This window comes from Schistocerca serialis, chromosome 5 (genome assembly GCF_023864345.2).
Source record: "Schistocerca serialis cubense isolate TAMUIC-IGC-003099 chromosome 5, iqSchSeri2.2, whole genome shotgun sequence".
Lineage (NCBI taxonomy): Eukaryota > Metazoa > Arthropoda > Insecta > Orthoptera > Acrididae > Schistocerca > Schistocerca serialis.
The window spans coordinates 214,586,256-214,730,434 of NC_064642.1; positions in this window are offsets into that span (position 1 = coordinate 214,586,256).

Below are 144,179 nucleotides of genomic sequence, written 5' to 3' on the forward strand. Positions count from 1 at the left end.
TGCCAGCGCATCCACGGCAACAAGGTGCCAGGCCGCAGCGGAGGCCCGAATGACCGAACCGCTGGCAGTTGTTACATTGTTGGGGGACTTGTGGCAGTTCGTAGGTTTCTACCCTTACGTCCATCCGCAGAAGGCTTTTTATCTGCAGAAGGCCGCGGGAGGCGGCCGTGTCGGCCATCTCGACCAGGTAGTGTGGTAGACGGTGGTGGGAGCGGTAGCCTGTCATCCTGGAAGCACTTTTGCAGTCGAATCCAAGGAAGTTAAGCGCGGCTTGTACTGTGTTGTTTGGGGTGTTGGGGTCCACTCCCTTTACCACGTACTGCTGTGTCCGTTCTTCGGCGGTCCTGTGCGTATAGTGCTCGATTTCCTTTTCTTTGAGGAAGATAAGGAGATCTTTATATTCACTGTTAGTTGATACGCACAGTGAGGCCCTATCCCCAGAGTACTTCGTGTGTAGCGTGCAAGGTGAGTGCCTTTCCGCGAATGTTGTGTTGAGGACGCTGAGGTCCCCGTAGTTCTGGATTACGACTGGGGGAAAACCAGTCTTCTGTTGTGTGGGCGTAGCTGCGGTTGGTACTTGTGTGGTGTTGCTGACCGCAGGTCGGGTCGTGTTTGTTGTTGTATTGGTGTTCCTAACCGGAAGCGCGGGTTTTGGTGTAGGTAGCAGCGCCTTTCGGCTACCTTGCGAGTGTGGTTGCTCGCTTGTTTGCGTGGTGTTTCTCTGTTTGCGTCGTGGGCCCTCCACCTGCCAGGGCCCAGTGTAGTGTTGTTCTGTGTCCGCATCTGCGGCTGCCGGTTCCGCCGTTGGAGTCGGCTGCCGCTGTGGGACAGTGGTGCATGAGTCACCAGATGCAGGTGAATGTAGTGTTATGTGCAGTGTACTTGTCCGCGTGGGGGACTCACTTGGGCCGCAGAGGTCGGTTATCAATCGACGCTGGCTCAGCAGTTCCTGCGCTTGCGCAGCGATCTGCCGGTCCTTGTCGGCCAACACCGCCTCAACGGCGGCAAGCGGGACGCTGACGTCGACGGGAACAGCCGACTCTCGCGCCTCTTTAGCTGCAGCCTTGCTGCGGGTTAGGGCGGGGGAAACACCGGCGGAATCTGCCATCGTGTGTTTGCAGGAGCTTTATTTGGTATGGGTGGGCACGACAATTATGCTTTTTCTGAAAAGAAAAGGCTAATAGTAGGTCCTACAGAAGAGGGGGAATGCCCTACGGCCTAGCGTGCGCCGTTGGTGCAGTGGCGCGGCACCTGAAGGAGGTGCGGAGGAAGAGAAGTGGCCTACAGTACGCGGGGTGGTCATGCAGCACTCCAGGCACTCCCGCAAAAATGTGAGATGAGGTATACTACTGTGCATGTTTATTATGAATGGTTGTGTTTTATATTTTGGAAAAGGTAAACTTTGATTCTACACGTAACTGTAATGCGTTCCGAAGGGTTGTAGAGGAAATCAGGGTAAAAGTGGGTATACAGGTAAAACCGAGTAGATTCAGATTTCCTTGACTAGTTCTTCCAGGAGTTTGATAACACTTTGAACTGTAGGCCGATTAAAATTGCTTGATTGTTTAGACTTCAGTTGTTGTAGCTGGTTTCCTCCAGTCACGGTATCAACGTCGCGCCCGAGCCATTACCATTGCCAAACTGCTAGAACGACTAGTCAGTTCGCTTCCACTTCCTTGTCTTTCTTTTTTGATGTGCAAAACGCGATTTAGCGTCACGTATACAGTTATTATAATCACAGAAGTTGGCTTACGTAGATAAGCTTCACACAATATTGAAGCCGAATCTCTGAAGGATACACTTAATTGTTGCGACTGTGTCACCCAGTCGTAAATATAATTGCTGCAAGGTAATGGCGTAGCGCAGGGGTTAGTGTGTAAACCTGCTGTGTGGAAGATCGCAAGTTCAACTGTTGTCAATTACAGTGAAATATTTAATTTTTCCAAATATAATGAAATACTTTTATTATTATTTTTATTCTATTAATAGGCTTAAAGTAATTTTCTTATTGCTAATATTTTGGCCTGGCATTTTCATCATCGTATTGGCTTTTTTATTTGCTCTTATTTTTCTTCCTCTTATTATTTTTTCCTTGAAATCTCTTTGCGTTGCCTACAATCTGCAATCAAGTGCCAGCCAGGGCCGCTCATCGGTTGATAACGCGGCAGCCAGTATAGCCAGTGCTGGGATACTTTCAGGTAACCAGCGAGAAATTGTAGTTTGCTTTTACCGCAAAAACTGAAATTATTCTGTCTTGTGTTCATTCGTAGACGTTAGCATCGAACTCCGTGAACAAAGCGATAGGGATTTTAGTTCGGCTGCAGACTGTTCGATACATTGCACATCACGAGGATGCAGTTGTATTAAGACCTGAGTTTAAATTCGGGGCTAAAACCTGTCGTCTGCAGTAGTGCATTCATTCAATCGGTGGTCACTGGAAATCAGTTGTCAACAGTCCATCTCCCATTTCCGTGATTCGTCGCAGAGGCCGCTTCCAATATTGCTCCGCGTTACATGTTAATGGCGTGCGTTAAGTGGTCCTTTGTGTGATGTCCTTAGGTTAGTTAGGTTTAACTAGTTCTAAGTTCTAGGGGACTAATGACCATAGATGTTAAGTCCCATAGTGCTCAGAGCCATTTGAACCATTGAAGTGGTCCGCTCTGTTTGTGTGTCACCTATAACCGAGCGGTGTCCGGCAGCGGATGTGGCAACACTGGAGTGGCAAGCAACAGACGTTAGCTACCAAGTAATTTTAATTGGACTACACTAGTTAACGTCTTCTGGGAGTTGACAGATCTTTTAAGTTTTTGCTGAAATTTTCTTAGATTTTTCAAACTCTGGTAGCAGTGTCTCGAAGATAAACATTATCTGATAACAAAGATATGTAATTATTTCGGTTATGTATGTTTGTTTATGTACGATGGACGTTATGTGAATGCTAGCTTTGCCGGCCGCGGTGCCCGAGCGGTCCTAGGCGCTTCAGTCCGTAACCGCGCGACTGCTACGGTCGCAGGTTCGAATCCTGCCTCGGGCATGAATGTGTGTGATGTCCTTAAGTTAGTTAGGTTTAAGTAGTTCTAAGTTTTAGGGGACTGATGACCTCTGATGTTAAGTCCCATAGTGCTCAGAGTCATTTTTTGAATGCTAGCTTTTCCGATGCAACGTTTTGTTCAATGTTGCACTGTGGGGCAAAATCGATTACTGTGGGAGGGGTTGGTGCGGTTGAAGTAAAACAATTTATTCACGCTTTTACAGAACTGAGAAAAAGACTAAAATATCGTTTCAAGAATTCTAAATTTCAAAAGCACCTCACCCCGGCCCCCAGGAATGTCACAGTACTTTAAACTCTTTTTTTTTTTCCTTCGGATTAAGTGCTGTATGATACATCTGAATAACCTTAATTTGCGAATGTTTTGGTAGCTGAAAATAATCTATAAGAATTGAAAGGTAAGATACTCAGTTTTACTCTCATTCCCCCGACGTGCATGCATATGGAAGAAGCATCCTTTTAAAACCGGATGTTCTTTTAGACTTGTAGCCTTATGCGACACATAAAATTTACCTCTTTCTATCTTCATCCCCGTAATTATCGTGACATCATGTGGATCTTTGCGACACACCTTGTACTTCACTACCTCTATTACGGTTTCGATAACTCCATAAATGTCAAACTGTGGTTTTAAAGTGCTTGCTTACTATTATTTTTACGTGCGTTGTATCAAGCCACTCCGTAAAACGTTTTTAGGCAACAAATATGGCGATGTTCTACTTTTAATGCAGTTGTCCAGAATTGGCGTTGTCGAATTTTTGCGCGTCAACACATATGAATGAGAATCATCTAGTTGTCACCGTACTAATTCCCAACTGCTTACATTACGTCAGATAGAAGGTTGATGAAAGTCTTCACACTAGAATAAAAGAAAGCAACTTTTAAGTTCACGAAAGCAAGGAAACACCGCTGTCTGGCCTGAGACGGACTGATCACGACCGACCGGCCGCCGGGTAACCCACTGCTAACGGCTGCCATGTGGGTGGATATGGAGGAGCGTGGGGCCAGGACACCGCTTTCCCGGCTGTTGTCGGTTTTGCAGATCTTGGAGCTGTTACGAGTAACTCCTCAGTGTGTGTCATGAGGCTGGGTGAACCATGTTCTAGGTACCCCATCGAGGGAGAGTTGCTGGATGTACCTGAACTCGAGTCATCCGCATAACAACCGCGCTCACAATTCAACTACGGAGGTCGACTTAATTTTCTGTGGCTCAACGGCCTGGTGCACGTCGTTCAGTTGGAAGCCACTTACGCGACTAGCTCATTCTAAGCTAATCCCAGATACGCTACACGAGGAAGAGGACCTACAGTTTAACGTGAAATCCGAACCACGTGTCGTTCCTGGCGATTCCTCATATCGTTGTGAGGTGAAGGACAGATTAAAGACAGACTGGAAATGTCCGTTGTGCGGTCGGAATTCGATCCTGCGACCTCTCAGTTTGCAAGGATGCTCTTTACCACTTAACTAATACGCCCGTCTTTAAGCTTAGGAAAAATGGCAAAGTCTATATGGATGGTTTTAGCATTTAAGTTGTGTAAATCTCAACTCAGATTGATTTTTAAAATTAGCGTCAACTGATATTAAGGATGAAATGCGTTGATAAGTGAGTGTACGAATTCCAAATTGCATGAATTGGCGCTTGCAGGCATGGCGATCCTTATAAACTACTTCAATGGGTCATAATTTCCCTCCGAAAGCTCTTAGAAACTGGAAAGTTGATCTCAGTAGACCTGTGAGCCATGCACGGCTCGTGTTCGTGCCGTTTATTGCTCGACATCTTGTCTTGGCGGTACTCCCGTCTCGTTTCTTATTCGATTCACTGGCGTCACTAAGTTGCTGGCTTGCTTGCCCGTGAGGGGCAATAGCAGTATTTATCGATAAGAGCACTGTCACACTATCTTTGGAGCGACCGCCAGTATTTCCGGGACGTCGTCCGTCCAAGGGAGTCGGGACGGAGCGCCAGTGAGGTGCGGACAGCCAGTACTCGCCGACCGCTAGCGACACACATGTACTGTCCGACGGAAGGAGACTGGAGCTGGAACGACCGCTGGTTGGTCGTTCGGTCAGTCGTCTCATCGGGCGTCGTTTATTTGGTCTTTTCACCCTTTCTGGCCTCGTCAGTTGGTCATCTTGCCGGACGTGGGTCGGTTCCTTCCTTGTGCAGAGATGTCGGGTGGCCAATGGGCAAGTGTTACCTCTGCATGATTGGGTCCTAGCCAGTGTGCCCGGGTCGCCGTGTCTCCGAGTTCCGAACGGACATGGAGTTGAGTCGGGATGGAGCTGCAGTGAGCACCGGACATCCTAGATTCGCCCGACCGTTGCTGACACACATGGCTTGGGTGGGGACAACCTTGGTTTGTCGTTTGTTTTGTCGTCTCATCGGACGACGTATATTTGGTCGCCGACCGCTTCGGGTTCTCTGTGTGCCGACTTGCCATTCGTCCTTGTTCCACAGTGATTGCTTTTAAGATTGTGCGAGTTCTTGTTGAAGCGTTTTCGTGGAGCTGTGTCTAGCTTGTGTTGTTTCGACTGAGCAGTTATGTTAATGCTGTCTGCGCACTGGAGTAGCCAGTCGGTCGGTTGGGACAGAGCAGCGAGGAAGTCTCCGTTGTAAAATGGTTGAAATGGCTCTGAGCCTTATGGGACTCAACATCTGAGGTCATCAGTCCCCTAGAACTTAGAACTACTTAAACCTAACTAACCTAAGGACATCACATACATCCATGCCCAAGGCAACGAACCTGCGACCGTAGCAGTCACGCGGTTCCGGGCTGAAGTGCCTAGAACCGCACGGCCACAGCGGCCGGCGGGATGTCTCCGTGGCGAGGTCATTAGCGTAGTATTCCGCAGTGTCTTTTTCCTCGCCGGATCGATGCTGCCCGGTACCGCGTGTAGTTCGACAGCCTTTGGTATTGGTGATATTTTTGAGTGGTTATTGTGCCTTGGCTGTTTTTAGACGGCAATTCTGAGGACGTGGTGCTGCTGGTATCTTCGCCCTCGGCTGATATTTTCCGTTGTCGTGCCGTTGGTCGGCGTAAGGGAATTGGTTAGGTTGTTGGTCGGTCCTTCAGCCGCCCCGGGGTCGGGTTGCCACCCGATTATTTAGTCTTATTCTTGGCTACCTGCCTCACATAAACTTATATTAAGAGTTATCTCCTCAGGCTGACCCTTGGAACACTTCTGATCACCACTGTTCTGCTGGTTTCAGATTGTGATTTTCTTTTAGTCCGAAGTACTGTGCGACACCTTCAACCATCTATTAGTTTAATTTGTTTTAGTGTTAAAATAAGGCCTTCAGCTTATTTTAAGCTTTCAAATTTGTTTTCTTTAAAATTAATTTAAAAAAGAGATTTGGCCCCATTTGAAATCTTTGTTACCCAGACCTTAAGCCTTGAGTTGTTCAATGTTCAGTATGAGGCCTTCAGCCGAGCTTTTACGTGAAATATTTTCAAGTAAGGCCTTAAGCCGCGTGTATTCCTTAAGGCAATTTTAATAACTTGTGTTCGGGCTTTCAGCCATATTGTTTTGAGTCCTTTTAGGGGCATGTATGAGTAAGTGTTATTAGGAAAATAAAGTCTGTGTGTTTTGTGCAACTGACAAATGGTTGAAATGGCTCTAAGCATTTTGAGACTTAACATCTGATGTCATCAGTCCCATAGACTTAGAACTACTTAAACCTAACTAACCTAAGGAGATCACACACATTCATGCTCGAGGCACGATTCGAACTGGCGACCGTAGCGGTCGCGTGGGTCTAGACTGAAGCGCCTCGAACCGCTCGACCACAACGGCCGACTGCAACTGACAGTAACTGATTTTTGCCCCTTCCCACAATCATAACAAGACCCGCTCTGTCCTGCGAAAGCAGATTTCGCCCTGAAAGTATCTTAAGTACCACCCATTGTTGGCAAGTTGATTGTTGTTTCTGTTCATAACGGCTATTCTCCGGGATAATGCCGCTTTTGCTCGGCTCGTGTTAGTTCGTTCGTAGTTTCAGCGGTCGCGATTTGTGAAGTCGATGTGATCAAAAGTATCCGGACACCTAGCTGAAAATGACTTACAATTTCGTGGTGACCCCCATCGGTAATGCTGGAATTCAATATGGTGTTGGCCTACCCTTAGCCCTGATGGCACCTTAACTCTCCACTTCTATCAGGTGCTGGAAGTTTTCTTGTGGAATAGCAGCCCATTCTTCTTGGAGTGGTGCACTGAGGAGAGGTATCGATGTCGGCCAGTGAGGCCTGGCACGAAGTCGGCGTTCCAAAACATCCCAAAGGTATTCTATAGGATTCAGGTCAGGACTCTGTGCAGGCCCGACCATTACAGGGATGTTATTGTCGGGTAACCCCGCCACAGGCTGTGCACTATGAACAGGTGCTCGATCGTGTTGAAAGATGCAGTCGCCATCCCCGAATTGCTCTTCAACAGTGAGAAGACTAAGGTGCTTAAAACATAAATGTTGGCCTGTGCTGTGATAGTGCCGTGCAAAGCAACAAAGGGTGCAAGCCCCTCCGTGAAAAACACGACCACACCATACCACCACTGCCTCCGAAGTTTACTGCTGGCACTACACACGCTGGCAGATGACGATCAACGGGCATTCGCCATACCCGCACCATGCCATCGGATCGCCACATTGGATAGCGCAATTCGTCACTCTACACAACGTTTTTCCTCTGTTCAATCGTCCAATGTTTACTCTCATTACACCAAGCGAGGCGTTGTTTGTCATTTACCGCGTAATGTGTGGCTTATAAGCAGCAGCTCGACCATGAAATCCAAGTTTTCTCATCTCCCGCCTAACTGCCGTAGTACTTGCAGTAAATTCTGATACAGTCTGGAATTTCTGCGTGATGGTCTGGATAGATGTCTGCCTATTACACATTACGACCCTCTTCAACTGTCGGCGGTATCTGTCAATCAACAGCATCGGCGCCGACTCCATGGGGCCTGAGGGGGCAAACCCCCCTCAAAAATTCGTTTAGGGGGGGGGGGGGAGCGGACTCCCCCACAATAATTTATGAAAATTTTAGTTGTATTATGCTTCGTAAAAACACAAAATTATTTTGGAATTTTTTAATTTCCTTGTTTGACGATAGTTACGTTTTAAAATACATTCACTAATGAGTTTAAACAAATAATTATTATGGTAGTAAGCAGGTCAACTGAAAACGAGTGGCGTGAATCATGATAGTGTTACGGTGCTGCGAGCACACTTATCTGTCCCAGTGCGCGAACCTCCGGGTAAAGTCTGGCGCCGGCGGGTCAGCGCCACGGCTGCGGCGACATCAAAAGGACTGGAGCAGAAGCGCCTGGAACCCACCGACTCGCGTCGCTTTGACGCTTCGAGACATACTGCAAGTCAACCTCCAACAAATATTCTGTCGTCAATTGCTTTGTCATCTTCAGGCGAGAACCGTTCACAGCCGAAACCTGGACAATCCAGTAAAGGAAGATCATTTCAGACGTCTTAGTTGATCAAATATACATGGCCAGAATATGAATCAGCTACCGAAAAAGCTTTTTGTAAAACCTGCAAAGAGACAGATGCTAGAAATCTATTACAATTTTCTTAAAAAATGTTTTCTTACTAGAAAAACTCTTTGAAAAAATCCCATCTTCATGGAAATACGTTTACGAATAAAGACGTTGTTCTGAAACTAAATTCTATCACTAACTGAAGTGTGGCCTCTCGATTGAATGAACACATGGATAGTGATATGAAGAAAGGCCTATAAAATAAATAAATAAAATAAAATATTAATTATTGTATATGTATGATAGTGATTGGATGTAATTAATATTTGCTTATCTGGAACGTGGACGTTTAATTATTTTGACATCAGACGCTTGACAATGGCTTTTTCGTAAATGCAATGTTATTCGTAGTTGACCGTGAAATGTGATTCAAATAATCGGACTTCGTATTTAAATCGTTTCCAAAGACTGCTGCGGTAGGTGCGGACTCAAATCTAAATCTCAATATTAGAATAATTTGCCAGCCATGTCAATACGTCGTACAGAGGTGATTGTCTACTAAACATAAAAAGTTTACACAGTTAGTTAAATCAGATATATTCAACGAATAAGCCTACAGTTAAATAATTCTACTTACTTTCATAAATATAAATTCTTTACAGAATCGAGTGGCTAGTAAGATTGCAACTCGCAGTGATCTTATACAACATCAAATATGGCGGTGTGCCAGTTAATAAAATATACGTGCTTCCCGCACCAGTTGTTGTACATGACCTCCTCTTGTTAATGAAACATAAGAGTGTCATGATTGTATTTTGTTTTATCAGCGACGTAGGCTGCAGTTCGTGCCATAGGCTTTATTTATTTGTCAGAGATTAATTATTTAATTAAAATTTCGCGTTTCCGAGGAAACTCAAGCACGGCATGCAAATGTGCCTTTATATTGCCCCCTGAATTGCGAGGCGAGAGGACACACCTGCAGGCGAGCAATTCACCTAAAGGCAGAAGAAAATCTAAGTTATCTACAACTATTTACATGACATACATTATACAGTATATTATATACAAAATTTGAATGACGCGCGTGCGCCGTAAAAGTTCTTATGTTGGCAAAATAGAGTGCGCGCATGCGCAGAAGAAGCGTCTATGTGACTCCGGCACTGCCGTTACATCGGAAATTTACATCACGCGGCACAGTATTGCAGTTCATATTGTTCGTGCGCGCGCACGTTTCTTAGTCGTCGCACAAAGAAAATATTCCACCAAGATTACATGTGAAGAGTACATTCTATGACACGTAACTTCATTTTAAAATTACGATATTTGTTATAATACAGTACAACTTTAGATTGTTGAATGTTCTTAGTTACATAGTATTGCATTGAAATGCTTCAAGGAAAAATGTCTTTTTGTTTCAGGTGCTTTGACCTATACGCATCGTGTCGTTATTACAGTTTATATTCATCTGCTGCACAGTAATGTTTCACAGGTTAGTGTCGTCGTGGTAAAGTTTTTTGATCACAGTAACATCGCTGTATAACAACGTAATTAACACATAAGCATGTCCATTTCCTATTTCCATTATAGTCGTTGTGATGCAGTTCGTTGTGACAAAAAGCATTGTTTATTACAGATCAGACGTGACCCGTCGAGTAATTGGTCCATGTGCAGTTCGTTTTCGATATTCCGTGGAAGCTTGGTTGCAGAACCTCGGACGGCACATAGCTGGCGTCGATCCTTGGATAGTCCAGGTAAGTGTGTCCGTCACATTTCGAGAACATTCCATTCCCTGAAGTTCCAACCAAAATTCTTCCACTCGTCGTGTTGTTTTCTGGACAGGCACGTTGTGACCATTTAATCCAGTTAACATCTTTAAGTTAGTTACTGTAGTAATGTCACTAGACGATGCACCAATTACGCACTTCACATTTTCAGTTTTTTGCTAAATATAGCTCACCTAAATGTTCGTAGTTACTTATCAAAGAAATCGTTCATCGCGTTTACAAAGGTACGATGCATGATGAATGTCATTAACAGTTTCTTTCACATAGGTTTCTGCGTAGTTGCAGACTTAGTAATGTACGTTAATGTCCGTGAACAGTGGTTCACTACGCAATTTTTTTTTAAGTTTTTCACATTTTGGCACTCGTTATCGTTCAAATTTTCACATAGTAACAGTTACATTATACATCATTTTTTTTAAAAAAAAAACATAAGTAATCATACATATACACGTCACATATTTTCTTAGCATAAACATAATACAGTTACACATAAACATGTTTACATCATCATTACATAGCTATAAATTATTACTTTATGTGACATTTGATTACATGAATTGCAGATATTTACTTTCTCTTTAACGGTTTTGCTGGGATTTTATCGATGTTTTTTGTGATGTCATCTGAAATTAAGATAGGTTAGACACAACATTCATTACATCAGTAGGTAAGACCAGGTGTTTTCACTACTCAATAAATATTCAAAATAATAAGAGACGGAAAACTGTTAGATTCCTCGCGTTTTGTGCGTGTGTGTTTAGTGTCTGTGTGGCGTTGGCTACTGGTAGATGCTTTTCTTGCTGAGAGATGCGCGTCTAATCTATTTCTCGAAGTAAAAGGTCCTTTCACAGATGACGTCTGTCGGTTCGTCAGGTGTCATACCAAATCAGTGGTACCTACAGTCACAAATGTTCCGTGAAAAATTAATATATCATTCACTGCTACGTAATCATAAATTTTACCTTAATATTCAGTCTTCTTGGTAGTGCCGCGGCGTTGAAAGAAAAGTTCTTCTGTCTTCAACTGCGTCACTGGTACAGCTGAAATGAAAATTTCTATACTACTTATTATCTATGTTGTAGCAAACAGAGTTTTACGAGTTGCTTAGCAATGTTTTCATGGATATGACTTTGACATTATTTGGCATGAAATGCACTAAGATCTCGGTGTGCGTATAGCCCAATAATTTTGTTAGTTCCAGGATGTTGTAACAGATACGTACCAGGATGCGGTATGGTAACAATGATATAAGGTCCTTCATATAGCAGACGCCACTTAGCATTGCGTCGTTTGAGTGCTACAGATTTATGATGAGTACGAAGTAGTACAGGCATTTCTGCCTTGAATTTTTGTTTTCTTTTTATTATGTTTGTGTGATGTTTGTTTCGTATCTGTGCGTGATGTGTCAGTGTAGTCAATAATTCTTTTATTTTCTGTTCTGGTGTGATTTCCTTGTCTGACAACTTAGGTAATGGCTCAATGATTTTCCAGTCTAACATTTGTTTTAGTTCTTGCCACACAGCAGGTCGTTGAGATAACGGTACGTTATATGTCTTTTGTAGAAGATCTTGTGAGGCTTAACTTCAATCTTGTACACATGTGTTGATAACACCTAATCGTTTGGTAAAAACTTGTAAATATTCCGATAACACTTCCTGTAGTTTCATACGTTCATGTACACTGAGAGCTGTAGCTTCATTTATCTTTTGATCAAGCAATGTTTTCAAGTCCATTAGCTCTGTGTCAGATGAGTGTGTGTGCGTGTCTTGAATGTCTTTGTCAAGTACTAACTGAACCTTGTACCCTGTACAGTGTTGGTCATGCTTTAGAGTTCTCCCGTCCAAATCAATAACAATTACACTGCCTTTATTATTTAAATTACATTTACCTTTGGAGAAGTCTATAATGCAGTCCTTCTCGCTCATAATATCTGATCCTAATACGCAATTTGTCACAAGGTTTTGTACAACCAGGAATGGCCACTGTAGGGTTCCAATACCTATTTTAATGTTTACAAAAACTTGCTTCTTAACCCTACATGACTTATTACCTAGAGCAGTAGTTGTTTTACAGTTTTGGGCGGGAAACTCAGGCACAGGCTCCAATTCACACATCTTTTTATAGAAATTAAAAGACAAAACGCTCACAGCTGCACCTGTATCTACGATAATAGTAGTTGGAATCCCACCTACTACACCAGTAGTAGAGGCTAAAACAATTTCATTTGTGTTTGAACGACATTGTGTACTGTCTTGCAAAAGTTCATCTGATATATTCTCATTGTGGTTGTATCTTATAAATAAAAGAGGTAGTTTTTGTTTAGAATTATTAGGCAAATCAATAATTTGCTGTTCAATGGTGGTGTTAAATAACTGATTAACATTGAAGTCGCCTCCCAAGAATTCTTCAGCCACGACCCGGGCCATAGAAGTGACTGTTTCTAGTTTGTTGGATTGGCCTTTGTATTAGGTACTGACACAGTTGAGGTTGTGTATCAGGTGTCACTTCTATTATATTCACATTCGAATATTGCCTGTTGTGATCCCCAAACTTTTGCGGTTTTTGTTGCAGTTGCTCATTATGACTTACCTGTCGGTCGCAAGGTATGCTCCAATTTTGTCCTGGTGGCTGTTGTGGTATAGCAGTGTTTGAATGAAAGTATTGATCGCTACGAGTCCAGCCTTGATGCTGTCTTGGCTCGTAGTTATTATTATTTCTATTTCTGTTTGTGTTTTTGTTGTTACATTTGTATCCGTTGTTACCGTTGTAGTTGTTACCGCGGTGCCTTTTGTATGGATTGCCGCATGAAGTGTTATTACTGTTGTAACTGTTGTTTGTATTGGAATACGCGAGTTGATTTTGATTTCCGTATTGAGACGGCATGTGAGTTTGCTGTTTTTGCTGTACCGCGTATCCAACTGTGGGCGCGCCAGAATTGCGTTGGCAAGCCTGCATGTTTTGCATACCACTAGTATAAATATTGTGGCTGCTGTTTTGCCGCGCGAAGCGCTGATCTTCTAGTAACATGTCAACCGAATCTAAAGCTGTTAAAAAATAATCTGGATCGTCATCCAGAATATGTAAGAGTTTTTCTTTAATGTTGAAAGGCAATTTGGCCTTCAACGCACGGAGTATATCACGTGTTGCGACTGGTTCGTCCAAAAAAATGTCCCATGTTCAAGTATTTTTCAAAATATCGGCGTAAGTTACCATTTTTACTGTTAAAAGTTTCAGGTTCTAAAATTTGTCTTCTGAGTCGCTCCTGGATGGATTGCGACCAGAATTTGTTCAGAAAGGCACACTCAAACTCACTGTACGTGGTACATACGTCAACTTGACTGTATGCCCAGACAGCTGCATCGCCTTGGATGTAGCCGACAATATATGAAATATTTTTCCGGTCAGTCCAAGTGCGTGGAAATGCGTTACTAAAAGATTTAAGAAAAATCACCGGATGAATGGTTCGTTTTTCTGGGATAAAAGTCTGAAATTGCCTGTGTTTTATTAAGATTTCTTCTTCCTTTGCATTATGATATGGATTTGTTCCACTGTAATTACTGTAATGTTCAGATGGCGAGTAATTACGATAATGTTGCTGTGGTTTACCATGATAATAGCTTGTGTTTGTGTTTGCACGTCGTGGTATGTGTTGTTGTCGTGGTGTTTTTTGTTCTTGTGTGTTTGTTGTGTGCGGCATGTGTGCGTCATACTCGTATGTATATTGGTTTCTGAACTGTACATTTTGACTGATATTTTCGTTACATTCAGACCGTGGTTGATCGGTGAATTGTGTCATTGGTGCAGTGACAGACTGTACTGCGTCACTAATCAGCTGTTTGTTATTAGTGATGTATTCTGCTACGGAGTCGTGCACAATTGTTGGTAAATTTTCACGTATCCAGCTATCAAAATGTTGGTCTTTCTTCTCTACCCAATCATGAAATTCTTTATTAATATATTGAAAATGAGTTGTGGCATCAGATTGTAATCTGTCAGTCAGGTGTTGTTCAACATCGTCAAATTTATTTTGCACGTCAGTAACTCGTTTTTCAAGGTTGTCATGTACTGAAGGACATGTTTGAATTTGTTCAGTAAGAGCTTCACAAGTGACATTAAGGTTTTTTACTTGTGTCTGTAAAAGTGCTACGTCACTTGTAGTCTTTTCTTTTATCGTATTAAGCTTGGAAAAATTCGTACTGAGTTCAGTCATCTGTTTGGCCAGTGTGGCGTCTATAAGTTCCACACGTTTACATAAAGTGTCATTACATGTCTTGTTTGCTATAAGGTCAGATTTAATTTCGTCATTTTGTGTCTTTAAAGTTGCCATATTTTCTGCGTTTTGTTTCATTAGCATTTGTAACATGTTGGCAATGTTTACTGTTTGCAAGGTCACTGCCCCCGCCGCGTCATTAGACGTGACGTCATGTATTAACATGGGCTCTGACTGAGACTTTGAAATTTTTGTGGTGGACGGCCTATTGTCAAAATTTCCGTTAACACTTGCGTCAATATTTGATGAATCGTCACTACCGGGTGCTGTCGTAAAGTCATTTTCAAACATTTGTCTCTCGTCCGAGTCGGACTGCGTCTGAACAGTATGTCTTTGTTGTTCCATCTTTGAGTATTGTTTTCGAGTTATGACCATGCCACACGTAAGATATGCTTCAAGAAAATAAAGTTTGACACTGGTTTTAAAATAAAATGCAGTTGAACATGAATCGCTCGTAGCAACAATGGCTGTTTGTTAATTAAAAAGTGTAAACTGAATAACGGATTATTCTTAATGGCTGCTGGCCATGTTACAACGTATCGTAAAGAAGTCGGCCATATTGTACACTCATGTATTGGTATTTTTGCAGAAGTTATTGTTTAAGGGAAAATACTGAGAATTAAATTTGTCACTGAAAACTGCTACACGCGAAATAAATACTACAGAATCTACTAATACACTGAATTATGCATCTGGTCAAGCCTCCCAATGCAAAGATGCTGCGTCTTACCTTACTTTGCTGGAAGCTTCGTTGCGTCTTCCCGAAAAATTTTAGAATTGGCAAATATCTTCAGATTTTTGTTATTTCTCATATATTCAAGTCCAGGTCCAGAAAGCTAATTTTTTACATGAAACAAAGAGAACAATGTAACAAATGACAAAACAACACGTCAGACACGAAGTCGCCAATATAAAATAAATAAATCAATAACTAAAATAAAATATTAATTATTGTATATGTATGATAGTGATTGGATGTAATTAATATTTTCTTATCTGGAACGTGGACGTTTAATTATTTTGACATCAGACGCTTGACAATGGCTTTTTCGGTAATGCAATGTTATTCGTAGTTGACCGTGAAATGTGATTCAAATAATCGGACTTCGTATTTAAATCGTTTCCAAAGACTGCTGCGGTAGGTGCGGACTCAAATCTAAATCTCAATATTAGAATAATTTGCTAGCCATGTCAATACGTCGTACAGAGGTGACTGTCTACTAAACATAAAAAGTTTACACAGTTAGTTAAACCAGATATATTCAACGAATAAGCCTACAGATAAATAATTCTACTTACTTTCATAAATATAAATTCTTTACAGAATCGAGTGCCTAGTAAGATTGCAACTCGCAGTGTTCTTATATAACATCAAATATGGCGGTGTGCCAATTAATAAAATATACGTGCTTCCTGCACCAGTTGTTGTACATGACCTCCTCTTGTTAATGAAACATAAGAGTGTCATAATTGTATTTTGTTTTATCAGCGACATAGCGCTGCAGTTCTGTGCCATAGGCTTTATTTATTTGTCAGAGATTAATTATTTAATTAAGATTTCGCGTTTCCGAGGAAACTCACGCACGGCATGCAAATGTGCCTTTATAGGCCATTTAGTTCTTAAGACAATTTTTACTACTGTGCAATTTCTATGCCGACAAAGACTAGCAATTAGAGGGTACGAAGATGTAATCTCAATTTTTTTTCAATTGTTGGAACTCCGAAAGAATGACATACCTGAGTTTAAAGACTGGTTAGGGCCTTCGGGGTATAAGTGTACGTCCCACGATTCTGAAAACGATCTACTAGGAAGGTCTGTGTTGGGATAGGTATTGGCTTCAGCCTAGAAGACTGAATATTTTTCTATTATGGTTGACGAAACAAGTGATTCTTCGATTCTCGAACAAGTATCATTTTGTATTCGTACTGTCGATGATTCCTTAATCATCAACGAAGACATTATTGCCTCCTACTAGACCCCCAACACTGCCACACAAACACTGTTTAGTATTTTAAAAAACGTTTTTGTTCGTCTTGATTTGGCAATGGATAACTTACGAGGACAATGCTATGACGATGCCTCAAATATGAAAGGTAAGTGCAAAGGACTTAAAAAGTTAGTTTTGAATATACAACCAAGAGCACATTATGTGCACTGCGCTGCTCACAGTTTATACTTCGCAGTTGTAGACAGTCTCCGCCATCTTACGTCTATGAGGGATATTATAGTTTAGCCAGGGAATTAATAAACGCTGTAAGGAAATCCAACAAAAGGATGGGACTTTTCAGAAGCATACGCTGTGAGAGCGCCAACGACCAAGCTGGTCTACGACCCCTTTGCCCCACTCGATGGACTATGCAAGCTTCTAGTGTAAGTAGACTGTTTAGGTTTTTATAGTGGTAACGCCACATAGCGCTCTGTATGAAAATCACTGGCTGTGGCTGGGTTTGCATTGTTGGAATTTGCTATTGTAGTGTTGGGCAATTGGCTGTTAACAGCGCGTAGCGTTGCGCAGTTGGAGGTGAGCCGCCAGCAGTGGTGGATGTGGGGAGAGAGATGGCGGAGTTTTGAGAGCGGATGGTCTGGACGTGTGTCCATCAGAGACAGTAAATTTGTAAGACTGGATGTCATGAACTGATATATATTATGACTTTGAACACTATTAAGGTAAATACATTGTTTGTTCATTATCAATATCTTTCATTTGCTAACTATGCCTATCAGTAGTTAGTCCCTTCAGTAGTTAGAATCTTTTATTTAGCTCGCAGTAGTGGCGCTCGCTGTATTGCAGTAGTTCGAGTAACGAAGATTTTTGTGAGGCAAGTGATTTGTGAAAGATATAGGTTAATGTTAGTCAGGGCCATTCTTTTGTAGAGATTACTGAGAGTCAGATTGCGTTGCGCTAAAAATATTGTGTGTCAATAGTGAATGCCTGAGTACGTTGAGTTTTGCTCAGCTGTTTGAAAATCAAATAACATAGAGGTTTATCAGCAGAGTCATTCATTAATTTTTCTAAGGGGACGTTTCATATGTCGACCCTTAGCCGAGGATACCTCACTGGAATCTTCTGATTTTTTCTTGTAGTTTCTGTAATTAGTGTAGCTATTAATTATTGCTAGCGCATAATTATAGAGAGAATTTCCTTTGTAGTTGTAGTTTTTCGTTGTTGTACAGTAAAATAGTTGTGGCATGCATGTAGATTTGCACCAAGTATTTCGCAGCTGCGCTTGCAATTAACGAGTTATTATTTTCAGTGCTATGTTAATGTGTTTTCTTATTTTGCTCTTCAAATTGTGCTTTTCTGTGTTATCGTGTGAAATACTGTGACAATAATGGCATGTGAAAAACGCAATACTAGGCTCCAAAGTAAACTGAGGAATGACAGTGAAGACGAAAGCAGTGTGTTAGTACCACCGAGTAATGAATTAACTAATGTTCAAAGTAGTAATTTGGTAATTGTGCATAGGGAAATGGAGCGGGCTGCAAATAATGGTGCAGAGGGAAGCATTATCGATCGATCGGTTAGCAACAGCTCGCCTCAGCATTCCGAAATGACAGGACACAATCTACATCTACATCTACATCCATACTCCGCAAACCACCTGACGGTGTGTGGCGGAGGGTAATACTGTAGATTCAGGTTTTGCGTCCTCACCGTTTTCTCAAATAAGTCAAGACACAATTTCTGCTTTTTCAGTTGCGAATATTGCCAGTTCAAATGCACTGCCGAATAGCACTGAGGAACATGTTTCAGACACCAGTGCATTGTTATTACAGTTAATGCAACAAATGGGACAAAGGCTACAAAAGTTAGACACAATGCTTCAACAAAATCAGAAACAAATGGGACAAAATCTTCAAAAGTTAGACACAATGGAACAAAATCTTCAAAAGTTAGACACAATGGAACAAAATCTTCAAAAGTTAGACACCACACTTGAACAAACACGTGAAGATTTAACTGCTGAGTTACTTAAAATCGAATCGAATTGTCAAAAAGTCTGTAATGACGCAAAAACACAAATCTGTGAGCATTTCCAACCTATTTTTTCGCGTCATGAAAATGCATTACAGAATCACGAAGCAGCCATAAAGGAACTGCAAACTATTGTTCATGAAAATCACGACACCTTGCAAGCTAAAATTGACTCAGTTGCATCTACCGATTCGGTTACGCAACTTGCAAAAACTCAGGAAAACTTAAACACACAGATGAAATAAGTTCACTATCGGATAAAGTAGCCAAACTTTCGGATCAGTACACTAACGTATCTACAGAGGTAGATGATGGTCTGAATGACATAAGACCTGTAGCCTTCACTGACACAGAAGACTATGAACAAATTAGAAAATTCAAACAAAAGCAAAATCAAATCAATACACAGTACAAAAGAGAATTACGGGAAGTACAAGATCAGTTGGCACAAGTAATGCAAGAATTACATATTTCAGAGGACACTCGTGCTCCAGTACGGGAAGAGGGACATAGAAATACGGAACAGCCACAAAATAATAACACAGGGCACTTCAGAAATTATGAAAGAAATTGGCAAGGCGCATTGAATTTTGAGATAGAACCGCCGAAACGAAGTAACAATGACCGATATGCGACTCGCCGACACGATGATTTTGACTATAAGCTGTTCATTTCTACACGTAAATTCAAAACATTTAAGAATTCTGGCAACGACATTCATCCACAAGTATGGCTTCATCAATTCTTTCAATGTTTTCCTCCCAACTGGTCATTGGAGCACAGATTAGAATTTGTGTGTGGCTACTTATAGAATGAACCACCTGTAAGAATGTAGTCGGTGATTCACGATTGTCACAGTGAAGCAGAATTTTATCATGCCTTCCTCTCAGCATATTGGTCTCAAGCTACACAAGACCGAGTAAAACATAGCATCATAATGATGAAACATTTCGAACAATCTGAATTTTCCAGTCTTGTGAAATATTTTCAAGACATGTTGCACAAGAATCAGTACCTGTCAGACCCATACAGCCCCTCGGAACTCATCCACATTTGCTTAATCAAATTGCCTGAACATTTACGACATATTATTTTAGCAGGACGTTGCAAAGACGACAGTGAAGCTTTTCAGGGACTGTTACAAGAACTGGAAATTGACACTGACAATCGCAGAACGCGAAAACAAGAACACAAGAATTACATGTCACATCCGTCACAATCCCGCGATGACAGAAATAATAACTGGAAACGACAAGTCTATTCTTACAACGCAAATCGTGACCAAAACAGACACCACCCGTATGACAACAGTTGGCAGAATAATAGTTACAGAGAAAGATCGCATTTCCGTAGTAATGAATATGACAGATAACCATAGAAACAAACAATATGGGAACCAAAATAATTATTATCAAGGGAGAAAGAATAACGTCTGACGCAACGGTCTACCGCGCAGTTACGATTCCGGTAGAAATTCTCTACCACATGACCGACAAACAAGAAACTATGTAAATTACCGACAAAACGACAGACCTGAATTCCAACAGAACTGGCGAGATTCAAACAGGGCAGGGCCCTCTCGACAAGGTGAATTTGTAGAAGTTAGATCTCCAAATCCCAATAAAGACGCACGCCAGCAAAGAGACAATAGGCAATGACTCACACCACTGGCAGCCACAAAACGTACTTATGAAGCTGACGACGTAGCCACTGTGGCTAATAATTACGTAAAAATTCAAGACATTAGGGACATCTTACTCCAGGAACACGACGTAAAACATAACAACATTGCATATCCTGTAATTCACATTACAGTAAATGACGTAATATTTATGGCAGTACTTGACTCTGGCAGTCCCATTTCAGTAATTAGTGCAACAGCCTTTAGCAAATGCAACAAATCGAACGATTGCCCCACACTTCCATTACGTAAGATTAAATTACAAGGTGCCATTTTTGGAAAAAGTGTAGATGTACGCCAACAAACCAACTTAGAATTCTTTTGTCAAAGCCACAGCTTCTCTATGAACTTTCTTATTGTCCTATTATTTTCGATGGAAATTATATTGGGAGTAGACTTTTTGAATGAATACAAAGCAATCTTAAACTTTCACGATGCTGAAATAAGTTTAGAGAAAGAAGGTAAGTCAATTGCTTTGAAATTTGAAGATTGGCTCTCAAACCATGACGAGGAAATTAGTCGGCTTTACCTCCTGCTAGACAACAGATCGGAATTTTCGGCGGAACTTGACACTATCAATCACTCTGCAAGTACTGACAGGGATGATATCGACGGCATATTTGATACTAATGAGTTAATTCAGAATAAAATTCAAATAATTGAGAACTGTAATGACACTGATAGGCAGGACCTTTTTGAGATTTTGCAAGTACATTCCACAGTTTTTACTCACAAAACAGGAACAATCAAGGGATTTCAATACCAATTTCGTGTTCGTGAGCATACTAAATTTTGTGTTAGACCATACGTAATTCGGCACATCATAGGGACTGTGTTAGAACAGAAATACAATCTATGCTTGACGAGGGCATTATTGAGCCTGCAGTAAGCTCATACAACAATCCATTACATGTTGTTGAGAAGAAAAATGGATCGATCAGGCTTGTCTTAGATTCGAGACAAATCAATACTATCATCATTCCTGAAACAGACAGACCGCAAACGATGGAAGAACTTATTCAAAATTTTAATGGCGTGAAAGTATTTGTGGGGCGGTGGATGGGTTTGTAGAAAAATAAATGAATTGCTGTATAATTGCTTGCATGTAGATCAGTTTCTGGCTTTTAGAATGTTGTTAATGCTGTCTTTCGCCGTTCTCAACACTGGCTCTCTATTTACTTCTTGGCACCCAGAAAGTGATTTAATAAAACATGGAGCCAGTATTTAGAGATCCTAGTGCCCACTTCAATTGAGATACCATTATAGCTGCAGCTTATAGCTCTGAGGAATTAGGAGATTGTCCGGGATTTCTAATCAAAAACGGTTTTCCAAAATAGTTGAGTATATTCTGAAATTCACTGATAAAAAACACAAGTATCCCTACAACCTAACTAACAGAGCAGTTCAGAGTCTAATGCGCTGATGCAACTATAAATGTCCGAATTAAATATTAAAAAGAATGCTCGCCATAATTTGATGAAAATACTTCATCAAACGCCACGCTAAATATTTGGTAGAATGTCTGTCGCGCGACGGCACGTGAAAATACAACAATACGCAAACTGAAACTAGATAATGAAAATCATTCCAGAATTAACACTTCACATGAACTGTTTTCATGGTTCCGCGTATCTCTAGTAACTTAATACGGCACCCGAGGCTGTTTGTGGCAGATACACTGATGCGACGCGACTACCGACACAGATGGCGTGTCATTCAGCGACTGGAGAGAACTGGGGCCTTCTTCCTCGCGTAGCGTCCTTATATATAAAGCCGCGGTGCGGACGGCGAAGGGAACGCCTGATCTTATCCGCTCTCCCAACTAGCCGCGGGGCTAGTAACGCACCACTTCAAGTTACATAATAATTTATAGCTTCTTTTGCTGATGGCCGAGGAAGCTCTTAATTTAAACGTACATTCAGCACGCAGGTAAGTATTGATAATAAAATTTTGACGCGGCTAAGTTAAATACTTTAGGCGAGAGAATTAATTTAATTGCCCTGCATGCAGTAGATGAGCTCTGAACTGGCCCTGTTGAGATCCGCTATCGCTATAATTTTATAGGTATTAAAAAGAAACTTTACACATCTTCATAATCATAGCGGACCTCCAACCTATTTAAATCTAAACATCCTAGCCTTATTTACTAGCCTACTTAATCTATCTTGCTTCCTTCAGTTTTGAGACGAAAACCACAAAATCATGAATTTCCACTAAAATCTTAATATGTGAAATCCAAAGTACTGCTTTTATTAAATCATTATGAAAGATGAATCTAAATATAAATTTTGAAGTCTCTAGCTCTTTTCTGTTGCGCCAATGATTTTTTCAGAAAAACGTCCAAATTTCGAAAATGGCTGAAGTTATCGAACTGATATTTAACACACATTAATTTAGTGTTACTTCTGACATGCCAGAAAAATTTTAGGTCATTTGCTTGATTTTTAAGGTATTGCGCAACATTTATGACGTCAGAGCTAGTTACAGCAGACTGGCTGGCACACAATGGAAACTGATGTGAATTTGCTACAGCGTGAGTAGGCTGCTTCCCTACATCACCCTCTACTTAAATTTTTTGTTTATGAATGTTAATGAATGAAAAAAAAATTTAATTACAAAAAGGGAAGCAAGAGTACAGTTTAACTCCCTATGAAAATCAAAATTGAAATATAAACCTGTAGAAAGATTAAAGAAAACTGATTACCTACATTAATTATTTAAATTGTGGGCATGTTCACTGCCTTTTAAACAATGTCATTACTCAAAATTTTAAGCAAAGTCAATGAAATATTTTGGCATACATATTGCCTTAGACAAACACATACAAATTGAAAAATTATGAAAATCTTAGATCCATTAAATACATTAAATACATTTTTACATACACAAATTCAAAGAAAATAACATGATACATAAACAGATGAATATCTCTTAGCAGTCTTTTCTAAACCTGAAAGAAAAGTTCACAAATAATTTTTACACACGTGGTTGTAGCCGCTTTGGCTGGCGTCCTACACTTCCATTCACAAGGGTAGAGGAAGGGAAGTTGCTATGGTGTGCGTCCTTCACTTCATTCTAAATTACATGGGGGAAAGGGGCGGGGTCACTGTGAGTTGTGTCCAAGTCACTCCACGCTTTCACGCAGCTACCAGGCTGCCATTATCTGGTTTGTCCTGTAGAACAAACAAAAAGAGTGCCTCAGACTCTGTTCACTTAATCTCTAAGGGTGGGTCACAAGGAAATGGGGATATATACATTTTCTCTTCCAATATGTTACTGGAACAAAGTTAACAGAACTTCTCTCAATTTTACTCTTACGGTTACTTGACTGTCATAAAATCGGTAAACAAATGGCTCAAAACGCCGTTAGTCATGTACTAGAGAAAATCTATGCTCAAGGCATACAATCATAAATCATATTTAATCTGCATTTCTTATTTCTGGGCCGGAACACTGAACCAATGCTCGGTACATTCCTGATACATTTGTATTTTAAGCACTTAACTGACTCATCTTTGATTACTTTATTCTTAGAGATAGTATGAGTATATTTGATTAGTAGTTGTTTTCTCAGCTTCTTTGTACATGTGAGTAACTTTTGGTAATAGTACAGGTGTGAGTGGTCAAAACACACTACGTTTAGTTGATTACTAAATCCACTTATTGGTCCTCTGCTGTTGTCAGTTCCACATCTGCAATTAGGTACTTACTTACTTTGAAGTGTATTTATGCTGAGCTAATATAATGTTTCACGTCTGTCAGTATGTTATTTATTTATTTTGCTAGTGTATGTACTTATTTAACACTCACTCTATTAATATTTAAAGCACAGGATAGCACGTTTATTTCATATTCATAGTGTATTGCAGCTGATTAGTTTGCTCACGTGGCAATCCATTTCCACTCGATCGGACGCTGAAACCTCAGGTAGTCTCTCTCAGACCTACCACTAAACTGCATCAAGTAATTATGGACGAACGTAATGCTAAATTCCTTAAACCTATAGGGCACCATGAGCTGCTTTGTCTCATCTAACATAAGGGTACTTATGGTCGCATTCACGCCTCCAACTGATAACCTCAATACGTGTAGGTGTATCCTGTCAGACACTACACTAAAAATAATGGCCAGCTCCAACCTTATAAATACTTCAGGGACGTGTCCTTCACGTCTCAACCACAAACACTGCTCAATTCTATTACACTGCCTTTCCTTGCTACACCAGGTGAGTTCATTCTTACAACTTATCTGCATAATTTTCATAACACTAAGCAATCTCTTTCTTACTATTAATTAGTTAGCTCTAATGTATACACTAGGTTTCACTACCACTTCAGATCCTGCTTGTACATGAATTCATATATCTTTTTAAATTACTGTTTGTGGAACATTTCAATAAAACAACGCTTTGTACTTACTATATTACCAGGGTTCTATACATAATTGTTACTCAAATACATTTGTATCTTAATTACATCATACTTCTCTATTGTTTGTCACTATTAGGTCTGTCACTTTAGGTATTTTTCTTCACTAATCGGTAGATAGAATGGTTATATAACTCATGGCTTGATAGCCATGACAGAAAATTTTCATGTCTGGAAAGAAGAGGTCGAAATTTTTGAGGATAGGAAAGATGAAGAATGAGTGAGACCTGAAATGGAAAGAAGATCTCACACAGCTGGGACTGCACAGCTGCCACACTGTGTAGAGGTTACAGAACAACCTCCTCCCTACAGCATTCATTAGTTTAATGCTGTAAAGAAGAGTTAGAAATTTTAGGTGGATAGAAAAGATGAAGAGTGAGTGAGACCTGAAATGGAAAGAAGATCTCACACAGCTGGGACTGCACAGCTGCCACACTGTGTAGAGGTTACAGAACAACCTCCTCGCTACAGCATTCATCAGCTTAATGCTGGCTTGATAGTCATAACGGAAAATTTTAGTATTTGGAAAGAAAAAAATCGAAAATTTTGAGGACAGGAAAGAGGAAGAATGAGTGAGATCTGAAATGGGAAAGAAGATCTCACACAGCTGGGACTGCACAGCTGCCACACTGTGTAGAGGTTACAGAACATCCTCCTCCCTACAGCATTCATTGGTTTAATGCTGGCTTGATAACCATAACAGAAAATTTTATGTGTTGGAAAAAAGACGTCGAAATTTTTATAGATAGGAAAGAGGAAGAATGAGTGAGATCTGAAATGGGAAAGAAGATCTCACACAGCTGGGACTGCACAGCTGCCACACTGTGTAGAGGTTACAGAACAACCTCCTCCCTACAGCATTCATTGGTTTAATGCTGTATTGATAACCATTCCGGAAAATTAAATGTATGAAAGAAGAGGTCGAAATTTTTGATGACAGGAAAGAGGAAGAATGAGTGAGACCTGAAATGGGAAAGAAGATCTCACCCAGCTGGGACTGCACAGCTGCCACACTGTGTAGAGGTTACAGAACAACCTCCTCCCTACAGCATTCATTGGTTTAATGCTATAAAGAAGAGTTAGCAATTTTAGATGGATAGAAAAGATGAAGAGTGAGTGAGAACTGAAATGGAAAGAAGATCTCACACAGCTGCGACTGCTCAGCTGCCACACTGTGTAGAGGTTACAGAACAACCTCCTCCCTACAGCATTTATTGGTTTAATGCTGTAAAGAAGAGTTAGAAATTTTTAGGTGGATAGAAAAGATGAAGAGTGAGTGAGACCTGAAAAGGAAAGAAGATCTCACACAGCTGGGACTGCACAGCTGCCACACTGTGTAGAGGTTACAGAACAACCTCCTCCCTACAGCATTCATTGGTTTAATGCTGTAAAGATAACCATACCGGAAAATTTAATGTATGGAAGAAGATGTCGAAATTTTTGTAGATAGGAAAGATGAAGAGTGAGTGGGATCTGAAATGGGAAAGAAGATCTCACACAGCTGGGACTGCACAGCTGCCACACTGTGTAGAGGTTACAGAACAACCTCCTCCCTACAGCATTCATTCACCACCTATGAATTTCTTTAGGTCGATCACGTTCCTGAGACCTAATAGCTTCTTACTTTTAGGGTACTCTAGCCTATATGCATTGGCATGTGGTTTTCCTATGATCCTGAAAGGTCCTTGGTATACGAACATGAATTTCTTGGTTTCTGCATTTACTTTCTTTGATTTTTCTTTGGTTTTGACAAGGACTAATTGACCTATTTCAAAGCTAGTAGGTACAGCTTTTGCGTCATGACGCTTCTTCCTTTCCAACGCTCTTTTTCTCATATTAGCCCTAGCCTTTAGTTTCTTCTCGTCTGTGGATATTTGCGTTAGAATAGGGAATTCTACCATATCTGCAATCACATTGTGCGGTTCTTGGCCAAACATCAATTCGCAAGGTGCAAAACCAGTTGCATCATGTCTTAAGTTGTTAATTACATTCTCAAAATACTTAATGTGCTCTGCCCAACTTGAGTGTTTCCGAGCACAGTAAGTTCTGCAAAGCCTATTCAATTCCCTCATAATACGTTCACTCATATTTCCTTGGGGGAAATACGCAGATATTTTCAGATGTTTCACGCCGGCCTTATCTAGACATTCCTTAAATCTATCAGAAGTAAATTGAGGCCCATTGTCTGACAGCAAATTCTTCGGAACGCCAACGTTCACGAAGAAATCCTTTTCCAACTTTTCAACCAATGTTTTTGCATTTGCTCTTTTAATTGGGTATAGCTTAACATATTTACTGAATCCATCCACAATAACAAAAACATGGGTGCAACCACCTCTCGAAACAGGAAGAGGGCCAAACAAATCACAAGCCAGTAATTCTAGGGTTTCAGTTGGCTCTACTGAATGCATATCCCCTTGTATTCCGGTGTTGGCAGCACGGATTTTCTGGCACACTACACTCGATGCTAGACGCTTGGCCACACGGCGGTACATGTTGTCAAATACAACCTTCTCTTGTAATTTTGCAATGCACTTCTTTGCACCGTAGTGCCCATACCTCAGGTGTACATAGTCGATCAGTAAGTCTACATGTTGTGAGGGAAAGCACAGCTTCCACTCAGAAACACCTACCTTTTTCCTCCTAAACAGAATACCTTTATGCAGACAATAGTATTGCGAAACCTTAGGATAGTTCGCATTTCCTAAATAGCTCTTCACTAATTTCAGTTGGTCATCTGCATTCTGCTCACGTCTCAAGCTCTTAATCACTCTCTTTAATGCACTTTCTTCCTTTACTTCGTGCAATGCAAACATTCGAACTTCATTTAGGTCGGTTGCTGTAATTCCCGCGTCATCACAGAGCTCTGCACTTCTAGATAACCCATCAGCTACCAGATTGTCTTTCCCTTGAATATATTTAACCTCAAGGTCAAACTGCTGGAGATACAATGACCATCTTACCAAACGAGCGTTCCTCAATTTACAGGTCTTTAAAAAGGTCAATGCCTTATGGTCACTGTAAACTATTATCTTGTGACCTAATAGATACTGCTCAAACTTCTGTACGCCAAATACAATTGCCAACGCTTCTAGTTCTGAGATGCCATAATTTCTCTCTGCTGCCTGTAAAGATCGACTTGCGAAAGCTATAGTCTTGTGCACTTCTTGTTCGTTCTCTATTTCTACTTGGAATATCTCCACAGCTATACCATAGCCACTAGCATCAACAGACATACAGAATGGTTTTTCAAAGTCAGGGTGATGCAAAATTGGACTATTAATTAAAGATTGTTTAAGCACCTCAAACGCCTGTTGACATTCTGCTGTCCAAACCCAAGGGGTATTCTTTTTCAGCAGGAGGTGAAGACAAGGAGCATTAAAAGCCTGATCACTAACAAAACGCCTATAGAAGCTGAAAAGACCGAACATCGATCTCAACTGCTTCTTGTTTCTGGGAGCCTCAAATTTTTCAATGACTGCTAGCTTGCCTGGGTCAGGCAGAATACCTTTTCCACTTATCCTATATCCCAAGAAACCTATTTCCTCTTTAACGCACTCTGTCTTTTCAATCTTTAATTTCATGCCACCTCTCTCAATAGCCTCTAACACTTCCTCTAATAAAGCTATGTGTTCTTCCCAGGTAGGAGTTGCTATTAACAGATCATCGACGTAGACTGTTATTTTATTACTTAAAGCTGGTCCTAAAACATGGCACATCACACGTACGAAGGCACAAACAGAGATATTAAGTCCGAAAGGTACCACACGGTATTGGTAACAAACTCCTTCGTACAAGAAAGCTGTGTATTTCCTTGAACTTTCCGCCAGTGGCAAATTCCAATATCCACACGTGATGTCCACAGAAGTTAAGAATTTTACTCCCCGGAATTTTTGCAATAACTCGTCCATGTTCTGCGGTCTATCACTTTCCCTAACCACTATTTCATTCAACCAACGAGCGTCCAAGACCAGTCTGACACTCCCGTCTCTTTTTGGTACAACAACAAGAGGATTATTGTACTCACTGACCGCTTTCTCAATCACACCCCACTTCAGCATTCTCTGTATTTCCTTTCGAACCGCCTCCTTCCTAGCTACATGTATTTGGTATGGCTTCCTGAAAAACACTTGGCTGGGTTTCACCTTTAATTGACATTCATAACCTTTGACTATGCCAGGTCGATCCGAAAATACCTTATGATGCCTTTTTAGAACCTGTCTCAGTTCTTCCTTCTGATTGGCGGAAATTTTATCGATTTCGTGCAACTTAGCTTCTATCTTGTCTAAAATAATTGCTTCTTCTTCTTCTTCTTCTGTGTTTAGCTTACTGTTACTAAGATTAACACCTTCGTCCCAATACCTCCTATTTTTCAGAACTCGTATAGGCAGCTCCCAAGTTCCATCATCAGTTACTACATGTTTATCACTAAAAGGGACTGTAATTACTCCGGTTATTGGCAAGACCATTTCTAACTGGCTTCTTTCAAAGTCAACAACACTCTGATATTTTGACAAGAAATCTATGCCAATTAAAACCTCAATACTGAGATTGTTTACAATTAAACATGGATGATCAATTAAATTACCATTAATGTTAAAGGGCAGTAAAGCTTCTTGCTTTACCGTTTTTGACACCTTGCCAGTAGCACCAATTATTCTTAATCCTGATACCCTCATTACTGTAAGCTTGTTTTTACCAGGTAATGCATCAAAGAAGGACTGAGATATTGCACTCACTTCACTTCCACTGTCTAAGAGACAACGTACATTGATACCCAACATATTCACTATTATTATAGGGTGGCTTATTCTAGGTTGTACAGGTGGTTCCTCAAATTCATCTAGTAGTTCCTTTTGGATTTGTCTCCAACTAAAGTGATCGACATCTGTCTTCATTACATTTAGGTCACAGTGTGTAGGGGTTTCCTGAATTACATTTTCAGCTGCCTTTTCCAGTCGGTCTATTAATTTTAAATCGAAACACCGCACGACTTCATTACATTTAGTTTGCTGAACATAACCCAAATTACTGTAGTCTGAGCGATTCTGCGTCTCTAGACCGGGCATAACACTAGTTTCCTTCTCAAGTGACAACTGGTCACAGCTACTGGGTTCATCGACCCTCAACAGCCTACCCTCTACATTCTCACTTATTTCCTGTCCTAAATCTATTAGTACATTATCAACATCCTGCACAGGCACTTTAGATAAGAGCACATCATTCTCATCGTAAATATGAGCATGAATTTCTCCTGCTTCTTCACCTGACAATTCAGTATTTTGTAGCTCTTCCCTACTGTTACACTGCTGCGCCTTCTCTTTCTCTTCCCACTTAGAAAGCGTCTCTAACACGGTATCTATCAAATACTGTGAGTGATCTAATATTTCTGTTGTATCCTTAGATGCTACCGACCCTTCATCCACATGTTCAGTTTGAGTATTCTGATCTGTCTTACCAATTCCCGTAACTACTGGCTTAGGAAAAGTAACCGCCTGGTGAGCGCCAGCGTCCTCATAGACGGGAACTAGTTTTCCTGCCTCGGCCTACTGCTGTTTCCTTTATTTTCATTATAGTTGACTGGCACAGCATTACTTTCCGTACTGTTGTTTACATGCATATTTCTGTTTGGAACAAAATTATTATCCCTTGGACGCCATTGTTGGTTCGGATAATTATTTCCCCAATTCCTACCTCTCTTAGGATGGCGAACACCTACTGTTCTGATGTTTACATTGCCATTTTGCTCGTTCCTAAAGTTACTATTATTATTATTGGCATTACGGTTATTACGTGCTTGCTCCTCATTGGCAGCAACACGTTCTACACGTTCCAAATATTCAATGAAACGATCCAGATTGTCTCTAGGGGCTGATATAATTCTAGTTTGCCAGTACCATGGCAGTTTGGCTTCCAGACCTAGTATAATCATTTCTGGTTTTAGCTTTTCCGCCAAATGTGACAAACGTGAAATCCATGACCTAGCAAACTCTTTAATTGATTCCTTGCCTGCATTGAAGCGTTTTCCACTCCAAAATTCTCTCAACACTTCATTTTGCTTATTACTAGACCAATATTCATTAATAAAAGCTGTTTTAAATTCTGCTAATGTTTTACACTTTAACATAACATCAGCTGACCACCGCATGGCGTCACCTGCTAAATGGCTTCTAATAAACGAGATTTTCTCTCGTTCAGACCAAGTTGGTGGAATCACATCTTCAAAATCGTTCCAGAAATCTAGCGGGTGGATATTTTTATCTGGATCAAACCGCAAGAACTGCCGACACCCGATAAAAGCGGCATTTGCAGCTACAACTTGCTGTATACTACCATTACCAGAAGTTACTGAAGCTACTTTACTCTCGATGTTAGCAATGTTAGTACTGATATTTTCTACTTTCATTTCAACATTATCTACTCTTTGTACAATATGAGTAGTATCAGTTTTGATTGCATCTACTTCTGCTTGACATACGTTTACTTTTATATTAACATCTTTAAATCTATCTGAGCACAGTTCAGATTCCGCCTCAATCTTTTCTGTTAACTTGTGCTCCAGCTTCGCATCTTCCATTTGGAAGTCTTTGCGAACCTCAGCAACTTCGGATTTAACTGTTTTATACATTTCAGAAAACTGTTGAGCAACCTTTTTCTTAATATCCTCATGATTGTAATCAATTTTACAATTCAAACTGTCCAGATCTTCTTTCAACTTATTGCAACCAGCCTTGAAGGTTTCGTCCATTACCTCCAATCGTTTATTAAAATTTATTTGGCTGGCCACAATTTCATTCTTTAATTCAGCATTCATCCTAGCATTACTGGCTGACATTTCAGCATTACTGCTTTTGACCTGTTCACTTATTTCAGACTTTAACTCAGCTGTCATTTGTGCATTACTGGCAGCTATTGCTTGTAATATAACATTTAGATCAACAGACCCAGCATCTTTGGGTTGCTCACTAGCTGGCTTTTTATCACACTCAGGTGACGAAAAACTAGCTCCAACACCAGAATCATCAAAACTAAATGAAACTTCTGATTGATTAGTCATATCTAACTGCTCCTTCTTAAACTCTACCATCTCTGATGACTGTTTCATTTTTAATTCATCAGAGAAACTATCATCCAATAAATTTACAATTTCTACCTTCTGCTTTACTACAGGGGTTTCTATTATTGAATAATTGCTCCTTCGCACACTACTGTCAGGAGACAATACTTCATGTTTCACCTTAACATTACTACTTTCATGCATATTTACACTTGAACCGTTGTCTGAATTTACAGTTCCCTCAACAGACATAGGTTCTAATTTAAGTTTAAACTCAGTTTTTTTTGGCGGTTCCATCGCCGACAGTCTTTTAGTGCAGGTTAGTAAAATTTTTAACAGCTTTTCACTTAACTTAGTTCCTTCTGCACGACGTATGGCGTTGCCGGCGCGGCGTACCAGGATTCCTAATGCGACGTGGCACGTTGAACTCCAGACGGCTCTCCGACGGCTGTTGTGTGTTTGCGTGGCCCGCAATTGCAGGCTCTGCACCGGCTGCTCCAGCGGACGACTGCGGTGCGGCGAGACTGGCTTCTCGCGATGCCGGCAGCACCGCTAGACTCAGTGCCAGCTCCGTCAATCCAGATGTGTTGTTAATCCAATTGCGTCGTTCACATGCACACGTAACACTTTCACTGTTCCATTATTCAGCTGCGCGTCGCATTCCACTCGCGAATCCGAATAGATAAAATCACTTTCACTTAGTTGATTTCCCAGCCGATGCACCATATGTGGGGCGGCGGATAGGTTTGTAGAAAAATAAATGAATTGCTGTATAATTGCTTGCATGTAGATCAGTTTCTGGCTTTTAGAATGTTGTTAATGCTGTCTTTCGCTGTTCTCAACACTGGCTCTCTATTTACTTCTTGGCACCCAGAAAGTGATTTAATAAAACATGGAGCCAGTATTTAGAGATCCTAGTGCCCACTTCAATTGAGATACCATTATAGCTGCAGCTTATAGCTCTGAGGAATTAGGAGATTGTCCGGGATTTCTAATCAAAAACGGTTTTCCAAAATAGTTGAGTATATTCTGAAATTCACTGATAAAAAACACAAGTATCCCTACAACCTAACTAACAGAGCAGTTCAGAGTCTAATGCGCTGATGCAACTATAAATGTCCGAATTAAATATTAAAAAGAATGCTCGCCATAATTTGATGAAAATACTTCATCAAACGCCACGCTAAATATTTGGTAGAATGTCTGTCCCGCGACGGCACGTGAAAATACGACAATACGCAAACTGAAACTAGATAATGAAAATCATTCCAGAATTAACACTTCACATGAAATGTTTTCATGGTTCCGCGTATCTCTAGTAACTTAATACGGCACCCGAGGCTGTTTGTAGCAGATACACTGATGCGACGCGACTACCGACACAGATGGCGTGTCATTCAGCGTCTGGAGAGAACTGGGGCCTTCTTCCTCGCGTAGCGTCCTTATATATAAAGCCGCGGTGCGGACGGCGAAGGGAACGCCTGATCTTATCCGCTCTCCCAACTAGCCGCGGGGCTAGTAACGCACCACTTCAAGTTACATAATAATTTATAGCTTCTTTTGCTGATGGCCGAGGAACCTCTTAATTTAAACGTGCATTCAGCACGCAGGTAAGTATTGATAATAAAATTTTGACGTGGCTAAATACTTTAGGCGAGAGAATTAATTTAATTGCCCTGCACGCAGTAGATGAGCTCTGAACTGGCCCTGTTGAGATCCGCTATCGCTATAATTTTATAGGTATTAAAAAGAAACTTTACACATCTTCATAATCATAGCGGACCTCCAACCTATTTAAATCTAAACATCCTAGCCTTATTTACTAGCCTACTTAATCTATCTTGCTTCCTTCAGTTTTGAGACGAAAACCACAAAATCATGAATTTCCACTAAAATCTTAATATGTGAAATCCAAAGTACTGCTTTTATTAAATCATTATAAAAGATGAATCTAAATATAAATTTTGAAGTCTCTAGCTCTTTTCTGTTGCGCCAATGATTTTTTCAGAAAAACGTCCAAATTTCGAAAATGGCTGAAGTTATCGAACTGATATTTAACACACATTAATTTAGTGTTACTTCTGACATGCCAGAAAAGTTTTAGGTCATTTGCTTGATTTTTAAGGTATTGCGCAACATTTATGACGTCAGAGCTAGATACAGCAGACTGGCTGGCACACAATGGAAACTGATGTGAATTTGCTACAGCGTGAGTAGGCTGCTTCCCTACATGTTGTCTTCTATTGATCTCAGATCCAGCTTTTATCAGTTCGAACTTCATCCAAAATGTAGAAAATGCACAGCTTTTCTTTGTTTCGGCGTTTGTTGTCAATTCCGGAAACTTCCTTTTGGTTTGAACATTTCTTCGGCAGCGTTCATTCGCGAGCTAAATTCCATATTGCCTGATTTCTTAAAACGTCACATCACCTTATATGTGGAAGATATTCTAATAGTAAAAGCCTCATGGGAATAACATAATCGCATCCTCAACAGTTTGTTACGTATTTTTGCAGAATCTGGGATTACAGTTAACTTGGAAAAGTCTGAATTCGATAGGTCAAAGGTGAGATTTTTGGGGCATATTATTTCTTTTGAAGGCATTCAGCCGGATCCTGAAAAGTTAGAAGCAATCAGAGCCATTTCAGTTCCATCCACAAAAAAATAAGTCCGCTGTTTTCTAGGTCTCGTAAATTTTTACCGTCGTTTTCTGAATATGCAAATTCTAGTTACACCAAAACTTTGTTCTCTCGCTGGAAAAAATAATATTTGGAACTGGGACGAACAAGCACAGTTGGAATTCAATTCTTTGAAAGAATAGCTACTTAACGTGCCAATACTAGCTCATCCAGATCTGTCACAAGATTTCTGCCTTAGCACGGATTCTTCTAAAGTTGGTCTTGGTGCCCATTTATTTCAAGAAACCATAGAAAATGACACTACTGTTCAGAAAACCATTGCTTTTGCTAGCCCAGTGCTAACAAAATCTGAAAAAAATTATTCCGTTACTGAATTAGAAGCTTTAGCTATCGTTTGGGCATTTAACAAATTCCTTTTCTTTCTTTCTGGTAAGCACGTAAAAGTATACAGTGATCATCGTGCATTACAATTTCTTATGTCTTCAAAATTAAATCATGACAGGTTAAAACGTTGGGCATTGTTTCTGCAAGAATTTCACTTCACAATAGTCTACATTCCCAGCAAGGAGAACATTGTTGCGGACGCACTGTCACGCGCACCGACTGGGCTTGAGAAAAGTAACACAGAAGGCAACTCGAGAAAAATTTCAGTATTCTTTACATTCAGAAAGTCGCCTTTGAAAACTTCAGCACCACATCCTTAAAGGACATTGCTCATGAACAAGATACAGATCCGATTTGGAAAGACATCAAAAGTAAATGGCATGAAAAGACACACACTCAGATTCGGCATTATTATCTGGTTAGAAACAACATACTATTCAAACGCTGCACTGTTGATGACAAGCTATGGGTACTTTGCATTCCAGACGGTTTTGTTAATAAGCTCATTTGGTACATTCATTTCAGCTACGCACATTTTAGTCCACAAAAATGTTATCATATTTTTCGAACGACTTGTTATTTTAACAATATGGAAAAGACAATTCGAAGAGTCTTGTCTATTTGTGAACTTTGTCAAAAGGCGAAACCATCTACTATCTCCCATCGTGCTCCGTTGTTTCCTATCATCTCTTCTAAATTAAAAGAATTTGCTGCTGTAGATCTCTTGGGACCCCTTGTCAGAACATCTAATGGATTTTCGTACGTTCTAGTCGCTGTTGAACTTAATTCAAAATTTGTTTCTTTCACTCCGTTACGTAAAGCCACTGGACGGTCTGTATCCAACGCCATTGTTAAAAATTTCTTACGTGAAATTGGACACGTCACTAAAGTCATTTCAGATAACGGACCGCAATTCAGATCTGCTGTTTGGTCTCACATGCTTCGGAATCATAAAATCAAACCTGTTTTTATTTCATTGTACTCACCACATAGTAACCTGTCTGAATGGATTAAGAAAGAAATCAATAAGCCTTGCAGACTTTATTGTCACAGAAAGCATCAGCATTGGGACAGATGTTTACACTTATTTCAAAATGTGCTGAATGAAATTCCTCATGACTCCACTCTTCTACTGAAGAATGAAGAACCACCAAACTGAATCAGAGAGCTTGTACCTTTTCCGAATACCCGTAAACTTCGACACAAAGACATAATTAATTTGGCCATTAAAAATATAAATTCTGCTGCAGACAAAAGGAGAAAAATACACAGTAAAGCAAATGCAAAGAAAATATATATTGGTCAGAAAGTTCTCATTAAACCTCATTCATTGTCGAATAAGAAGAAACACTTGAGTCACAAATTCTTTCTGATTTACAATGGACCTTACAGAATCCGACGTATACCACATGATAATTGCGTTGAAGGTGAAACTCTGCTTACTAGGAAGAATAAAAGATTGCACCACATTTCACATGTAAAACAGTTTATTGAGAGATAATTTGCTTTTTAACTTAGGCTTTGCCATATAATTTTTCACTTCACGCTACTAGTACAATTTGTCACACTGAGAAACGGTTAACATGCAACAATGTTTTGAAGTTAAGTATCCAGTGAAGAACCTAGGGAAAATATTTAGACACTATTTACGAGTGGATTGTTATAGTGAACAGACGACACAGTGTTATTGTGTGTGCACATTCTTGCTTGTTAGTTGCACAATTACGTAACGACTATGAGGCTCACATACTTAGAACATGTACCGGTACTGCTAATGAGATTTTAATGCAACATTTTGGTTTACTTGAAAATACATTCTGGACTTAAATTACTTTCCGAGAGATACCAGATGAAACAGTGGTTAGTTTACTTGACAGCCACACGATTATATCATGACGCTACTAATGAGTGACACAATCTATATGATTGCTTTTGAGCTGTATCTATCTGCACAGTTTTTCTGAATTCTTCTGGAAAGTAAAAGATGTTTTAGTAGTAACTTTTGTGGTATAGCTACAATGAGACAGCCTTTTCCATAGCACAACAATACGTTACAGCACAGTACTTTCTACATCACGGCAATAAGCGTAATAACTAAGATATCTATACGCAAAGCATTTCACTTTTGTTTATGAGGAGGTGAGTACTTTGACTTCAGCAGAACTTTGCTTACAGAGGACGATAACTACGACAGTTCCACAGAATTATCTTACAGCAAGACGCACATTTAGCTCTACAGGACACGCCGTTGAGTGATTAATTTTGTATTTGAAACATTTATTTTTAAAGAATTTTGAATTACAATGATACAAAGGTTTTCCGTGATACATTTCATTCCATTGCTGTAATCTGTAACACCTTACGGTATAATTACCTTAATCCTCAGGGGGGTACACGCTTACTTTGTATACCACGTGTTTGGCAAGCACAAGGAGCCCTAGCTAATGTGGTATTTGCTTATACAACTTTACACATCGGTACCATATTTCTCTAACACACAAATTACACAGCTATCTGATCATTTAACTGAGAGAGACAAACATGTTTTTTTTTACTATGTCAGTGACACATGTTTACTCAACTACACATTTGGATAATTTCGCGCTTATGAAATTGTATTTTGTCTGCACTGTGTGAACTGTTCATATTTTTTGGAACTATGAGAGCCTTGAATGATGTATTTGGTATGGGATCATGATTTTTAAAGTACGTTTAAGGTAGATGACACTATTGAAATGAGCAGAGAATTTTTTTAGGTTTTGAAGTTATTGCAGAAAGCTACGACGTTTTTGAGATTTGGCTGAGTTTTTATGATGTTATTATTACGATGACAATGTGTATTATTCCGTTGAGGTATGTTTATGATCAATAATCTGATGCTATGTGAGGAATCTGATTATGCTACGTATTTATTATGATGAAATATTGAAGTGTCTACGCAAGATTGACGTGTCGACGAATATGTATATGTGTAATAAGGTAAGGAATAATGAGTAGCGGTTAGGGACTCTGATTTGTGAAAAAGGATGTTGGAAACTAAGAATCGTACTTAAAGAGTTATGAAATATGTGTATATGCGTGAATGTACCACAATGCCGGCGAAAATTTTTTGGAATCTGTTATATTTACAGGATTTTGATTCTACACATTTGCAACACAAATTATTGACCTGTGATTTTTTTTTATATGAGACTGTCACTGTAGTGCAAACTGCTGTCGTAAATATTTAGGTTAGGAAGCTAAGTGACCTAGGGTGCCCAGCTGAGCGATAGTTGCCTGAAAAAAGAAAGCCATTATGTGGAGAAAAAATCCTTGCTATTGACATTTCTATGTAAAAATCGTCGCAAATACGATACGCTCAAACTTGAAAACATATGATTACACTGTGGAGCTCTTAATTTATGATATTTACTAAAATGCCTAATGAAATGATGAAGAACATTTTACATCTATTGTCTTTCTAGTTGAGGGATTGCTAATTTTGTTTAATATCTAGTTTCTAGCAGCACTGCACCATTGGTTAAAATAAAATTTAGTAGATGTACTAATATAGTTATTTTATGCCTACAGATCCAGTAAATAATAATTTTATGATCTACTTCCAAGAAAACGAGGGAACATAAATAGACATTTCCCTTCACAGGAATTGCATAAATAATTTTTTTACAATTTCATAACTCGTCTGCTAGAGTAAGTTCTCGTGATGCATCACTCTAGTGTTAAGATGTGACATAGGTATTAAGCAGCGCCATTATTACTGTAATATTTTTTTTTGCTTGAGTTTTGTCATGTTTAGATATAAGTTATTGCATTTGCTGCTGCTGCTTGCCAGGCATAGTGCTATTAAATTATGCTTTGTATTACTTTGTTAAGCCTATTTTACTACTGATTTATTTTTGTTTTTGCTGCACATTGGCTCATATTAGTGATAATGTTGCATTTGCTTTGCTCAATTACATACATATATTGCTGCTTGCTTTGCCAATTTGCATTTTTTTCTCATTGATGTTTGTTTTAATTCTTTTGTACTGCTGCATTGCCCCGTCCCTTAGTTTTGCATCTGAGCCCAGTAGATTTAAGTTAACTTAAGAGGGGTTAGGCTATATAAGAGAATGAGTTGTGATGAATTGGAAGAAATGCGTTGACAAGGTATTAAAAAAATGGTCAAATAAGAGGAAACATCTATGAAATGAAGTTTGTGGGTTGGACTGCAGTACCAAACATCACACTGAAAACAAATCCTGTCCTGCCCTTTTGTGTCATTGCACTATGTGTCTGTGTACCTTGTGTATTTGTGTTCTTCCTGTCTTTATGTGTTTACCTGATGAGAGTTATATTGTAGAATTTTCCTAATTCTATGTTATTTACTTTGTAAAGATGTTTAGACATTATTTATTCTGTTTTGTTTTAATGTTCATGTGTGAAATTGTTTTGAAAACTGTTCTCATTATTTTATATATCTACTTATGTCATAATTCCTGTAACACTGATGTATTTGTTATGTCGATTCTTTTGTAAAGCACGTATTACTACAAATGTTATCTGTATTGTTATGTTCTTTAATGATGTATTTTGTACCTTTGTTATTGTATTATCATGTTATAATATTGTAATTGACACCAGTTCATCGAATTAAGTAACTTGTAAGCATTCATTTCACTGCACACATTTCTGTTGGTCATAGTATATGCACAATATATATGAAAAAAAGGGACTGTTAGTGTTCGCACATGTGTTGATAATTCAGCAAGGGACTGGTTAACAGCATTGCTGGTTTTAACGACAATTCCAAAAACTTCGTGAGTGCACAAGTGTTGGTTTATGGACTTGCTATATTCTCCGCAAGACACTTCAAAGGTGATTGTGCACCTTCACAGTCGCAACAGATGGCTGCTGGCCGTCTCTACCAGGACTACAGTGGGTCTGCTCTGTGATGACTTACTTACTAATATTCTTCAAAACTTCGACTGACTCTGCGGTGGGTTTGCTCTGTTGTGGCCCATTACCTGTCTGCACGTCAAGAGTCAGCATTATCTCTCCATTGGAAGGACAACACTACTTCTTCAAGACTGCATGGAAATCCACTACTTCTGTGTGCATTTCCTTTTACTGCTGAGACTTTGAGAAAAAAAACACTGCAATTTCACTGTAATGAATGATCAGGACTGTCTTTATGGACTGTGAGAAAATTTTAGCTTTTGCCCAACATTGTATCAATAAGTGTGTGCATTTGATTTCTTTGTTATTGTAATTATGAAAAAAATTTTCAAATCTGTATTGGCCACTGCCCAAAACAAACTGTAAAATTTTTTTGTGGGGAGCATGGGGGCTATGTAAGTAGGCTGTTTAAGTTTTTATATTGGTAACGACACGTAGCGCTCTATATGAAAATCACTGGCTGTGCTGTGTGCAGGGGTTTGCATTGTTGGAATCTGCTATTGTAGTGTTGGGCAGTTGGCTGTTGACAGCGTGTAGCGTTGCGCAGTTGGAGGTGAGCCGTCAGCAGTGGTTGATGTGGGGAGAGAGATGGAGTTTTGAGAGCGGATGATCTGGACGTGTGTCCATCAGAGACAGTAAATTTGTAAGACTGGATGTCATGAACTGATATATATATACACTCCTGGAAATTGAAATAAGAACACCGTGAATTCATTGTCCCAGAAAGGGGAAACGTTATTGACACATTCCTCAGGTCAGATACATCACATGATCTCACTGACAGAGCCACAGGCACATAGACACAGGCAACAGAGCATGCACAATGTCGGCACTAGTACAGTGTATATCCACCTTTCGCAGCAATGCAGGCTGCTATTCTCCCATGGAGACGACCGTAGAGATGCTGGATGTAGTCCTGTGGAACGGCTTGCCATGCCATTTCCACCTGGCGCCTCAGTTGGACCAGCGTTCGTGCTGGACGTGCAGACCGCGTGAGACGACGCTTCATCCAGTCCCAAACATGCTCAATGGGGGACAGATCCGGAGATCTTGCTGGCCAGGGTAGTTGACTTACACCTTCTAGAGCGCGTTGGGTGGCGCGGGATACATGCGAACGTGCATTGTCCTGTTGGAACGGCAAGTTCCCTTGCCGGTCTAGGAATGGTAGAACGATGGGCTCGATGACGGTTTGGATGTACCGTGCACTGTTCAGTGTCCCCTCGACGATCACCAGTGGTGTACGGCCAGTGTAGGAGATCGCTCCCCACACCATGATGCTGGGTGTTGGCCCTGTGTGCCTCGGTCGAATGCAGTCCTGATTGTGGCGCTCACCTGCACGGCGCCAAACACGCATACGACAATCATTGGCACCAAGGCAGAAGCGACTCTCATCGCTGAAGACGACACGTCTCCATTCGTTCCTCCATTCACGCCTGTCGCGACACCACTGGAGGCGGGCTGCACGATGTTGGGGCGTGAGCGGAAGACGGCCTAACGGTGTGCGGGACCGTAGCCCAGCTTCATGGAGACGGTTGCGAATGGTCCTCGCCGATACCCCAGGAGCAACAGTGTCCCTAATTTGCTGGGAAGTGGCGGTGCGGTCCCCTACGGCACTGCGTAGGATCCTACGGTCTTGGCGTGCATCCGTGCGTCGCTGCGGTCCGGTCCCAGGTCGAGGGGCACGTGCACCTTCCGCCGACCACTGGCGACAACATCGATGTACTGTGGAGACCTCACGCCCCACGTGTTGAGCAATTCGGCGGTACGTCCACCCGGCCTCCCGCATGCCCACTATACGCTCTCGCTCAAAGTCCGTCAACTGCACATACGGTTCACGTCCACGCTGTCGTGGCATGCTACCAGTGTTAAAGACTGCGATGGAGCTCCGTATCCCACGGCAAACTGGCTGACACTGACGGCGGCGGTGCACAAATGCTGCGCAGCTAGCGCCATTCGACGGCCAACACCGCGGTTCCTGGTGTGTCCGCTGTGCCGTGCGTGTGATCATTGCTTGTACAGCCCTCTCGCAGTGTCCGGAGCAAGTATGGTGGGTCTGACACACCGGTGTCAATGTGTTCTTTTTTCCATTTCCAGGAGTATATATATATATATATATATATATATATATATATATATATATATATATATATATATATATATATTATGATTTTTGAACACTATTAAGGTAAATACATTGTTCTTTATCAAAATCTTTCATTTGCTAACTATGCCTATCAGTAGTTAGTCCCTTCAGTAGTTAGAATCTTTTATTTAGCTCGCATTAGTGGCGCTCGCTGTATTGCAGTAGTTCGAGTAACGAAGATTTTTGTGAGGTAAGTGATTTGTAAAAGTTATGGGTTAATGTTAGTCACGGCCATTCTTTTGTAGGGATTACTGAAAGCCAGATTGCGTTGCGCTTAAAATATTGTGTGTCACTTCAGTGTATGTCTGAGTGAGTACATTCAGTTTTGCTCAGCTGTTTGAAAATCAAATAACATAGAGGTTTATCAGCAGAGTCGTTCATTAATTTTTCTAAGGGAGACATTGCATACTAGTATCAAGATAATATTGAAAAACTTTGAAAAACTTCTAGAGTTTTTTGAAACATTTTCTGCAGAGTACAAAACAGAGGCAGGCTACAAATGTGCAGGCTACCTTGAGTCAATGTTACGATTCAAGACTTACTTCTTTTTACGTCTTTATGGAAATGCAATGAACCCAGTAGAGAATGTTAATGAAAAAATTCAGTGCCCTCATCTAAGTGTTGTTCATATGGAAAAAATATCTGAGGGCTTCATTTGTATACTGAATGGAAGGCGTGATAGTTTTGAACACTTTTGACAATTGTGTTTAAAAGAAAAACCTTCACAATTTTATGGTCCTTCCGTTTCTCGAAAACGAAATCTACCAAAGAAGTTTGAAAACACGAAGCCAGCTCATCGCACACTTACAAAACCCCAAAGGAATACTACAAAGATATTTACATTGAAGTTTGTGAAACGGTGCAATCTTGCATTACTGAGCAGTTTGCTTCAAGTGGACTCACACAGGTCATTGCAGTTGAATAAGGGCGCTTGGTTTTAGTAAACAGAGGTGAAACAAATTTGGTAAAATCAACTTAGTTTTTCAAAAATGACCTAGACATTGAGAGACACACTTACACTTGAATATGTTGGACGATATCGCTAATAAAAAAACAGCTGGTCTTAAAAAAAATTAAAAAAAACATGCGTGATATAAGAAAGTACATTACACCAAAAGCCTGCTGTTGGAGAAACGTTATGTGAAGCAGTGAAGAGCATTAAGTTTCTCCAAGTAGTTCCAATCGCGACAGCAACAGCAGAACGGACATTTAGCGCCCTTAGACGTCTGTAGTCATGAAGTCATAGCTCCGATCAACAATGGGACAGAAGTGATTGAACAACTTGGCTGTTCTTCATGTGCAACGAGATGTTTTGGATGAATTGTATATCTGACCAGTCATCAACGACTTCATATTCAGCAATACAATCAGACGGTCGACATTTGCACTTTTCTGAAGACACTCTATCCCTAATAATGGCATTTAGAGCAATATTAAAAATCTTTATAATATAGAGATTTAAATACACACATAATGTTAAGTTTTCAGTTTCGAAATAATAGTACTAGTTTAGTACTGTATTACTATAGTACTGTATCACTTATTTTCAAATATTTAAACATTTTTAGGCTGTAAGACCCAATTAAAACCCTCTAGTTACATACTTTTTGACTGAAAGTATTAGACATACTGTATTAACTTTATTTACTATATTAATGCATTAACTTTGAGATATTGTTTTTCTTTAATGAACACTGAAGCTTAAATTAGCTATTTCACTTATTAATCTAAGTGCTATTACTGTGCGACAGAGATATTTTATGTTTTATTCTTTTAATGGTAGTTTAGGATTTATTTAAATATAATTTCAGTCTTTTCAGAGCTATATACTCACTGCTCTGTAATAGTTTATAAGCATGATTATTACTATAAATTAAATTAGCGTTTTACGAAAATACCGTGCGTGTTTATATTTCGTTTCTTTTTTTCAAAGACAAAAAATGTATCAGGCTTGTCGATTTTCCCGGAGTGTCGAGTTATCGAGAGCCCAGTTTTCGGGGTTCTAATGTTGATCGTAGTATATTGTGATATATATTGCTGTACTGGTTTGAAGGGCAGACTGCTCACTAGGTGTATATATTTGTATATTGTAGATCTGAGGATGGTCATTACAGACTGAAACCGGTCATCGTCAAAAGAATTGATATTGTGATCAAAGACTGGAATAAAAAAACATTTGATCACATGGTTCTAAAATACTTTAAAAACTTTAAAATTCAATATTTTTCATCTAAAATTTACAAAATTTCCCGGGGCAAGACTCCCAGTATGAGCCCACCAATATTTTTTATAAGTGGCGCGCCTGATCAACAGAAAGATGCAGTACGTGTCCCTTCATGTTTCCATTTCACTGTCACATTGGAATCAGTGGACCTATGGATGTTTAGGGGTGTAGAAATCTCGCATACAGACGCATCACACAAGCGACACCCAATTACCCGACCACGTTCGAAGTCCGTGAGTTCCGCGGGGCGCCCATTCTGCTCTCTCACGAAGTCTAGTGACTACTGAGGTCACAGATATGAAGTACCTAGCAGTAGGTGGCAGCACAATGTACCTAATATGAAAAACGTATGTTTTTTGGGTGTCCGGATACTTTTGGTCACGTAGTGTAGTTCGGGCTGTTTGACAACAACGAGAAAATTAGTGATCCGTCTCTAGACGGCAGAAACATGCAGTACACATTTCGAGAGCGGAGTTTTATCTTGAAAACATTTTAGAAGACAGACTCATTGGATATGACATAAGGGCGTTCCGGAGAGTTCAATGTGAGCGACGTTCCGAAAAAAAGGCAATAATTTGAGCTTGATGTTCAAACAGTGTACGATGAATGGTGTGTTCCGAAAGACTTGTACGTGGACCAGCATTGTGCTCTTTCGGCATAAATGGCACAGATCACCGTGTATCGTACGTCACAGAGCAGAAAAGCCTCCAAAACCTACGTTCTGTGAAGAGACGTGGACGTCCAACCATGTATCGCCCAGTGGTAGTTTCACTGTCCTCCTTCCTCTTTCCGTAGATGCTCGCGACAGAATCACGTGAACATTCGACCAGCCTCGCCGTTTTAGAGATACTCGTTTACAGGCTCGGCGTAATAATAAGGTGCGCTTTGTCAACGGATTTCCCCATTTGCAGCCCATATCTTCACTAGGGTGACCCCGTCCGTGTCTGCTCCGATTACATACTTCCGTCACCGCGAATCGTCTCACGTGCGCGTAACGTCACCGGGCGGCATACAGCGTCCGGTGGGCAGTGGTCGTAATGTCTTGTCTTATCAGTGTATATGTGGGTACTAACCGAAAATTGTGATACGAACAGGGTTTGTAGTAAGGAAGAAATAAATTAAAACTTCGTGACTCATGCCGCAGTTTTCTGAGTGAACAGTGACAATCTTGTCAGCGATAAATCTTTTTCCTATCCTCATTTTGTGATGGAGGATGGCAGCGAGAAAAAAGTTTCATGGAGGTTTGAAATGTATAAAGTTCGTTGCAACTCACGAAGGGCCTATCGCTTCAGTTTCGCCACCAGATACGTGAGTTCCTCTCTCTCAGAAAGGTAACAATTCATAGTAATCGACGTAAAATAATCGTGTATAACAGAAGTGATATCCATCGCTCCCCAGGGAAGTGTTATAGGCCCTCTTCTGTTCCCAATCTACATAAATGATTTAGGAGATAATCCGCACCCCTATTAGATTGTTTGCAGATGATGCTGTCCTTTACCGACTAGTGAAGTCACCAGAAGATAAAAACAAAACGACATACATTAGACACGGTACCTGAATGGCGCAAAGAGTGGCGATTATCTCTTAATATAGAAAAGTGTGAGGTAATACACATGAGTACAAAAAAGAAATCTGTTAAATTTCGATTACACGATAACTCACACAAATCTACAGGCTGTCAATTAGTCTAAATACCTAGGAATTCCAACTAGGAACAACTTAAGTTGGCATGGTCACGTAAATAGTGTGGTTGAGAAGGCAAACCAAAGACTACGTTTTATTGGCAGAACTCTTACAAGATACAGCAGGTCTACTACAGAGACTGCCTACTCTGCTAGAGTTTTGCTGTGCTGTACAGGATTTACCAGACTTGACTGACGTTGGTCACCAAAAAGTTCAAATAAGGGAAGCTCGTTTTGCATCATCACTAAGTAGGGGAGAGAGTGTTACGAATGTGATAAGCGAGTTGAGATGACAATCATTAAAACAAAGTAATTTTCCGTTGCGGCGAGATCTCTTCACGAAATATCAGTGATCAATTTTCTGCTCTGTACGTGAATGTCGAAATATTTTACTGTCGCCATCCTACATAGGCACCATAATAAGATAAGAGGAATCAGAGCCCACAGAGAAAAATTTGAGTGTTCATTTTTCCCTTGCACTGTTAGAGAGTGGAACGGTACAAAAATGATCTGAAGGCTCCGTGAAGAACCTCTGCCAGGCACTTAAGTGTGAACTGCAGAGTAGTCATGTAGATGTAGATAGGCTCTGCACTTACCTCAAGGCACGTACCCCCCTCCGCCTCTGTAAAATAAAGTTATAGACACCACCTACATATACATATATACATACATACTCCGCAGTCCACCATACGGTGCGTGGCGGAGGGTATCTCGTACAACAACTAGCATCTTCTCACCCTGTTCCACTCCCAAACAGAACGAGGGAAAAAATGACTGCCTATATGCCTATATACGAGCCCTAATCTCTCTTATCTTTGTGGTCTTTCCGCAAAATGTAAGTTGGCGGCTGTAAAATTGTACTGCAGTCAGCCTCAAATGCTGGTTCTCTAAATTTCCTTAGTAGCGATTCACGAAAAGAACGCCTCCTTTCCTCTAGAGACTCCCACTCGAGTTCCTGAAGCATTTCCGTAACACTCGCGTGATGATCAAACCTACCAGTAACAAATGTAGCAGCCCGCCTCTGAATTGCTTTTATGTGCTCACTCAATCCGACCTGATAGGGATCCCAAACGCTCGAGCAGTACTCAAGAATAAGTCGTATTACTGTTTTATAAGCGGTCTCCTTTACAGATGAATCACATCTTCCCAAAATTCTACCAACGAACTGAAGACGACTATCCGCCTTCCTCACAACTGCCATTACATGCCTGTCCCACTTCATATCGCTCTGCAATGTTACGCCCAAATATTTAATCGACGTGACTGTGTCAAGCGCTACATTACTAATGGAGTATTCAAACATTACTGGATTCTTTTTCCTATTTATCTGCCTTAATTTACATTTATCTATATTTAGAGTTAGCTGCTATTCTTTACACCAATCACAAATCCTGTCCAAGTCATCTTGTATCCCCCTACAGTCACTCAATGACGACACCTTCCCGTACACCACAGCATCATCAGCAAATAGCCTCACATTGCTATCCACCCTATCCAAAAGATCATTTATGTAGATAGAAAACAACAGCGGACCTACCACACTTCCATGGGGCATTCCAGATGATGCCCTCAGATCCGATGAACACTCACGAAGAGGACAACGCACTGGGTTCTTATTGAGCAGATTATGACGACATTACAAATTTTTAAATTCGGCCAATAATTACCTGAAAATCTGGAAATCAAATTTTTGTTGCCCATGAAAGCCGTTAGATAGGTAAACTGTAACAGGATTGGCTGACCGTGACTCGCGTTAACAGTTTAATAATGTAGATAGTCTTATTAAACCGGTTGAATTTTTTCGAAACGCCATGTAGTGTAAAAGAAGTTGTTTCAGAGCTGAATCGGAATCCGTAAGAAATTTTAACAGCTAGAAGAGATGCAACAATAAAACGGAAATGAAATTAAAGCTGTACGGCATTTGTTTTCCAATTACATCGAGAAAAACTCAATTAAAGCTCTGTTACCTTACACAGAATAAAGCAAAAACTAAAACCAGGAGATCAAAAGCAGCACTACGACGGCCATCCCACTCTTTCATATAGCTAACGCGATTGTGGTAGAAGCGACGCTTTCATAGACCGCAAAAAACAATAGTCCTCTGACAATTTCACCGGTAACTTAACAGATCTGCAATAGTCACATTACAAGCGTGCCGGTGCGTAATTAAAAACTATTGTGCTTTAAATAAAACGACAGTGTCATTATCCTCGGCCGACGGTCGCTACTCCCCCACTGCGCCCCAAATAGAGCTGATGGCGCCTCGCAAACAAACGACGCACGGAACAGCGCGGTTGGCGCCATCAGGGCCCTGTCGCCAGTGGCGCCGCGCGGCTGTTGCGGGCGCAGGAGGAAATGAGGCCGTCCGTTGGCGGACGCGCGACGCGCAGAAAGCAAATCGATGGCGGTTGGAGTTAACGCACCTCTGTCTGCTGGAAATTACACATTGCGGAACAGGGCGTAAAAAAGTCGCAGCAGCGTCATCACATTGTTAGTGCGCAATTAAAAGTAGTCCCCCAATAGCATGCTGTGCTAAAAACAAATAGGACGAAGGGTGCGTTAACTCTTTGATTGCAGAAACTGCATCTGCGGTTCAGAAATACAATTAGCGTCGCGCTGTTAAAATGCTTCCTTGTCTTCAGAACTGTACCCGTGGAAGTTTATTTCTCCTTTAACTTGATCTGCAAACAAATATGACCCTCATTTTGGTAGTTCATGCCTCGAAGATCTGGACTATCGTTCTAAGGTGCATAGAAGACAGGATAGATGCAGTTATCACGGACGACCAGTTTGGTTTTAGAAGAGGTACACGAGAAGCAATACTCATCTTATTATTAATTGTTGAAAAAATTCTAAGAAGGTTCAGGACGCATATATTTCTTTCATTGATTTAGGTGAGAGAGATTGGCATGAAGTATCAGACAGAATAGTAATGCAGACTGCATAGAGAGGAGGTGGCTGTGACAAGGTGTGGAGAACATAAAGGAGTAGGATGTAGGACAGGGCTGCTCACTCTCATCCATCTGATTAAATTTACGCTTTCAGAGGACAATGAATGACGCTAGGGAGAAACTAGGAGCTTTAGGGGGAGTTAAAATTCATGGAAAGAAAACAGACACGCTGAGATTTGCTGATGATGCCAAAGTGAAAAAAAAAAGTGATTGTATGGCGTTGATGGCCAGGAGCCCCCTGGGGATGTTCTTACACCGAGTTGTACCTCTTTTCATGTAATGTCATATTCGGTGACTTGTGTGTCGAGGATAACAGAAGACCCAATTCCCCACTGGATAAAACCTCCGACTCGGCCCAGTATCGACACCAAGCCTGCTGCCTCGTAGTCAGACGCACTGGCCACTCAGCCAATAGGCGGATGACATCAAGTTCTCAGCGAAGACACAGAACAAGAAGAATCGATGCTGCCCAGGTAGAACCATCCTGAGCTCTTCCGATAATATGAAGATTAAAGTTAGTGGTGAGCAGACAAAGCACCGTTGCCCAATGCTCGCTTAACTGTGAGCGACTAGAAACCGACGAATCGTGTGCCTACTTAGGCCTTAAAAATACATCAGAGGGAAGGTCAAGGAAGGATATTGCAAGTCAAATCCAACAGGAAAGCTGCTTTAACAGTGTGACAGTTATTAAACTATATGAAATAAAATCGTCGTAACGTCTGAACGGTTTGCGTCAGTACGTTCAAAATGTGCGGTTAGCCGCCGGTCATGATGGGAATTAGTATGCGCATGTAAGCATCGTTTAGCGACGAAGCCCACTATTATTTGGATGGGTTCGTCAATAAGCAAAATTGGCTCATTTGGGGGACCGAGAATTCGCATTTCGCTATCGAGAAGTCTCTTCTCCCTCAACGAGTGACAGTGTGGTGTGCAGTATCCAGTCACGGAACAATCTCTGCGATATTCCTTGATGGCGCGGTGACTACCGAACAGAACGTGAGAGTTTTGAAAGATGATTTCATCCCCATTATCAAAAGTGACTCTGATTTCGACAAGATGTGGTTCATACAAGATGGAGCTCGACCCCATCGAAGCAGGAGAGTGTTTCACGTTCTGGATGAGAACTTTGGGGACTGCATTTAGGCTTTGGGGTACCCAGAGGCCACTGCCATGAGCCTCGATTGGCCGCCATATTCTCCGGATCTGCACACATGCGACTCCTTTGTGTCAGGCTATATTAAAGACATACAGCAACAATCTCAAAACCATTGCTGAGCTGAAAACAGCCATTCAGGAGGTCATCGACAGCATGGATGTGTCGACATTTTAGCGAGTCATGCAGAATTTCACTATTCGTCTGCGCAAATCACTGCCAATGATGGCAGGTACGTCGAACATGTCATAAACTAATTTCGGTAACTCTCACCATGTAAAAAGAGAAGAAACCTTTCAACTCCCAGCACATGGAGAAACATTTCCGGAAAAACCTTGTAAAGACGTTTGTTTGGGGTGTGCTGTACAGAAGTGAAATATGGACAGTCGGAGGAGTAGAAAAACATAAAATAACGGCCTTCGAATTGTTGTGTTCCAACAGAATGCTCGAGATTTCCTGGATACACAATACATGAAACGAAGAGGTGCTTCACAGGGTGGAGGAAGAGAGGCCTTGTCTCCTGAAGGAAATCGAACTCAGGAGGGACACGCGGGTCGGCCATGTGCAGAGTCACGATGGCATCGTTAAAGGTATCACTGAAGGGGAAAAATAGAAGAGACAGGCCGAGACTAGAATATATCAACCAGATGATGGAGGACACCCATCAATAGGAAGGCCAAAGACAGAAATGCATGGAGAACAGACGCTAACTAATTGATGGTTGAAGATATAAGAAGGAGAACTTGAGATTACTATAGAAAGCAGAAAGAGACTATTTGTTTCGTTTTGTACTATGAAGGATGCAAGATATATGACTCAACCAGGACATGTAACCCAACACGAAGCACTCACGAATGGGCCCAAAATACTCCGATCTATGGAAAGAACGTTTCTTTAGATATAATGCAGTGAAAGTTTAATTGATTATGTGTAAGAATCGTGTAAACAATCAAATATTTAAATCTCGTGAAAACTACGTTGCTGGCCATTAAAATTGTCGGAAACAAAATTCTAATTGCCATGAAGTGTACCATATCCTTGGATACTCAACTGACAATGATTTTAACGAAATTACGTGAAATACGCAGGAATAAGTAAAATTCCATTTATATTCTGTGTAGAAGTAAACATTAAGCATCGAGTCTGTCATCCAAAAATAACATTTAAATGTTGCTTGTTTCTGAGAAGATTGTGCCCGCCTTGTATAAGAAGGAGAGACGTCACCAGCACATGTCATAATAGTACAGCACTCCGTATTAAGGCCACAATGGCCCATCGGGATCACCCTACCGCCGTGTCATCCTCAGTGAGGATGCGGCTAGGAGGGGCGCGTGGTCAGCACACAGCTCACCTGGTCGTGATGATGGTTTTCTTTGACCGAAGCCGCTACTATTCGGTCGATTAGCTCCTCAAATGGCATCACGAGGCTGACTGCACCCAGAAAAATGGTAACAGCACATGGCGGCCCGGATGGTCACCCATCCAAGTGTCGGACACGCCCGAGAGTGCTTAACTCCGGTGATCCGACGGGAACAGCTGTACAGGATGTTTGTAAAATAGTTTGACAAAAGTAAGCTTTTCTTGTTAAAAAGGTAAATAACTTACACAAATGTCTGATACGGCGCTGAATACAGGGCGTTATAAAAAGGTACGGCCAAACTTTCGGGAAACATTCCTCACACACAAAGAAAGAAAATATGTTATGTGTACATGTGTACGGAAACGCTTCCTTTCCATGTTAGAGCTCATTTTATTACTTCACTTCAAATCACATTAATCATGGAATGGAAACACACAGCAACAGAACGTACCAGCGTGACTTCAAACACTTTGTTACAGGAAATGTTCAAAATGTCCTCCGTTAGCGAGGATACATGCATCCACCCTCCGTCGCATGGAAGCCCTGATGCGCTGATGCAGCCCTGGAGAATGGCGTATTGTATCGCTGCCGTCCACAATACGAGCACGAAGAGTCTCTACATTTGGTACCGGGGTTGCGTAGACAAGAGCTTTCAAATGCCCCCATAAATGAAAGTCAAGAGGGTTGAGGTCAGGAGAGCGTGGAGGCCATGGAATTGGTCCGCCTCTACCAATCCGTCGGTCACTGAATCTGTTGTTGAGAAGCGTACGAACACTTAGACTGAAATGTGCAGGAGTTCCATCGTGCATGAACCACATGTTGTGTCGTACTTGTAAAGGCACATGTTCTAGCAGCACAGGTAGAGTATCCCGTATGAAATCATGATAACGTGCTCCATTGAGCGTAGGTGGAAGAACATGGGGACCAATCAAGACATCACCAACAATGCTTGCCCAAACGTTCACAGAAAATCTGTGTTGATGACGTGATTGCACAATTGCGTGCGGATTCACGTTGGAATGAAGCCTCATCCGTAAAGAGAACATTTGCACTGAAATGAGGATTGACACATTGTTGGCTGAACCATTCGCAGAAGTGTACCCGTGGAGGCCAATCAGCTGCTAATAGTGCCTGCACACGCTGTACATGCTACGGAAACAACTGGTTCTCCCGTAGCACTCTCCATACAGTGACGTGGTCAACGTTACCTTGTACAGCAACAACTTCTCTGACGCTGACATTAGGGTTATCGTCAACTGCACAAAGACTTGCGTCGTCCATTGCAGGTGTCCTCGTCGTTCTAGGTCTTCCCCAGTCGCGAGTCATAGGCTGGAATATTGCGTGCTCCCTAAGACGCCGATCAATTGCTTCGAACGTCTTCCTGTCGGAACACCTTCGTTCTGGAAATCTGTCTCGATACAAACGTACTGCGCCACGGCTATTGCCCTGTGCTAATTCATACATCAAATGGGCATCTGCCAACTCCGCATTTGTAAACATTGCACTGACTGCAAAACCACGTTCGTGATGAACACTAACCTGTTGATGCTACGTACTGATGTGCTTGATGCTAGTACTGTAGAGGAATGAGTCGCATGTCAACACAAGCACCGAAGTCAACATTACCTTCCTTCAATTGGGCCAACTGGCGGTGAATCGAGGAAGTACAGTACATACTGACGAAACTAAAATGAGCTCTAACATGGAAATTAAGCGTTTCCGGACACATGTCCACATAACATCTTTTCTTTATTTGTGTGTGAGGAATGTTTCCTGAAAGTTTGGCCGTACCTTTTTGTAACACCCTGTATAGTGTATCTTCAAGTTTTGCTCCAGCCTGTCAATGTTAGCCTACGACATTCCCGCTAGGTGGCAAGCGCGATTGAGTTATTCCGACAATCATCATGGAGTGTTATAACAGTTCGGAGTGTGTGCAGTGTTCTTTATGGTTCATGAATCCACTCAGGACTAAGTATCGCAAGCTACAGTTGTTTCACCGAAACTAGCAGTGCATCACAGTGAGCGCAGGATCAAAGTCAGCCAGCAGTCCCTGTCGCAGCAATTGAACAGGTACGGCAGTCTGACATTCGTATTCCGGGTACATCAACGAGACATGCCAGCTTAGAATTTTCCTCCATGATGGTGTACTACCACATTATCATCTTGAAGTTGTCATGTACCTCCATAGGAATGCGTTAAATTAGATTGGACGTGGTGGCGCAATATCCTGACCTCCACGATCACCTGATTTAGCCCCAGTGGACTCCTGTGTAGGGGGTTACATTAAAGGCAGAGTATTAGTTCCTCCGCTTCCGGGAAACATCGACGAGCTGCGATGATGGATAGCACAAGCAGTTGCCACCACACAACAAGACTTTCTTTACAATGAGGTGACAGAACCTATGGGATACTTCACTATATCGTTTCGGATCTCGTCTGGCCAGCTTAGTGCAGCAACTCGACGTGACAACCACTCAACAAGTTGCTGGAATTTCCCTGCTGGAATGCTGAGCCATGCTGCCTCTATAATCGTCCATAACTGCGGAAGTGTTGCCGGTACTGGATTTTGTGCACCAACTGATATCTCGATTATGCCCTATAAATGTTCGGAGAGACTCATGTCGGGCGACCTGGATGACAAAACCATTCTTCAAAGCAATCGCGAACAACTGTGGCCCAGCGACATGGCACAGTAAAAAAAAAGAAATGGTTCAAATAGCTCTGAGCACAATGGGACTTAACATCTAAGGTCATCAGTCTCCTAGAACTTAGAACTACTTAAACCTAACTAACCTAAGGACATCACACGCATCCACGTCCGAAGCAGGATTCGAACCTGCGACCGTAGCGGTCTCGCGGTTCCAGACTGAAGCGCCTAGAACCGCTCGGCCACACCGGCTGGCACATAGCGCATTTTCATCCATAAAAATTGCGTCGTTGTTTTGGGAACGTTAAGTCCGTGAATGGCTGCAAATGGTCTCCAGGCATCTGTACATACCACATCCAGTTTGAAACGCGTACGTATTCAGTACCAGCGATGGCGAGGCATGACAGAATCTCTGACCAGAGAGTTTTTTATCGTTGCTAGTCTGCGCTTGACCGCGCGTGAGTGCAGTTGTTGTACGTAGCGAGTCGCGAGAGCATGTAGTTCAGTTCCGAGTTGGACGCTGTTGCGTGTTGGACTCAGTTGCGAGTCAGAGTTGTGTGTGAGGAGTCGGCGGGCGTCGACATGGGTCTCTGGTCACGATTCAGGACGAGGTATATTGTTATCTAAGGTAATGAAGCAGCATTGCACTCAGCCAATAATATCTGTTAATTGTAATTAATTTGTTCAACAAATGCCCCAATAATAATTTTGTTTTCAGAGCAGTCGTTTTTAAGAAAAGAATCATTCCAATTGAAACAATATTTCCTATGCTTTTCCTCCCAGAATCAATTTATCAGATTAATTATTGCACAGGGCCTAAGGTCAGCGCAACTGCCCTTATAAAATTTATCAGGTTCACCTTAACGTTAATTTTGTGGGGACTTAACATTTTTGCACATTTTATTGTCATTGAGTTTTATTACTGTGGGAAGCTAACATTTGGCTCTATTTGCATTTTCATTCAATTCATATCATTTAAAAATAATTACGGGGAGGTTACACTTAGTACGATGTCCAATTCTCATTTAAATATTTTCTTTTATTTTTGCGGGGAGGTTACACTTAGCGACATCCGGACCAGGATCGTATTTCTTTGAGAATCTTTTGATAAGTAGTCAGATATCTGCTCTTACTAACTAAAATATAATTAGCATTTGGTGCAACGCTTTTACTAATTTTATGACTTTCTTTCCACAGATCATCGGCAATTCATTGCTCTATGTTGTATTTGTGTTTGTTGCTTTTTGCATTGTGCTTATTTCTTTTGTGAATAATTGTGACTATTGTAAAAATGCCGCGAAAGACTGTGAATAGTGCATCGCGAAGTATAATGAATGAAATTACCGACTTAAACAACTTCACTGATAGTACTTGTAACACGCAGTGTAATGATGACAATCCTGCGTTCACTGTCAATCAGTGCGTTCCAACCACTAATGATGATTTTTGTCTTAATGATGAACAAACGAACTCGGTTATGTCCTCTGTTGATTTGACGACAATCGATGACGCGGGGCGTTCTGTTGTAATGAGCGCTGCCCAGATTAACACACCCGTTTGCAGGATTTACGTGACGAACAGATAAATTTTTCTAATGAAAGTGAACAGGATACTCAAAACACGACAGATCTAATTAATTCCAAGGTAGTGACGCACAGTGCACATCCGATAAGCAAACCTTTTTGTGAGTCACAGAATGACCAAATGGTCACACAAAATATGACAATTGCAGGTACACCACTAAACAGCACAGAGAATAGAAATGCTATTATTGACATGAACAAATTATGGCAAGTTTGCTACAACAACAATTTAGTGAAAATAACAAACAATTTAAAGAAGATCTCAAACAACAGCTTAATGAAAATAACGAAAATCTCAAACAACAGCTCAATGAAAAATTAGACAACAATTCCACACAGCTTAGTGATCAGATTAGAGCGGTTGCCGTACAATGTCATGATACTAAGGAACAGTTACTCGAGGAAATTGAGGCTTGTGCTAGGAAAAGTAGCGAAGAAATTAGATCTGTTGCTCAAGAATTAAGGGATATGCAAACAGCTACAATAGAAACACTTAGAGAGGAAATTAGTACACTCACTAAACAATGCTCTGAAAAAGCTACACAATTACGCGACGAGTTTAAACTAATGATAGCAGAACTTTCGCGCACAATGGATGCAAAGATGGACGCGAAATTCGACCAACAGAACACTCAGATTGACGAACGTTTTAATCACCGCATACAAAACAGTGATACGCGTTTCCGCAAATTTATACAGGATCAAAATAAAGTAAAACGACAAGTAATGGAAACAATCACAGCACAGAGACAAGAAGACAAACGTAAATTGTTTGCGAAGGCAAAAACATACGTAGACAACACTATTGCTACAGTGTCCAATGAAATTAATACCATCAAACAGTTGAACATAGAATTACGTGATGAAATTTCTGATCTTAAATCAAAAACAGATACACACACACAGCAGATATTCAGACAGTGACAGACAGATTCGAACAATTAGAACTAACACAGGATTCCGATGTCGTGAAAGCTGACGTTAAAAAATTGAACGAAACCACACGTAAATTACAAAAACAAATTAATGCTTCTGACAGTAAAAACGATGATCAGGTAAAAATACTGACTGAAAAATATGATGAATTGGCCAGTCGTATTGATGTTATCGAAAGTAATAATGACAATAAATCAGACGATACTGCACCGATTTCGTTTCAGCAAACACCTGAATTCCAAAATCTACAACAGACGATCAATGAGATCGATTCATCTAATAACACCTTACGTAGAAAATTGTCATGTTTACAGCGAGAAGTAACACAGATGAAAAATATTTCAGTCACCAATACGTCACAGAATCCGCCACGTTGCGAGCATTTGTCACACTCACACAGTCAGTGTAATTTAACCAATTTACAAAGACTACACGACTTAAAATCCGAAAAGCTGCGCGACTTAAAATCTGAAAAGCTACGCAACTTGAAATCCGAAATGACACAGACGAACAGATTCTCACACAAACCTGAACGTGTTCTCAAATTCAGAGACGAGAACGTAGATTACGAGCAATTTTTATCTATAAGAAAATCTAAGAAATTTAATAATGACAGAGCACAGATACACAATTTGAACTGTATACGACAATTTATTTTTGTACTTTCACCGGTATTAGCTGTAACGCAGAAACTACCTTTGAACTGGACACGACAATTTGCTCTTGAATTTTTACCAACATTTCTTGTAATGCAGAAACTACAATTAGCATGGATACAGCAATACTTTTGAATTTTCACCGGCATTGCCTGTAACGCAAAAGCTAAAATGTATTTGCAGCGCGTAATAAACCTCAGGGGATTCATTACGCTTTAATGAATGTGTGCCGTAGCGTGCATAGGGCCCCGAGCTGTAGCAGTGCTGTTTCATCTTTAGTTTTCTTAACTGCTGCCTTCTCTTCTGCCATCCTTTATATCTATCAAAACAGCTCTTTAACTATTGCTCTACCTAGGATTAAGAACAGTATAAAGAAAACCCGAAATGACAAGTTCTACCGAAAGTGACATTTTTCATTAGACGCTCCAGAAATGACAACTATCGCCGTAATTTTAATAACAGATAAAATTGTAATCATCAGTATGTACAAAATTTTCAGCAGTCACAAACACATTTTAGTAACAATAGACGTTTTCCACCACAACAGCATGAAAGTCAGCCGGTTAGCATACCTAACCAACAATGGAATGCACAAGGTCAACCAGGCTTCAATGTTTCGCCGCGTGCACGTACAGTCACAGGTACAACAAATAGTAACGCACGGCAGCAAGGAAATAACTACGTACAGAAAAGACAGTATTTCAGTTCCTATCGCAATGCACCGTACAGGAATGACTATCACGACAGACGTAAAAATAATGAGCAAAATTTTCAGCGTACATATAATAACAGTCGGTCTTACCATCAGCAAAATCATCCGCAAGAACATATTGACATGAATGAACCCGACAGTAGGTATCATCCAGAGCGTAATACGTCTGGAAGAAATAATAGAACAGTTCAAATAGTAGAAATGCCACAACATCCTCCAGAAAATAATAACACGTCAGATAGAATCTGACTAGATACTGTACAGGTCGCATCTTCCAGTAACACAAGCACTACCTTTGACACACAGAATATTGTTCAGGAAAATGTTATTACTTTTGACGACATCCGAGACACTCTTTTACAGGAAAGACCAGTTGTTCAGAAAACCATTTCACACCCTGTCATCGAAATTAAAATTGGATCATCGAAATTTTCAGCAGTAATCGATTCTGGATCACCTATGTCTGTTACAAATGAGGAGACGTTCAACGAGTGCAACAAAGAGAATACCTATCCTACATTACCATTAGGCAAAACGAAAGTGAAAGGAGCAGTATCGAGTGAAGGAGTAGACGTTAAATTACAGACACATTTATCATTTTGCATTGCAGGTCACACATTTCACTCAAATTTTTGGATTATTCCGTTATTGACGACAGACATTATTTTAGGTACGAATTTTCTGGTACAACACGATGCCATTATTGACTTTCAAAATTCCTATTTAATGCTAAAGGATGAAAATGTACAACTGGCTTTAAAATTTCAGCACTCACTATCTGCGGAAGAACAAACAATTAATCGCACAGAGGTCATTTCCGTATCACGTAACATAGACTGTAATTCCACATTGTTCACAGATACGTACGTACATAACTATAATACTCCAGACGAAGCTGACTACGACGTAATGCAGATGATTTCTCATAAAGTTAAACAAAGCAGTGCAAATACAGACGACAAACGCACGCAACTACACAAAATTCTTTTACAGCAAGCTCCAGTTTTCGACAACATTCCTGGTACTATGTCCGGTTTTATGTATGAATTTCAAGTCAAACAGCACGACACATTTAAAGCAAAGCATTATCCCATTCCGTATATTCATAGAGTACAGGTTAAGAAAGAATTGCAAGATATGTTCGACCAAGGAATTATAGAACCGGCAGTTAGTCCGTACATAAACCCGCTACATATTGTTAAGAAAAAAGATGGCTCACTTCGCCTCGTGCTTGATTCACGTCACATCAATGACATAATTATTAATGAAACAGATCGACCACAGACATTAGAGGAACTTCTACAGAAATTTCACGGTACTGCTATTTATTCTACATTAGATTTAAAATCGGGATTTTGGCAAATTCAGCTCCATCCGAATTGCAGAAAGTACACAGCGTTTCTCTGTTTTGGCGACTGTTATCAATTTTGCAAATTACCATTCGGTTTAACTATTTCTCCTGCAGCCTTTAGTCGCGGTTTGAACACAATACTTCCGACAGAACTTAAAGACAGAATTACAACGTACGTAGATGGCATTCTTATTGCAGAAGCTAACTGGACTGAACACAATATGATTCCTGAACGTCTGTTACAAACTTTTCATGCACAAGGACTCACAGTTAATCTCAGTAAACCGCATTTTGGCCAAACTTCTATAAAATTTCTTGGACATGTAATTTCAGCAGAAGGCATTGCGCCTGATCCGGAAAAACTTCAAGCTTTACGTGACATTACTGTTCCTACAACGAAGAAGCAACTACGCAGTTTTTTGGGCTTAATTAACTTCTTTCGTAAATTTATTCATCACTCTGCTTTAGACACACCTAGATTATGTCAATTGACAGGTAAAAACACTATTTGGTCTTGGGATAAGCAAGCACATTCTGAATTTAGGAACCTGAAACATGCTTTGTTGGATGCACCACTTTTATCGCACCCAGATCTTACCAAAAATTTTTCCATTGCCACCGACAGTTCTAACACCGTTTTAGGCGTACATATTTTTCAGGAAACTGAAGAAGACGGCTCTACAATAATTAAAAACATCGCATTTGCAAGCCGCATTCTGTCACCTGCTGAACGAAATTATTCGGTTACAGAACTGGAAACATTATGTGTAGTATGGGCTTTTACGAGATTTAGGCACTTTCTTTATGGCAGACATACCACCGTATACACAGACCACAGAGCGATACAATTCTTACTTTCGGCTAAATTCACTCACGACAGATTAAGCAGATGGAAACTTTACTTGCAGGAATTTAATTTTACAATAGTTCACATTCCCGGCACACAAAATGTTATAGCAGACGCACTATCTCGTTCTCTCAGCAACAATCAGCATGACATCGCAACCAACTTCTGCAAAGCAAATTTCAGCGTTATGTACATTCAACAAGTTGCATTTGAAAATTTTATTTCGTCGCCATTACAGGACATAGCACAAGAGCAGAATAAAGACAACGTGTGGAAAGAAATTAAACACCTTTGGCAAGATAAGAATAATGTTACGATTGGAAACCATTACACTGTACGCAATGACATTCTGTTTCGCCGCTCTCATCCTGACAGCAACAATTGGTTATTATGCATTCCTGACGAACTGGTTAACAAATTAATCTGGTATACTCATTTAAGTTACGCACATTACGGAGCCAGAAAATGTTTTCTTATACTGAGACAGAACTGTTATTTTACCAACATGGAGAAACGTATACGACGAGTTTTAGCGTCATGTAAAATTTGCCAGACAGCTAAGTCAGACACAACTTCACATATTCCTCCATTACATCCAATTGTACCTGTTAAATTGAGACATATGGCCGCTGTAGACATTTTTGGTCCGATTCCCAGAACTAATAGAGGTTTTTGCTACATCTTTGTCGCTGTTGAACTCACTTCAAAATTTGTTACTTTCACTCCGTTACGCAAAGCTACTGCTAAAACCGTTTCGAAAGCATTTGTAAAGCATTTTTTATTTCATGTAGGGCATGTGATGAAAGTAATTTCCGACAATGGATCACAATTTCGATCTGCTATATGGACACGTATGTTACGAGCTAGAAACAAATCCTCCGATCTATATATCCAAGTACCATGCTTCTTCGAACCCTTGTGAACTATTAATGAAATAAATTGGTAAACTGTGTAGAATATACTGCCATAAAAGACATGTTGATTGGGACACACACATACGCTCATTCCAGGATGTAATTAATTCCATACCAAATGAATCCACTATGCTATCTCCGTCGGTTATACTGAAAAATACTGAACCACCTAACAAAATTAAAGACTTAGTAACATTTCCTACATCTCGTCGACTACGACACCGTGAAATAATTGACATTGCGCTGAACAACATCAAACGTGCCGCAGAGCGCCGGAGAAGACAGCAAAAACAGGTTTGTACACGCCGTGACTTTCACGTTGGACAGAAGATATTAGTACGTACACACTATTTATCCAACAAAATAAAAGGTAGGTGCAGTAAATTTGAACTTCTATACGCAGGTCCATATCGGATTCGCAGCATTCCTCACCCCAATGTTGTACACGTCGAAACTCTGAGAACCAGAAAAAGTAAAGGCAACCACCATGTCTCCAATATTAAACCCTTTATTGAATGAAGACACTTTATGATTTAACATACTATGATGCCATTTACTAATTTTTATGATCACTTATGCAATTATATTCACATGACTAATTATTGATGATTATCGTATTTTTTCTTGGCAAGTGCCCGGCAAGGTAAGGTTAGCAGGTCGCTCTTCTTGTCGTTACACATCAGACCGTGCATATTTTTCCAGATGAATTTACACATTTTATGACCACTTATGCAATTGTATTTATGTGACTACTTATTGATGATTATCGTATTTTTTCTTGGCAAGTGCCCGGCAAGGTAAGGTTAGCAGGTCGCTCTTCTTGTCGTTACATATCAGACTGTGCACATTTTTTCCAGAGAAACTTACGTATCTTATGAATAATTATGCCATTTTATCTAGTGACATATTAATTTTATTAAATTCTCTCTCCATTAAAGTCTTTAATTCTCGCCTCTACTAACTACACAACATACAAGGTGAACTCAAACAAGCTCACATTTCTTGTCATCATTTATTTTATGTATGTACGACTGTTTTCATAGTTTGTTTATATGCACTGTGAAATAATTAAGATATAACACACACCAGTTGACTTTGACATTTTTGCCCTATGATATCTCAACTTCGTGACTGTTTTACATTTTTTGCTGCTGCATTGTGATATTCTGTGTACATTTTTGCATTTGAACACTGCCTATTTTTTTTTTCATATTACGTTTTCTGTCATGGTATGCTGTATGCTTAATTATGTTATCATAAACCCGTCATTATTTAGTGAGTATATGATGTAAATGCAAGACATTAATCTTTGTTCATCAATTTCAGAAAGAAATGATGCGTAAAAGAAATAAATTAAACAGAAATGGGAATTTCACCTTCGGAATGAACGAAAGAAGATGCAAACCTAGTGATGAAGAGAAAATGGATCAGAATTAACAAGCATTAACAAGAATATACTATACACATCGTAGAATAGAAGTCTTAACTAATTTTTTCTTTCAGAATACGAGGCGATTGATGCAGGCTGTCAGACAGAACTACACATCTTAGTTTTAGTGATGAAATATGCTAGAAATAAGGAATAATTGTGTAATGAATAATGAAGTGATTTTTTTGCAGATGATAATGAATGCTGATGAATAACGATGAAGAATATGCTACTATGGATAATGAAGTTTTTCTTTACAGGTGATGATATTAATGGAGTTATGATAATATGGATAATGAAGTGATGGATAATGAAGTTTTTTCTTTACAGATGAGGATATTGTTGAAGTTATGTATTTATGCCATGTAGTTATTTAAGTATTTGTTGCAGTTTGCTTTGACAGCAGGTGCTATTTTGCATAGTATAATGACGGAAGGTTTTGGAAAGGACAGCTATGGAACACATTTTTATACACATTTCACTACCTGTTAATTCGAAGTTCACTACTTTTCAGCATAAAATGCATTTCTTTTTTCAGCTTAGTAATCCATTTTTTGTATATTTTTGCAGGAGAAATTATTTATGAAATTAACATGCTATAAGCAGTTGTTCATTAAATCTATGTCATTTATGAATGTGATTACATATACTCTACTTGTTTCATAATCTTGCAACAGCGGACTCATGACGAATGACGTTACACATTTTCATTTACAGCAACAACCCAGAAGCAAAATTTTTTTTCTTGCTTTCCCCTATAATTACCCAAAGCAATGCATTTCTAACAAAAAAAAATGTATTACCAGTCCCAAGTAATGATACCAGTTTAAGAGAGTTCTGAGTAATGCTGATCAGCTATGAATAATATGTCACTTGAATAATGAATGCTACTGATTATGGTATTGAAATGACCAATGATTAATTATGCTTTGTAACTAGGAAATGAATGCAACTAATTATGCTTTGTAACAAGGAAATGAATGCTACTGATTATGCTTTGTAACTGGGAATTTAATGCTACTGATTACGGTATTGAAATGACCAATGATTAATAATGCTTTGTAACTAGGAAATGAATGCTACTAATTATGCTTTGTAACAAGAAAATGAATGCTACTGATTATGCTTTGTAACTGGGAAATGAATGCTAGTGGTTACGGTATTGAAATGACCAATGATTAATAATGCTTTGTAACTAGGAAATGAATGCTACTAATTATGCTTTGTAACAAGGAAATGAATGCTACTGATTATGCTTTGTAACTGGGAACTGAAGGCTACTGATTACGGTATTGAAATGACCAATGACAATGTTGTCTGTAAATCAATTAATGAACGTTTTTCTGTAATACTACATACATGGTACAGAAATGTTCAATAACTGGGCTATGAATGCCGCAAACTACTAATGTAATTCCCAATGAAGACTAGTATGTTACTTAATGTCCTTCACTTTCTGACCTAACTACCCTGAATTACTGCAATATCCATTTGTCTTGTATATCCTCTTGGTCATGGAGCATTGTATTTGGTTTTTGCACTAATTGTACGTTGGTGTGCCTTGTAAGAGCGTGGTGTTGACACGACATGCTGTCCACCACTGTGAGCGACGGAGACGTTATTATGGTCCAACTGTTTGGTGTACCTGATGTACTGCCAAAACGATAACATGGAAGATTACTACATCATTTTTTTTTGTTGCTAACATCATTTGTATTCATGGCCTATACATTTTGTCTAACTATAGTGCGAGTGCACTTTTGTCATTTTATAACATGATTACTACTCATTGTATGTACATTTCGATTTGCTGATATATTCTGAACTACAGTGCGTGTGCATTTTTGCCATTTTTCTAACATGATTTCTACTTATTGTATATATATTTTGTGATTTGCTGATATATTCTGAATTTCAGTGCGTGTGCACTTTTGTCATTTTATAACATGATTACTACTCATTGTATGTACATTTTGATTTGCTGATATATTCTGAACTACAGTGCGTGTGCACTTTTGTCATTTTTCTAACATGATTTCTACTTATTGTATATACATTTTGTGATTTGCTGATGTATTCTGAATTTCAGTGCGTGTGCACTTTTGTCATTTTATAACATGATTACTACTCATTGTATGTACATTTTGATTTGCTGATATGTTCTGAACTGCAGTGCGTGTGCACTTACGTCATTTGTTAATACGTTTTGTACTCACATTTTGTCATTGCCTAATATGTTTTGTACTTGGTGCATGTGCACCATATTTACTTCATGTTCTATATCTGTATATATGCTGTAATTGTAAAGTTAATTAATTCTGAAAAAATTTGTTGCTCATGGCAAGTCCAAATGACTCACCATCGCTGCCAAATTTTTGCCCCCCCCCCCCCAGTGGAGGGTTATGAAACGCGCACGTATTCAGTACCAGCGATGGCGAGGCATGACTGAATCTCTGACTAGAGAGTTTTTTATCGTTGCTAGTCTGCGCTTGACCGCGCGTGAGTGCAGTTGTTGTACGTAGCGAGTCGCGAGAGCATGTAGTTCAGTTCCGAGTTGGACGCTGTTGCGTGTTGGACTCAGTTGCGAGTCGGAGTTGTGTGTGAGGAGTCGGCGGGCGTCGACATGGGTCTCTGGTCACGATTCAGGACGAGGTATATTGTTATCTAAGGTAATGAAGCAGCATTGCGCTCAGCCAATAATACCTGTTAATTGTAATTAATTTGTTCAACAAATGCCCCAATAATAATTTTGTTTTCAAAGCAATCGTTTTTAAGAAAAGAATCATTCCAATTGAAACAATATTTCCTATGCTTTTCCTCCCAGAATCAATTTATCAGATTAATTATTGCACAGGGCCTAAGGTCAGCGCAGCTGCCCTTATAAAATTTATCAGGTTCACCTTAACGTTAATTTTGTGGGGACTTAACATTTTTGTACATTTTCTTATCATTGAGTTTTATTACTGTGGGAAGCTAACATACGGCTCTATTTGCATTTTCATTCAATTCATATAATTTAAAAATAATTACGGGGAGGTTACACTTAGTACGATGTCCAATTCTCATTTAAATATTTTCTTTTATTTTTGCGGGGAGGTTACAAGTTAATTATCAATTCAGTTGAACAGGAGGATGCAGTCCATTCCATGGAAAACACTGTCCACACCACTATGGAGGCACCACCAAATTGCACAGCGCCTTGTTGACAACTTGGGTCCATAGCTACGTCGAGTATTCGCCACACTCGAACCCTACCATCAGCTCTTAACAACTGAAATCGGGAGTCAACTGACCAGGCCACGGTTTTCCAGTCGTCTAGGTTCCAACCAATATGGCCACGAGTCCAGAAGAGTCGCTGCAGGCGATGTTGTGCTGTTAGCAAAGACACTCGCGTCGGTCGTCTGCTGCTATAGCCCACTAATGCACATTTCTCCGCGCTTTCCTAACCTATACATTCTATGTACGTCCAACATTGATTTCTGAGGTTACTGAACGCATTGTCGCTTATCTGTTAGCACTGACAACTCTACGCAAACGCCGCTGCTCTTGGTCGTTAAGTGAAGGCCGTCGGCCATTGCGTTGTCCGTGGTGAGAGGTAATGCCTGAAATTGGTATTTTCGGCCCACTCTTGACACTGTGGACCTGGGAATAATGAATTCCATAACGATTTACGAAATGGAATGTCCCATGCGTCTAGCTCCAACTACAATTTCGCGTCACAGACTTTATTCTCATCGTGCGACCATAATCACGCCAGAAACCTTTTCACACCACCACCTGGGTGCAAATGACAGCTCCACCAATGCAGTGCCCTTTTATGCCTTTTGTACGCAATACTACTGCCCTCTGTATATGTTCATCTCGCTACCCATGCGTTATGCCTCCTTAGTGTATAGGATTGGCAGGAAACTGATTACTGTTGGGGCATATGTCGTGTTACAAATGGTAGCCACATTGAACATCTGTAAATAAAACTTGAAGGTATGCAACATTCAGTGCCGCATCAAACATTTCTATAAGTTATTTACCTTTCTCATAATGAAAGGTTACTTTTGTATAATTAACTTATAAACGCCCTTGAGCCATGCGTGGCTCATGTTTGGGCCATCTCTCTCTTTTTACATTCTGTTTTTACTGTACTGCCAGCTCGTTTTGTTAGTTCAACTACTGGTGTTACCGAGTTGCTGCCTTGCCTGCCCGTAAGCGGCACCAGCAGCCCTTATCGATATATGCCACGCCGTATTATCTTTACTGGACTGCTATTACTTCCCAGTTGTCGTGTGTTGGGAGTGGAGTTCTTACTTGGCAGTGAGTTGCAACGCACCAAGGGTGGTGTTCGGACCTGGCAGTTGCACAGTTGGGACGCGGCAGGAGTCGGTCGGGTTGGAGCGGCAGTGAGTTTCGGATAGCAATCACTCGCCCGACCGTTGCCGGCACACATGGTTTCAATAGGGACTGTCTTGGTTGATCGTCGGTTGGTCGTCTTACCGGAGGGCCTGACTGCTCGCCGATCGTTTATGGGTTGGCGATGTGTGTGTCTCAACTCGTCGTTCGTCCTCGTCACTGCATAGTCACTGCTTTTACCGTTGGTCGCGTTCTTCGTCCAAGTGTTTGTGATAGTGTGTGTAGCTTGTGATTTCGACTGCCCAGTTATTTTAGTGCTGTTCCGTGCCGATGTGCGGCAGTCGGTCGGTTAGTGTGGATCAGCCAGGAAATCTCCGCCCGGCGCAGTGGGCCGGGCCCGCTGGCGATCCCTGCGCAGTGTCGGAGTGTGTGGGAGCTGTTCCGACTGCTACGAGGCTCGTGGCTCACCGACCCAGGACAGGACATCAAAGTTTTGTGGTGATTTAATTACTGAAGCCAGTCTGTTCACAGTGTGCCGTTGGGTTTCATGGTTGGCTGTTGGGGGTATTCCCGTGAGCAACATGGAGTGTTCGAGTTGGCGAAAGTTTGGCCACCATTTGGTGGAGTTTAACTGTATTTTGGTTATTTGAAGTCAAAGTGCACCAGCGGAATTTTCCGCCTTGTGGCCGTTCCGGATACCTGCCCTGGCCGCTGACGTAAAATTCATGCAGTGTCCTTTCCTCACCGTGTTGTCGCTGTCCAACACGCGTGTGCAGTTTTGACAGCTTATGCATACTTTGTTGTGGGCGGCTACGCCTTTTACATTTTGGCTTTGGAGTTCCTTGTGTACTGGTCGGGTGGAAAGCAAGTCGTCCTGTCGGTGGGTCCGTTGACTGTCTCTTGGTTGGATTGCTGGTGGATCGGATATAGTCGAGCCGACTACCTGTCTCCCCTAAGCGAACGTTAATATTTCAAGTGCAGACCGACCCCCGGAAACTTCTGAGCGCCGCTGGCTGTACTGCGTTTTCTTATTGGTTTTTGATTGTGTATTTTAATGGCTCATAGCCGATGGTTTGTATTTGTATGCTTTTAGTTGGGTTTTAAATAAAGGGCTGGCAGCCGTTTTAAAATTAAAATTTCTTGCTTGTCAACTCTTAGATTGAAATATTATTTAAGAATAAAACCTTGCGCATTCTGCCTTTTGAAAGTTTATTGCAGTTTTGTTTTAAATCATGGGCCGCTTTAATAATTAAAGAGGTTGTGCCCATATGTCATAAGATTGTGTGACATATTCAGTAAATAATTAAGCTAGGAAATTTGCACTGTAATGTTTGAGCAACTAAATAAAGTTATATGTGTTCGAGTGTAACTGACAGCTGCTCATTTTTGGGCCCTTTCCGCAATTCCAACTATCTGTTCTGTCCTGAGGATTTAACCAGGCGTTTCAACCTGCACATCGACAGGGTCGTTGCCTATGGAGACTGTGGCTTACTGTTCCAGTATATTTCTGCTCTTGTTGATCTCCACGACTGTCATGCGAATATGGATGGGATACATTCGGGATGTTCGATATGAAAGCCCTACAGGATCTAGAAGGCATGAGAGTAGAAGGACAGACGTACAATTTGCTCATCAGTGCAGTATGATACAACCACATCGCGTACGTTGAGCTTGTCCACACGGAGGTGCGACAACGTAGGGTCGCATAGCCCTTTATTTAGACTGCAGGTGTTACATTTCTTTCGTTTTAAGGTAGTAGACCAGGATGATGCTCGATTGTAGAACGGTTTTTCATGATTTTTTCAATAAAATAACAAACAAATCACAAGACTGACTTTAGACCCCTCATTGCGCGCCCTTAGTGTAGTATATTGTATTTTTAAGTAAAACACTTGCACCCAGAAGACACTACAAGACATCGACGAAAGTCCTTCGTGGAGTGCGAGGGCCGTCGGTGGGAGCTTTGAACGGCCCAATTTTCAACCAGGAAAAAATTTCACAAAATGCTTTGAAACGGATGATATCGTCTAACGTAGTACTACTAGAGACATTGCCCAAAACATCTGTGCATAGTTTCATCTTATTTTAACTGTGGTTCCCATTTCACGACCGATTGTTCCTTCCTTTCAGAAGAGCCCTCATTTTACAATATTGTGTCGGTTGCATTGGAGCGCTCATATGCGCTAGACCCCCATGCACTAAGTCACGATTTTAACGTATTTTAACATTTATAACATACTCTAAATGGATGAATCTTAAAAATAGACTCTCTAGGAAACATTTTAAGCCTATAAAAATTAGGCTACGAAAAAGTCTACCCTGGTCTACACCGTTAACGCCAGTGACTGCTGTATCTTCAAGGTCTCCAGTGACGTTACTTTCAATAAGAAAACGCAAGACTGCATGTTACCACTTGAAAATGACCACTACTGATTAACTGAGTCATAGAGTTGAAATATCATCAAATGGTATTTTATACCTAGTGAAACTATGTGGTTCCAGAGATATTTTCAGGTCTGAAACATCTATCATGTATATATGCAAACTCAAACGGCAAATGATAATTTGTACCAAGGACAGGATTCGAACCCCGTTGTCCTGCTCACTTCGCAGATGTGCTACCAACTACGCCACCCTGGCATAGTCTCTTTGCACAACCGCACGGACTACCGTAGTTTATGTCTGTCATCCAAGCTGAGTACGAATCGATGCCCAGTCAGGTTGGAGTCACTGAACTACCAGAAGTGGCAGCTGTGTGTGTGTGTGTGTGTGTGTGTGTGTGTGTGCGTGCGTGCGTGTGTGTGTTTCTTTCTTTCTTTTTTTTTTTTTTTTTTTTTTAGTGTTACATCTTGTGTATTCTGAAATCACCTGCAAATTTAATCACGTATTATACTTCATGCACAGTACGGGAAGTTTCGTTATCTGCTGTTCACCCTGGTGTTGCAATTTTAATTGCCGGCAGCGCACATTAAACTGAATCGTCATTCCCTCAGCAGTAGAGCCTACAACTCTGTACTCTTTGACCATCGGGTAAATCACGGTGGACTGTCAAACGTCTCTACAAGGAATGGTGTACCACTCACAGTGATCGGAAACAGACACTAAAACCACTAATATACAGGACGAGGCAGCTACACTGACGTTGCGCTCTACGAGTTTTGTGACGTCACTTCCTGCTATATCACTTCCAGTTTCCATTTCGTCACGTGAAACACAAGATAAGTTCTGCGATATTTCGGAAAAGAGCCACGTAAAGTAGAGCCAATAGGAAGCAACACCACTACCTGTGTCACAAGCAGAAATCAAGGCGCCATACCCTGTTTGTCATGTTTAGCCGATATTCAGTGGGTTTTATGTTATACGTTACACTATGAATATACCCTGTTTCTAAGTGCCAGCAAATTGAATGTCTCGAGAACGAATCGTTATTGGTGCGACTTGTTGTAACAAAATGGTAGGAAACGTCATACTGGTGATTAAAATTTTTTTGTATTTAGTTATTTTATTGCTACAACTCGTGTGGTACGAGAGTAAGCCGTTTTAAGGCAAAGATCCTCCGAAGATTCATGAAAACGTATCGCTCTTTTTAGCTAAATGTCAGTTAATAGCGTTTAGGCAATTAAAGCCTTTAGAAGAGAGCAACATGAAATACGAGGCTGCTAGCTGCAGTGTTCCGGCATAGTGTACCACCTCAGAAATCTGAGCATATTACGATATAGGTTTCGCGTCCTGCTGCACACGCATTTTTTTCATCTTCGTGTTTTCTAAAATGTTGTGGGAGTTTCCTGTGAAATTAATAGAAATAATTTCTGTATTTGATGTTGTATAAATGTAAGTGTGTTCTTTATCAGGAATGAGTTCGTTCAATTCGGTGAGCTTTTGTAAACTGATTTCCTTAATAAGTGGACTTGAATCTTTCAATTTTGTCATATGACAAGTGCAGGGACATTTAAGTCTTTCATGTATATCACAGGTAGAATAACTAGACTAGCACGTGGTAGAGAGGAAGCATGCTTTTTAATAGAGCTAAGTAGGAATTCTACGTGCGTCCATTTCATGAACAAACTGTGTAGATTGCGGGCCAAATAAAGCCAACAACTGGCACTGGAAAGCGCTGACAGTACGGTATCACGTTAACCAGCACGTGCCCTGTGCCAGTGGCGCGCTCTCTCGTGACGTTGTGTATCCCGTCTGCGTGCACGTAAACGTTAGCCACCTCGTCCCGTGTGCTGACGGCTTGATTAACAGGGAACAGAGACGCGTTAAACTCCTTTTCAACAAGAATCGTTTCGTAATCTGACACGAATTGCTGCTGTTCGTGGATGAAGGTCCATCGCATCGAGTTTCATTACGTCGCGAAGGGATCTGCACGAAACGGGCTTTCGGACTGGGGTACATCAGGGAAGGCCACTGCTCATAGTGTCACGTAAAGCTCTACGTTGTTAATGGTCCAGACGACACTGAAACTTAACACCAGCGACTGGAGGCGTGTATTGAATTATGATATTTCCTCTTTTAAGATAACGCAGGTGTCGTGTGCTACCATTGCCTCCAGAGGCGCAGTGCATGGAGCGTGTACTTCAAACTCGAGGTATTTCTCTGAACTTCGACTTGGGGCCGCTTATTCAGATCACCGTGACAGTGAACCAGGATGTTACTTTCAACATCAACGATGACCAGATATTGCCCTCTCTTCGTCTTCACGACGAGTACGCTGTGGATCTTCCCGCTTTCCAAGACGAAACAGTCGTGTTCACAAGGAGGCACGCATATATTCGTGGACTGATGATCACTCAGGCATCGAATCGCATATCGACCGGCGTGTTCGACCACCAACAAAAACTGTCTGGGAAGGTTTGGAACAGCGGATCACACTTATCAATCAACCTCTTCGAAAGTTGGTACATCTACGATGTCTAATTATCGTCAGTTTGACGCAGCAAATCTGAAAAAAACGAGCGACTGTTTTCCTTGCCGAGCTGAGGTCACTATCAAGGTTAGGGGCGGTGTTATACGATAGTAGCCTCGTGCCCCATGGGGTGACAAATTTTTTGTGTCCGACGAATTTACAAATACGGCTGGGATACAAGTGTTACTTCTGTCGCTTCTACGCAAAATTTTAGCTGTCCCCATACGCAGTCGTGCCACTGAAGAAGAAAGTGATATTTGCGTACATGCAAACAATACCAAAGGCAGAAAAGAATACAAAAATTAATATTAAATTAGGCTCGTGTACTATTACATACCTATAACACATTTTAGTAAGTGACATGATATTGATATACGAAATCATAGCAATCTGGCTAAATGATTCAGACAACAAGAAATGACCACTGTACGTGTGTCTAATGTGAGACGTCGCCTAGGAGCATGTGGTTTATATGGTAGATGATCACCAGTAGATCACTCATAAATTAAATAAACAGGAAGGCCAGGATACAGTTTGCAAAGAAGCATCAATCTTGGAATGCTACAAATGAGTTTAAGGTTTTATGGAGAGTTGATATTAAATTTAATGTATTATCTTCTGATGGTATACAGTATATACGCCTTCAGAAATACCAAAGGGACTACAAAAAGTACCATCTGAAGACCATTAAGCACGGTGGTGGCTGCATCATGATGTGGGGATTTTTTTCTAGGCGTGGAGCTGGTCCTCTAGTCCAAATAGAAGGCAAAATGGATCGTTTCCTTTATACTGACATTTTAGGAAAGAATATGGTTCCACATGAGAGAGATAATATGCCATGTAATTTGATATTTCAGCGTGACAATGATTCAACACACCTCTAGCTATAAAAAAATTATTTTCAGATAAAAGAAATGTTTTGGAATTGTAAGTAGGCTGTTTAGGTTTTCTTATTGGTAACGCCATGTAGCACTCTGTATGAAAATCGCTGGCTGTGCTGTGTGCAGTCTCTGGCTAGTTTGCATTGTTGTCTGCCATTGTAGTGTTGGGCAGTGGCAGCTGGATGTGAACAGCGCGTAGCGTCGAGCAGTTGGAGGTGAGCCGCCAGCAGTCGTGGATGTGGGGAGAGAGATGGAGGAGTTTTGAAATTTGTAAGACTGGATGTCATGAACTGCTATATACATTATGACTTTTGAACAATATTAAGGTAAATACATTGTTTGTTCTCTATCAAAATCTTTCATTTGCTAACTATGCCTATCAGTAGTTAGTGCCTTCAGTAGTTTGAATCTTTTATTTAGCTGGCAGTAGTGGCGCTCGCTGTATTGCAGTAGTTCGAGTAACGAAGATTTTTGGTGAGGTAAGTGATTTGTGAAAGGTATAGGTTAATGTTAGTCAGGGCCATTCTTTTGTAGGGATTTTTAAAAGTCAGATTGCGTTGCGCTAAAAATATTGTGTGTCAGTTTAAGCACAGTCATGTATAATTGTTCTAAGGGGACGTTTCAGAGTGGCCAAGCAAAAGCCTGGATCTGAATCCAATTGAACACCCCCCGTATTAGTTGAACCTACGTGCCCATGCAGAAGCTACTCAAGCTAGGATCAATTTGCTGCCACCTTACTAGATGCATGATCAAAACTCCTACCTGACCTGTTACAAAAGCTTGTGGATTCAGCGCCAAATTGATGTGCAGCCCATGGTTATGCAACGATATACTGATTTCTTCTGCAAGTTCCTAAATAGTTCTGTTTTCTTGTTATGTACGTAGATATACAAATTAATTTCGAACAAGGAGAATTGTTGGCTGTGTTTTGATGTAAAAAAATATTGTTCGAACTAAATGTAGTTTTGTACTAATTGGACTATAATTACACACATTTCAATTATCCACTGACAAATCTTCGTGTTATATGCTTATCTTTATATAACTGTAACTAATGCTTTGTGCAAAATACTATTGAGTACTAATGTAGGTCAGTATGAACTTTTATGTTATGTGTAACATAGAAATTTAAAAATGTATTTTACATGTAGGTTTATTTGCAACATGCAACACATAACATGGTGCTCATCAGAAAAAACGAAGTAAATTTGAAAAATGGGTGTTACTGTAAAAAACAACACAGTTTAATCGAAGTTAATGGAAAATTGTACTCAAAATACCTACTCCATGTGCTAGGCCTGAAGGGCCATTTAGTACCAACCGACAGCCATGACATCCTCTGTCAATGGTGACATTCAGATGTCGCATGAAGGGGCATGGGGTCAGCACAGCACCCTCCAAGCCGTTGTCAGTCAGCGTTGTGAGCGTGATTGCTTGCATTATTTCGGTGATCTACGAGTAGGTTGCACGTCTGCATGGTATGTACTGGATTAGTTTGGTAACTTGAGAGTTGGATTGTTCGAGGGAGGAGACCAGACTGCAAGGTCATCGGTCTCATCGTATTAGGGAAGGACGGGGAAGGAAGTCGGCCGTGCCCTTTCTAACGACCCATCCAGCATTTGCCTGGAGCGATTTAGGGAAATCTCAGGAAACCTAAATCAGGATGGGTCCGAACGCGGGACTGAACCGTCGTCCTCCCGAATGCGAGTCCAGTGTGCTAGCCACTGTGCGACTTCGTAGTTTACGAGTTGTTTGCGTCTCGACACATCAGTGTAATGTATTATTACTTAGGAGTAGTTTCGAGGTCTGTAAACTGTATATTGTGACTCTAAGCACGTTAGGGTGAGTGTTTTGCATCAGCATAATAAATAAATTAGGTGAAATCCGTATCTAAATAAATTGTTCAAAAAAATAAATAAATTATACTCCCTCCTCTCTCCAGCAGCCCTGAACAGGCTATTCCTTTTTTCACAACCAATTTTCCTCCCCTCCAGTCCGCTGGCGTGGTGAGTGTTCAGTACCAGCGTAATAAACTAGGTGAGATCCGTAATTCGATGTATATAGGGAATGTGGTTGGATGACCTTGGAAAGTAGTTGAAATTAGGTATTTGGAAGCGTAGCGAACACCTTTTCTTGCCTATATGAATGAGCAGCATCTAGTAGGGGCGACGCCATATTAACCCCCTCCCCCCCCCCTAGCAAAATTCATGCAAACTTTGTAAGACGATGGCAAACACATCTGATGGAAGTAGTGGCTCTAATTGTTTAAATAAAGATTTATGTCCAGTCCATGTAGCACAGCTATTAAAACAGCGATATCTAAGCTTCTTGTGGCGGTAACGCAACACTAATGCTGTAGGTAGATAATAAATTTATTTAAAGAAATTTATGCAAATTGAAGGAAATTCATACAAATTCAAACAAAATTATATAAATTTATGCAAATTTAAAGAAATTTATGCAAATTTAAACAAAATTATAGAAATAATATTCGAATTGAACGACAATACCATACTAACTTGCCTCAGCTGCAGGAGTAAGCTCTTAGAGAAAAATTCGAATTTCGAAGAGGTTGGCGAACACACGTGATGGTGGTAGTGGCTCTAATTGTTTAAATAAAGGCTCATGTCCATTTCCTAGGAAGAGGTGACAGGTTAGTGGAGTTAGCCCTTTGTTTCCCGCCATTTTCTGAGGTTAGGAGATGTAGTGCAACTGAGCTATCTTCCCTCCAGAATTAAAACTTGCCACCAGGGAGCATTGCACTTTCTTAGGTTAGCAGAGGTAGTGTAATTTAGCTATCTTCCCACCAAAAGCCGCCATCTTGGATAACGGTACTCACGTCATCAGTTGATGTCATGTGACGTTACGTACTTGCGTCATGGCCGCCATCTTAGATAACGGTACTTGGGGTAACGCCCCTTGTGGTGACATCCTTGTTGCCCTATTACTGGGATTCAGTACTAGAATCAGAATTTAAGTGAGCTTTGGAGTTCCTAACATCAATTAAGGCAGAAGTGATAGAAAAGATTCCTTCAGAATTTCTAAAATCATTAGGGAAAGTTTCAACAAAACGACTATTCACATTGGTGTTTGGAATGCATGAATCTAGCGATATACCCTCTGACTTTCGGAAAAATATCATCCAAACAAATCTGAAGACTGCAAGAGCTGACAAGTGCTAAAATTCTCGCACAATCAGATTAACAGCTCATGCATCCAAGTTTCTGACAAGAATAATGTACAGAAAAATGGAAAAGAAAATTGAGAATGTGTAAGATGACGATCAGTTTGGCTTTAGGAAAGGTAAATACACTGGAGTGACAACTCTGACGTTGCGGTTGATAATGGAAGCAAGACTAAAGAGAAATCAAGACATGTTCGCAGGACTTGTCGACATGGAAAAAGCGTTCGACAATGTAAAATGGTGCTAGCTGTTCGAATTTCTGAGGAAAGTAGGGGTAAGCTGTAGGGAGAGACGGGTAATATACAATATGCACAAGTGCCAAGAGGAAATAATAAGAGTATAATAATGGCGTGTGACGAGGGCTTCCTGTCGGGAAGACCGCCCGCGTGGTGCAAGTCTTTAGATTTGACGCCACTTCGGCGACTTGCGCGTCGATGAGGATGAAATGATGATGATTAGGACAACACAACACCCAGTCCCTGAGAGGAGAAAATCTCGGGCCCAGCCGGTAAGCGAACCCGGGCCCTTAGGATTGACAGTGTGTCGCTCTGATCACTCAACTACCGGGGGCGGACAATAATAAGAGTGAACGGCCAAGAACGAAGTGCTTGGATTGAAAAGGCTATAAGACTGGAATGTAGTCTTTTGTCCCTACTTTTCAAGCTGTACGTCGAAAAGCAATGATGGACATCAAAGAAAGGTTCAGGAGTGGGATTAAAATTCAAGGTTAAAGGATATCAATGATAATAAGTTTTGCTGATGACATTGCTATCCTGAGTGAAAATGAATAATAATTACATGATCTGCTGTATTAAATAAACAGTCTAATGAATACGGAATATGGATTAAGAGTAAATCGAAGAAAGAACACAGTAATGAGAAGCATCAGAAATGAGAACAGCGAGAAACTTAACATTAGGATTGATGGTCACGAAGCAGATGAAGCTAAGGAATTCTACTACTTAGGCAGCAAAATAACCAATGAAGAACGGAGCAGGAAGGACATAAAAGTCAGAAAAAAGGGCTTATTGGCCAAGAGAAGTCCGCTAGTATCAAACATAGGCCGTAATTTGAGGAATTAATTTCTGAGAATGTGCGTTTGGAGGACAGCATTGAATGGCAGAGAAGCATGGACTGTGGGAAAACCGAAACAGAAAAGAATCGAAGCATTTGAGATGTGGTGCTACAGACGATTGGTCAAAATTAGGTGGACTGGCAAGTTAAGGAATGAGAAAGTTCTACGCAGAATCGGAGAGGAAAGGAATAGGTGGAAAAACCACTGACAAGGAGAAGGGACAGGACTATAGGAGATTTATTAAGACATCAGGGAATGCGTTCCATGGCACTAAAGGGAGCTGTAGAGGGCACAAACTGTAGAGGAAGACAGAGATTGGAATACATCCAGCAAATAATTGAGGACATACGTTGCAAGTGCTACTCTGAGATGAGGAGTTTGGCATAGGAGTGGAATCCGCGGCGGGCTGCATCAGAAGAATGACAACTGAAAAAAAATGAACGGCGAGCGTCCCTTCACACTTCCCTGGGGCACAACCGAAGTTACTTCTCCGTCTGTCGACCGACATAACACACTGCGTCCTTCCTACCTACCAATAAATCCTCAATCCAGTCAAAAACTTCGTTTGATACCCCTTGTGCGTGTACTTTCAGTACCTATCGTCAATGTGGTACTGAATTCAGTGCTTTTCGGAAGTCACGAAATACGGTATCTGCCTGAATGTCTTGAAGCATTGTTTTCACGGTCGTGTATGGGGAAAGAGCAAATTGGATTTAGCATGACTAATTGCAATAAGCATCATAAAGCCAGACAGATTTGCTGATCACAATCGCCTCCATCAAACCTTCTAACGAAAATTTATTTTGCTCGTCACTATGTATGCTAGTTATAATCGCACCCTGTAACGGGTAAATAGTTTCATTTGCGTTCAGAATCCCTACGATTCCATGTCGTAGAATATTTCAGAAACTCTAGAATAGTTCGCCATCGACTTCCGCTCCAGGCTGTTAGCAAGAACTTCCAGAACACTGAATATTTGAGGCAGAGACTGAAGTGTTTGTTGCCATAGGTGACCTCAGGACGCAGGTTTCGTCTTTATAGGTGCTTCACTTGATGGCAGTAGGCAGGGGACGGGGCACTATGAGCTCATAGTGGAGCCAGTGGGATGTGAGGGACATCGTAGATAGCGGAGGTCGTGAAACGAGATAAGGCTTTCTGCGGCAACTGTGTCGTTGGAGGAAGGTGACATAACGTTCCACCGGGGAGCAGAGCTCATATTGTGGCCGACCAGCCATTTTGACTATCTTTCGACCGTGACTGTCTCAAGAAATATGTAAAGGTTTTTTTTTTTTTTAATTACCGCTACCAGTCACAAAATTTGTCAACTATTGTATTACTTATTTATTTAGCGACATGTTTCGAGGTAAACCTTATCTTCAGGCTAAATGGCGTTACTAAAACAACTTTAAAATAAGGCCATACTGATGTTACATAGTCTTTTCGTAAATGTTTGGGTAATCATTTTTCTTCAAGCCAAAAGAAAAAAGATGACTCCAGCACTTACGAAAAGACTATGTAACATCAGTATGGCCTTATTTTAAAATTGTTTTTGTAATGCCATTTAGCCTGTAGATGAGGTTTACCTCGAAACATGTCGCTAAATAAATAAGTAATACAATAGTTGACAAAGTTTGTGACTGGTAGCGTTAATTTAATAAAAAAACCTTTACAGTTACAGTTTATTTATGTACCTGTATCACAGCCATGTTTTGCATGTGGATATCACAGCGAGCTATGCAGATACGAAACAGGTGACGCATATCTGAGACTGTCATTCCCAAACTAATGCCTCCCATTTATTTCGTAGAAACTACAGTCGACACAGAAAGCACAAAACAGTGAAACAGAGCAACATTTCAACTACATACCTTCGTTTTTGCACATAGTTACAACCGTCCTTTATGCACTTTTGCGACGATGAATAAAAGCCTTCAAGCCGCACTCATAGAAACCAGAACCAGAGGCTAGTCAAAGTGTTACAGCTTTGACAACAGCTTCTGAGTGTAAATAAGGAAAACGAACCGTGACAGCCGTATCATCAAAAGAAATTTATTTCAAACGATTAGTTTCGGTACACCAATTAGGTCATCTTGGTGTCCACTGTAAACCAAAAGAGTATTACTTGGCCCATGTATCGCAGAACCCAGATAATATAATTTGTCGTGGATTGCTTACGTCAGTAGTGTATACTCTACAACGTGTTGTCACTACTGTGTGTGCTGAGCTCTACTATACAAGGGCCGAGGAAAGAAAGTACTCTTTTGGTTTACAGTGTACCTGAAGATGGCAAAACTGTTGCACCAAAACTACACGCTTGAAATATGTTTTTCTTATCCTACGGCTGTGGTGGTTTTGTTTACCAATACCATTAGCCATAGTCCCACGTCCGCGACAACGATGAACTTCCACAAGCTTCTGCGCCTGGGAAGCGTTGGCCAAATAGTTCATCTTTCATAGGCCCAAAGAGATGGAATTCTGAAGGTGCTAAATCAGGACTGTACGGCGGATGTAGTAGGACCATCCAGCCAAGTTTGGTAAAGAGTTCCATGGTCGCAAAACTACTGTGGCGGCTGGCTTTATCAAATTGCACGCATATTTTTTTTTCTCTTGCTCCTCTGGACATTCGAGCCTTCTGCCTTGCCAGTGTTGGCTTCTAGCGTTATGAATTGACACCTGTTTTAGCCTCCAATAGATAGCCTATCCCAGAAGACTGCGCACATAACTTTGTTCGCTGATGGCTGTCTCGATCTTCTTTTTTGGTGGAGAATTCGCACGTCGCCATTTCACGGACTGTATTTTCGATTCCGTATTGTAATGGTGACATTGTGTTTCATCTCTGTTGATGATGATGTTCAGAAAATTGTCACCGTCATTGTCACCTTCAATGTCCAGCAGTTCGCGACAGCGTTCCATTCGATGAATTTTTTGGTCTTTTTTCAGCATCCGCGGGACACATCTCGCACACTTTGCATAACCAAGATTTGTGGGGCGGCAGGTCATAATCAAATGATCGTTACTTTATTATGAAAAGATTCTCAAATTATCTGTCCGTGCTTTCCACCTACCTTCGCCATCTAAAAGAGCCTGAAAACTATTTTTTCTGATCTGCCAGAAAGTGATGGAGGACATAATGAGCCTAATTTCCAGTCTAAAAGTCCACCTTACTCTTCCGGCTCAATGAAAGAAAATGTTCCTGCTTGGTATTTATTCTGCGGGATCGGGAACTGTGACTATAAATAAAAGTTTTGAGGTTTAACTGACTGATATATTTTGTAGATGTTCACACGCACAAAATATGTCTTAGTATTGTAACTAATATTCCAACGGCTTTGCCTTAGTGGTAACACCGCTTCCCGTCAGATTACCGAAGTTAAGCGCTGTCGGGCTGGACTAGCACTTAAATGAGTGACCATCCGGTCTGCCGAGCGCTGTTGGCAAGCGGGTACACTCAGCCCCTGTGTGGCAAACTGAGGAGCTACTTGATTGAGAAGTAGCGGCTCCGGTCTCGGAAACTAACATACGGCCGGGAGAGCTGTGTGCTGAACACATGCCCCTCCATATGTGCATCCAGTGACGCCTAGAAGCTGAGGATTACAAGGCGTCCGGTCAGTACCGTTGGGCTTTCATGGCCTGCTTTGGAGGAGTCAAGATTTTTTTTTTAACTAATATCCCTATCGGAAAGAGAAGTATTAAGAATTCAGCGGCGACCTCTACGGGAAGATCGATGTAAAATGGTCTATCGCCCTGGCTTCTGACCATCAAAGGTTAAATGCTCGCCTTAAAAGTGGAAAATAGACTCGTCATTTGCCACACGGTTTAGTCAAAGCTACGGGCGGCACAAAAGCATTTCCGCGAAATCTAAGCGATCCAGTACGGTGTAAGTCCTCGTGAGTTTACTTTCTACTTTTACCAAAAACTGATTCACATCTCACCAGCGACGATGTTATCCGAGGCACAACGCAGGCAGGTGTTTGACTGACGCGTGCAGTTTGATATCTCGGTGTGAAGTGTGTCTTACCACTGCCTCTCTGGCTGTATTTATACAAGGGCCCAGCGGAACATTTGCTCTCAACTAGCATAGGCACAGGTAAGACTAACTACTGGGACACGTATTAATAAACATCACAGTCGTTTTAACAATTTACAGTGTTCTTAATTTTTATATAAATAGAGTATAATTTGCTTTAGTTACTGAAAAAGTTTTAGCTCGAGTGCATTTAAACTTCGTCATCTAGAACATGTAGAACGGAACCGACAGTAGAATATGACCTCTGAACTGCCTCTTTAAGATTCCTTGTAATCATAATTACTTACAATACAGTCTTGAAAAATGACACAGCTGTATTATTTCGTGAGAGCAACTGAGCGCTGTAATTACAACTTAATATTAAAAATACACATGATACTTAATCTACCATGAATAAGGACGTTTTCGTTAAAAATTTCGGTTTTAGTAAATAGCTTGAAAACTAATAGAGGTAGCTTGTTGATATTACATACTTGATGTTTTTACTTGAAGCCGTGGTCACGTATGAATTTTCAGCTTTCTGAGTACAATATTTAACTGCTTTGATTTTTCTTAAAACGCCGATTTTAACTTGTAACATTTAATTGTGACATGCATTTGCATATTCAGTTGATCATTGTATGATTTTACAACGTTAACATTAATATACTAAAGTATACACTGATATAGTCTGGAAAACTTACTTTAATTTTTAATTTCATTCTTAAATTATGGTGCAGTCTTTTGTATGTTGAGCATAGGTGTGTTATGATGACGTCGTGCCGTTGGTAGTGACCTGGGGTGAGCTCTGACACACTTGCTCTCCTCTGTACCTCTTACAGTGATACAGTGCTTGTTTTGCCTCATTTTGAAGAATATCTTTGTGGGGCATTAGAGCCAAAATTCACCTGTACATACAGTTCCTTGGTCATAATCTACTGATCATCATGGATGTACTGAGAGAGACGCTATTCGTTACGATAGATGACACTTCACCAGCACCGACTGAGTTGTGTCTTGTCACGCACATCCTTTTCATAACTACTGAAAAGCAGCACCCATCGCCTCACATTACTCACGTATACTGTACCGTATTCATACACCCTTAGCAGTCGTTGACAGATTTCAATTGGCACAGTTTGTTCAGCAGCTATCATTTAGAAACGCTTCCATTTTCTTGCTGTCTGTCGCGGGGCGACGTTACCAACTGGACAGGAACAGGAAGCTGTTACTGCACCAACATAGTCTGATGCGGATATTTAAAAATTCAACTCAAAAGAAATAGAAGGCTGTAGTTTCGGAATGGCACTCGTCGTTTTGACTTGGTTTGTAGTGGTGTATGACATCCATGTGATCCGTTCAGTTAAATTGACTGTGTTTCAAGGATGAGCGACTCAAGTCGTCACTTCTGTGCATCGTTGAGATATCGGGCGAATCGCACATAGAGCAACGTGCATCCGTTCGATTGTTAACTGGGCTAAACTGCTGAGACGAAAAACTAAGCCTTCCAATTTATGCTGGAAAAAACAGTTTAGTTGTCAAAAGTGAGCTTGCGGTCAATACCTTGCTCTAGAGATATGCCAAAAAGTGATTGTTACTCGCTCCGTACTCGCTAGTACAGTGGCTTACAAATGATTAATAGCAAAGAAACACTTGTGTCTGGCGTTATATGGAATACGAATAAAACAGATATGTACACATATCCTATTTTCACTTTCTTTTTCACGATCGCATTCTACCTACACATTTTACTCGACAATATTCGTTAAACATCTCGATCATTCTGATCGAGGCACATCAGCATGAACTTCGTCGTCATCTGCAAGAGTACGAAGAGGCCTCCCTCTCTGTGATCCCTAAAGAAGCCTTCATAATGACAAGAAGATCCAACTGAATTATACAGTCCTCACATCTTGTCAGATTTCTACGATTTCAATACTTTTAACATAAAAAAGCGATGCTGTCACTAAACCCCTCCTACACGCGGGTGAACGAAAGATAAAATGGAATACTACGTACATTCCACAATAACATGGAGATAGCAGTAGGACTTACTATGGCACGCCACACGTGATACACAAAATTAATACGGCACTGGCATATTTTACTTTTCCACTTAAGCATCAGGGTTTTCAAAGCATTTGTATATATTTTATCATATATATTATTTCTCAAGTTAACATCCCTTCTTCTCAACACATAATAATCGTACAGTGATGAATGAGGTACACTTTGTAATCAAAAGTATCCGCACACCTGGCTGAAAATGAATTACAAGTGCGTGGCGCCCTCCATCGGTAACGCTGGAATTCAGCATGGTGTTGGCCCACCCTTAACCTTGATGACAGCTTCCACTCTCGCAGGCATACGTTCAAACAGGTGCTGGAAGGTTTCTTGGGGAATCGCACCACATTCTTCACGGAGTGCTGCACTGAGGAGAAGTATCAATGTCGATCGGTGAGGTATGGCACGAAGTCGGCGTTCCAAAACATCCCAAAGGTGTTCTGTACGATTCAGGTCAGGACTCTGATCAGGCCAGTTCATTACAGGGATGTTTTTGTCATGTAACCACTCCGCCACAGGCTGTGCATTATGAACAGGTGCTCGATCGTGTTGAAAGATGCAATCGCCATCACTGGGTTGCTCTTCAACAGTGGGAAGCAAGAAGGTGCTTAAAACACCAGTGTAGGCCTGTACAGTTATAGTTTCACGCAAAACAACAAGGGGTGCAAGCCCCTCCCTGAAAAACACGACCACACTATAACATCACCGCCTCAAAATGGTTCAAATGGCTCTGAGCACTATGGGACTTAACTTCTCAGGTCATTAGTCCCCTAGAACTTAGAACTACTTAAACCTAACTAACCTAAGGACATCACACACATCCATGCCCGAGGCAGGATTCGAACCTGCGACCGTAGTAGTCGCGCGATTCCGGACTGAGCGCCTGAACCGCTAGACCACCGCGGCCGGCTCACCGCCTCAGAATTTTACTGTTGACACTACACACGCTGGCAGATGACTTTCACTGAGTATTCGCCATACCCACTCACTGCCATCGTATTGCCACATTGTGTACCGTGATTCGTCACTACGCACAACGTTTTTCCACTGATCAATCGTCCAATGTTTACGCTCCTTACACCGAACGAGGCACCGTTTGGCATTTACCGGCGTGATGTGTGGCTTATGAACAGTAGCTCGACCATGAAATTCAAGTTTTCTCGCCTCACGCCTAAGTGTCACAGTATTTGCAGTGGATCCTGATGCAATTTGGCATTGCTGTCTATGGTCTGGATAAATGTCTGTCTCTTACACATTACAACCCTCTTCAATTGTCAGCGGTCTCTGTCAGTCAACAGACGAAGTCGGCCTGCACGCTTTTGTGCTTTACGTGACCGTTCACGTTTCCACTTCACTATCACATCGGATACAGTGGACCTAGGGATGTTTAGGAGTGTGGAAATCTCGCGTACAGACGTATGACACAAGTGACACCCAATCACCTGACCACGTTCGAATCCCGTGAGTTCCGCGGAGCGCCCTGCTCTCTCACGATATCTAATGACTACTGAGGTCGCTGATATGGAGTACCTGGCAGTAGGTGGTAGCAAGTCACCTAATACGAAAAACATACGTTTTTGGGGTTGTCTAGAAACTTTTGATCACACAGTGTATCATTAGAAATGTTTTTTAACCGGCTTCTTGCATTGTGTACAGATTTTGCACTAAAACAATATTGACACTACTAGAGTTCAGCAAAGCTTTTGATACTGATAACTTTGACATATTGCTCAGAAAAATGCAACAGCTTAATTTCTCAGATAGTGCAGTGAGAAGGTTTGAAAGCTGCTTAAAAGACAGACAGCAATGTGTTGTCTGCGTAAATGGAAAATCTTCATGGAAACATGTTTCATCTGGAGTGCCACAAGGATCAGTCTTAGGACCACTTTTGTTTTCTTTATATGTCAACGATATTTCGTCGGTTCTGTCCTCCTGTAAATATCATTTCTATGCCGACGACCTCCAGCTCTACCTTAGCGTCAGATCTGAAGATATAAACACTGCAATCGCTCAGATGAATGATGATCTGTCTTCTGTAGTGACATGGGCGAAAAGCCTGGGGCTTAAACTAAATGCAAAAAAGACAAAATTAATCTTAAAAGCGCATCAGAAATTAATAAGTTCAGATTTCCGCTAACGGCTGCCTCCTATTCTGCTCGACGGTATTCCAATACCATATCAGAAAACAGTTAAGAACTTGAGTGTAACTTTGGATGAGCATCTCAACTGGACGGAGAATACAGTCGCAGTGTGCCGGTAGACGTCCGTTTGTTTGTTATGCTCTCAAAAAGTTTCGGAATGTATTTCCACAGGACTTGAAACGCCAGCTCGTTCAAGCACTCGCTCTACCGAACCTCCACTATTTTGATGTAATTCAACAAGGCATGAGTAGTGAAAACAACCGACGGCTAGAACTAACTATAAATGCCTGTGTGCGTTACACCTGCAACATTCGCCGATATGATCATCTTAGTGCTTCATACTCCCAGCTAGGGTGGCTGCGGCCGGACAAATTGCGTGACCACCACACTCTATGTCTACTTCACCGACTCCTCGTCGTGCAAGCACCCCAGTATCTTGCTTCAAAGATAAAACACCTTTCATGCCATCATAATCGAAACACGAGGTCACTCTTATTTGGTATCCGAACTGTGCCCACTCACAAAACAAAAACTTTTGCAAACTCCTTCTCAGTTGCCGCTGTCCGCCTCTGGAAAAAAACTGCCCCTTACCTTGCGCAAAATTCAATCCCCTGCTGTTTTTAAGAAGAAGTTGAAGCATTTCTTACTATCATCCTCATAACGTTTTCCCAAAATTAATGTACAAGGCCAGTTCTCTCCTCTGTCAAATAGCAAAGCTAGTGTCTCCTTTCTTGCTCCTTTCTCTCTTTCCTCTTCATCTATCTCTATTAACCACACAATCTTCTTTTCCTTTATATTTCCTTAATTATGTTACATCATGTCTCTATTCTTCTCCTCCTTTCACCATCAGTCTCCCTCATACTCCCTGCTGCTAGCACTCCTATCTAAAATCTGTCTCTTTCATAATGCCTAATTATAACAGTACTTATCATCTACGAATATAAACTCTATATGTATGTATTTTCCCAAGTGTGCCTTTGTAATTGTTTATTTCACTTTTTGTACTAGATGTAGTTTAACATGCCTACTAAAACATATGAATGTAAAATAAGTGCCCGCATCTCGTGGTCGTGTGGTAGCGTTCTCGCTTCCCACGTTCGGGTTCCCGGGTTCGATTCCTGGCGGGGTCAGGGATTTTCTCTGCCTCGTGATGGCCGGGTGTTGTGTGCTGTCCTTAGGTTAGTTAGGTTTAAGTAGTTCTAAGTTCTAGGGGACTGATGACCACAGATGTTAAGTCCCATAGTGCTCAGAGCCATTTGAACCATTTTGTAAAATAAGTAGAATGCTTGATTATACACTCCTGGAAATGGAAAAAAGAACACATTGACACCGGTGTGTCAGACCCACCATACTTGCTCCGGACACTGCGAGAGGGCTGTACAACCAATGATCACACGCACGGCACAGCGGACACACCAGGAACCGCGGTGTTGGCCGTCGAATGGCGCTAGCTGCGCAGCATTTGTGCACCGCCGCCGTCAGTGTCAGCCAGTTTGCCGTGGCATACGGAGCTCCATCGCAGTCTTTAACACTGGTAGCATGCCGCGACAGCGTGGACGTGAACCGTATGTGCAGTTGACGGACTTTGAGCGAGGGCGTATAGTGGGCATGCGGGAGGCCGGGTGGACGTACCGCCGAATTGCTCAACACGTGGGGCGTGAGGTCTCCACAGTACATCGATGTTGTCGCCAGTGGTCGGCGGAAGGTGCACGTGCCCGTCGACCTGGGACCGGACCGCAGCGACGCACGGATGCACGCCAAGACCGTAGGATCCTACGCAGTGCCGTAGGGGACCGCACCGCCACTTCCCAGCAAATTAGGGACACTGTTGCTCCTGGGGTATCGGCGAGGACCATTCGCAACCGTCTCCATGAAGCTGGGCTATGGTCCCGCACACCGTTAGGCCGTCTTCCGCTCACGCCCCAACATCGTGCAGCCCGCCTCCAGTGGTGTCGCGACAGGCGTGAATGGAGGGACGAATGGAGACGTGTCGTCTTCAGCGATGAGAGTCGCTTCTGCCTTGGTGCCAATGATGCTCGTATGCGTGTTTGGCGCCGTGCAGGTGAGCGCCACAATCAGGACTGCATACGACCGAGGCACACAGGGCCAACACCCGGCATCATGGTGTGGGGAGCGATCTCCTACACTGGCCGTACACCACTGGTGATCGTCGAGGGGACACTGAATAGTGCACGGTACATCCAAACCGTCATCGAACCCATCGTTCTATCATTCCTAGACCGGCAAGGGAACTTGCTGTTCCAACAGGACAATGGACGTGCGCATGTATCCCGTGCCACCCAACGTGCTCTAGAAGGTGTAAGTCAACTACCCTGGCCAGCAAGATCTCCGGATCTGTCCCCCATTGAGCATGTTTGGGACTGGATGAAGCGTCGTCTCACGCGGTCTGCACGTCCAGCACGAACGCTGGTCCAACTGAGGCGCGAGGTGGAAATGGCATGGCAAGCCGTTCCACAGAACTACATCCAGCATCTCTACGATCGTCTCCATGGGAGAATAGCAGCCTGCATTGCTGCGAAAGGTGGATATACACTGTACTAGTGCCGACATTGTGCATGCTCTGTTGCCTGTGTCTATGTGCCTGTGGTTCTGTCAGTGTGATCATGTGAGGTATCTGACCCCAGGAATGTGTCAATAAAGTTTCCCCTTCCTGGGACATTGAATTCACGGTGTTCTTATTTCAATTTCCAGGATTGTATGTAAGAGAGGGCCTGATGGCCCTAATCTTGCCAGGTTAAATAGAGCAATAAATAAACATACAAATAAATAAAACCTACTTTTTGAGGAAAATTTCATCATAAAAGTGACTTTTCACTATCACAGGCAAAAGGGAATCATGGCCGCCCGGCTTCACACCTATATTTTACAAAACTAACTTATTAATTACGAATAAGAGATTTCTTTTCGAATTATCTTATTGCAAACAGCATTTAATTTGTTTGAAAGTACTTTTTGACTGGATAATATGTATACAGGATTGTCGTAGAGACTAACTGTGGCTACTGCGGTAGCCCACTATCTCTACCCATCGTACAAGCTGACTTTTCAAAACGACAGTACTTTCCGAAACGAGAAACACATTTGTCATTGTCACCTTGAGTATTATTTACCTGTTGCTACTATGGCCTGTCACTGAAAATGTTTTCGAGTTAAAGTTGTAGGTGGCCTACTGGCAGTCCCTGATGTCTTCTTGTCGCCCAAGCTGGGACAAACACTGCGAATGCAAAACACATTTTTGGACACATCTAAATGCATACAGCGTGAATCACCTGCAACTTGCACAGTAAATATTGCGGAAATGGTAAGTGGTATTGATGTGCGGTTCTCACCGAATGGATTGGTAGTCAGGGTCGTGTTGTTAGCCAATAAACAGATTCTAATAATATTTAGAAAGAGTATTCTTTGTGCACATATATAGTTTTATAAACTAGATCAATGCCTATTGACAGTAGCAAACAAAAAGCAAAGTAAATTAGAATGTCAGTGGTGTTTGTTGTAGCATTCTTGTGCCAGTCGTTTACGAGATATCGTATTTTGAATAGTTCAAACGCCGACACTTGTTTGTGCCATTCACCCCGCGTAGTTGCTAGTACGATGTTGTAAGTGTCCCACGCATTCTCCATCGACAAAGGTTCCATCTCCACCACATCCATTTCCATCAAGGACTGCATGGAAACGATTATGAGAATCGTCTTATCTGTACGTGGACGTTAAGACAGGATACTCCAGAGGTTTCATGTATCTTGTTTAGTGATGAAGCCACATTTACCAATAATGGTCAGGTAAACTGCCGAAACGTGCACTATTGGTCTGCCGACAATTCCCATTGGTTTCTTCAGGTGCGACGTCAACGTCCATGGAGTGTACACATGTTGTGTGGGACGGTGAACCATCAGCTCATAGATCCGTTAGATCCGTGTTTCATAGACAGAACACTGAACGCGTACAAGTTTGGCAGCCCTCTAACAGATCATCTTCCACACATGCTAGAAGACGTTCCTCAGCAGACTAGGAGGGACCTGTGGTATCAGCATGATGGCTGTCCAGCCCACAGTGCGTGAAGTACTACAGAATGTCTTCACGATTTGTTTCCAAACCGCTGGATTGGAAGCAAAGGACCTGTACGTTGGCCGGCCTGTTCCCCAGATTTTACGCCTGCAGACTTTTTTTCTGTGGAGGTAGCTGAAAGGTACTCTCTACAGTCAATGATATGCAGCGACGTATTACTGCAGCCTGCTCAGACATCTCCGCTGAAATGCTCACTTGTGCAGCAGTCGTTCCATCTCAGTCTGAAAACATGTACTGCTGCTGCCGGTGGTCATTTTGAACACAACCTGTGATGGTCAGTTACTGGTCAGAACCCACATAACTTGTGTATGCACTTGTAGTGTTCTTTAGTCTGTGGTGCCGCACATGTTGTACAAATGTCGGTGAGGGAACGTTTCAAAATACGATAACGTGTAAACGACTAGCTCTAGTATCCTGTAACAAACACCGCTGATATTCTGTTTCTCCTTACTTTTTGTCTGTTAATGTCAACATGTATCGTTCCACATATAAAGGTGTATATTTGCACAAAAATACACTTTCTAAGTATTATGGCTAACAATATCAGCCCCTAACTAGCAATACATGCTGTGAAAACCCCACATCAACAGCACTTTACATTTCCTCAATATCTGAGGTGCAAGTTTTAGATAAAACGCCCTGCATTAATGTACTGTATACAAGGGTGTCTCACAATTCATGATTATTATTTGACGTCGTTTGGTTTATTTTTAATGATGGTTTCTCTTCATTCCCAAAACTCCCCTTACTCAACCACTACACATATTCTAAATATTCCAAATATTGTTGTTCAGAACTATAAAAATGCGAAAGCTTCACTCAAGTGATGTTACGTTATGACAGCCACCGCCGAAAGGATGTACACTACTGGCCATTAAAATTGCTACACCAAAAAGAAATGCAGATGATAAACTGGTATTCATTGGACAAATATATTATACTAGAACTGACATGTGATTACATTTTCACGCAATTTGGGTGCATAGATCCTGAGAAATCAGTACCCAGAACAACCACCTCTGGCCGTAATAACGGCCTTGATACTCCTGGGCATTGCGTCAAACAGAGCTTGGATGGCGTGTATAGGTACAGCTGCCCATGCAGCTTCAACACGATACCACAGTTCATCAAAAGTAGTGACTGGCGTATTGTGACAAGCCAGTTGCTCGGCCACCATTGACGAGACGTTTTCAATTGCTGAGATATCTGGAGAACGTACTGGCCAGGGCAGCAGTCGAACATTTTCTGTAGTCAGAAAGGCCCGTACAGGACCTGCAACATGCAGTCGTGCATTATGCTGCTGAAATGTAGGGTTTCGCAGGGATCGAATGAAGGGTAGAGCCACGGGTTATAACACATCTGAAATGTAACGTCCACTGTTCAAAGTGCCGTCAGTGCGAACAAGAGGTGACCGAGACGTGTAACCAATGGCACCCCATACCATCACGCCGGGTGATACGCCAGTATGGCGATGACGAATTCACGCTTACAATGTGCGTTCACCGCTATGTCGCCAAACACGGATGCGACCATCATGATGCTGTAAACAGAACCTGGATTTATCCGAAAAAATGACGTTTTGCCATTCGTGCACTCAGATTCGTCGTTGAGTAAACCATCACAGGCGCTCCTGTCTGTGATGAAGCATCAAGGGTAACCGCAGCCATGGTCTCGGAGCTGATAGCCATGCTGCTGCAAACGTCGTCGAACTATCCGTTACGGCCATGCGGATAAGATGCCTGTCATCTCGACTGCTAGTGATACGAGGCCGCTGGGATCCAGCACGGCGTTCCGTATTACCCTCCTGAACCCACCGATTCTATATTCTGCTAACAGTCATTGGATCTCGACCAGCGCGAGCAGCAATGTCGCGATACGACGAACTGCAATCATTATGGGCTACAATCCGACCTTTATCAAAGTCGGAAACGTGATGGTACGCATTTCTCCTCCTTACACGAGGCATCACAACAACGTTTCACCAGGCAACGCCGGTCAACTGCTGTTTGTGTATGAGAAATCGGTTGGAAACTTTCCTCATGTCAGCACGTTGTAGGTGTCGCCACCGGCGCCAACCTTGTGTGAATGCTCTGATAAGCTAATCATTTGCATATCATAGCATCTTCTTCGTGTCAGTTAAATTTCGCGTCTGTATCACATCATCTTCATGGTGTAGCAAAATTTGAATGGCCAGTAGCGTATGTTTCCATAACTTGTTTTTAAACATTTTAATTTTCACGCTTGCTTGTGCTCTTAAGGTGTTAGGTGTTACGTTTAGACCTTGCGTAAGGGAAACATAAGTGGATACAGAGTATCATGTTGTCCGCCCCGTCTCGCGTATGTCCATAAACGACCCCCCCCCCCCCCGACCCCGTCCCCCGTCCCCCGTCCCATCGGCGCCCTGCTACCTCCTCTCCCCTCCTCCACCATTTCTTGTGCTCGCTGTGTAAAATGAGCACAAGGCATTATTAAAATTCCAGTCTCTTTTACAATATGACGCTATGATCCATATTTTATTGACATTATTAGACCATTTTCATAATCTTCAGTATGTCTGGAATTAGTTTATGCGTCATGAGGAAACTTTTTGTGGGTTAACTATCTCACTGACATCTGAAGGTGGCGATATTATACTGAAACCGGTAATGTTAATATTTGTAGTAAATAGGCGATCTTGCGTAATAAATTATTGTATGAACTAATCTCATAAATTAATCTGTGCATACTAATTAGGGTATGGTGCAGCATAGGAAAAGAAATCTCGGAAGTGTTGAGAGGTCGTGGTAATCTTTCCTTTCAGGAAATAACGTAAATGGTTCCGTTTGGAAGCAGCAAACTAGTGGTTTAAAGTGCACTACCGCTCAAAAGATTTCGATCACTTATGATAAAAACTATAAACTTGAATTCAATGTACAAACACGTCGTAAAAACGAAACAGACCAAAAAATAAATATCTTCTCTGTCTATAGTTAAGTGCAATACAATAGATTTAGATTTTAGCCCCTTCAAAGAGTCCAGCCTTTGTCCTCAGAACAGCTAAACGAGCTCTTGACGTTCTGGAGAAAAGAATTTGCGTTTTTGCAACTACTGCAGTCCAACAGGTCTGTAAATTATTTTACAGATCTTCAGCATTAGATGGCCTCAGTTTTCCAACGCCCCTCTCAAGCCATTGGGATTTAAGTCAGTTGAATGACTTGGTCAGATGATATTCTTCAGTTCCCCACATTTATCTTTTCTATTGACATACCATCTGCACGACTTACAAGCATGCTTGAGGTCACTATCCAGCTGCAGAACAAACCCACGACCAATAAGTGTCTTGCCAGATTAAATGCATTGTTGATCAATATCCTCCTGTGTTATCTTTCCTTCTTTAATGTTCCATTAATACTCACCATATCACGGACTTTATCCGACGCTCCACCATGCTTCCCCGTTGACGTAACACACTGACTCCTCATGCGTTCTCTACGATCTCGATGAACAAACATTCGCTTATGGCCTCCAACTAATTCAATTTTAGATTCGTCCATTAATAACGGCTTTTTCCATCACTGCATGCTCCAGATTTTATGTTACTGTACCCACTGCAATCTTTTAACCTTACTTTGCTTGCGTAATATATGTTTTCTGGCCACTATGCACCTCTTTAAATCTTATTCACGAAGACGGCGTTGCACAAATTAGACAGAGATCGGAGCAGCTCTCATACTTTTCGCTTCCTCCCGATTTTCAGGTACAGTACGAGTCCTCAGACGTTTAGCCTGTAACCATATGAACTGATGTTGCCTGTATGATGTTCTTCGGTGTCTTGCAGATCACAAAACACTTGCACTGGTACCAGTTTGCTTGAACTGCTGCTATACACCACTGTAGACTGGGCTTCATCAACTTTTGTTGCTTTTGTCTTGCTAGAATAGGCTTCCTGATTCAGAAGTAGAATTACAGCACATTTTTCGATTATAATCCGTGTCCGTCTCGGTAGGTGCGCAGTCAACGAGGCGGATTGTCAGCCTAAGGAGCCCGGGTTCTCTTCCAGCCGGGTCTGAGATTTTATCCGTTTGGGGACTGGGTATTGTGGTGTCCTTACATTCAGAGCGTCAGAAATGACATCCCACTGTTGAGGCGGCTATATGGGCACGTCCCTAAAGTCAATAAATAGGAAAGAAAAGTTCTGTCTCCTGCTTCTGTCCCATTAGGAGGAATATGGTGAGAGTGCTATCAGATATACAAACACACTGCTAGATGCACAAAATTACTATAAAGCGAACTGGTTGCTACACAGACATCTGGAGGAATGAGGCCTGTTCGAATGGAACCGCCTTAGGTAAAGACACGTTAGTACTGTTGCGGATACTCATCAGCTCCGCTCTGTACGAACAACCAGTCAAATACACAGTAGAGCCGCTTAGTCTTTACATGCTCAGATTAGTTTCACTATCAGAACGAGGAAGTGACAGAATATTCAAAACTAAATCCTTGTTTTAAACACAAGCCCAAAGTTGTGATAGGTGATCGAAAACTTTTGACCGTTGGAGTATGTGAGTCTGGTTTAAGTAGGTTTCTTCGCAAAACTATACTTAGGTGATGTTTTACGTAATTCGTAAGTTGCTCTGCAAGTCGAAGGAACAGGGAAACGAAAAGGCTTGCTTTCTTACGATCACAGTGTTAGGGTGTTACAGCAACATAACTCTCGTAAGTTCTCACCCGATTGAGGCTACGGTCACCTGGCATGTATATTGTTCGACTGACTCACCACCTTGGCGTCTGCCGACGAGATCGGTCGACATCCTCGTCACAGTTTACTCGTGTGCCTTGGTAAATTTTCTGTCCTTTGAGACAAGTCTTGCACTGTAATTTATGATTAAAAGGACTACGGGTTCTTGAAGGTGAAGTTTACATTTCTTGAAAAATATATACCCTTTCCTGACTTATTCGGATAACTGAACATATTTTAAAGCACGCAATAATGAAGAAGGAAGCATTTTACTATATACGTGGTATGCGGGCAGTGTTAATATTTTTAAATACTTTCACTTACTAATGAAAAAGGACATACGAGAGGTGTTCGGTACGTGAAATCTCTTTTTTTTCAGAAAGCAGGTTGGTTTTATTCAGGATTCCAACACGCAGTATTATTCAACATTCATTTGACTCCAAAATTCTCCTTTCAACATAACTTCTCTCAATGCGACGGCCTTACGCCACCTAATTTGAAGGGACGGTATGCCGCCATGGTACCACTCAACTGGTCGACGTCGAGGCCTGCGTCTTGCTGCACCAACAAAATTTCCATCATCCACGTACTGCTTCCCTCGGAATGCATTCTTCATTGGGCCAAGCAGATGGAATACAGAAGGTGAGGGGACCTGGGCTGTAAGGTGAATGAGGAAGAACACTCCAATGAAGTTTCATGAGTTCCCCTCTGGTGCGCAGACTTATATGAAGCCTTGCCTTGTCGTGGAGAAGGAGACGTTCGTTTGCGTTTTAGCGGGGTTGAACATGCTGAAGTCGTTTCTTGAATTTCCTAATGGCAGCGCAATACGGTTTCGAGTTGATCATTGCACTTTGAGGGAGGACATCAAACAGAATAATACCTTCAGAGTCCCAGAAGACCGACGGCATGACTTTACTGGCTGAGGGTGCTGCTTTGAACTTTTCCTTCGGAGGAGACGTGATGTGGTAGCACACCATGGATTGAAGTTTTGCTACCGGTTCGAACTGATGTACCCATGTGTCGTCGCCTGTGAAGCTGTTCGACAGAAATTGTCACTCTCATCCTTATAATGCGCAGGTAATTCTGCAAAAATGGTATACTTAGTTACTCTTTATGGTCTTCTGTCGGGCGGCGAGGAACCTACTGGGTACACACTTTCTGAGTATCCCAGCTGGTGGTCGACTGTGTCAGCACTACCACCAGAGACGTCCAGTTGTGCAGCGTGGTGTTTGATTGGGATCCGTTGATTACCTCGAATGAAAGTGTCCGCACGTTCCAACATCGCAGGAGTAGCAACTGTGTATGGCCTGCCGGCACACGGGAGATTGGACAGGTTTGCGCGACCTTGTTGCAATGATGACAGACTTTTCACCCACCGACTCAACGTGCTTTTGTCCACTGCCAGATCTGGACCTTGTTGCGATGATGGTGGACGTCTCGCTGAACGACTCTCCGTGCTTTCGTTCACTGCCAGGTCTTCGTAGACATTCTGTAAGCGCCTATGAATATTTGCTATGCTCTGGTTTTCCGCCAAAAGAAACTTAGTGACAGTTGTCTGCTTAGAAAAAAATGGTTCAAATGGCTCTGAGCACTATGGGACTTAACTTCTGAGGTCATCAGTCCCCTAGAACTTAGAACTAGTTAAAACTAACTAACCTACGGACATCATACACATCCATGCCCGAGGCAGGATTCGAACCTGCGACCGTAGTACTCGCGCGGTTCCAGACTCTAGCGCCTAGAACCGTTCGGCCACTCCAGCTGGCGGTGTCTGCTTAGAACGCATCTCCGTTACAGATACTATTTTGAAGGCTAAGTGATGCACTGACACCTGTCGGAACTTGTTAAAACTATATCGGCTGAAACTGGAATTTTTCACACTGACCCGCAACAAATTCCGCATTTTTTCAATCGAAATTGGCCGAGAGAAAAAATGTGTTGCATCACTTACTGAACATACCTCTTATATCCTTGGCAGGTTTTATTCAAAAACATTCATGTAACTTCAGCCAGAATTTGATATCAGCAAACCTCTGCAGCTTAGTTATTTGAATCAGCTCACCGTACTCAAGCCGTGGTCTCCTTCTGCGAGTTTTACCACCCAGCGCCACCCCACACCCACACACTTCCCTCCATTACCGAACTAGACATACCTTCACACCATAGGGTGAGTCATATCAACCGATCCCTTGTTTTAGTCACGTTCTGAGGCAAATTTCTGTTCTCCTTGATTCGATTCACCACGTCTTTATTAGCTATCCAGTCCACCCATCTACAGCATTCTTCTGTGGGACCCCATTTAAAAACTTCTGTCCTCCTGTCTGGTTTGTCGTTCACATTTCTCTTCCATAGAATGCTACACGTCACAGAAATATCTTCAGAAGCGACATTTAAATTGTATTCGATGTTTACTAATTTCTCTTTTTCATAAACGCTATTCTTGCTATTGAAAATCTGTATTTCATACCCTCTCTATTTCGGCCATCGTCAGTCATTTTACCGCCAAAATAGAAATACTAATCTATTGCTTTCAAAGTCACATTTCCTTATCTAATTTGGATATATTCTTTTGATTTAATTCAGCTCTATTCCATTACCCTTGTTTCACTTTTATTGATATTCATGTTATAATATCTTTTCAAGAAAAAATCTCTTGTGTTCAGTTGATCTTCGAAGTCCTTTGCCGCCTTAGACAGTATTACTATGTAGTCGAGAAACCTCTACAGTTTTCACTTCTTCACTCTGAACTGTACTTCTGTTTTCAAATTCGTCCTCGATTTCCTTCACTGCTTGGTGAACGTACAGATTAGGTAACATCGAGGACAGGTGACAGCCCTGCCTCACTCGCTTCTCACGTACTGCCTCCCTTTTATTTTCTTCCTTTCTTGTAACTGCAGGCTGGTTTCTGTACAAGTTGTAGTAAACTTTCGCTCCACGTAGTTTATCCCAGTCACGATCAGAATTTCAAAGGGTGTGTTCAGCATCGTTAAAGGTTTCTCTAAATCTGTAAATGTTGTAAAAGTAGGTTTTCCTTTTTTACAATCTGTCTTCGAAGGTAAGCTAAAACAGAGACTAAAAGTGGCAAATGATGACATTTGGCAATACAACTTTAGTAAACCAGGGGATCCGTGCGAAACTTTCACACTTCCATAGTTTTAAATAATGGATGTGTTTCGAATAAATGTAGTCATTGTCATAAGGGTAATTGTGGGAATGAAGAGAAATCATCTTTAAAAATCAACAAAACTACGTGAAATAATAATCATAAATTTATAATATATCCTTGAATTTACATTTCCACGTGTCCAAAAATGTGATTTCCATTCGGAATGTTTGTCCCATCTTGTGCGATGGGTAGGGATCATGGGCTGTCAGTATTGCCACATAACGTATAACTTAAACTTGACAAACACTTTCAGCTACTGAAAGCACGTTAGGTCGTAGCAGCAGTAGGTAAATCACACTTCAAGGCGTTCCGGAATGTATGACTGTTCAGAAACGTCAGCTTGTATGATGGACAAAGATAACAGACTACTGAACAGTTATTGTCTATGACAATCCCGTATACCAATTATCCAGTTAATATGTACTTTAAAACAAATAAGATGTTATTTGCAAGAAGATACAAAAAATTAGTCTCTTATTAGTGACTGATAAGATAGCTTCGTAAAATATAAGTCTGAAGCCGGGCATCTATGAGTATGATGATTGTCTATGATAGTTAAAATTTTCCGTAGATAGTAAGTTTTAGTACAAAATCGGTATTCAATGTCAGAAGCTGTTAAAAAGTTTTTTTTTTTTCTAACGATACCTTCGTTCATCCCTGTGCGTTTAGTATGTGTTGAGAGAAAGGGATGTTGTTTTGAAAAATAATATATTATATGCAAGTAATTAAGCACTTGTGTCTAACTAATGGGGAGATTTCATGTTCACAATGATAAAGTAAAAGATAAAGTGGTATCGTATCACATGTAAAATAATCAAATCTGTTAAGTGAATATATCTTTTTTCCGACTTTGGTTAAGGAACACTGCTACAAGAGAAAGAAAAGTAGACCTTTTCTTTGTCTCATATGAATTCTGAACTTATTTTTAAAAATATAACTAGAAAAACGTGTAACGTACTCTCCTTTACCAAATATATTTTAGGGAAACAGTTCTTTCGCAACACACCTTCTATCGCTATGAACCCTTAATCGGTCGGAGAGAAAATATTTGAATTCCGTTGGCCAGCGTCCACGTCAAAAACGCCAGCCGATGAAGTCGGTTGCCCTCAAGCTGAATGCGGGCTGCCGAACAAGTCCGGCCGAATCAACAATGTCATCGCCACTTCCACCGCAGACTCATGGAACTGTCTCATACCGGCCAGCGTGTCCATGTCTCTCATTCGGGTATTTCCTGAGGGAGTCACGTTTCTCGCACGCCGGCGACATGATGTCGGTTTCTTCTGACGTTGCACAGGTGTTAATTTTCCTCCCAGACGGCGGAGATGGCTACCTTTAATTAAAAGTGACAAAAACGAGGGACGCTTCTCACAGGCAACAGTTGAGATGAACTCCAAGACGTTTATTCACCGAACAATTGAGTAAGAAGTGCGAACAGCGCATTAACGCATTTTTCTACACAGCGTAAAATTTGTCCTACTAAGTAGTTTGTTCAGCAGCTTCCCACTGAGTAAAAGCAAATCCTGACGCCAGACTTACAGACATTGCAGACAGGAATGTTATCTGAATTTTATAATAAATCGCTTCAGGCACAATAATGAACTGTAGTATTGATTTCGACATTTATTAAATCTTTTTGACAATAGCACACAGTCCTGTCAGATTACACATAGTAGTATTCGTAATCTTGTGCTACTTTAATAAAAATTTATTTTAATAAAAAACTGAGAAACTAACAAACATAGCTACTGTATTTTACGAAGAAACAACTTCGAATTGATTTAGTGTTGTCCAGTATTTTCTGATTCGCTTAAAACAAACTTTAAAATTTAAGTGTAAACATTGTCACTATTGAGCCGTCCTAAGTTGCTTCGATCTATGGGGCTAGATACATACGAAAAATGTACAATATTTGTAAAATGTCAGAATGACAAGAAATGTGAAAATCGCCAAGTCAGTGTATATTATACAGAGGGCAGCGCAATGCAGCAATTTGTCACGATTTCTGGTTAACTAGTATGTGAGGAATTCAGTGAGGGAAATCTAGGAAAATTTGGGTGTCAGAATAAAATTGCAATAGAGATAAATAGAGATGGAAAGGTTCCCTGGTGACCAGGATGGCTACAAAAGAGCCCATGAAGTAAGTATCCTTCAAAAGAGGAGAATATCTACTGAAGTTAATTTCTCATCAGTAATTAATGCGCAAATAAATGTTTTTAGTGACAGGAAGAAATTGTAGGAGAGACCAGAAAACGGATTATGTGGGACTGATTATTGAGGACGCTATGGTGGACGCGTTGAGACGAAAAAATAGTCTGTGGGTGAGAAGAAATGAGACTTGTGTTCGTATTTCTTCCTTCACAAACAATCATTTCTTAACCGAGACGTACAAATAATTCTGTTCAACTATCTGAACTATTGCAAACGTGCTATTGCAATATTCTTTCCATTGAACAGGCTTCTGTTGTGTGCATAGCACAGGGCCACTAATTTACTTTCCCAGTGACGTTTTTCCAGAGATGGAATTATTTGAAGGTCTGTGCGCTGTACCGTTAGCATCCCGCACTCAGCATGCTCTGATGCAATGCATTAGTCGTAAGTTAAATCAAAACACCCTTTTATCTTGTCCCAATATAAGGATATTACGTAGCAAACTAGAATTTAATTGACTCCAAATTCACACTACTTCACTGCTTATACGGAGGTCTTATTAACTGTAGTAAGAAAAAAAATGTTCAACTGTGTGTGAAACCTTATGGGACTTAACTGCTAAGGTCATCAGTCCCTAAGCCTACACACTACTTAACCTAAACTATCCGAAAGACAAACACACACACCCATGCCCGAGAGAGGACTCGAACCTCCACCGGGACCAGCCGCACAGTCCATGACTGCAGCGCCTTAGACCTGTAGTAAGAAAAGACAAGTACTTTAGATTACATCGTCACCGATAAAGATCATCTGCACCCAGTGGTCACTGAATCCTTCCGCGTCGTACATATTAAAGCAATTGTGATTTCGCATTCCTGTCTTAACTACCGCGAAAACTCCGAGAATGTTCAGATTGTGTCACGAATTTACGGTATCGTGTCATGTAGTCACCTCACCTTTAACCAATTAGAATTTACGCACAAAGGACAATGAAAGCAAACAATCATATCATGCAAAAATACCGGCTGCAGTGAAATGAAAAAAATTATTTGCTTTATGAAAAGTTAACTGAATAGCGATGAGAGTAATTACTCAAAGTATGCAAAACATCATGAATAACGCACGAAGTCGTTAATTTCTTTGAACAGTTCAGTTAATATGTAAAGTAACTTCCTATGTTAACGATGCCAAAAAAAATTTTTTCGTATAAAGGTTATTTCTTACAAATTTTATGTTGTCATCCAGCTCCCGGTACTTACTGCCTGCCAGTCGGTCTCTGCAAATAACTAAAGCTTATATGGAGACTAGCTTTCATCGAAATTTCAGTAAGTTAAATTGGAGAGGAACAAGAGCGTAATAGACAAGTCCAAAATACTGCAAAGCAACAAAATGTTGCAGTGACAACGTATGGAAAGAAGAAACTTCCGAGGAACGCCAAACTGCTACATTATGTAGCGTGCATTAAACGTAATAGCAGTTGTGGATATAGATAACCATCAGCTGTATAATGGAATGACAACAATGAAAATTTGTGCCTGACCGGGACTCGAACAGGACTTTCTCGCTTATAGCGAGAGCTTTCATTACCATTTGAGACTACGAGTGCGACTCACGGCCGGGTTCAAACTCCCATATGTCGGCAGGCATCTGTCTGTTACCTGTACTCGTACATCCATTATGTATATTTCCGTACAGGGGAGACATTTTACTTGAAAGTTGCTTTCCCAGTGTCGGCGGATAAATACGATATTGCAGTGAGTGTATTATTCATTCATGTCCGAAGAAACATTGTATCGTAATTCGGAACAACACAGGCGCTGCAATGTCTTATTATACAGAGGGATTTCGCTGCCCCTACCTCTATCGTTTTATGCAACCCGCAGTGTTTCATCTGGCCTCATGAAGCACACGCAATATTTTCATATTCTCCCGCTCGCTACGCGATGTCAGTCGCACAGAAGAAAATGAGCACGGTCTTTTTGTAGGGAATTTAATGTAGTCAAATTTTGTATTGGGATGCGTTTTAACCCGGCGGCAACGGTTTCGGATTATTGAAGAAAAGCGTACAAAGGTGACATTCGAAGGCACCTCCACTCCACTAATCCCTCACCCGTCAGGATTTCTAGTATATTGTCGTTGCTCTCACTCGTACCATCGTACAGAAATTTCCGACTACGTGAGCTATTCCCGATATTCACTCTTGGTCTCTATTGATTGGGCTATTACTTCGTTAACATTATTGAGTTAAACGTCCCATGAGGGCAATGAACGAAAAACGATCTTTGATGAAACTAATTACGTTAACAATTCGATCCAGACTTAACCATTAGAAGAGCCTTAGTTTCGTAGTCAGAAGGTCTGATGAATACAACGATTTAAATGTTTATTTTATGCTGTTTAAATATACAACATTATTAGGTAAAATTCACACAGATGTCAGTTTTACAATTTGTTAGTGCTCGGCTAATCCAGTGGCGTTATAAGAGCAGACAATGCAGATCAAAATAGGTCGAATGTGGGAAATAATTGATGCATTCTCAAATTTTTGTACAGCGGTACGAGGGAGTGCCATGAACAACGTACTAGAAATCCTGACCGGTGGTGGCTGAGTGTGAGAATGGAGGTACATTTGAAGATCACTTTTGTACGTTTTTCCTGAATAACTCGAAAACTACTATCTCTAGAGAGTATATACATTTGTACAAAATTTAACTATATTAAATTACCTACAAAAAGACCCTGTTACTTTTTCTGTAGGGCTAATAGTTTGCGCGCAGCGAGCGAGAGAATATGAATATCTCACGCGGGTTTTGTGGAGGCCAACTATAAAATCGTGGGTTGCAGAAAACACCAGCGACACGGCCAGCTGTATCACGCCGTAAGACTATATATTGGTAATAACAAATATCACGTCACAAATAATGGGAGAAGATTTCTTCGGTAAGCGAGCCTCTATTCGATTAAAGGATGAGGAACGGAAGATTTTGAGAGGCATCTGAGGCAGCAAAACCAAAATAAAGTTTATTACAATATTTTCACTATAGTTTGTTGACGCATTTATTTTAACAATAATAACTGGTTTTGTTCATCTTCATTGTAAGTTAGTTGTCTCAGATTTATCTCCACTTGAAATTACTTCAAGCCCTCATAAAGATAAAGTTTTTTTGTATGTAAACTTCTACTTTAACCACCACAAATTATTGGTTGATGCCTGCGTCTGTAAAGGCAATGTACGTGATAATTTCTATACTTGAGGTGCTGCATTATACGTTGTCTTAACTGTAATGTAGAAACAAGTTCTTGGCGAATTTGGGAAAAAAGTTTTTTACCGTTTTCAAGTAGTGTATTGAATATATATCTAGCTCATCCAACAGATCCCTTTTAAGACCTTTATTTGGTTGATGGAGTCCACGCAGAACTCAATTGATAACCATTGTCCCTATTGGCAAGATTACCGCCGATCCTTATTACTGTCCAGTCCTTTGTTTTCCTTCCCCAACAGCCTCTGACTCGGCGCAGAAACGTAATGTTCTCATGGCTTGGCTTGGCGCAAAACAAAACAAACGTACTTCATTTAGGCTGCAATCTGTCACTGCTTCCTTCTCTGTGTGTCCCCTACGTAAACACCAGTAAACACCTGATGCATTCCACACAGCGTACCGTGATACAGCTCTGCGTTTGGCCGATGTATTGGAGATCACTTTGACATGACATGTTATTTATCCTTGGTACGTGAAGTTTCAGTGGATGCTTCACAGACCCAAAAATAACTTTCGTCTTCGGTGGTGGTCACAACACGTTTATCCATATTTATCAAGCTGCCACTCGATTTCGGCTGACCAGAGGAAGGCCTCAGTCACGGTCAATCTATTCAACTTATGTCTATCAGGTCGATAGATTACCATCTAATGTGAAGGATATTTTGGCGAAATCTGACGCCACTATACCAGGTAACATTATGTTTTATAAAACTACTCCCGAGTATGAATATTAAAGTGCTCATCAATCTTTATGGCCGCTCTGAACAGCAAGCATGCTTTAGTCGTGTACAAGCCTGGAATTTCCGATGTGAGACAAGTGCTGCACTAGTGTCAAATTTCATTCGCGTAGTTCCCTGCCGCGCCGGTCGAAATCACTACGTGTGAGTCAGTGAGTCAATCGTGGTATTCTGCAAACCATATAAAGCTGATGTTATTGTATTCAAATTACATTTGCATCAAATCCTTTACAATGCGAATGTTAAGCGGCATGCCGACAAGTGGAAACAAATGTGTCAGCAACAAGTTAAATCTTTCCGTAGGAAAGCCAAGCTGAATTTCACCGACAAGAATTCTCTTGGTAATCATATAAAAGGAAAGGTTGTAAAGCTACGTAATCATACGACTGAAAGGAAGGTACAAACAATGTTGTACTTCTTCTGCAAAGTAAGTAAGGATTCAATCACATTTAGCGTATATAATATGGTGTTGTGTTGTCCTCATCGCCATTTCATCATCATCGACACGCAAGCCGCCCAGTGTGACTTCAACTGTAAAGACTTGAATCTCGGTGGCCGAACTTCTCGAGATGGGGGCTCCCGGCCATCAAAGCCATAAGATCATTTCATTTTCATCAATAAATGATCAACATTTTGGAGATCCATCAAAATGATTAATACTATTTTCAAGGAACATTTTTGTCTTTCTCTCTGTCTGTCCGTCCGAATACGAATCAGGGTTGGCATGTTTAAAATAAAATGTTTTTAATCACGTATTAAAACGACGTTTAACACACTTTCTAAATCTATGTACTAAATTTTTCTGTGAAATTAGAGGTGAAAATGATAACTATCTTTAAGGTGCACTAAAATGAGTTTAACAAAATTAATAGTACTGAAAGCTGCCAAATGGCAGAGAATATTCAGAGAATATCCATTACTATAGGGGATACCATTTTGTTTTATAAAATTAATTCCAAGCAACCCAAATAGGCATTTTTTGTGGTGTGAAGCAAAAATATGAACATATGAAATAAATTTAATTATTTAAAAATAATAAGGTAAACCTCACGTGAGAGGAGAGGAGAGGAGCCTCCCAAGACTTCTCACCAGACCCCACAAAGGGGGCAGGTGGGTCAAAATAAAAAAAACCCTCATGTAATTCGTGCACGTCACCTTGTATACTCTCCTCCGAAAACGACGCTTGCAGAGCGGGCAAGGCAACTGGCTGGTGACTAGAAGATCTGTGTTTGATTTCCATATGCATTCTGCATTTTTTGTTCTCATATGTGGTTTTCTCCGTATCGAAATTGATGGGAATGAAAGCGTTAAGAGGCTAAATAAGCAGGAAGGAATGATGACAAGGTAGGAAAATACGAGTAAATTTCTCAAACAACCGGTATAATTTCGGTTTTATCGAAAGAGAAGCACTGCTCCGAATTTGTCACTGGCGACCACGGACATCCGTATTTCGAAGCTTGATACTTACAGTTCGCTTCTCGAACGCAAGTGGAGTTGCTAAATCACGTGGAGACAAATCGATCCATAATATCATTCATGATCAGCTTACAGTATCGATTTTTTGGACGATGTTATCCTATGGGTGGTTCATATCAAAATTAATTTTCGGAAAAGAAATATTTTTAAATGTAAAGCAAGTGTGTAGTTGCTCGAAGATTGCACTCACTAGATGTTTCTGGTGCCACGATGTATTGCTTCGAATGTTAGTGTGATAAGTATCACCCATCCAATTGGTCGAAGAAATTTGAGGATATGTAACGGAGTCAGTAAAAGAGCAATCGTAAGAAGACTAGGATTAAAAATCAAATTGTTTACTAATCTAATTTCTTTGAGAAATCTGTTCATTTTGTCTTGTTTTTATTGTTATTGAATTATTCACTTTACAATTCCTTTTATTCCCACTACTTTCTCTGGAAAGAAAAATAAATATGAAAAAAATGAAGAAAGCGCTTGTGAATCGAACACATGGCCTCCACTCCCGACCGGCGATCTACTAGTGCTGTTTTCAAAAGAAAATTCATGACATAAAGAATGGCAGTATATAATACTCTGGGTGGCATCACACGTATTTTAAACTAGTTAAGGTGTACTATACACTTAACTTCCAATAGTTTTCATTGTTTGCAAATTATTATTAACATTTATCGCCCATAATTAATTAATTATTATAGATATGAAGATTTTGAGCAGCGCATTGTTAGGTCTCTATAGATTACGTCTAAAAACAGTGCTAATTGCAGTTCTATGTTAAAACATTGCAGCACAGATATAAACAAACAAATTTGCCCTAAGCAGCGAAATTTTGCAAAACCTAAAACTTGATTTACGGCCCATAGAATAATCCTCGAAATTAATGTAAAATAGCAAATAAGATGTACTTTTAGCGCGATTCCGATGGTGTACCTATTTCTGTTGAGGGATGTATGTGTCAAAATTTGTAACCTTTATTGGTCAGATTGGTATTTGCATAACCAGGTGGGGGGGGGGGGGGGGGGGTTAGACATCTGAGCCTATGTAAGGGAGCGGCCATCTTGGCCAGGGGTCAGTCATTGGTCAGTCGTTTGGCGGGTGGGTGGCGAGCGAGCCCCACTTGTGGGTGGCCCATGTTGTCGTTTCAGAAAGAATTTTTCGCGCCAATTTATTTCGACAAAGAGTATTATTTAATACTGCAAGTGTGCAAACATATATTTGGTGAACTGGAAGTGCTACAATTATTTGTGTGTGTACAAATTACGAGGTATACCACGGTGTAAGTTAACTTGTGGCGATCTGTGATTTCGCGCCAAAACTGTTAGAACAAAGAGGACAGTGAGACTTGTGGTTCTGTTGGAGTTGATTGAGTAACTCTCGATTATAGCAGCCTAAAAGTATAACCAATGCACGAGTGTGGAATAGTGTACTAATGCACCAAGGGTGAAAATCATCCCCCGAGAGCCAAAATTTGGACTAACGTTTTTTAACGAACATTTTTATATGCACATTCGTATGAACTCTTCAACCGCACTTTTATCGCCGCCCCGTCGCCACGTTAAAGAATGTTAATGTTTGTGGCTTGAAGTGGTGGATCAGGAGTACCAAGGAGTCTTGGAGAGGCACGTTTGCCGGCCGGAGTGGCCGAGCGGTTCTAGGCGCCACAGTCTGGAACCGAGCGACCGCTATGGTCGCAGGCTCGAATCCTGCCTCGGAAATGGATGTGTGTGATGTCCTTAGGTTAGTTAGGTTTAGCTAGTTCTAAGTTCTAGGAGACTGATGATCTCAGAAGTTAATTCCCATAGTGCTCAGAGCCATTTGAACCATTAGAGGCACGATCGTGAGGAGCGATGTAACACTGAAGCTCGCAATCATCTCATTATACACCAGTTGCAGGCCCTTATGTATGTCATGAAATCGGCCGAGTTCTGTCGCTGTCCAGATGTGAGTGTTGCTTGCGACTGGGCATCAGGGATCAGGGAGAAAGGGATATGGTTCGTTGGTCTGAGTGAGAGGGTGTCTTGACCTGGCTATATAGTAAAAATTCCCTTATTACAGAACGTAAGGACTGGAATTAGTACTGAATGACGAACACTAAGAGCCTTTTACAACCTTTGACTTCGTCCAGAGAATACCTAACCTAATACACATTTGTTGTAAATGAGATGTAACGACGAAAGACCAAGTCTACACACACAGAGACGGTGGCTACTGATACAGTTCTATCTATTAAATGAGCCTGTCAGTACTACCTGCGTCTGTACCCATGACACAAAAAAATGGTTCAAGTGGCTCTGAGCAATATGGGACTTAACATCTGTGGTCATCAGTCCCATAGAACTTAAACCTAACTAACCTAAGGACATCACACACAGCCATGCCCGAGGCAGGATTCGAACCTGCGACGTAGCGGTCGCGCGGTTCAGACTGAAGCGCCTAGAACCGCTCGGCCATCACATGACACAACACGCCAGAGACCTCACCTACCCAGCCAGTTCTCCATTTACTGCTCCAAACTACTGCAAATAGGTTTGCTCAGCCCTGTTCGGCTAATAATTTCGGTCGATTGTGTGGATATTGCTATCTTTCAAATTCCTGCCTACCCTCTACTCGAGCAGTCTGAGGCGCCTTGTCATGGTCCACGCGGCTCCCCTCCTTCGGAGTTCGAGTCCTCTACTCCTGTAGACTCTAACCACCATGACTCTCTCTTCGGAGCGTCTGCATCCGAGCATTAAACGATTCCCCTTTGACCCCGCCAGCCCCTGACTTGGCGTAATGTTAAAGGGCCTTTCCATTTCATTGGCATTAATTATGCACTGTGTTTCAGAAGCTGAGTGAATGGAACAAGGGGTCTGTTTTAAATTCATGTCGTAGATCTGATGTAGGCTCTTCATGGCGTATTCCACATACTCTCCTTTTTATTCCTCCCTCACCCTCGCTCTGAAATGATATTAATGGCTTACAGCATTATTTCTCAAGTGCGTCTGACATCTCTATGGCGCCACCGGCTGAAAAGATTTCCTGTAACGTGATTGAAGGCATCAGAAGTTCTAAGTCAGCTTGAGCCATTTCCATGAGTATAAGACAATTCTTCAAGGGGTGACTTTAATGTTTCGAAAGGGTTTGGCTGGCACCCTCGAGTACGACAACTTCTTCACTTCCTATGGTAAATCTGAGCTATTTGCATCAAGTTGTTCTCTTACATATCGTCATTGCTGAGTCCTTCTTAAGTAGGGCGACAAAGCTGTTTCTGCCCCACATTCCAGTGTTGACATATGTATCAAAGATGGCGGCAATGTCATCCAAGATGGCGTCATGTACACTTGGCAACAGTGCATGACGTCATCCAAGATGGCTACCATGACGTCAATCAAGAGGGCTGATTTTGGCGGGAAGAAGGTCTGATCGGCTACCTCCGTTAACCTAACCCTCCAGAAAAATAGCGTGAAGTTCAAATTCCAGCAGGATAATATGCTACACCCCTGTTATCTCTACATAACAAAGAAAATTATGGAAAAATAACTTGTCTTTATTATTAAACCAATTTCATATAGGTAATAATAGGGGTTCACTATACTTTCATCCACCTAGTTTCAAGTACTTTTCAAGGTCTAGACCGCCACCTCTTCCTAGGAACTGACGCCGAGTTTTAATTCTGTCAGTTAAGAAAGGTCACTTGGGCTTTCACCCAACCTGATGAAACTGTTGCAAACGAAGCTCACTACCACTAACCTAAGCTTCCAGGGCGCAACTTCTTCCTAGGGGTTGCTGGTAAAAGGACTCAGCTGATGGAGGGAGGAAAGAGTGTACTTTCTTTATTTGGGAGCAATTTATTTAAGGATGGAATATATGCATTACAGGACACACACTCTGACATGCCCCACAGCATACAAACCTGCAAACTACTCAACATAACTCATGTATAAGGCTCTACCCACCACCCAGCATGCGTGCGGGTAGAGCCTTACACATAAGTTACGTTGAGTACTTTGCAGGTTTGTATGTTGTGGGGCATTTCAGAGTGTGTGTTTTGTAATGCATATACTTCATCCTTAAATAAATTGCTCCCAAATAAAGAAAGTACACTCCTTCCTCTCTCCATCAGCCTAGTGTGGGCTGAGTCCTTTTAGCAGCAACCCCTAGGAAGAGGTTGCGCCCTGGAGGCTTAGGTTAGTGGTAGTGAGCTTCGTTTGCAACAGTTTTCTTAGGTTGGTAGCGAAAGCCCAAGTGATCTTTCTTTACTGCCAGAATTCAAACTCGGTGTCGGTTCCTAGGAAGAGGTGGCAGTCGGGACCTTGAAAAGTAGTTGAAACTAGATAGTTGAAAGTATAGTGAACCCCTTTTCTTATCTATATGAAATTGGTTAAATAATAAAGACAAGTCCTTTTTCAGCCATTTTCCTTGCTAAGCACAGATAACAGGGATGTGGTGCATTATCCTGCTGGAATTTGAACTTCGCGCAATTTTTCTGTAGGTTTAGGTTAGTGGAGATAGCCGATCTGACCTTCTTCCCGCCAAAATCGGCCATCTTGAATGACGTCATGGTTGCCATCTTGGATGACGTCATGCACTGTTGCCAAGTGTACATGACGCCATCTTGGCTGATGTCATCTCTGCTCTCTTTGATACATATGGCAACAGTGGAACGTGGTGCAGAAACAGATTCATCTCCCTACTTTCTTAAGCTTCTTCTATGAAGGGTCCTCTAAAGGCGAGATAATTTTATGCTGGTAGTCCCTATGCATTAGTCACATTGTATCCCCATTATCTGCAGGTACCATCATTGTGTCAACTTCTTCGCTTGGTTATCGTAGAGCATCCCGTTTTGCTGCTGTTTACATCCAAATTTATACTACATAAGTCACTTTACGGTCCGATACACTACCGTGTGTGCTAGAATCCGTCTAATTTCGTCTTCATGTTCATTTCAAAAGATGTAGTAGAAAGTTATCCTTTCAATGATTCTTCTACTGCTTACTGCTCCAAACTACTGCAAATAGGTGTGCTCCGCCCTGTTGAGCTAATAATTTCGGCCGATTCTGTCGATATTCCTATCTTTCTAATTCCTGCCTATGCTCTACTCACGTGGTCTGGGGCGCCGTACGATGTGCCACTCTCCTTCGGATCTATGCTATTCCCTGTTTCAATCACGTCCAGTAAGGATCCCAGGTTGACGAGCCATACTCAAGTAACGTTCGAACGAGGATTTTGTAGACGACTTGTTTCGTGGGTGGTCTATACTTCCTGGGGATTCTTCCAGCTAATTTCTGTCTGCCATCATCTTTAACATTATTGGTTTTATGTGGTTGTTCCACTTTAAATTGTTTTGTACGCTTTCTCCTAGACATTTAACAGATGTGACCGTTTCCAGTGATTGTGCAGCATTCGCCTAACCGTACAATATTGGTTTCTTCCACCTATGTATTGGCAATATATTATATTTGTGAAGGTCAGCTGTCAATACTTGTACCAAGTGTCAGTTCTCCGCAGGCGTTCGCTACAGTTTTCTAGGGTAGCGACTTCTGTATATGCAACAGCGTTATCCGCAAACTGCCTCATGGGATTCGTGGCGTTACCCATTAGGTCATGTATAAGTACTATTGTTGTACACATTATACAGTTTTCAGAAATTCCCGTAACAAACTTTTAGAACTTGTAGAGGGGAGCGAGTGTATAATATTTTGAACAGGAATCCATGTCCGGAAACGTACCGTTTCCGTTCTAGGACGGTTTCAGTTCAGATGTGTAGCGCGTCAACATCTGCTGAGGAGAAGAGAAAAGTCTCAGAACTGCTTGTCTTGATATGCTCACTTCTCACGTGTGGTTCGGTGACATGTCAACAGACGATATGGTGAGATTGCCAGGCCGAGGTGGTCCTACCGCTTGGCTGCCGCGATTGCCGTTCTTAGCTCGTTTGGACTACTTCCTTTGAAGTCTTATTGCAACGTTTAAATTTGCAAGACTCCTGTATAGACAGAGGAAGATCTACTGGAACGAGTTCTGGCCACAACAGTAGGAACTGAAGAGACGCCAGATAGGGTGAAGAGTGTGTACGAGAACATGCTTCGTAGGTACAATGTCTGTGACATCACATCGAACAGCTGTTGCAATGCATTGGTACTGTTTTGTTAGTGCTGTATGCTGGGGTCTTTTTTGTTTTGGAATAATGCAAATACGAAAAGTGTAAGTGTTAATAAAATCAAATGTGCCTAAATGGTAAACGGGTTTTTCATTGTTTCGGAATTTCGAATTTTTACCTATTGTACTGAGTCACGCCTAAATCAGTTCCTCACACAGAGGAGTTAAGCATCTGAAGTGAAACCGTTATAGAACGAAAGGGTACGATTCCGGACAGGGGTTCCTGTTAAAAATATTATTTACTCTGTCCTCTCTAAAGGTCCTAGAAGTTCGTAACGGGAGTTTCCGAACACCCTGTATAATGTGTACAATAATAGTCCTTATACATTCCCTTGTACGCCCGAGGTCACTTGTACAACAGAAGATTTCTCTCCGTTAAGGACGACATGTCGTGACCAGTTTACTAGGTATCCCTCAGCCAGGTCGCACAGTCGGTCTGATATTCTGTGCGCTCGCATTTTGTTCATTAAGCGACAATGCGCAACTGTGACTATCGCCCAGTTCGGAACTCTGTCGCACAACTCCCGGAAGTCAAGGAACATGGTATGAATTTGTGCACTGACATCCACTGGTTTCTGGACCTCGTGGACGAACAGAGTGAGTTGGATTTCACTCGGTACTTGTTTACGGAAACCGTACTTGCTTTTGGAATTCGTGACTTGTCTAAGATCTCTTTGGTTTCCCCTGCGCTTTTTTCCTTTGGCAAGCCTCGGTTTGTTTCTTCCACGCCATTAACAATGTCCCACTTCAGTAGGTTGCCAGGACTGGTGCAAAGGTCAGCCCTTTCGAATGGATCGAACTAATTGCTGAATGCAGTATTGTCTCTGTAAAATTTACAACTGTTCTGCAGTTATTCTTGTCTTTACAGAACGTTTTAGTTCTTCAGAATCTGCTAAATTTGCCAAGCTGTTTCACGGCAGCTCACCGTCTCTGTACTTTGCTGTCGGCGTATGAGCTATAGTTCAGCAACTCCCAGGTATGTCCCGGTAATGGGTCTCCCTTATGTAGGTGGATGGCCTGGGAGCAATATTTGCGCATTCTTGTTCCGCTGTCTCCATGTTTCGTTGTTTCGGAATTTTTAATTTTTACCTAATAAATCAAATGGTTCAAATGGATCTGAGCCCTATGAAACTTAAATTCTGAGGTCATCAGTCCCCTAGAACTTAGAACTATTTAAACCTAACTAACCTAAGGACATCACACACATCCATGCCTGAGGCAGGATTCGAACCTGTGACCGTAGCGGTAGCGCGGTTCCAGACTGTAGCGCATAGAACCGCTCGGCCACTCCAGCCGGCACCTAATAATTGTACAGAGTCACTCCTAAATAAGTTCCTCATACAGAAGAGTTAAGCATCTGAAGCGAAACCTTCATAGAACGAAAAAGTACGATTCCGGACAGGGGTTCCTGTTCAAAATATTGTTTACTCTGTTCTCTCTAAAGGTCCTAGAAGTTTGTAGCGGGAGTTTCCGAACACCCTGTACTATGGTCATTTCCGCCCATCATACTACTAAAATGCCTCAGCAATTAACGTGCCGACACGTTTCAAAACTCAATCCGGATTAAGCTCTCAGACGCAATACAAACAAAATAGATCAATTAGATCCGAAAAATAACCAGTAACTTGCAGATTTCAATGCGTTCTCCGTATTTTTCTTTCTATATGAACATAGTAATAATAGCTGGAATCCTTCACAGTTACCTTCAAAAATACTGCCGTTAGTTTTCAAGTAACTGAGTAGTATGTCTCTGGTTCTGTGTTTGCATACACAGTCGCTGGGCAGAGAAGCTGCGAGCTGATCCAGGTTTAGCAATAGCTGCGGCCTTCCCTCTCGCAATAACGGGATCTGTGGGGAACAACAAACTGGCGAACAGTCATTGTGTTCTGTCAACAGTGGTTTAACGAAGAGAACGAGCCTATATTAGCACGATGATGGAGTGAAAATATACACTTTGTGTGAGAATTCTGTAAATGCTGCTAACATGAATTAATTTACGGGATTTTCTTCTCCGTTCTTATGGTACAGAGTGTGCTGTTCTCATACAAATTTGAGTGTTTTTTGCTATTCTCGCGCAAACTGCTAGTTTGTTTGATTAATTTAGAGTTAGTTTCTTGATGTGATGAGCCACATGCTGGAGTTACAGCTGGACGCGATCCCTATCAAATAAACATTTTCACTCGTCCTTCTTTCCTTTCCGTACGTAGCAGAATGTATTTTGCTTGTTACTGATTGGCCAATCTTTCGATGATTTCTTTGTCTTAAAATCCACGTGATCTTTATATTAGGACAATCCAGATATAACGCCATAGGTCATAGTAATTTGTATTCGAACTCACATCTTGTAATATTCCCCAATAAAGCTGTTGTGTCTAGCAGCCTTTTCATTTTCCGTGTCCATGTATTAATGTAATGAATCATTCCTCTGACCGATGTTCTATAATTGAGAGACTCCTTAGATTTTTGTACCTTAATTTTCCCTTACACATCTGGTGTGCATACTTATTTTATTACTTTTACGATATACTGAAGACTAGTACTAAATTAGAAAAGGTGTAGGAACAGGGGAAGAAATATTGGCACTGAGGCAAGTGATAAAGAAACAGCTGAAGAAGGGCAGGCAATGTCAACTGGAATGTATTATTGAGTATCCTTTGCAAATCAGGAATCAGCTTTCTACATAGAAGACTTAAATTAGCACCTACGTACATGAAATTGGAGTAGTTCGGTGTGGTTGTAAAGAAGAACCAGCTAGCATGCGAAAGGAGGTACGACAATGTTGCTCCCCATACCATACTTATTTAATCTGTACATACAGAATGCAATCGACAGGGTGAGAGAAGAAGTAAAGATTGGAGTAACAAATCATGGATCTATGGTAGACATGCAGATATTTGCGGATGATACAGCAGTAGTTGCAGAAAGTGAATAAGATCTGCAAAAAAATCCTGAATAGAAAATCCTGGAAAGAATAATGGAGGAGGACTTCCATACGACAATAAACATACATAAAACAGAAGTTCAGTCTGCAGTAGAAACAAAGAAAGCAAGACAGCGGTAAAGTTTAAAAACGTAGCAACTGAGGAAGTGAACGAGTTTGATTACCTGGAAAGTAAAATAGCGAGTGATGGAAGAAGCTTCAAGTAGATAGTATGCAGAACTTTCAAGGCCAAGAATGCTTTTAATAAGAAGAAAAGAAACATATTCACTACAAATAAATAAGCCTTGGCGTCAGGAAACAAATGCGTAAAACCTACCCTGTGGAGCACTGCAACGCACGGCAGCGAATCCTCGACGATAGGAGTGAGAGAGGAGAGCAGACTCGCTGCATTCGAAACATGGTGCTACAGGAGAATGATGAAAATCAGCTGGAGACAAATCATCGCGAATGAGGAAGAGAGGAAGAGAGAAAAGATGCTTCATGAAACACCTAAAACAAAGAAGTGCTCAGTTGATAGGGCATATACTGCGATATGATGGTCTATTGAAAAGAGTAATTGAGTGCCCAATAGAAGGCAGAAACTACAGAGGAAGACCCACACTGGAGTACGTTAAACAAATAAAGGAGGATATGAACTGTCCTGCATACTACGAACTGAAACGGAAGGCGGACAAGCGAGAAGAGTAGGGGGCTGCTGCCAACCAGTCTCACGGCTGCTGCTGACTACAGAGAGAGAGAGAGAGAGAGAGAGAGAGAGAGAGAGAGAGAAAGAGAGAGAGATGTGTTCATCTTTTGCTTAATAATTGTGTACGACTCTTTGACTGAGTGTGGTTGGTTGATTTGGCAGATCCAATTTATGTTTCTTGTTTTTGTGTGTTCCGCACCGTCATGGAATATTTCATTACAGTTCCCAATATTTCACTTGGTACAAATCCCTATCACACCACCTCGAAAATAACTGCTGGCCATTCTTTGTTACGCTTCAGAAGGAAAATATCATGTTAGACAGTCTGTCTGGCCTGCTTGCATATTAATAAGGCAGTAATATACTCTGATACTGCCACTATATAAGCTGCCTGTTATTTTAAGTGACTAAAATAATCGTGGCAAGGGGAGCTATTACGCAAACTGTTGTTTAAAAGCAGTCGTATGGGAAACCAGTAGCATATATATACGAGGATGAGTAAAATGAAAACCTTAAATTTGTAATAACAAATCGAAATTTCACGCCGTTATCCTGTAAGTTGGTGAGCATGCTTCAAACAGCGTGCAGAATGGCCTGTAGGTGGCAGCATAGTGCAGATGCACACATACCGTCGCAGTATCAGTATAAAGACGGCCGCCCCATTTACGACTTGCACCAGAGAAGAACAGCGTTCTGTTATTCGGTTTTTGCGTAGTGAAGGTGTGAAACATATTGAAATTCATCGATGAATGAAGGTTTATTACGGTGATGCATGTTTGTCACATCAACAAGTCTACGAATGGAGTAAGAAGTTCGCAATGCCCCAAGTGATTTCCATATGTTTGGACCACTCAGAGACGCAATGGGAGGAAAGAAGTTCCGTTCTGGTGAAGAGGTACGCCACACGGTGCATGATTCGTTGCGCGGACTACCAAAAGAATTTTTTTCTAAAGGAATTTATGCGGTTTGTAAACGCTGGAGGACTTGCATTGAGCGTGGGGGAGATTATGTTGAAAAGTGATACCGCTTTGTACCATTTCTGCACAATAAATAATATTTTAAAAAATATTTAAGGTTTTCATTTGATGCGAATGCTTTTAGGCAGGTTTTTAAGAAATTAAATTAACAGGCAGTTTACATAGTGGCTCCTTTTCCAAGGATGCTATTCAACGAAATTAACGAGAATCTTATAGTATCCTTTGTGAAGAAAGTCCAATGAGCTGGACAGTTTCGCCTTCCTGGTGCGATCTTCCTGCAGCTTTTTGGAGGTGAAGAGCACCTCCTCCCCTAGAAGAGCTACATGTGTGGATGTAGATTTTACCAGCACATGCCACTGACAAAAAAGATCTGATGTTTCCGGTCAGATGGCAGTGCCGAGATACCGCGACCTTTCACCGAGTGACGTTACTCATTATCTACTGGTGGAGCGCCGAGATGTTCCCGACGCCCCATTTCGCTCATCATTCATTACAACCAGTTCCAATACGTCTGTACAGAAATATGGTTTGAGACTCTCAATGTAGCTTGCACAGCGCTATGCACTGTCCGCAGCTCGTGGTCGTGCGGTAGCGTTCTCGCTTCCCGCGCTCCGGTTCCCGGGTTCGATTCCCGGCGGGGTCAGGGATTTTCTCTGCCTCGTGATGACTGGGTGTTGTGTGATGTCCTTAGGTTAGTTAGGTTTAAGTAGTTCTAAGTTCTATGGTCATCAGTCCCCTAGAACTTAGAACTACTTACACCTAACTAACCTAAGGACAGCACACAACACCCAGCCATCACGAGGCAGAGAAAATCGCTGACCCCGCCGGGAATCGAACCCGGGAACCCGGGCGTGGGAAGCGAGAACGCTACCGCACGACCACGAGATGCGGGCAGCCATTTGAACCATTTCGCTATGCACTTCGGGTGCCTCCAGTTAGAAAATATCAAAGACAATCTGCACTTGACTACCAGCAAAGAAATAATATGTTACAGAATTTACATATAAACTATGTATGACGGTATGTATTCTAATATTAGGAAATTTACTTAATTTTATTTTTCGAACGAATGAACGTTTCTTTGTGGTACTGGTAAATCGAATATGCGGATATCCATTTCAATACCTTGATCAAAACATTGCTGGTCGATGATAATAACCAATCCCAAAACATTGATGTTGATTAATATATAGTTAATTAGAACTTTCCTGTCTGATGTCAAAAACGTATACATGAACATCTTGATGTTATTAAGCAAAAACACGTCTCATTGTATAAATGAGTGGCTGAAAGATCACTTTTTTGGAAGAAGTTTTCCTTACGTTCAGAACTTCTCGGTTTAGAAACAGTCTCTCAGCAGCTGGCGACGTGGCTATGAAGCTCAAATGTTTAAATGCTTTTTTGTGTCTTTGGATAGGAAGAACCAGTTACGTGGTTTTTTGCTTCGAATTGATCTTGTTTGTGAAGTCCAGCTGGCGATCTTATAGATTATGGATTAACTCCCATGGTAGAGGCGTATCCATTCCAGTTTGCAAACTATTTTTCCTCGTTGTGTAATGTAGTATTCGGTCCAAAAATTAAAATTAGTTACCGTGTTTTTCCATAAAATATCAGCATTTATTCTCAGGGATAATGGATCCAACATTTACCAAGCTAATTTAACAAGCACATTTTTGAGGATTTCTCAGGTTTCGAACCATGCTGAAGCGTGCTGAATGTCTGTAATTTTGAATATAATACGGAATAACAATGATGTGGCAAATTTCTTAACATATTCTGTTGATATCGAGCGCTTTGAACTCATGTTATGATGCTATTATTGATTCGCTCTTCAACTGAGTGTCTGCTGCATGCTGGATATTTTTACATTCCATATAGGATTTAGAATTACTTTGCAGCTTTGTAAAGTAGAAGAAAAGAAAAAAAACGTCATACGCAAAGCAGAACCCCATTTGATGGATACTTGTAGGATTAAACTGAAGTCTGGTTCCTTTTCAGGCTCATCATCTGCATCATTGCAATCCTTCTAATCGCAGTGATCAGTTCTGGTGGTTCAAAATGCTTCAGATGGCTCTGGGCACTATGGTACTTAACTTCTGAGGTCATCAGTCCCCTAGAACGTAGAACTACTAAAAGCTAACTAATCTAAGGACATCACACACATTCATGCCCGAGGCAGGATTCGAACCTGTTCTGGTGGCTTATCAGTCTTTTCGAAAGCGTTTTTGTCATGAAGTTCAGCAATGTGGCAAAATACTGTTATTACCTTTTGTTTGGAATTCTATTTCTACTGTTTTGAGTGTATTTACTCCCACATCAGTCGACAATACCAGCATTTTACCGGCATCCAAGAACAGTCATTAGTAACTCCAAGTCAACTCCTGCACTAAATTGTGTATGTCCAAACATCAACCAAAGGAGTTAAACTAATCATCTTTCAAGCTTTGCATCGTACAAAGCTACCGTTTGGCACATGGTCATGCCTGAAAAATCGCAAGTGTTCCGTCTCGTTTACATCTTAATGACAGATGCACCTAAAAAAGATTCCTTTAGATGACAAAAATGACAATGGTGTCAAGTCATCTGTTTTTTGACAAATCTGAGGTCTATATTTCCTTTGTTTCATCATAGATACTGGGATTTTTTGGAGGTTTCACAATCCACAAAGGAAATGGCCTACAAAACACTTGTTCGATTTATTTTTGAATATTGTTTGTTTGTCTGGGACCCTTAACAAGTAACATTAAGGGAAGAGGTTGAGAAGATCCAACGAAGAGCGGCACGAGGGCCCTACAGACATACTGAACAAATTCCCAATGGTACACGCTACAGGAGAGGCGTTGTGCGTCACAGAGAGGTTCACTGTTGAAATTTCGAGGCGTACGTTGCAAGACGAGTCGGAGATCACATTACGACTTATCACGTAAGTCTCGCGAGAAGATCGCAAATGGAAGCCAGAAAAGTTAGATCTTATATGGAGCTTTACTGACAATCGTTCTTCCCACGAGCCATTCGTAATATTTGTTTCAGAAGTGCTCTCCATCACACACCGTAGGGTGGGTTGCGAGGTATAGATGTAAATATGCCAACATAAACGTGTAAACTTTCAACATACATATTTTCTAAATATAATTTTCATAGTTCATCCATACTTTAGATATGAATCCTAATTTATCAACTCTCATTTCTTCTACTGTAATCACAGTTTGGTGTGGACCTACACCAATCCAGCGTCGCTCTGGATCAGTGAAGGTAATGGTGACCGAGGCTAAAGTCCCTTATACGAGGGCTATTCGGAAAGTTAGGAACGATAGGTCGCGAGGTGGAAATCACAGTGACAATCAATACTGTTTTATTTGAAACAGTTAGCTACAACTTCTAGCTACTTATCTCCACAGTCGCCGATCCGATTTAGACGTTTGTCGTAGCGTTGTAACAAATTTCCAATACCCTCGTTATAGAAGGCAGCCGCCAGTGCTTACCGCTAATTCTCTATGCTGGCCTACAGCTCGTTGTCTGTGCCAAAACGTTGTCTTCATAGCCAGAGGTTCATGTGGGCAGAGATGAAACTCAGAGGGAGACAATTACGGGCTGTATTGTGAGTAATCAAACATTTCTAATTGAAAACGATGCAGGAGCATCTTCATTGCGCCTGCAGAATGCGGCTGAGAATTGTCTTGAAGAAGAAAACGCATGACAGTTATGTAATGTAGGCTGCATAGCTTCAGGCGAAATTTCTCACCAGGCCCTCGTACTTGGCGGGAGACACTATTGTTCTAGACATCTTTATGTGCTCCCTGTGTGCTCAGAGCTAAAAAGAACGACGTATCGCGATCGACGGGTATACTAGAGAGACTGCCAGACACACCTGTGCAAAACTTCATCGGATTTTCACTGTGGTTTCCATTTCGCGACCGATCGTTCCTTACTTTCCGAATAACCCTCGTAATTACTATTGTGAAGCTTCTCTCCTTTTTAAATACCGCATTTATGACCGAAACAGGGAAATCCGCTCGGATAACAGCCCCAGTTAGCACGCCGCTTCAGGTAAGCTCCCGGATCGAATGCGCCCGGCGGATTAACGACGAGGGCTGGTGTGCCAGACAGTCTGGCTATTGCTTGTAGGCAGTGTCCCATATCTGACTTGTTAATACCGGGCTGGTACCCAAGTCCCGCGTCAGTTACATGATTCGCCAACATTTAGAAAACGTTCCTATACTTGCTCATGGGATAATATTAGACGCAGACAGATGGAGTGCACAAGTGCCACCCTGGGGAGGGTTGATGGTTTGGAGGGGGGGGACCAAACATCGAGGAAGTCGGCCGTGCTCTTTCAAAGGATTGATCCCGGCATTTGCCTGAGGCGATTTAGGGCAATCATGGAAAATCTAAATCAAGCTGGCGGACGCTGGTTTGAACTGTTGTCTTTCCTAATGCGTGTCCAGTGTGCTAACCACGGCGCCACCTCGCTCGGTTCCGGAGATGGGGCCGTGGGGAGAGGACAAGGAGCGCAGGTGACAAGACGGGTATCCAGTTACATTCGGATGTCAAATTCATTGTCATTCTCAAATTCAAAATAACGTGCCGACCCCGTGAAGACACATGACTAGTCCAGGAAAAAATAAACGAGTGACACAGGAAAGCAGGAGCAACGGCCGAAAAAGTCTTTCTGAATTCCACTGCAGTGGCACCTGATGTTATTTGTGGATGCGGTCACCATTACGTTCCCAGAAGGTGACTTTTGCCATGCTACTCTAGAGCAGGAAGTCACTGGCCAACACACTCGCCTGTTTTTTCTCTGTCACAGGAGGGACCGTATACCGATCTGGAGTGTCTAGAGGGAACATTTCAGTTGTCATAATATCGACACAGGCGTCCCTTTAACATGAAACTCAGAAGCAACCAGATGCGCTGTTTTTGTCAGACAGATCAGTAGAAGCAGCCTTGCATGTCGCTAACTGTCAGGAAGCGCTTTGGAACCAGTCTCATCTGACAACTACCAGAGCTCGGATTCCTCTCATCATATTTCCTGCATGTCTTATTTCACGTGTCACTGCCAGCATTCCGACAGCCGCTGTTTCTTTTTTCGTTCCAGTAATTTTTTTAATTAAACGATCTGTCGTTTCTAAATACAAGGATTCCTTTATTTGTATACTAGCTGAGAAACCCAGCGTTGCCCTGGTATTCATTTTGCCAATTTCCTATTAGAAACGAAAAGAAAATATCAACTGTGTTTGTACTGAAATACTAAAAAAATGCCATTTCCATGTATTCATAAAAACACTTAGAAAAATGTGAAACATTCATACAAAGAAATATGCATAATGTACACATCTGTGTTTACGTTATCAAAATTAAGGAACATTGTCACGGATAGTTTCTGTACGCCGGTCGTAGCTGCTTTGCGTGTCTACAACGCGATTTTGTAAACGTCTCTATGGCAATGCCTCTTTGTTTTCGCCTGCAGCGGTTTGCGCTTCGCACATAAAAGCTATCAAAAGCGTTGCCAGCTGTTGGAGATTTCCTTAATTTAGCTCGACTGTAGGAGTAAAGAAGAAATGTACTAGAACTTTATTCGTGATGTGGTACTTTCTCAGGTATCTCAGTTTCAGGACGTCATATTTCTTGACCTATGTGTCGTCCAATGATAAACCTCTGGTGGTGTGCGTACTGTAAGACCTTCGGTCCACACACCATCAGATTATTTGACTTGTCGCTCTAATGAAGTAGGCGAGTGTCAGCAATATGTCTCGTGGCGTGATTATCTTCTGCCGTTACGTCAGACGATAGAAATGCCACTTGCACGCTTAGAGTAGCAGATTGGTGGTGACCAACTTTAAACAGAATTTGATTAATTTTCACACACATTTATGCTGTTTACAATTGACAATCTGAAGCTCCTTTGGTCTTGGTATGTTACTCTTATTCTCACATATCTCTGATACTTGACAAAGTGTCCATTCATTTCCCTTCATGGCTATGTACAGGAATATGGTAATCTTATTAGACACAGACTGAAACTTGACTACAGACTAATGCAGACTGACTAATCGGAGGTCTGTACACTCGTTATAATACCTCGCGCGTTCAGGTATCACTGCGCGAGTGTGATCCGCGAAGAGAAACGGTTCCACGTTAGCAGCAATCTCATTGGCTGCGTTACATATTAATACGCGGATCGGCGGAAGCAGAATTTGGTCCATCTCTAGGCAGCGCCATCTCGTAGTGCGGAGACGGATGAGCGCTGCACCTGCACTGTTGTGCTTAGCGGGGCGCGCTCTAGTGGGAAAGTAGTGTACGCGCTGACTACGCGGAACTATGTACACAACACCTCTGTAGGTACATTCAGCAGCATATGCGGAAACTCTCAGAGAAATATGTTGCGAACATAGTAGCAAAGAATTAATAAATTTAAACTGCATACATGATAGAGCAATTTTTCAGATACCTCACTGTTTATAACGTCAGATCTCCTGATTTATGTGCTGTACAATGATATAATTTTGTACGTACATTCAACGGCATGTGTGGATACTGGGTGCCGAAAGGTGTTGTGAATAGTGTTAACAGAAAAGAAGTAATAAATTTAAACGTCAGGCACAATGTAGCATTTATACACTCAAGTCATATCTCCTGTACTATGTCTGGTACCATGATATACTTTTGTTGGTGCCTTTATTAGCATATGTGGATACTTCCTGTTCGCCTCATTGAGAATACGGTTTGTAGGACAGAAGTAATACATTGAAACGTCACGATCGATGCTACAGTTTTTCACGCAGCTCATTTCTATAAAGTCATATCTGCTGAAGTGTGATATGTAGGTGCCTGACCGTAAGCTATATGTGTACCAAGTTTGGTTGAAATCATTCCACAGGTTTAGGAGGATATATCACACACACACGCACAAACACACATCCATTTTTATAATATGTATGTATTATACCGAGTTACCAACAGCAACAGACGTTGAGCTTGTTGGATACACTCGTACGCCTCCCACAGTCACACACTGAATTTTCTAGTTAACAACGTGTTGTTATTCCGTACCATGGGTTTTGGCCAAAGCCACTAGTAGATCTAAATCGTCGACCTCTGTAAGGATTTCCTACAGTGACAGATGAACAAATGTTGTTTGTCGCAATTCCTACAACACGCTCTTTCTTCTTGTTCGGGACATTCATAGAATTATTCCTTCCCGTTCCTCCGTCAATCTCTTGAACTTCACTGTTTCTTTCCGTTAACTGATGAAATTCCTTACCTCCCTCCGTAGCCGAGGTCGCTAGCGCACGCGTGCGCGCTGGCTATCGACTCCAGGATAAGCTAGTTCGAATCCTGCGCCGGCCGTTGTGGCCGTGCGGTTCTAGGCGCTTCAGTCCGGAACAGCGCTGCTGCTACAGTCACACGCTCGAATCCTGCCTCGGGCATGCCTACATCTATATCTACATACATACTCCGCAATCCACCATACGGTGCGTGGCGGAGGGTACCTCGTACCACAACTAGCATCTTCTCTCCCTGTTGTAAGTTGGCACAGTGGATAGGCCTTGAAAAACTGAACACAGATCAATCGAGAAAACAGGAAGAATTTGTGTGGGACTATGAAAAAAATAAGCAAAATATACAAACTGAGCAGTCCATGTGTAAGATAAGCAACATGAAGGATAGTGTTAGCTCAGGACCGCCGTGGTCCCGTGGTTAGCGTGAGCAGCTGCAGAACGAGTGGTCCTTGATTCAAGTCTGCCTTCAAGTGAATAGTTTAACTTTTTATATAATCAACTTTTCTCTTCAAAATTCCAGTACATGTTCAGATTTGCTTGGACATATGCAGGATTTGATGGTCTACACACGGAAAAATTTGAAAACGTTAAAAACATATGTTTTGACAGAGCACAGGGAAAACTGTGCGACTGTGAAACTGTTGCATTCCTTTGTTGCTGTTTATGTGACGAACTCTTATGTTTTCATCACTTTTTTTGGAGTGATTATCACATCCACAAGAAAACCTAAATCGGGCAAGGTAGAAGAACCTTTTACCCGTCCGCCAAGTGTAGAAGTTAGGGGAGTCGACAACTTACTCCTGTCATGTGACGCACATGCTGTCACCAGTCTCGTATAGAATATATCAGACGTTTTTTCCTGTGGAGGAATCGGTTGACCTATGACCTTGCGATGAAATGTTTTCGGTTCCCATTGGAGAGGCACGTCCTTCCCTCTACTAATCGCACGTTTTTGCGGTGCGGTCGCAAAACACGGACAGTAAACTTATTACAGTGAACAGAGACGTCAATGAACGAACGGACATATCATAACTTTGCTCCTGAGCTCACATTCTCCTTGATGTTGCTTATCTTCCACATGGACTGCTCAGTTTGTATATTTTGCTTATTTTTTTCATAGTCCCACACAACTTCTCCCTGTTTTCTCGATTGATCTGTGTTCAGTTTTTCAAGGCCTATCCACTGTGCCAACTTATAACTAAATCTGAGGGGGGTGCGATGGGTAGGTTCCCTTGTCAGTAGCGATACACGAAAAGAACGCCTCCTTTCCTCCAGAGACTCCCACCCGAGTTCCTGAAGCATTTCCGTAACACCAGTAACAAATCTAGCAGCCCGCCTCTGAATTGCTTCTATGTCCTCCCTCAATCCGACCTGATAGTGATCCCAAACGCTCGAGGAGTACTTAAGAATAGGTCGTATTAGTGCTTTATAAGAGGTCTCCTTTACAGATGAACCACATCTTCCCAAAATTCTACCAATGGACCGAAGACGACTATCCGCCTTCCCCACAACTACCATTACATGCTTGTCCCACTTCATATCGCGCTGAAATGTTACGCCCAAATATTTAATCGACGTGACTGTGTCAACCGCTACACTAATAATGGAGTATTCAAACATTAAGGGATTCTTTTTCCTATTCATCTGCATTAATTTACATTTATCTATATTTAGAGTTAGCTGCCATTCTTTACACCAATCACAAATCCGGTCCAAGTCATCTTGTATCCTCCTACAGTCACTCAACGACGACACCTTCCCGTACACCACAGCATCATCAGCAAACAGCCGCACATTGCTATCCACCCTATCCAAAAGATCATTTTTGTAGATAGAAAACAACAGCGGACCTACCACACTTCCCTGGGGCACTCCAGATGATACCCTCACCTCCGATGAACACTCACCATCGAGGACAACGTGTGTTATGTCCTGAGGTTAAGACCTCAGATGTTAAGTCCCATAGTGCTTAGAGCCATTTGAAGCCATTCGAATCCTGGTGTTACATGAAATATTCGCTGCCAGCGTTTGGTCGACGAGGGGAGAAGAGGTGATGGCGAAAAGTAAATTATCAGCAGTCATTTCGCCGATGACCTGGATTAAATTCCAAAGTTCCCCGTAGTGTCTCATAAAGAGAGGGCATATGACACTATTGATGGTGCCGGAACCGGATTTCCCCCCTCCCCCCTTTCCTACATCATCCAGCAGGAACATGACGCTGTTTACACACACACCATTGGTCACCAACACTTTTCAGCTACGCTTCCGTACATAGCTCTCTTACTTCAAGACGGGAAGGTGCTTGCGGGAGCGGAGGATAAGTAAAAATTTTCCAATGAGACGGTTTTAATTACCCTTCAGCGTCTCCCAGCCGTTCGTACCATAAGACTGCACATGACATTCCTTTATTTGCACTGTATTTCAAGTGTGTCCTGCCTTTCGCGGAACATCTTCACAGAAGTTCTCCGCACATCTCGTGGGAGATATGCAAAACTTGTGTGAAGTTTGGGCGCTAGGAGAAGGGGTGCTGGCGGAAGTGAAGCTGGTTTGGCACACAGTATTAGTCTGCAGTAGTAGCAGTGGTAGTAGTAGTCTTATTTAGCGATGGTTCAATTTTTAAAGCATAATGGGCATGTCATCGTATTAAAATTTGAAACAACAAAAATAATATAATCATGTATACAGGAATTTACATACTTAAATGTCTAGTTTGATAAGAATACGACAGGTAATCGTCTGTCGACTAATAGTAGGAAAAATTCCCTCCCCCCCCCCCCCCCAAAAAATGGTTCAAATGGCTCTGAGCACTATGGGACTTCTGAGGTCACCATTCCCCGAGAACTTAGAACTACTTAAACCTAACTAACCTAAGGACATCACATACATCCATGCCCGAGGCAGGATTCGAACCTGCGACCGTAGCGGTCGCGAGGTTCCAGACTGTAGCGCCTAGAACCGCTCGGCCACCTAGGCCGGCAACAATCCCCACATTTGCCTCAAGTAATTTAGGGAAACCGTGGGAAACCTAAATCAGTATTTTATTTTATCCATGATGGTGTGAGAATACCTTGACTGTTTCCGTAAATATCACTGATGAAGAAAAGCAACCAGCAGAACTTTCTGAATGAATAATTGATTTCACAGTAACTATTTCCGGACTTGGTCCTATCCTCAGACGGAAGCGAGGATTTCACGTACAAATTTCACATTTTTTGTAATTTGCTTGCTGTGCTGCTGTTCTTGATGATCACTCTGATGTAATCTGAATACACTTTTTGTGCTACACACTTTTTTGCTAAAAGCAATTTTCACTTTACTTGGTGAGGCAACAACAACGTAACCTTACTGGTGAGTGCTACACTGTTAATTCATTTCTCACTACCAGTCACTGCACATCCTACGCGCACTATACACGTTGTGTAATGTTACAGGACACATGCAGGGTGTCCATTATTAAAGTTCCAGGTTAAAAAAATATATTAACGAAAATTTTACCAAAATATTGCACTCTAAGCGTTTCAGATTAATGAGGTCTGCTATAAATGACTGATGACTCTCAATATGACAGCTATGGCTTCAGTTGCACATTACACCATCCGTACTGTTCAATGTGCATGATTGTGCACTTTCGGCAGTCAGCAGTTGTGGCACTGTGCCAGGCTGTAGGTAAGCCGTATCACATCTCACGGGAAAAATAGGTTTTTAATTCTGCTGAGGCCAAAAACCACATAGAAAGCAAAAGATATCGGTTTTTAATTGCCCTGGGAGCAAAGCACGCATAAAAAGCAAAATGACATCGGTTATTAACTGTCCTATGGCCAAAACCGCATAAAAAGCAAATTGGTCGCAGTTCCTAATGGCCGTGAGTCTGGCGCAAGACACGTTCAATATGCTGTCAACCCTTTTTTGCCACAAGTTGAAATCGAGAAACAGCATGTTCCACAACAGATCGGAGTATCAGTGCGTTCAGAATGCGTTGCGCAATGCGTGCCTACAATTCAACTACTTTCGTAACTGGAGCACATTAGATAACGTTTTTCAGATAACCCAGAATCAGGAGTCACATGTATTAAGTACAGTTGATCTGGACGGCAAGGCTGTAGTAAATGACGGCATTTACGAATTGTCTCTTCTGGCTGTGCGGAGGAACGTCAGCCTGCATAAAAAGGATCATACCCACACATCCACGCTGCAGAAGGGTTGAAATGACATTTGTGCAAAAAAGATTCTAATTGCGTTTACCAATGACGGTACGGATAATCGGACCCGCAGTACCCATCTCCTCGACAAAATAAGGCCATACAATAAACGACGCCGACAAACTGCACCACCCAGTCACCTCTGTAGAATGGAGTGGTACCGGCTGACGTGCGCCGGATTTTCCGTTCCCATATTCTGCAATGCTACATATTGATATGTCCTTGGAGATATAAATGGGCTCAGGCTATCCACATAATACTCCAAGGACATTCAGCGCCCACTTCGACGCGAACATGAAATTCCAAAGCGAATTTTTGTCGTGCTAGCAGGTCAGAAGGAAGCAACCCCTGAACATGGGTTATTTAGTACTGATAGCAATGCATAGGATTTTATCCACCGCGCTTGCATATATGATGCGTTTCGGCAATTCTCCCTGCATTGCACTTCTACGCACTACCGATCGACCCATCTTGCAATAGTGTTGGCACATATTCGGCAGACGTCCGATCAACTGTTTTCCTCCCTCTGCCGAAGTGCACTTCAAAAGAACCTGTCTTTCTGAATTTTGTAATCATTTTTTCCAGACTCCTAGCAGACGTCGGACTAATTCCTTTTTTCGTACAAGTGTGTGTCCTGAACTTACGCAGGGCTACTGGCGCTCAGTCACCGTTATTGTAAAAGAGCTTCCTTCAGGAAGACATTCGTTTTGGGCAACTCGGACGCAAACTAAGGAAAAGCCGAGTGCCACGCGTCAGTTGGTGTGCATGTTCTAACGCTTACAGCGCCATCTATTGATCAAATTTTCGTTTTTTTTCCAATGACGTGTTACCCTGCGTCAATAGCATTCTGTTGAAATTTGATGTCATTCTGGGGTGTGGTTCTCTTTCTACAGTGTTCTGAACCTGGAACTTTAATTATGGGCACCCTCTGCGATTAGAATCAGACACCTACGACGTTTGGTTTCGATTATGTGCGCCACAAAAAGAATTTTAGGTACAACACCTCTCTGTGATACGTTGAGATCAGAAAGAGGATAAGGTGTTAGTATTACACACTGAAGCGCGAAAGAAACTGATATAGGCACGCGTATTCAAATACAGAGATACGTAAACAACGCTGCTGTCGGTAACTTCTATCTAAGACAACAAGTGTCTGGCGCAGTTGTTAGATCTGTTACCTCTGCTACAGTGATAGGTTATCAAGCTTTAAGTGAGTTTGAGCGTGACGTTATAGTCGGCGCACGAAGGATAAAACGCAGCGTCTCAAAAATGTTCAAATGTGTGTGAAATCTTATGGGACTTAACTGCTAAGGTCGTCAGTCCCTAAGCTTACACACTACTTGACGTAAATTATCCTAAGGACAAACATACACACCCATGCCCAAGGGAGGACTCGAACCTCCGACGGGACCAGCTGCACTGTCCATGACTGCAACGCCCTAGACCGCTCGGCTAATCCCGCGCGGCACAGCGTCTCCAAGGTAGCGATAAAGTGAGGATATTCCCGTACGACAACTTCACGAGAGTACCGTGAATATCAGCATTCCTGTGAGACATCAAAGCTCCGACATCGCTGCGGCCGGGAAATGATCCTGCAAGGACGGGGACGGGACCGAGGACGACTAAAGAGAATCGTTCAACGTGACAGAAGTGCAACCCTTCAGCAAATTGCTGCGGATTTCAGTGCTGGGCCATCAACAAATGTCAGCGTGCCAACCGTTCAACGAATCATCATAGATATTGGCTTTCGGAGCCAAAGGCCCACTCCTGTACCCTTAATGAGTGCACGGCGCAAAGCTTTACGCCTCGCCTGAGCCTTCAACACCGACATTGGACTGTTGATGATGACTGAAAACATGTAGGACGACTCTCATTTCAAATTGTATCGAGCGGATGGACGTGTACGGGTATGGAGACTGTGGTGTCACCGCCAGACACCACACTTGCTAGGTGGTAGCTTAAATCGGCCGCGGTCCATTTAGTACATGTCGGACCCGCGTGTCGCCACTGTGTGATCGCAGACCGAGCGCCACCACAAGGCAGGTCTCGAGATACGGACTAGCACTCGCCCCAGTTGTACGACGACCTTGCTAGCGACTATACTGACGAAGCCTTTCTCTCATTTGCCGAGAGACAGTTAGAATAGCCTTCAGCTAAGTCCATGGCTACGACCTAACAAGGCGCCATTAGCCTTACATAGTTTGAAAGTTATCATATGAAATGTCTCATCAAGAATGCTGTATTCACATCAAAGAATAAAAGATAAGTATTCGAGGAGCTGCATACTTTTCTTATGAGAATTCACTACTTATCCTGTTCCAGAATTCACGCCCGTCTGCGGTAGATAGCGTGCATTTCGGCCTACTCTATCTACAAGGTGTTGGCACATTTACCAACACATCAGAGACAACCTCATGAAACCATGGACAGTGCAAGCCACGGGACTGTTCAAGCTGTTGGAGACTCTGTAATAGTGTGGAGCATGTGCGGTTGGAGTGATATGGGACCCCTGATAAATCTAGATACGACACTGACAGATGACACGTACGTAAGCATCCAGTTTGATCACCTGTATCCATTCATGTTCATCGTGCATTCCGACGGACTGGGGCAATTCCAGCAGGACAACGCTGCGCACCGAACGTTTAGAATTGCTACGCAGTGGCTTCAGGAACATTCTTCTGGGTTTAGTCACTTTCGCTGGCCACCAAACTCCCCAGACATGAACATTATTGAGCAACCTGCTGTTCAGAGAGATCACCCCATCGTACTCTTACGGATTTATGGACAGCCCTGCCGGATTCATTGTGTCAGTTCCCTCCAGCACTACTTCAGACGTTAGCCGAGTCTATGCCACGTCGTCTTCCGGCACTTCTGCGTGCTCGCGGGGGGCCTACACGATATTAGGCAGGTATACCATTTCACTCTTCAGTGTACATTACACAGCTCTGGGAATCAGGTTTTTCAGAAAAAAGATAGCATAAAAGAAACATAGTGGGAAAGTATTATATGAAATGGTAGTGTTATATTTACGACAGTTACATTTTTACCGAATTCTTTTCTGTGTTATCTAAGTACACTACTGGCCTTTAAAATTACTATAACAAGAAGATGACCTGCTACAGACGCGAAATATAACCGACAGAAAGAAGATGCTGTGATATGCAAATTACTAGCTTTTCAGAGCATTCACACAAGGCTGGCGCCGGTGGCGACACCTACAACGTGCTGACATGAGGAAAGTTTCCAACCGACTTCTCATACACAAACAGCAGTTCACCGGCGTTGCCTGGTGAAACGTTGTTGTGATGCCTCGTGTAAGGAGTATAAATGCGTACCATCACGTTTCCGACTTTGATAAAGGTCGCATTGTAGCCTATCGCGGTTGCGGTTTATCGTATCGCGACATTGCTGCTCGCGTTGGTCGAGATGCAATGACTATTAGCAGGATATGGAATCGATGGGTTCAGGAGGGTAATACGGAACGCCGTGCTGGATCCCAACGGCCTCGTATCACTAGCAGTCGAAATGACAGGCATCTTATCCGCATGGCTGTAGCGGATCGTGCAGCCACGTCTCGATTCCTGAGTCAACAAATGGGGACGTTTCTAAGACAACAACCATCTGCACGAACAGTTCGACGACGTTTGCAGTACAGAAAATGTTCGACTGCAGCCCTGGCCAGCACATTCTCCAGATCTCTCACGAACTGAAAACGTCTGGTCATTGGTGGCCGAGCAACTGGCTGGTCACAATACGCCAGTGACAACTCTTGATGAACTGTGGTATCGTGTTGAAGCTGCATGGGCAGCTGTACCTGTACACGCCATCCAAGCTCTGTTTGACTCAATGCCCAGGCGTATCAAGGCCGTTATTACGGCCAGAGGTGGTTGTTGTGGGTACTGATTTCTCAGGATCTATGCACCCAAATTGCGTGAAAATGTAATCACATGTCAGTTTTAGTATAATATATTTGTGCAATGAATACCCGTTTATTATCTGCTTTTCTTCTTGGTGTAGCAATTTTAATGGCCACTAGTGTAATTTTTCACTGTATAGAATGTGTTGCTTAACGTATACTTTAGCCGGCCGCGGTGGCTGTGCGGTTCTAGGCGCTTCAGTCCGGAACCTTACGACTGCTACGGTCGCAAGTTCGAATCCTGCCTCGGGCATGGATGTGTGTGATGTCCTTAGGTTAGTTAGATTTAAGTAGTTCTAAGTTCTAGGGGACTGATGCCTTCAGAAGTCCCATAGTGCTCAGAGCCCTTTGAACCATTTAACGGATACTTTATGACTGCCTTTTTCAATATGTTCGTTTTAGATCCCTTTTTAATCTGCTTGAACACAATATGAAGCCAGTAAGCATCAAAGCAAACTGTATTTAACACGACTCGTTTCCCTGAACCCAAACGTTGTTTCAGTGAACGTTGGTTTCCCTTAGGAAGATCGTAATGTTATCTCTAATACTATTCACCCACTTCCTTGCATCCCGTCCCTTCGATTCTACGGAAAATGTTTGAATAGACGAGAAAAAGGGTCGTAGCGGAGCAAAATTCCGCAGGGAGGGGAAGGTATCCGAGATGGAGGTTTTATCAAACTGTGCATCTCTGCGAACGCAAAGCGGGCGCGGGTGTAATCGCGCAGTTCTTGCCACACTGTGCGGACTCGTCCCCGCCGGACAGCGCTGTTAGGGGCATGCATTATTCAGCACCGAATGGAGATCCGGCAGCTTTCAGCAGCGGCAGGGGCGACTCTCGCTATGCGCGGCTGAGCCGCGTCGGCTCGCGCCCAGCGCTGCGGCTCTCACTGGAAGGCGGCTAGGCGGCGGGGGCTCTTCACACCGCGGGCGCGCCGCCGGACGAGCAAACACAGGGGACAGGGGCCGGCGAGCTGCCCGGCGGGTTTTGTGCGGATAGGAGGGCCTGCGCCAGGGGATCAGCCCGGCGAGCGAAACGCGGGGCCGGCTCCGTCTGCTCAGGCCAGTCGCATTACGTGGGCCACCTGCTACATGTGACGTCATTTACACCAGTAGCGTAGCGTGGTTGTAAAGTTTGGCGAGACTCCACATTTATTATAGGGAGACAAAATAGTACAATAAACAATAATTTAAAGAAATGAAACAAAATGCATCAAATAAAACAACAACAATAACAACAACAACAACTACAACAATAACTACTACTACTACCACGACCACCACTATTACCGCCGCCACTAGTAATAATAATAATAATAATAATAATAATAACTAACTTGTTCTAGAAACGTTGACAAATTTGTAGAAATCCAGCAGCAAGTGAAAAAACATTTACCATTTTCTAGAACTACTGACGGCCTTGGGAGAGCCAGTCCTGACAAAACTCTACCATATGGTGAGCAAGATGTATGAGACAGGCGAAATACCCTCAGACTTCAAGAAGAATATAATAATTCCAATCCCAAAGAAAGCAGGTGCTGAGAGACGTGAAAATTACCGAACTATCAGTTTAATAAGTCACAGCTGCAAAATACTAAAGTGTATTCTCTACAGACGAATGGAAAAACTGGTAGAAGCTAACCTCGGGGAAGATCAGTTTGGATTCCGTAGAAATATTGGAACACGTGAGGCAATACTGACCCTACGACTTATCTTAGAAGCTAAATTAAGGAAATTCAAACCTACGTTTGTAGCATTTGTAGACTTACAGAAAGCTTTTGACAATGTTGACTGGAATAATCTCTTTCAAATTCTGAAGGTGGCAGGGGTAAAATACAGGGAGCGAAAGGCTATTTACAATTTGTACAGAAACCAGATGGCATAGTCGAGGGACATGAAAGGGAAGCAGTGGTTGGGAAGGGAGTGAGACAGGGTTGTAGCCTATCCCCGATGTTATTCAATCTGTATATTGAGCAAGCAGTGAAGGAAACAAAAGAAAAATTCGGAGTGGGTATTAAAATCCATGGAGAAGAAATGAAAACTTTGAGGTTCGCCGATGACATTGTAATTACGTCAGAGACAGCAAAGGACTTGGAAGAGCAGTTGAACGGAATGGACAGTGTCATGGAAGGAGGGTATAAGATGAACGTCAACAAAAGCAAAACGAGTATAATGGAATGTAGTCGAATTAAGTCGGGTGATGCTGAGGGAATTAGATTAGGAAATGAGACACTTAAAGTAGTAAAGGAGTTTTGCTATTTGGGGAGCAAAATAACTGATGATCGTCGAAGTAGAGAGGATATCAAATGTAGACTGGCAATGGCAAGGAAAGCGTTTCTGAAGAAGAGAAATTTGTTAACATCGAGTATTGATTTAAGTGTCAGGAAGTCGTTTCTGAAAGTATTTCTATGGAGCGTAGCCATGTATGGAAGTGAAACATGGACGGTAACTAGTTTGGACAAGAAGAGAATAGAAGCTTTCGAAATGTGGAGCTACAGAAGAATGCTCAAGATTAGATGGGTAGATCATACAACTAATGAGGAGATATTGAATAGGATTGGGGTGAAGAGAAGTTTGTGGCACAACATGACTAGAAGAAGGGATCGGTTAGTAGGACATATTCTGAGGCATGAAGGGATCACCAATTTAGTATTGGAGGGAAGCGTGGAGGGTAAAAATCGTAGAGGGAGACCAAGAGATGAATACACGAAACAGATTCAGAAGGATGTAGGTTGCAGTAGGTACTGGGAGATGAAGAAGCTTGCACAGGATAGAGTAGCATGGAGAGCTGCATCAAACCAGTCTCAGGACTGAAGACCACAACAACAATTTTCTTGTACACAAGTGCAATGCGCCTGTCTTTTCTTTCCACGAATGAGTCTATAACTCGGTCTACAAAGATCTGCAAACACGACAGCCGGGTGTGGGACATTGAATTCCTTAAATAGTTCTTCACTCTTTTAAGAGTACTCACGCTTCGTTCACTGCTTGCTGTAGTTGCGGGTAGGGTCAAAACCAAACGCAGGAACTTTGTATTTTTTTTATAAACAGAGTCTAAATCATTGTTGACAATGTACTTTAAGAGGATTCTTGGAGATAAGTGTTTTTTCATATCAGCGTATATGTTACACAGTGCATTTTCAAGTTGTTCTTGTCTGAAAAAAGGGTACTGTTCTAATAACAGAATCAGTTTCAACTTTGGGAATTCTTTTAGATAGTTCGGGAAACACTTTTCGTACAAAAGTTCACAAATTTGGGGAAACTTTTGAAACCTTCTTTCCATCTGAACAATTTGCAAATCCAGTATCTCGTAAGTTAGAGCCCTGAGAGATGTCTTTTGACTGTCACGGAATGATAAGTTGCCATTCAAACACAAGCTGCATTTAATGCATTCATCAACGAATGTTTCCGTTCTTAGCTGTCGTAAGTTTCTCAAAACAGTTCTTATTTCGTTGTGGCAAGCAGTTACACTGACAGATTTTGACTGAAGAACATTAAAGAAATGAACAACATAAACAAAGCACCCTCGGTAGAAACAAAGCAAATAGACAAACGTAGGATCATATATCCGTCGTTTCATTCTCACAGCACAGCTCAAAGATTCTGGGTCCCACTGAGAGTCTGTATCATTAATTGTATAATTAAAAACAATATATAGCTCTGAGAAATGACTAGATATTGTTGAAACTGCCCAGGAATGAAAGCTCCAGCGAGTGTTGCTTGCATGTGGCAGTTTAAATCCTTTCTCAGTTAGCAATACAGTTCGTTTTGATGATTTGCTGAAAAATCACTTACAAACATGAGTACTTGTCGTATGATTTTGGAGGCATGTAACAGTACCAAATTCAGTTGGTGTGCGTAACAATGAATAAACAGCGCATAGGGACACAACTGCTCCACCAATTGTTGTAGTCCTCTTTCTCTGCCTACCATTACTGAAGCGACATCGTATGTTTGACTAACAACTTTTCTTTCCACATTTCATTCTTTCAATACTGCATGAATAATGTTTGATAAACTTTCAGCAGTTTTATCTCCAGAAACATCGTAAAATCCAACGAATCTTTCCCCAATATTGTCTGAAATACAGTATCTGAATATTATACTCATTTGACTCTTGCATGACACGTCTAATACTTCATCAGCTTGAATCGAAATGAAATTGTAGTTCTGAATTTCAGCTCTTATTTTCTCATTAACTGCCAGAGTTATCATTTCTATTACATCATTCTGTATATCTGGAGAAGTCCCTTTAAAGCTTGAAGATGGTGACAGATGGTCTTGGATTAATTGCTCTCCTTGAGCTAGTAAATCCAACAATTCCAGATACTTACCTTTGTAGCTGGAGTATTAATCTTTTCGATGGCCGCGAAAGGCTAGTTCTTGTTTACAAAGAAATACAATTGCCTGAATAATACAAGCCAATACTCTCCTATTGGATGCAACTTGTTCCTTGTATTTTATTTCTGTCAGACGAGTGGCTTCAGAAAAGGCGTGCTCAATTCTACTTTTGCCCAATAACTGAAATGATTCTTTTTTCTGCAGGTGACGTTTTGATATCTGATGCTTTGGTGCTTTCCGGTCAAAGTTCTTTATTGTACAAAAACCCTCATTGCACCATTCCTTTTCACCACCAAACAGAAGACATATATAAAAATATAATCTGTTATTAACTGCATTCGCAGTCAGCCAAATATACTTTTCGTACCAGGCTGTCTGAAAAGTGAGTTTTTGTTTGGCTTCACTTACAACTACACTGAGTATAGGAGTAAGTCATTTGTCCTTCAATTCGCACTTTTTTTTTGTACGGTACGTTAATGTAGAAAAAGGCGTTTTTAATAAAAATTCTATAAGGTGTTCAGTTGCTCGCTCACTCATGTTGGCGACACAACGAAAATATGCGCTAAACTCACACAAGAATGACTATGAACACAAACCGCGCGACTGTTCACTTTCGTGTTAAAAGCTCGCATAGAAGTGGCAGAGACTAGTCTCGATATCTGTTAGCAAGTACAGCGCATCGGCCTTCACGGAAGAGGGGAAGTGGAGGGGGCGCAGGCGCACACAGCCAGGTAAGAGAAGGGAGGCAGAGACAGAGCAGTCGAGTCTCAAGCAGGCAGATACACCAATACTCAGGGTGCGGCGCGGGCTTCAAGACTGATGTCTTCGCACATTTCTTAGCAGAAAGTTATTTATATTTTTGTTATGAATTACTACTGTATCTTTTATAAGCGCGAATACAGGGGACACTAAGTCTCAAAGTCTCCCCTCACGCTACGCCACTGATTTACACGAACTACATGTTCCATAAATCAGTCTTAAAATGTGGGCTCATCTACATCTACGTGACTAATCCTCAAGTCACGCTGAAGTGCCTGCCACACGGTTCATCGAACCACCTTCACAGTTTTATCTATCGTTCCACTCTCGAACAGCGCATGGGAAAAACGGTCGCTTAACCCTAAACATAACGAAGTATTTACCACAACGCGCATTACCGAGGGGTGAGTATGTACTTTGTGCCCGCCATAAAAAGTTAAAAAAAAAACAGAATTCGTTAACTGTAGTTGACGTTAATTAATAACAAACTTTTTGAAGAGATATTGATGTGCAAGCAAGGTACAGAACATGAAAATATCTTTTACCACGCACATAGCAATATCAACGCATTTCCACCTACGTGTAATACAAAGCTGGCGGTACTTTATGACAGCCATAAAAAATTACAAAATCCCAAATTTCGTCAATTTTTGTTGACTATTACCGACAACGTGCTATTTAATTGGATGTTGACGTGTAATTAAGGGCCGCGCGGGATTAGCCGAGCGGTCTTGGGCGCTGCAGTCATGGAGTGTGCGGCTGGTCCCAGCGGAGGTTCAGCCGGCCGAAGTGGCCGAGCGGTTCTAGGCGCTACAGTCTGGAACCGTGCGATCGCTACGGTCGCAGGATCGAATCTTTCCTCGGGCATGGATGTGTGTGATGTCCTTAGGTTAGTTAGGTTTAAGTAGTTCTAAGTTCTAGGGGACTGATGACCTCAGCAGTTAAGTCCCATAGTGCTCAGAGCCATTTGAACCCAGTGGAGGTTCGAGTCCTCCCTCGGGCATAGATGTGTGTGTTTGGTCTTAGGATAATTTAGGTTCAGTAGTAGGTAAGCTTAGGGAAAGATGACCTTAGCAGTTAAGTCCGTTGAGATTTCACACACATTTGAACATTTTTTGTAAGTAAGGTCCTGAACTTGAAAAAATTAAATACGACCTTTATTGTAGAAAGTGACATCTACGACTGTACTTTAATATTTGGGTTGGGTGTAAGAGAAAAATTTAAATCAGTTAGGTAACTGGTAAAAGGATTCATTAAGAACAATAAATATTTTTATCAAAAACTAGAAATATAATGTAACTGACTAGATTACAATATTTCCACAAAGTTGGCACAAAGTACCCCACCGTTCACTCCCCCCTGGCCCTCCCCCCCCCGTTCGGTATTGCTAGGGTAAATCTTCCTTTGCGAATTCTGGCTGCCTGGCTGCCTGCGACTTAGCAGTCGCGCGGTTCCAGACTGAAGCGCCTAGAACCGCTCGGCCACTTCGGCAGGCTTTGCGAATTCTGATTCTTCTTATTTTATTACGGTGATCGGTTCTCCCGATGTAGATGGACGTCAAAAAATATTTTCTCATTCGAAGGAGAAAGTATGTAATTGAAATTTCAACAAGTGATCTGGCCGCAACGAAAAACGCCTTTATTTTAATGACTGATGCAACAATCGTGTAGCATATCTCTCCGTCCTATTTCACGATGATGCAGAACAAGTTTGCTTACTTGAAGCTTTTGTATGTCCTCCGTCAATCGTAAGCGGTGAGGATCCTGTAACGCGCAACAATAGTTCAGGAGAGGACTGACAAGCGTAGTACAGGCAGTCTCTCCAGTACACCAAGTCTCACAAAACAGAGGCACTTAAGCTGACGCGTTTCGAAGGAGCAAGCTTTCATCATCAGAATTACTGTACTACGTCTCATAAAACCAACAAAAACAGAAATATTAAAAATTTGTGGACTCTCCACTTGTAACCGTGTCTCCCTAAAATGTCTTTCAACAACGTTCACCCACCCGAAAAAAGAAAATAAATCGATGTATACAGTTCGTGATGATAGTCATTATCACGGTAACAACTATTCGCCTGCACGGCATGTTTTCCTGCAGGTCAGACACCTCCGGATACAAGCACATGTGTAGCGTAACTTAACACTCCGTGTGATCAAGAAATCAGAGGTACTAACCAATAATAAAAAGTAATGCACTCTCTTACAGAGTCGCCCATTAGTTAGTATGTCATCACTCACTGATGTCAATAGAATAACTAAAGCAGCTAACTTCAGATTTTGACGTTATAACAGTTCTTCAAAATTTTTAAGAAAATTGTTTACGTCTCCTGTGGTCTGTTCATTTAACGTACTTTTATTTATACCGCTATATCGTGAATGTGCTTCAAATGAACTGATTTCCATTGAGTTTCTCAAACATGACCTTACGGCAAGAATGGAAGAATGAATTGATTGTTGGTATTAGTAAGGATCATCCTCCTTTACATCCTCTGCATTACTGCAGTTGACGTGTCACTGAGCACATTTGCTCTGTGAATGCAGTACACGGGAGGCGCCTAGTTGTTTCCACTGCACTGTGTGGAATACGAAGGTTCTGTTATAGTTCACTAACCTGCTGTCTTCAAGTTGATGTCCCCAGCGCGGAAAACAGCACGCAGGTCGTAGGGTCTGTATCTTGAGGCTGAAACTGACTTTTAGCGAGGTTCTGTTCTGAAATAATGTATCAAAATTGTTCAAATGGCTCTGAGCACTATGGGACCTAACTTCTAAGATCATCAGTCCACTAAAACTTAGAACTACTTAAACCTAACTAACCTAAGAACATCACACACATTCATGCCCAAGGAAGGATTCGAACCTGCGACCGTAGCAGTCGCGCGGTTCCGGACTGAAGCGCCTAGAACTGCTCGGCCACCGCGGCCGGCAATAGTGTATCAACTTCTTTGGGATACCACTCGCGTATTTTAATATAGCCACACAAGAAGACTACTTGATCTTAATACAACACCTTCTGATACAGCAAAGTACATGATCAAACACAATGTTTACGAAAATGTATCTTTTTGTGGCACGTGTCTGTGCCTCATGCTACCGGAGTGAATCTTTTAATACTGAATACTGGCAAACACATCCTGCCACAGACAACATGACTGTACATCTCGACTGCCTAATCCAGAGTGACGAACAGGAACTTAAATAAAAATTGGAAACACATCCTGCAACAGACAACATGTCTGTTCTTCTCGACTGCCTAATCCAGAGTGACGAACAGCTCGAAACACTTCGCGCCCCATACCAGAAAAGGCGTGACCCGAACGCATCCGAAGTGCTTCGTCTGCAATTTCGTCAGTCTTTTGTTTTTGATTTAAATTGTTTTTAATAATTCTAAAATGAGTGATTGATAGCTGTTGAGAGACATTTATGTTAAAAAGTGAAGTCATTCCAATGAGTAGTGTAACTAATAATAATAACTACACTTTAACGTTTTGGCTCCCTTGCTCCGAACACAGCAGCCAATCACAGAGCAGTAGCATTATGCAGGCGGTCTTTCTCGCCGCGCGGGATTAGCCGAGCGGTCTAAGACGCTGCAGTCATGGACTGTGCGTCTGGCCGCGATGGAGGTTCGAGTCCTCCCTCGGGCATGGGTGTGTGTGTTTGACCTTAGGATAATTTAGGTTAAGTGGTGTGTAAGCTTAGGGACTGATGACCTTAGCAGTTAAGTTCCATAGGATTTCACACACATTTGAACATTTCCTCGCAGTATTTCTCACGGGAACGGTACCGAATCTAACATCTGCCACAGGTACCTCACACCACATTTCATCATATATATACTTCTTGCATCTCCACTGCTCTGGGAACAAGTTCTTGGAGCCTATTATGATGGCTGACTAAGCCAGAAATATTACAACCTTACGTCCATCAAGGATAAAATCAAAGTTCGCCATTTTGATGACTGGAGGTGCGCACCACATATTACTATTATTGCTCGCTTTTGTTCAACGAATACTTCCTTTTTAAGTGGTAATTTACTCCAGAAAATTATTCCTTAAGACATAGTTCAGTGGAAATGTGCCATATCTGTTAGAAGGTTGATACGTTTGTTTCTATGACCAATAGTTAAATGAAGAGCGAAAGTAGCTGACCTTAACTGTTTAAGCAGCTCAGTAATATTTCTTCCAGTTCAAGTATTCATCAGTATGTACATCCAAAAATTTGAAACGTTCCACTCTGTGCTGCATCAGTTCCTCGTATGACTTGATTTGTTGTGGAGAACTTAATATAGCGTGGCTTCTGAAAATTAATGGAGAGTCCGTTCTGACGGAACCAGTACATAATTATTTGATATACGTCGTTAATAAATTATTCTGTTGCTTTCTCTTTAATAGTATATACTGTGAAACCAGTGTCGTCTGGAAAACGTGGCAATTCTGCTCGGTGAATGTAAAGTGGAAGGTCATTCCCAAATGCAAAGGAATAGGAGTGTACTCAAAATTCGACCCTGTGGGCCACCCTTCGTGATTTTATCTCAGTCAAAAAAAGAAAAAAAGATCTCCTTCCATCGTTATTTGAATTATTCGTCACATTTTTTTGCACTCTGTTAAGTACGATGCAAACGAGTTCTTCGTAAACCGATCAGTTCCATAAAACGTAAGTTTTTCTAGGAAAATAACACGATCTGAGCTCCGCAATGCGTGCTGACAAAGAGAATGTACAAGGACAACAAAGGTTTGGGGGTGTATTAAAAAACATCCGTCAGATTTCACAACGCTACACGAAGGAACGCAGAAATTCACTGCTAACTTCAGCTTACTCATCGAAACTGAAAGTACACGATGGCACCAGCTGTAAGCTGCCGTTTACGTGTTTGTCGGTAGGGTCTGCCAGGTGCAGCTAGTCCTCTCGCTTGCTCGCTCGTTCATTATGCAGTGTGCACCGTGCCCAGATGGCGATAACACAGCGACAAAAAGGCGGTTTGCGTTCTCTGCTTTAACAGGAGCAATGTGCGGTTACAGCTGCGCTGCGTCATTTTCGCCACGTACGGCACCGTACCTCCTACGGCTCAAAGCATTCGACTGTGGCTCCAGCAGTTTCACGACACGGTTTTTTTGTGTAAGGGGAAGTGCACAGATTGCAGCTGTATGTTCTAGTCGTAGAGCGCGTTTAACAGTGTAGTTGCACGTTGATCACAGAAGTCTAGTCGTCATGCCAACCGAGACTTTCTCGTGTGTCTGTCTGGTTTGTTTTGTGGCGATGCTTATGTTTCATACCATACAAGACTGGATGGCTGTAAGTGCTTTGTGATGCTGATAGGCATTAACACTTCGAGTTTCGTGTACTGATCTTGGGCTTGGAGACAGAACATAAAAATTTCCATTCTTCATTTTGTGTTCTGTGCCGAGCTTGCGTTCCATTTCAGTGGAAAAGTGAACCGCCACGATATGAGAACGTGGGAAACGCAGTAGCCACACCCCATAATCAGCCACGAAAGAGACTCTCCAAAGCGTCATGTGTTTTACTCTGTTTCCCGGGAAAAAAATGTGTGCCGTTGTTTTTCGCGGGAAAGACGCTTACAGGAGTCACGTACCTGATGTGCTGGAGAACCTGCTTATTCCACAACTCCGAAAACATACCGAAAAGTTCACTGTTCAAGAGGATGGGGCACCATCGTAACGTCACCTACACGGAAGAGTATTTCGTGACAACCACTAAATCCCGGTTTCTTTAAAGAATCAAACGCCCTTATATAATACGTCTCATTGTTTTACAAGTGAGTTAATGGGTTAAATGTTTGACGCTAAGCACGAAAGCGAGAAAAAGGCTGTAAGCGATTTGAAATGATCTTTTAAGTTTGTTGGAAGTGCATAGGTGTCCTCATTCTCAAATGATAGATAAATATAGTAGGTTTAATTTGCACGACGTGGGCTGCACTGCCTCAGATATATTCACATTTCCTAACGGTAGTAGCTGCGTTACTACGTTTAATGTTTAACATAAAATTATACCTCTTAATGAGTAGATTAAGAAAGAATTTTAATGTATTAAATTCGATCAATAATTATACTGAAAATGGAATTTTTGTTGCACTTGGAAGCCGTTGCATAGGAACCACTAACTGGTCCACGGGCCGTGGACCTTGGACTGTGGACCTTGAACCGAGAACCATACATGAACCGGGTTAGTCGGTTGTTAACATGTATGAGCTGCCACAACGACGGATCGGCAGTAAAGGGCGCATGGATCTTGCATTGCCCCACTGTCCTCCAAGGTCGCATGACCTCACGCTATTGGTTTTTTTGGGAGTATTCACGAATGTCTTCGTCTGTGCGCCTCCTCTTCAAATAATTCTGAGTCAACGGCGACGTCGCACACCAACTGCAGTGAATGCCGTGGCTTTAAACATGCCCGCAGAAGGAGGCTATGAGTGTGGGACGATTGTTGTGGAGTCGGTTGCTGGAAATAAAAGGCCGGCCATCAGTTTTAATGCTCTTAGAAGTTTACTGAAGCTCATTGTTCCTCATATAAATCGACTTACGAACTTGCACCATAAGTGTTAACGTTACGTAGTACCATGCTTTTTATTTTTTGATTCGTCAGCCTCCTGACTGGTTTGATGCGGTCCGCCACGAATTCCTCTCCTGAGCCAATCTCTCCATCTCAGAATAACAACTGCACCCAATGTCCACAATTATTTGCTGGATGCATTCCAATCTCTGCCTTCCCCTACATTTCTTATCCTCTACGGCTCCCTCTAGTACCACGGAAGTTATTCCATGATGCCTTAACGGATGTCCTGTCGAACTATCCCTTCTTTCGACAGTGTTGTCTATATGTTCCTTTCTTCACTGATTCTGCGGAGAACCTCCTCATTCCTTACCTTATCTGTCCATCTAAGCTTCAACATTCTTCTATAGCAAAACATCTCAAATGCTTCAATGTTCTTCCGTTTCGGTTTTCCGCCGACCATGATTCACTACCATACAGTGCCGTACTCCAAACGTATGTTCTCAGAAATTCCTTCTTTACGTTAAGGCCTATGCATGATACTGCTAGACTTCTCTTGGGCAGCAATCCCCTTTTTGCCAGGGCTAGGCTGCTTCTTATGTCCTTCTTCCTTCATCCGTCGTATGTTATTTTGCTTCCTAGATAGCCGAATTCATTAACTTCGACTTCTTCGTGATCGTAAATTAATTCATCACTGTTTTCATTTCTGCTAATTCTCATTACTTTGACTTATTTCGGTTTACACTCAGGCTGTATTCTGTACTCATTAGGCTATTCAGTTCGATAGATCGTGTTGTTCTCCATTTTCATTGAGGATAGCAGTATCATCAGCGAATATTATCGTTGATATCATATCGGTCTGAATTTTAATTCCAATGTTGAGCGTTTCTTTTATTTCCTTCATTACTTCTTCGATTTATAGACTGAGCAGGACACGGACAATCTTTTGCGACAGTTTTCTTACAGCAAAACAAGAAAAAAAGCGTAGTAAACAAGGGCCCTAAACAGCATACCTTAAGAGCTATGAGCATTTGTTGAGTAGAAGAGATGAGTTTAAGTCTAGCGAAGATGAAAAAGTGCTCATACCTCTTACAGTATGAATTTAAGAATCCATGTTTACTAGTAATTTTTTTCTTGTTTTGGTCATCACTCCCACCTCTCAAAATATGGAAAGAAAAGACGTTGCAGTAGAAGAGATCTGTTTCACAGTATCGAAGATGAACAATGCACATGTATCTTAAGATATACGTTTTAAAGCCCATGTTTACTAAGCATTTTTTACTTATTTCTGCATAAGGAACCTGTCCTTAACATTATTTTCACTGTACTGTTATGAGAATCCAGTAATATTTTAACATCTCTAGTACCTGACTATCTGAACTTCTCATTAAGCTTAATTTCAACCAATGCTGAGTGACTGGACACTGATCTTAGCCTAAAGAAGAAGTACTCCCATGAGTTTCAGTGCCTCCTTTTAATGATTTTGCTGTCATCTCAGCCAGTTTACCCTTCCCTTTCCTGCTGAGATGTAATATATGTCTTTTGAAGTCCTACTTACCAATACCATCAACAGAAACCAAACCTGTGCCTCACGAAGTATCCTCCTGAAGCAGCTGATCCAGCTCCTTATTGACTCTCCTGACTGAGCTGTTCAGTTGGGGCCGATCATACCGCATGAAAGCAGGAACCAAGCCAACATTTGTATGGTTCGTTGCAGATGCTATTTTTACCAGGTCACACTCGGTATTGTAGCCTCGCTCTCTATCAATATTTTTCCCGCTCCACAAGCTACCACTACATGATCCTGCTTTGCAAAACCCTTGCACAATGAACCTACATCCTCTGTCACTAGGGTAAGACATGCGCTGGGCTTGAAAATACTTGTGACCTGGTACCTAAAGTTTGTCGGTGTTTTTTAGGTCTCCCTGCATTATACTTGAGGGCAGTTTCCATTCATGAGCTGTTAAGGTGATGGTGT